Source organism: Drosophila gunungcola (genome assembly GCF_025200985.1).
Source record: "Drosophila gunungcola strain Sukarami chromosome X unlocalized genomic scaffold, Dgunungcola_SK_2 000034F, whole genome shotgun sequence".
NCBI lineage: Eukaryota > Metazoa > Arthropoda > Insecta > Diptera > Drosophilidae > Drosophila > Drosophila gunungcola.
This window is the reverse complement of record NW_026453187.1, coordinates 233,932-378,110: the sequence shown is the minus strand read 5'-3', so window position 1 is coordinate 378,110 and position 144,179 is coordinate 233,932. Positions and strand designations below refer to the sequence as shown.

General features: G+C 36.9%; 2 protein-coding genes and 2 long non-coding RNA genes across 4 annotated transcripts; 2 read left to right on the top strand and 2 right to left on the bottom strand.

Annotated features, from left to right (window-relative positions):
• Positions 1 to 30,598: 30,598 nt before the first annotated feature.
• On the bottom strand, positions 30,599 to 44,024 carry LOC128260639 (mucin-5AC). The gene is given in 11 exon segments (XM_052993789.1): positions 30,599 to 31,053; positions 31,120 to 31,335; positions 31,489 to 32,235; positions 32,238 to 35,462; positions 35,830 to 36,651; positions 37,204 to 38,325; positions 38,381 to 38,494; positions 38,999 to 40,186; positions 40,242 to 40,355; positions 42,540 to 43,790; positions 43,846 to 44,024. Coding segments are annotated over 11 exon segments (9,117 nt in total). The 5' UTR covers positions 43,948 to 44,024; the 3' UTR covers positions 30,599 to 30,837.
• A 23,574-nt stretch (positions 44,025 to 67,598) lies between these two features.
• On the bottom strand, positions 67,599 to 125,334 carry LOC128260642 (uncharacterized). The gene is made up of 4 exons (XR_008268154.1): positions 125,171 to 125,334; positions 82,704 to 83,000; positions 82,496 to 82,623; positions 67,599 to 67,814 (listed from the first exon to the last, which is right to left on the bottom strand). It is a non-coding gene; the product is annotated as an uncharacterized LOC128260642 (long non-coding RNA).
• On the top strand, positions 73,917 to 74,753 carry LOC128260638 (uncharacterized). The gene has a single exon (XM_052993788.1). It carries the CDS (start codon positions 74,005 to 74,007, stop codon positions 74,725 to 74,727), a length of 723 nt encoding a protein of 240 aa, XP_052849748.1. The 5' UTR covers positions 73,917 to 74,004; the 3' UTR covers positions 74,728 to 74,753.
• On the top strand, positions 83,237 to 138,417 carry LOC128260641 (uncharacterized). The gene is made up of 3 exons (XR_008268153.1): positions 83,237 to 83,361; positions 116,195 to 116,241; positions 138,333 to 138,417. It is a non-coding gene; the product is annotated as an uncharacterized LOC128260641 (long non-coding RNA).
• The last annotated feature ends 5,762 nt before the right edge of the window (positions 138,418 to 144,179 follow it).

Below are 144,179 nucleotides of genomic sequence, written 5' to 3'. Positions count from 1 at the left end.
GTTGTCCTGGCAGCAGTCAAATGAGCTAAGCGGTTGTCAGGATAAATTCGAAGGATATAGAAGGGGATATAGAAGAGGACATAGAAGGGGATATATAAGGGAATGTGCAGGAATATAGACGGCTTGGGGATCCGGGTGCCCAGTTAGACCGAGTTGCCCTTATCAATCGTGGCTGAGCTGCTTGTTTTCATTGGATTAAACAAGTTTGTTTTGCCTTCGAGTTGCGACTACGAGTTCGAGTTCGAGCTCTCCGAATGAAGAAGAGCTTACTGTTGTGGCAAATTAAATCGGTATCTGTGACTGTAACCAAAACTTGTATCTTGTATCTCGGACTCGAGTTTGTGTGCCGTGATTATGGGCATTTAATTCTGCCACTCAGCATGCGAATTCCTCTGCGTGCCACATGTCAAATTTATAATCCCTGTGCTTTCACTATCGATATCCGCATGACCAAGCTTTAATCGCTTCTTCAAGAAATGCGGATTAAAGTAAAGTGACCTAGTTACTAATTGCATCAATTCTGCTCGCCAAAAATTATGTTGGTTTTAAATTTTACTGTGATTGCGGAAGAGTTGATTAGTTTCATTGGGGACAAAAAGAAACTCAAGCAAAGATGTAATTGTAATTGGAAACAATGACAAGTAGTTAGGCAAATGTTGATATTTTACTAACGGAAATTTAATTTATTTATATATTAATTTATATTATTTTACCTAAATTAAACACGGTTGACCAAAAAAAGAATAAATAGAAATAAATATAGAGAAATACAAATAATTAATAAGAAATTAAAATATATTGTATATTTTTAAACTAAACATTAAAATTTTAAAAAATCAAATCATGAATTCTCTTACTCACCAGTTCTTTGCAAATATATTTCATAGATTAAAAGACTTAAGAAGAATGTAAGTTTGTAATTTTAAAGCACCAAAAGCAGTCAACAAAATTCGCTAAATTTAATTGATGGAAATTATAGCGCTGGTGGCCAAGGGTCCAGCATTGTCCTGCTTAGCTTGGCGTTCCCAATTAATTACGCAATTTAGCCAAGCGCTGCAAACTTGGCCGCCAACTTTCAGCAAGGACGAAAAGTGGGTGCTCCCTGGGGGGAGATGCAGTGCCTCAAAGTCAGTTTGCAACAGGTCAAAAGTTTGCTGCCAACCGGCCGAGAAGTCGAGTTCAAGTTTCGATATTTTTGCCGTTGGAAACTTTTAATAAACTTGCCAAAGACAATATTTTGTGTGTGTGTAGAGTTAACCGAAGGGCGAGACCAGGACAATAATTTGATTTTGGTGGCATCGGCAGCGGCAGCGGCAGCTTGAAAGCAATTTGTTATGTCCACAGGACACAGGACAATTTTTGCGCAGGTGTCGAAAGTACAGGTGAAAGGACACATGTGAGAGGCTGTGGCATCACCAAGATCGAGATTAAGTCGGATGCAAACGTAATCCAAAGACAAGTGAGTTAACTGCTTGGACCCAATTTAATTAGACACCCGGCCCGAGGTGGCATTAGTATTAGTGTTATGTAGTACAGCCCCTAGTATTTGTCTTGTCCTCACCACCAAAATTGAGCTATGCAGGATATATGCCAAAAGCGAAGCTAATGCCGATGCCAGGACATCGTTGCCAAAGTCTACAGGGAGAGAAATACTACTTAAATGCCTAGGCTGCTTGATAGGGTACGCAAAAAAAAAACAATCTTTATATAACAACTTAAAAAGTGTTTTTTACATTCTGTTATTCATAATTCTACACTATTGATGTACATATCAATATATCGAAAATAAGATAAACAACTATACTAATTTATTAGAAATATACCGTATGTATGACAAAGTTTGTTTGAATCATACAATTTGTATTACTAGAGATAAATTATATACATACTCCACAAATCAATATATCCAAAGAATTTGAAATAAAGGAAAATTGATTCTCTGATTCTGATATAATATAAATGCTCAAAACTAAAATAAATTAATTAAAACACAAGGGAAGTTTAAATACCTATAAAATTTCGTGTGGTAGGAAGTAGTAGTAGGACATTCTGGTATTCATACAATTTTAAAAACAATCATTTTTGTCCACAGACATCTTAAGTAAAGATTTCCAACAAAATGTAAATTTTATTTTAAATTTTTGGAAATATTGAAAACTAAACTGAAATAATTTTAATATAATATGGCCTGATTTTTATAAATTAGGTTTGAGTCTAGAGCCAGGCCATATCGTTTTAGTAGTAACAAGTCTAAGTTATTTAGAAACAACTTGTGGTTTTATCTTAGTGTACGTACTAGTAAGCTGGATTACCACACCAGGCTGTGGAAAGTAGTCGGGGGAGGTTGGATGGGACTAGGACAGGCGGTATTAGAGGGGCCTGACACCGGAATACATCCACGAGAACACACGACATTATTGTAGCAAAAGACAGCAGCAGGGCGGCTGAGCAAGAGCCAACAATTAGTGTTGACAGACATTGCACTCTGCCAAAGTCCCCGGGGGAATTTGAAGGCTTGTCCTACACACACGCACTACTGTCAGTGTGTCCGTGTGTGTGCATTGGTGTGAGTTTACACCCACACACACGCAAAATCCATGTACTCGCATATAATTTGAGTTTTCTCCGTGTCGTGTCAAGCTGCTGGGAAATTTATGTTTAGTGCAAAGTGCCTACAGATTGCCACACAGCAAAAGGGTTTTTTCCTATAAGCTTAACTCAATGTAGATTCTGCTTGTCTACCAGTGGGTATAACACTTAGTATGAAGTAAAAAACCAGATCAATTACTTTAAACCTGTCTTTTTTAGCAATTAAGATACCATGAACCAATAGAGTTGCCTTATTTGGCATACAAATTTTGGACAACTTGCAAATAACAAGATAAATAAAAATCCAACCAAATTGTTTAAAACACGTATTTTTTATGAAAATCTTGGGAAGTAATGGTCAAAAGATGGAGTGTCATACATCGGTGAACTCGTCATTAAATTTCCAATCAAATGGAATTCACAGTTAAAAATTTTTCAGTTATGCCAATTTTCGTAAAAAATTATGATGTACCCCCTTATCAAAAATGCAAAAATTGGTAAAAAAATTAATTTTTTCAAAAAATTGATTTTTTTATCTAAACTGATTGTGGATGGGTAGTATAGGTCGCCAGCTTTACAAAACAGTCACTCTTATGGATATACGTCTAATTATGGCCAAGGTACAACAAAAGGACTCTTTAGGATTTTGTTTTTTGACAAGTCTCCAAAAACCATAAAAAAAACACATACAAAATCAGTTTTTCTATCAAAACGCTGAGAAGTAATGGTCAAAAGATGGAGTGTCATACATCGGTGAACTCGGCGTTAAATTTCCAATAAAATGGCATTCACAGATATAATATTTTTAGATTTGCCAATTTTCGCAAAAAATTATGACCCCCACCCTTATCAAAAATGCAAAAATTAGTCAAAAAATTAATTTTTTCAAAAAATTGATTTTTTTATCTAAACTGATTGTGGATGGGTAGTATAGGTCGCCAGCTTTACAAAACAGTCACTCTTATGGATATACGTCTAATTTTGGCCAAGTTACAACAAAAGTACTCTTAAGGATTTTTATTTTTGACAAGTCTCCAAAACCTAAAAAAACACATACAAAATCAGTTTTTCTATCAAAACGCTGAGAAGTAATGGTCAAAAGATGGAGGGTGAACTCGTCGTTAAATTTCTAATAAAATGGCATTCACAGTTAAAAATTTTTCAGTTATGCCAATTTTCGTAAAAAATTATGATGTACCCCCTTATCAAAAATGCAAAAATTGGTCAAAAAATTAATTTTTTTTTTTAAATTGATTTATTTATCTAAATTGACTGTCGATGGGTAGTATAGGTCGCCAGCTTTACAAAACAGTCACTCTAATGAATATACGTCTAATTTTGGCCAAGTTACAACAAAAGGACTCTTTAGGATTTTGTTTTTTGACAAGTCTCAAAAAACCTAAAAAAAAAAAAAAAAAATCAGTTTTTCTATCAAAACGCTGAGATGTAATGGTCAAAAGATGGAGTGTCATACATCGGTGAACTCGGCGTTAAATTTCCAATAAAATGGCATTCACAGATATAATATTTTTAGATTTGCCAATTTTCGCAAAAATGATGACCTCCACCCTTATCAAAAATGCAAAAATTAGTCAAAAAATTAATTTTTTCAAAAAATTGATTTATTTATCTAAATTGATTGTAGATGGGTAGTATAGGTCGCCAGCTTTACAAAACAGTCACTCTTATGGATATACGTCTAATTTTGGCCAAGTTACAACAAAAGGACTCTTTAGGATTTTGTTTTTTGACAAGTCTCCAAAAACCTAAAAAAAACACATACAAAATCAGTTTTTCTATGAAAACGCTGAGAAGTAATGGTCAAAAGATGTATGACAATACATCGGTGAACTCGTCGTTAAATTTCCAATAAAATGGCATTCACAGATACAAATTTTTCAGATATTCCAATTTTCGCAAAAAATGATGACCTCCACCCTTATCAAAAATGCAAAAATTAGTCAAAAAATTAATTTTTTCAAAAAATTGATTTATTTATCTAAATTGATTGTAGATGGGTAGTATAGGTCGCCAGCTTTACAAAACAGTCACTCTTATGGATATACGTCTAATTTTGGCCAAGTTACAACAAAAGATTTTGATATTTTGACAAGTCTCCTAAAACCTAAAAAAAAAACATACAAAATCAGTTTTTCTATCAAAACGCTGAGAAGTAATGGTCAAAAGATGGAGTGTCATACATCGGTGAACTCGTCGTTAAATTTCTAATAAAATGGCATTCACAGATAAAATGTTTTCAGATTTGCCAATTTTCGCAAAAAATGATGACCCCCACCCTTATCAAAAATGCAAAAATTAGTCAAAAAATTAATTTTTTCAAAAAATTGATTTATTTATCTAAATTGATTGTGGATGGGTAGTATAGGTCGCCAGCTTTACAAAACAGTCACTCTACTGAATATACGTCTAATTTTGGACAAGTTACAACAAAAGGACTCTTTAGGATTTTGTTATTTTGACAAGTCTCCTAAAACCTAAAAAAAACACATCCAAAATCAGTTTTTCTATCAAAACGCTGAGAAGTAATGGTCAAAAGATGGAGTGTCATTCATCGGTGAACTCGTCGTTAAATTTCCAATAAAATGGCATTCACAGATACAAATTTTTCAGATATTCCAATTTTCGCAAAAAATGATGACCCCCACCCTTATCAAAAATGCAAAAATTAGTCAAAAAATTAATTTTTTCAAAAAAATGATTTTTTTATCTAAACTGATTGTGGATGGGTAGTATAGGTCGCCAGCTTTACAAAACAGTCACTCTTATGGATATACGTCTAATTTTGGCCAAGTTACAACAAAAGGACTCTTTAGGATTTTGTTTTTTGACAAGTCTCCAAAAACCTAAAAAAAACACATACAAAATCAGTTTTTCTATCAAAACGCTGAGAAGTAATGGTCAAAAGATGGAGTGTCATACATCGGTGAACTCGTCGTTAAATTTCCAATAAATGGCATTCACAGATACAATTTTTCAAATATTCCAATTTTCGCAAAAAATGATGACCCCCACCCTTATCAAAAATGCAAAAATTAGTCAAAAAATAATTTTTTCAAAAAATTGATTTATTTATTTAAATTGATTGTGGATGGATAGTATAGGTCGCCAGCTTTACAAAACAGTCACTCTTATGGATATACGTCTAATTTTGGCCAAGTTATAACAAAAGGACTCTTTAGGATTTTGTTTTTCGACAAGTCTCCAAAAACCTAAAAAAAACACGTACAAAATCAGTTTTTCTATCAAAACGCTGAGATGTAATGGTCAAAAGATGGAGTGTCATACATCGGTGAACTCGGCGTTAAATTTACAATAAATGGCATTCAAAGATATAATATTTTTAGATTTGCCAATTTTCGCAAAAAATGATGACCCCCACCCTTATCAAAAATGCAAAAATTAGTCAAAAAATTAATTTTTTCAAAAAATTGATTTATTTATCTAAATTGATTGTAGATGGGTAGTATAGGTCGCCAGCTTTACAAAACAGTCACTCTTATGGATATACGTCTAATTTTGGCCAAGTTACAACAAAAGGACTCTTTAGGATTTTGTTTTTTGACAAGTCTCCAAAAACCTAAAAAAAAACACGTACAAAATCAGTTTTTCTATCAAAACGCTGAGAAGTAATGGTCAAAAGATGGAGTGTCATACATCGGTGAACTCGTCGTTAAATTTCCAATAAAATGGCATTCACAGATAACATGTTTTCAGATTTGCCAATTTTCGCAAAAAATGATGACCCCCACCCTTATCAAAAATGCAAAAATTAGTCAAAAAATTAATTTTTTCAAAAAATTGATTTATTTATCTAAATTGATTGTGGATGGGTAGTATAGGTCGCCAGCTTTACAAAACAGTCACTCTTATGGATATACGTCTAATTTTGGCCAAGTTACAACAAAAGGACTCTTTAGGATTTTGTTATTTTGACAAGTCTCCTAAAACCTAAAAAAAAACACATACAAAATCAGTTTTTCTATCAAAACGCTGAGAAGTAATGGTCAAAAGATGGAGTGTCATACATCGGTGAACTCGTCGTTAAATTTCCAATCAAATGGCATTCACAGATACAATTTTTCAGATATTTCCAATTTTCGCAAAAAATGATGACCTCCACCCTTATCAAAAATGCAAAAATTAGTCAAAAAATTAATTTTTTCAAAAAATTGATTTTATTATCTAAATTGATTGTGGATGGGTAGTATAGGTCGCCAGCTTTACAAAACAGTCACTCTTATGGATATACGTCTAATTTTGGCCAGTTACAACAAAAGGACTCTTTAGGATTTTGTTATTTTGACAAGTCTCCAAAAACCTAAAAAAAAACACATACAAAATCAGTTTTTCTATCAAAACGCTGAGATGTAATGGTCAAAAGATGGAGTGTCATACATCTGTGAACTCGTCGTTAAATTTCCAATAAAATGGCATTCACAGATATAATATTTTTAGATTTGCCAATTTTCGCAAAAAATGATGACCCCCACCCTTATCAAAAATGCAAAAATTGGTCAAAAAATTAATTTTTTCAAAAAATTGATTTATTTATCTAAATTGATTGTGGATGGTAGTATAGGTCGCCAGCTTTACAAAACAGTCACTCTTATGGATATACGTCTAATTTTGGCCAAGTTACAACAAAAGGACTCTTTAGGATTTTGTTATTTTGACAAGTCTCCAAAAACCTAAAAAAAAACACATACAAAATCAGTTTTTCTATCAAAACGCTGAGAAGTAATGGTCAAAAGATGGAGTGTCATACATCGGCGAACTCGTCGTTAAATTTCTAATATAATGGCATTCACAGATAACATGTTTTCAGATTTTCCAATTTTCGCAAAAAATGATGACCCCCACCCTTATCAAAAATGCAAAAATTAGTCAAAAAATTAATTTTTTCAAAAAATTGATTTATTTATCTAAATTGATTGTGGATGGGTAGTATAGGTCGCCAGCTTTACAAAACAGTCACTCTTATGGATATACGTCTAATTTTGGCCAAGTTACAACAAAAGGACTCTTTAGGATTTTGTTATTTTGACAAGTCTCCAAAAACCTAAAAAAAAACACATACAAAATCAGTTTTTCTATCAAAACGCTGAGAAGTAATGGTCAAAAGATGGAGTGTCATACATCTGTGAACTCGTCGTTAAATTTCCAATAAAATGGCATTCACAGATACAAATTTTTCAAATATTCCAATTTTCGCAAAAAATGATGACCCCCACCCTTATCAAAAATGCAAAAATTAGTCAAAAAATAATTTTTTCAAAAAATTGATTTATTTATTTAAATTGATTGTGGATGGATAGTATAGGTCGCCAGCTTTACAAAACAGTCACTCTTATGGATATACGTCTAATTTTGGCCAAGTTATAACAAAAGGACTCTTTAGGATTTTGTTTTTCGACAAGTCTCCAAAAACCTAAAAAAAACACGTACAAAATCAGTTTTTCTATCAAAACGCTGAGATGTAATGGTCAAAAGATGGAGTGTCATACATCGGTGAACTCGGCGTTAAATTTACAATAAAATGGCATTCAAAGATATAATATTTTTAGATTTGCCAATTTTCGCAAAAAATGATGACCCCCACCCTTATCAAAAATGCAAAAATTAGTCAAAAAATTAATTTTTTCAAAAAATTGATTTATTTATCTAAATTGATTGTGGATGGGTAGTATAGGTCGCCAGCTTTACAAAACAGTCACTCTTATGGATATACGTCTAATTTTGGCCAAGTTACAACAAAAGGACTCTTTAGGATTTTGTTATTTTGACAAGTCTCCAAAAACCTAAAAAAAAACACATACAAAATCAGTTTTTCTATCAAAACGCTGAGAAGTAATGGTCAAAAGATGGAGTGTCATACATCTGTGAACTCGTCGTTAAATTTCCAATCGAAATGGCATTCACAGATAACATTTTTTCAGATTTTCCAATTTTCGCAAAAAATGATGACCCCCACCCTTATCAAAAATGCAAAAATTGGTCAAAAAATTAATTTTTTCAAAAAATTGATTTATTTATCTAAATTGATTGTGGATGGGTAGTATAGGTCGCCAGCTTTACAAAACAGTCACTCTTATGGATATACGTCTAATTTTGGCCAAGTTACAACAAAAGGACTCTTTAGGATTTTGTTATTTTGACAAGTCTCCAAAAACCTAAAAAAAAACACATACAAAATCAGTTTTTCTATCAAAACGCTGAGAAGTAATGGTCAAAGGATGGAGTGTCATACATCTGTGAACTCGTCGTTAAATTTCCAATCAAATGGCATTCACAGATAACATTTTTTCAGATTTTCCAATTTTCGCAAAAAATGATGACCCCACCCTTATCAAAAATGCAAAAATTGGTCAAAAAATTAATTTTTTCAAAAAATTGATTTATTTATCTAAATTGATTGTGGATGGGTAGTATAGGTCGCCAGCTTTACAAAACAGTCACTCTTATGGATATACGTCTAATTTTGGCCAAGTTACAACAAAAGGACTCTTTAGGATTTTGTTATTTTGACAAGTCTCCAAAAACCTAAAAAAAAACACATACAAAATCAGTTTTTCTATCAAAACGCTGAGAAGTAATGGTCAAAGGATGGAGTGTCATACATCTGTGAACTCGTCGTTAAATTTCCAATCAAATGGCATTCACAGATAACATTTTTTCAGATTTTCCAATTTTCGCAAAAAATGATGACCCCCACCCTTATCAAAAATGCAAAAATTAGTCAAAAAATTAATTTTTTCAAAAAATTGATTTATTTATCTAAATTGATTGTGGATGGGATAGTATAGGTCGCCAGCTTTACAAAACAGTCACTCTTATGGATATACGTCTAATTTTGGCCAAGTTACAACAAAAGGACTCTTTAGGATTTTGTTATTTTGACAAGTCTCCAAAAACCTAAAAAAAAACACATACAAAATCAGTTTTTCTATCAAAACGCTGAGAAGTAATGGTCAAAAGATGGAGTGTCATACATCTGTGAACTCGTCGTTAAATTTCTAATATAATGGCATTCACAGATAACATGTTTTCAGATTTGCCAATTTTCGCAAAAAATGATGACCCCCACCCTTATCAAAAATGCAAAAATTAGGTCAAAAAATTAATTTTTTCAAAAAATTGATTTATTTATCTAAATTGATTGTGGATGGGTAGTATAGGTCGCCAGCTTTACAAAACAGTCACTCTTATGGATATACGTCTAATTTTGGACAAGTTACAACAAAAGGACTCTTTAGGATTTTGTTATTTTGACAAGTCTCCTAAAACCTAAAAAAAAACACATCCAAAATCAGTTTTTCTATCAAAACGCTGAGAAGTAATGGTCAAAAGATGGAGTGTCATACATCGGTGAACTCGTCGTTAAATTTCCAATAAAATGGCATTCACAGATACAAATTTTTCAAATATTCCAATTTTCGCAAAAAATGATGACCCCCACCCTTATCAAAAATGCAAAAATTAGTCAAAAAAATAATTTTTTCAAAAAATTGATTTATTTATTTAAATTGATTGTGGATGGATAGTATAGGTCGCCAGCTTTACAAAACAGTCACTCTTATGGATATACGTCTAATTTTGGCCAAGTTACAACAAAAGGACTCTTAAGGATTTTGTTTTTTGACAAGTCTCCAAAAACCATAAAAAAAAAACACATCCAAAATCTGTTTTTCTATCAAAACGCTGAGAAGTAATGGCCAAAAGATGGAGTGTCATACATCGGTGAATTCGTCGTTAAATTTCCAATCAAATGGCGTTCCCAGTTAAAATTTGCTACATATTTTCAAATTGTCGAAAAAATTATGACCCTCATCCTTATCAAAATTGCAAAAATTGGCCATCAAATTAATTGTTCAAAACTCGATTTTTAAAAATCGAACCATGGTCGAAAGTTGGAGCGTAACACATCATTAAGTTGGTTTGAAAATTTCCAATTAGAGAATGGCAATTTTTTTTTTTTTAAGTTTTGTTTTATTTTAAATTAAGCATTACTTCATATAAAAATGTTACCAAAATGCATGGTTGCTGGTGCCTGCCCTGATTACATTCTTTAAAGTGTATTAATGCTTTAAGCAGTATACAACATTTAATTTATACTTGGATGAATAGGCTAAGCTTGGCCAAGAAGTCAACAATATTAACAAGACCAAATTGTTGAATGCTCCAAGTGGGTTGTTCGGAGAAAGGGGTCGTAGGCGTGGGTGGGCGGAAAGTGGAAGTGGATGGCGGCGTCAGCTTGAATATGCCAAACAATTTGGGGTTTGCTGCAGCTGCAGCAGCTGTTTGCAACAACCTCAGGGGAAGCCGCAATCAAAACCACCCAACCGCCTCCTTATTACCACAAGTATGTCTAATGAGGTAGGGGGAGGTGGTGGGTGTAAAGGGCCACCAAAAGGGGAGACGGCAAATATTCCTTCACTCAAGCGATTGGCCAATTTGTGTGCATGTGCTCGTGCTGGTCCATGTTAATGAAGTGCTATGTGGTGGAACACATCCGTTTTTAACCCATCAAAATTTGTTGCCTTCTTATTTCCAATATGTGTTTATTTACAATTTAAAATCAAATAGTTAATGTCAGTGTGAAAAAATTTTCGCTCTTGTGAAGGATTCAAAGGACTGTTTTTGCCTTGAAAACTAAGTGGCACAAAAATGACATTACACATAAGAGGATTTATTTAGTTTATTTGCAGCGTATCAGCAGCCATAACTGTCAAGTGAATGTAGCTCATATTGTTGTTGTACTTTTTTGTTGTTTTTGTAGCTCTTGTTGTTGTAGCTAGAGGACATGACATGGTGGGTGGGTGCAATTCATATGAGGGGTGCAAGATCTAGAGCGGCCATCATCATCAATCATTTTGATTTGCGCTAAAAACTATGATATGCTTTGTTACTACAACAAAATTTCAACAACACTACAACAAAAGCCACACAAATACACCAACACTATGGCAAAAAGAATGCATATATTCCCATATACATTGGGAACAAAGACGATAAAGTACAGTAGCAACAAAAACAAGAAGAAGGGCAATTGCCAGACAGAATGACAACAACATTTCATGTCGACAAGTTGCACTAGCATTTCACTCTCTCTTTTTTTGTTACTCCCTTTTGTTGGCAGTATTTTCTGGTAGTATTTTCTTTTTTTGCATTATAATATGGGGGTTTTCGGTGTAGTGGCACTATGCACGTGCATTAGGCGAACATTAATGGAGAACAAGTATTTTTACTGCTCGCTCGTAAAGCTGCTTGTCAAATATATTTTGTGCATATATCGCTTAGTACTTTTTTTTATCCCCCCCTTGCTTTCTCGCAGTCATCCTTCAGCAAGGAGAAAATATTTATATCTATATATATATATATATTTTTATATATATGAGGGACATAATGAAATTTTAATTAAGCCCAAGCAGCAAGCAAAATTAAAAGACGAAATGTGCGACTTTTAATTCAATTTATAATTACACTCGGCAGCCGGGCAGGTAGATCTCCCTATCGCCGTCACTTTCGCTCGTCAATATACCCGTCTCTTTCGTCTCTTATTCGCTTTCGCATTCGCATCGCTGCGAATCAATTAAAAAGACATTTGCGAAAATGTTGCCAAGGCAAATTGAAACTGAAACGACAACACGAATGCTTAAATGAGCGAATAAACGAAGAAGATGCGACTGAGACGGCGTGAAAGAGATGGGATGTGCGAGGAGTAAAAGAGACAGAGACTGAGACAGAGATGGCAGAGGTGGCCATGAAGAAGGATGCGAGTGAATGCATTAAATGAATGCCACATTGCACGAATGAATGATGATTGTCCCGCTGATGATGATGGCGGTACAAGTGTGAATCCGACTGTGCGCCCCAAGACGTTCTCGTCAGTCACTCACCCCTTTAAAAGGAACTTCCAGGACCTTCCAGGACCTCCCACTCGAGCCAATCCCAAAGCGTCTGCCGTTAATGTAATTCAATAACCTGCATCTGGCCAGTTATGTATGATGATTGTTGATTGTTTTTCAGAGCGTCTCGAAATTCACAATTAATACTTGGTGTTGCGAAACGTGCAATGTCTTCACTGCGATTCGATAAGTGTGCACGTAATGGTTAAAAAGCCTTTTAAATGATTAACGATTGGCATATTATATTACATTTGTTGCATTTAAAAACTAATATTATGTTTATTGGAAAAGAGTTTCAAACGCTAGAATCTAAAATCGTATAATCTAATCTAAGCTAAGATTTTGCGATGCAGTTTATGGTATAACAGTTTTTTTTTTTAAGCAGCAACATTTTATGCTACTTCATTAAATGGCAAGTTAAATTGTTTTTTTTTTTATTAACTTTAAAAATCTGATTAAAAAAATCATTAAAAAAGCATGTGATTTTATTAAAGTTGAATAATAATTTTCTTGTTTTTTCTGTCGAAGTGATGTTTATTTTTAAAACTTAAATAGTTCTTGAGTCAATGCTTTTTATGCATGGCTTTTCATAGAGTTCTCAAAAGTAAGTTGTAAGCTCTTTATGACAGCTTAGTTAAACACCAAAATGAAGATTGTGTAACACATGGCCATAATCGTAATGGATATATTTCCATTTGGCCTGCAAGAAATTCGCATTGAGCCAAATCCAACAGTGGCAAATATGTTCAGATGACAATTGTCGCATAGCTGCATCTGCTCCATCCATATGCGCCGTTTGTGAACATAATCCCCATGCCACATAAATCAAAAACTCAACGTAGAACCTTCAAACGTTCAATATGAGAATGCCTTGGCTCCCAGCTATTTCCCATTTCACATTTCTCATTTCTCAAAGAGATCCCCACTCCCAGTTGCACTAATCTCGTGCCATGCAGCTGTCCCCCCTTTTCGCTTTCGCTGGAAACTTTCTAATAATTTCTATTTGAAAGCCCGGCCAAAAGTTGTGCGTGGTGTGCAAAACTGTCATAATTCATAAGTCGCCAAAAAACCCCAATCCCAATCCCAATCCCAAACTAGAAACTGAAACTGAAGCCAAAGGGAATGGGAATGGGAATCAGAATCAGAATGGGTAGCTGTCTGTGTATAATTACATGGTTCAACTGTCACGGCGGAAAACAAATAAATGAGTTTCGATCGCCAAAAACTTTGTGCTTTGTGCAACTTCTGTGCCATCGATCCGCAAATATCGGAATGGCAATGCACCACCAGCATCACCATTAGCAACACCACTACGAAATCGAGTTGTCTGACCCACTCATCAATCAATCGATTGGGCGGCAAGTCATGTAAATTCTAAAGCGAATCAATATAAATGCCACCTGGCTGCTTGGCATTCAAAAATTAATTCAGATTGCAATTCCTTTGAATTATACGCATCAGCAAACTATGATTTCTCATGAAATATTAATGCCAGCATGCGACATTTGATATTTGGCGATGTGCGCTTTTGTTTTTCTGCCCCACCGCCAGCCATCAAATAACACATAGAGAAAAATTAACTAAAATTTTCAAATTCTTTACAAATACCAATATAAAAGGATTTTCTATTTTCAAATTGATATGCGTTTTATTTAAACAGCCAATATCGTATATGTTTTTTAATCAAGAAGGACCTGGATTAACTCCAAAATAATAATAATAAATTCTGTAGATAAAATTATTTTATTTACATTGAAAATGTAATTCAACAGTTAACGCACTCTAGTTAATGGTCTTCAAATTTTTTAACAGTTTTATTAAACATCGTAGTAATACTGGGCTTTGTTTTAAATTATAAAATATCGTGCTTGTTTAATTATTTATTCTTTTTTTTTCAGTGTGTTTCAGAGAGCCGTGACCAACTTCGTTATCATTGTCAACATGCCGTTGAGTGCCGAGGTTTGAGTCTCAAGACCCGAAACCCAAACCCCGATTCTCGACTCCCGATTCTCGATTCTCCAATCTCGAGCTCTTCGCCCTTGCCCCGCATAATCAGAGCAATTTCAAAGTTGCGTCTGTCAGAAAGGCACAAAATGTGGCCTTCCATTTGGCACCACCACCACCACCATCACCATCACCACCACCTCTTCGTCGGACGGTGAAATTTTTTTGGTGGCTTTTTTGTTGGCACTTCCTTTTTGACACCGGCGTTCCGCTACGTTTCACGGCTGCCATTTCACCTGGCTTCACGGCTCGTCCTCGTCCTCGTCCTCGTCGTCGTCCTTTTCCTCCCATCGTGTCTATCAATGCCGGGGCCGATTGTCCTGGCTGCCGCTTGTCAGCCGGAAAATGTGAATTTATCACACGAGCACGTACGCATATTCCCCGCTGTCCTTTTTCTTTATTTTTTTTTTTTTTGCCGAGCCATCCGGATGAGTGGGTGTCCGTGTTCGTGTCCGCGTCCGCGTCCGTATCCTGTGCCCTGTGTCCTGCGACCTGTTAGCTGGCCCCCGGATTAGTTAATATTCGCATTTAAATATGAGCATGCCGCTTATCTGGACCGGAGCACACGGACTTCCTACCAGAAAAACGGACGCCTCTCTACGCGCTTCTCACAACGTCCAGCTAAGTGGACGAAAATCTCTGGTACAGCGACTGAATGTCTTAATTGCATCCTGCTGCTGGCAAATTCACTTCTGCCACAATTAAGAGCCAATTTCTGCGCTCAGCGCCCCAAGGGGGTTTTCTAATCAGCGCGACAGGAGGTTGTCGCGGTTGTCGGCATTTTGGCATCGCATCGCTCTTTTGTTTCCGCCGCGCGACCAAAATGCCAGACAGCCGAGCTCAAAAAGGCCAAAAAGGATGCGGATGCTGGCTGCGTTGGCTCTTCCTTTGAGCCAGTTGCTCATTGGAAGGATAAAAGTTATTGAAAAGGGAGAGTAATAAATTTTAGACAACTAAAAAATATAGGAAACTTTAAAACATTCACGCTGATATTTAAAAAGGAATTTGAAAATTCTAAATATTAATAAAATATGTTGAAATTAAATAATCATGATGTTATAATTAAATGAGCATATATTATATATAAATATATAAGATAAATAAATGTATAAGATACACTTTATGTTAGTTGGAAATTTTCTCTCAGTGTAGTTGTACACTAGAAAGGAAGCTCCTGTCAGCTGCCATCCAATGTGGTTTTAAAATAAAATTTCCACCGTAAGGAGGCAAGTCGTCTAGCTGGCTCAAATGCTTTTGGTGGTGATCAGCAGGGGATCTTGCTCCTGGGAATAAAAATCCAAATTCGGGGCATTCTGGCGGTAAAAATGGGTTGGCAACTGGTGGGTTGTTGCAAGGGGTCAAAGGTCGGGGTGTTTTGTTGTCATAGTAGTCTGAATTGGATGGACGAGAACGCACTTAACCTGGCACTCCCGATTCGCCAGTGCACAGAAAACCTGGTAAACAACTGGCTTTAAACCCGTTGTGGCTAGTTATTTATTGAGATTCCTCTGAGGGCCTGGGCAAAGCCAACCAGTCTTCATTATTTTCACATGCTCGGCTGGATATATTCGCACCTCCTTTGATGCCGATCATCTGTGTCAACGAAAATGTCTGTCTGCAAGCGTCCGATTCGCGGTTTATGCAAATTACTTGGCATACATTTCGCCGCCAGTGCGTATACGTAATCAACTCATGGGCCATCGCTGCGTATACGTAATCAACTCAGGCGACGCGCCGTGTGTGAGCGCATAACACGCCCGGTTGGCAAAAATACGAAAGGCATGAGCGATGGGGATGGGTCAGCCGCAAAGGTGTCGTCATCAGCATCAGCATCATCATCTCAGCACCAGCACCGGGGTTTTATGCCCTTTTTTTCCCAATGTTTTTTTTTTTTGTTTTTTGGTCCTGCTTAAGCTGCCTGCTTATATCCCTTCTGCGGCAGCAGTGTTTCACGCAATTCCTGCCGGAATAGTGCCAGAGTTCTCGGCGAAAATTGGTAGTAATTTTCGGATTAGTCATGGACTTGGTCAATACGCCCTCCGAATCGCTGTCGAGTGAACCACTGAAGAGTAGTTTACTCCGTGTTCTCGGTGAGTTATTACACAGCTCAAAATGTAATTAATAAATTACTAAGCATTGCCATAAAATTTTTATAATATGAAACTTCAGAAGGACTACAGATGGTAGCACTTTGACCATAAAAATGTTTAGACTTTTCAAAAAATACTAAACAACACGGATAAGCCATTAAAAATAAGTGGATTTTAAATAAAAGCTCAAGCAACAATATATGTTTTCACCAAAAGAAAGGTTTTTTTTTTTGGTTTTTTTTTTTGGAATAACAGAAGCAACCCTTTAAGTGATTTAACTCATAAATTGCTGAAGAATAAAGTCACCCCTAGTGAAACCTGTCCTCAGTTGCGCATCCAATTGGATTTGTTTACACTGCCTCAGATGGGACTCAATTTGATTTTGCCGAGCAGCCCACGGAAAAAGTAACCCCTTGTATTCCGCATTATATCCCCCTGATTCCGGCCATATTCATTCGTTTGCCAACGGCTTCATTTGCCAGCCATAAAATATGCGAAATTGATATGAATGATAAGGCCGAGCAGGAAAGGATTCGCCTTCATCGGTGGCTCGGCTGCTAAGTATCGAGTTGCCTTCGATTCGGGGTAATCTATTGTGAGGTCGTTTGCCTGGATGAATTTAATATGGGTTTAAACGATGCTCTCTCTTTTTTTCTTACCATAATTGCACAAACAGTTTTTTTAAATAACCCTTCAAAATTAAGGAAAAAAGCTTTCAGCTTTTTATGTTGGCATTATTTTCTGTTCAAACTTTAGCTATAACTTTTGTTACTATGAAAGATTTTTGTTGTGTTATAGAACTATTACGACAGAGGCAAAAATTAACTTACGTGTCCATCACAGCCTTTGGCTCACCGGTCTGGCCATCGTCCTGGGCATGGGCCTCAACGCGGCCATCTACTTTGGCTTTAAGATCAACCATCTGGACCTTTCGCCGAGCTTTGCCGGATTGCTGATGAACTGGAGGATCCTTTTTTATATTGCCGGTGGTGTGTTCATTTTTACTGCCTCTTACAATGTATTTACCAGCGGCAGGTCGCATTGCTAAAAACTAGAATTTAATAAAAAAATAATATAAGTGAGGGGGAAAGTCATATATATAATAATTGAAAATACAGGCAAACACACAATCTGTTGCCACAGACATAGAAACCGAAACCGAAAATGACGGTGACGGGCAGGACATCAATCAAATGGCCGCATGTCCTTTGGCCTGGCTTTCGGCCATTTAATTTCGCATTTGTGCCATTTATTTTATGGCACATTTCTGGGCCTAATTAGCAGGGATCGTATGGCCATTTGTCCTCGTCGTGGTTTTGGCCAAAAGCATCCGCAATATTCGCAACATTTGCAGGCCATCAACAGGGTGTTTTTGTAAATGAACAATGATTTATTCGAACTTTCCTTCTAGCCCATGTTCAATGTTTAGTTGTTATATTCTTTAAAGGCTGCTTTTTTTGAAACACATGTTTTTAGTTTTCATTTATATTATTTCAATTATGAATTATCACGTGGTATATTTTGCTTAAACAAATAAGTTAACAAAAATGTTTGGTTTTTGTTTGCACTTGTTGGGCAATTATTTCTCAGTTCGAAGTTTTCGTAGAATAGTTGACTTTTAAAGTTTCTTTTGTTATATATGCTTTTAGTTTTTATTAATTTTTTGTTTTTGATTAGAAAACATCAAATGGCGATTCTATTAAATAAATATAATAACAAAACTCTTTTGTTTATATATGCCTTTGGTTTTCATTCGTTGTATTTTGATTAGGAAATATGACATGGTGAATTCTGTTAAATACAAAAATTAAGAAAACTCTTTTGTTTTTATTTGAAAACATAAGTAAGTTAACATGAGTTTTAATTGGTTTTATAATGGTTGACAGTGCTTTCCTTCTAAAAATAACAAGTTTAATAAACCTTTAAAATATTAAAAACAGTGAACCATATTTTTGTATTTTTAATATCTTGTTTGGGCTTTTCTTTTTAACTTGACAAAACACTTTGCAACCATATATCCGGGATCTATCTGCATCATCTTCGATTTGCGTGGACCCTTAAACTTGGCCAGTTAATCCGTGACTTGTAATCCATTAAGTTTTGCTCTTCGTGGAACTAAGCCACCAAATCGATGTCCCCATCTTCATCATCTTTTGGCCAAAAGTAAGGCGTTCCGGCAAGTTTAAGCAGCTTAAGTTTCATTGCAACAATCATTTGCGTGCGGTACTTGGTGCGATGCGATGGCTATATAGATATATATATAGATATATATAGATATATATAGATATATATATATTTATATATGTATATGTATGGATGTATAGATGCACAGGTGTGCCCGCCCACAGGATACTCACCTGTGTGCCCACAGACACCTGGCCACAAAATGTTCGCCACTCTTGTAATAAGCAGAAGTACAAGAACACCTCAGTGGGTGGTGGGTGTTGATTGGGGGGGTGATACACCTACTTTCTCCTCTCTCACTGCTTTCTCCTGCGACTCCCGGCAAAGTTGGCCAGAATGTTAACTTGTCTGCACGTTTCGTTTTGTCGCCAGTGAAGCGACTAGATAGGGCGGGACATGTAATTGGGTTTTCACTTGATTCAACATGCGCCAAAATGTCAAAGTGCACCGCAAGTTTCCTCGTCTATTTCCCAGCTGCAGCTCTCCTGGTTTTACGTTTTTACCCTTCCCGATTTGGATTTGGAACTCGGATTCCGATTTGGATTCGGATTTGAATTCGGATTCGGTGAAAACCGGCAACACAGCATAAAGCCAAAGCCCAGGAATCGTCATCTCGTGCGACTTACGTCACTTGTGTTCATCCGAAGCTCACTTGGCGAAATCCCTGCGGATAAAGTCGTGATTAGCTCACAGAATATTCGTTATTTTGCATTTGATTTTAATTTAAGTCAATTGAGCCATTATAAGTATATTGATATCTAAATAGAGCGAGAAAACTTCTACTACTATATAGTCAAAGCTGTTTAATGTTATGCAATAAATAAATAAATAAATAGTATTTATTAAACACAACAAAGTATTTATTAAAACAACACAAGTATTTGAAATGTGCTAATTTTGTCAAAGCGAAAATTTCAATCCCGAATTGCAGCAAAACAATTTAGAGAATTAAAATAATCAAGTATTTTTTGGGTGAATTTACTTAACTTAAATGCCGACTTTGAACTGTTTTCACTGTAAAGCCAGGAAATCCATTGCATTGTTGTTCAGGTGCAAATCCCCGGCCACGGATTGCATGTTTCTATTATTTCGCCCAAATATTTTTGCCAATGCATATCGGCATAAACATATCTGCCATATATACCCAGCTGAATGGCGACTCTAATCGGTTTTTGGCATTTGCTTTTCTGGCAGGCATTATTTCGGTTGCAACAATGCGCTAATTAGGCGTCGATTCACAAATACCGGCGGTAATTCCATGGCCCCCAGCATATTTTGGTGGAAGTGGAGCTTTAAAAAGATTCATTTGCGCTAATTAAATGTCATAATTCCAACCGTTTGTTAACGGCCTTTTGCACATTGTTTAAAGTTCGCTTTGGTTTAGGGTTTTGCTAAAATGCAAAATCGCTCAGCTAAAGAAATGGCTAAGTCTTCGATTGGTCAATCGACTTGCTTTATTTTTTTTCATATTTTGTCTATTGTAGCAGGAATAAATGGAGGAATTCATTTTAAGCGCTTGCCATGTTTACGTAGATAAGATATTGAAAAGTTAAGATAATGTGACTGGCTACTGGATTCGATTCCTGTTCTCTGGCTTCGATTTGTGGCTCTCGATTGCAGGCAGCTCAAGTGGGCTGATTGGGCGTGGTCGTATCCAGAAGCTGGTCGTTATACTGCACAGAGACAAAAAAAGTGATGGTAATACCAGAAGTCTGCGGATGGAATTTAAAAAAATAATATTATTACAATCAAAAGATCAGTATAAAACTATTAAATCTTTAAATTATTTGTGTGTTAAAATATAAAAGTGAGACAATTGCAAGAACAAGAAATGTAAGTGATGTAACATTTAAGTTCACAATACAATGACAAATTTTCTCGCAGTCTGCAGCTCTTGAGGGTCTGTGCTTTTGACAAATAAGCAATTTATAAATCATTTTTATTTCCACTACTTGGAGTACTCCTGACGTGTCCAGTTTTTGCTTATTGATTTTACCATTTTGTTTGTTTTACTTATGTACGGTTTAGTGGGAATATTTGTATTCTTTGTCCTAAAACCCAAAATAGGACATGCAAAACAAAAACCAAGAAGAAAAAAACAGAAAGACAGGAAAACAAAGCACTCAACTCGCGACCCATATTCTCATCGTATTGGGAACGGAATGTGGTCGATAGATGTAGATTTTTGGGCGTTTTTTTTAAATGCCCGATCCAAATTGGATATGGGATAACAATGTGGAGAGGCCAATGGTCAATTGAACGGCCAATTCATTCATAAAAAATAAACTATTTCTATGTAAGTAAATCGACAGTGAATCCTCCTAACAATCTCTGACCACAAGGGTTTCCAATACAGATTGTTCAGGTTTGGAACCGCAAATTTCGTTGTCTTGGTTACTGTTGTATAGGAAATAGCTCATAGAGTTTTATGGGGTCAAAGTTTGTGAAATTGTGGTTAAAATTGTATAAAATAACGTAAAATAAGAGCCTAATATAAATGCGAGACACAATTAATTACACGTAAATAGAAGTCAACTTATTGATTGAGAAAACAAAAAAAGTTGATTTTAAGGTATGATTTATGAGTAAATTACCTATTTAATATTGTCTGCAGCGTTGCAAACTTCAGTCTGGAATAATAAAACCCTCTGAAAGAGTAAATAAAAGAACGAAAATTCAGAAAATAATAAATATTATTTTATTAAAAATGAAAATAGGAATAAAATGTCAAATATTGAAAGAATTTAAATTTAAAGTCAGCCCTCGTTCGACATTTTTGTCATTTTCTGGGAAATCTCGTTAGTGAAAATGATAGTCAACCACAGATGGAAATAGGAGTATGTGTGTGTGCGTGTGTGTGTGTGTATGTATATGGGGGGAAGTGGGTGGTTTATGCGTGGATGTGACGGCTGCCACTGAAACTGCAACAACTGCAGCACCGGAAGTGCACTTATGCCGCGCACTTCTATTTCCGCCGCTGTTTCAGTTCGCAGTTTGCAGTTTGCCGTTTGGCGATAAAGATTGATGGCGGCCGGAGGTCAGAGTTCACCCACAGAAAACCACTGCACCCCCTCCCCCTACCACCACCCCTAATTGCCCGTAATTCGATTCAATCGATAGATCAACAATAAGAAATTCTTTAAGTCAGCTAATGCAAAAAGAACATTGCCGGTGATTAATTACTGCACAACCATAGTTTTCTCAGGTTAGTTGTAAGTATACAGTTCCATTATTTCTCATTGATATCTAGAATTTTGATCGATTGCATAATGTATTTATATGCTGGTTAATAAAATTAAATAAGTTTATCAAAATTAATCAAATATATCTGTCTTATGCAATTTAAATAACCTTTAGATAGTTATACAATTATATTCTATTAAAGCTCGTAGGATGCACTTATAAACATACTCTGATAGTTGAATAAGGCGTAACAAGAATGTGGAAACATTGAGACAAGAGTTGCACTTCTAAAATTAGTTTTTGCTCGATTAAGATTCCATACGGAGTTTCGCTGAGCCATTCGACTGATGGATTGATAAAGCAAGCGATTGACAGTCGCCCATCCAGTGAAGTGAAGTTTGTCATTCAGTTTTCCATCGAATGCCGACACGTTGCCAACACATTTGCCAAGCTTGATGTGTGGAAAACGGAGAGGCGGAAAATGGGGTGACGGAATATGGGGTCTGGAAAATGCCACGTGTCTAGCGATGTGTCACTATGCGATTCGAAAATGTTTGCCAGCAGCGAGGCGAAAATTGTAAATAATAATAAACGGTTTATAGGCGCGGCGGCGTTGACAACGATATCTCGATGATGGCAACAATGAGAACTAAACTGACATCCCTTGCACACTTACACATACGTGAGACTTGAAAGTCATCACCACCCACTGAAAAGCACCCAGGCATCCAGGCACCACAGCCACCCACCACCCACCACCCACAACCCGTTTCGAAGAAAGGAACGGAAGGACAACAAAAGCTAAAGCCGCACATAGTTGTTGCTGCCTTAAGTAATCCGATTTAAAATGCACCAAATACATAATACACCCGCACAATCGCATTCGCATACGATCACGTCGACTTTCCGTATCCCCCGTTCCCCCTTATTTTTGGCCATGTCCCCTTTTGCTTTCGCCCCTGAATGGTATTCACACTCGGAGAAAGTAGTCATAGCTTGTAGTTATGGTTATGCCATAAATTAAGTTCATATAAGTATTTATTTAAAAGGTTAGGGAAGTATATTAAAATTAGATTAGATTATGCAATAATTTAATTGTATATTTAATAATTAAATAGATTATATAGTAATTGAGTTGTCTTCTTAATAATATTCATTTTACTTTATTGTATTTCAATAAAAGTTTTAGATCACAATAGTTTTTTTTGCAACATTAATTTTCGGCTTTATCTATAAAATCCAGTAAATCTTTTTGAATAATTTTCTGATAGTAATTATAATAGTTATTTATATTTATTTAATAGATTGAGAGATGGTGTTTTTCATTTTCATTTTAATTTTTCTTTTTTTTTTGCAACTTAAATTTGTGGCTTCATCTATAAAATCAAGTTTAGTTTATGGAATAATTTTCTGTTAGTTTTCTGTTAGGTTTTAAAAATATAATATTGAATAAAAATTCCTGCCTTGAAAGGGAATCAGTAATTTTTCTCTGTGAATGGCTTTTTTTGAACGGCCACGCACTCTTTTCCCGTCTTTTATCCCTTTAGACTTCGCATTTGTCCTCAGTGTTTGTGACGTTGTTAGTGTTGGATAACGCCAAACTACATATCGTACATTATAGTATATAGCCGGGGTTTTGGTCCTCCTTATCCCTCGACTTACCCCCCCTTCCCCCCCCTTTTCGAAGGCAATGTGGCTTCTGTATTTTGCACATTACTTGCTTATTTTTTACGCTCCCTGCGTGCATGTGAATGTATGTGTGTGCTCCTCTTCTTATATTTTTCAGTTTTTTTTGTTCACCGTATGTGCATGTGTGGGTGACAAGTGTCTGTGTGGGTGAGTAATATTACTCTGTTGTCGTCGCCAACGTCAGCAAAGTTGTCGCCCTCAAATTCAATCTGCATTTTATTCCATTTTATCTTACTTTCCCAACGCCCAACTTTAAATATATCTAACTACATGACAAGGTCGGGTGGTGGGTGGCGGTGGGCGTGGAAAAAAAAGTGGGCAGGGCAACAACAACAACAATGAAAACAGAGGGAGTAATCTACAGTAATCTGGCACCAGCAACAAAGTGAATAAAGTGATGACAAAAGTAAACTGTATCCTAAACACAAAACCCATTGAAGTTTATGATTTCGATTCTGCTCAACTAGAGAATCGATTTTTATTGCGGGTATATTAACATTGAATGCATTTCATTTAGACACCAACAAAGCAAAACTTTTGTTACAAAACTGAAACTGTAAAAACTAAAAATACAAAAATTTTACGGATTTCATTTTTGTTACATTTTGAGTATGCAATATAATAGGATATTTCACGCACCAATTCAATGTGTTTTACTTTCGTAACCTTTTAATGGGCAGCAAATAAATGGAGAAGGATTATGAATCCAATTCTTTGAATATAAATATAGAAATAAATATGTGGGCAAAGACAATGGTGCGTATGAGTAATGCATTCACATTTTCTAAATTTTCTGCTCGCTTTTGTTGTATAATCACAGCATGATTGCTTGCATTACGGTAAGAGGTTATTACCTTTTTAGCTAATATTTAATAACAACAATTGTTTTTGTCTTAAGGAAATTTAATTTAAATAAAAAGTAGTTAAAAAGTAATTAAATCTTTTTATTGCAGTTAAACATAATATTTTATTTTTTTTTTAATCTTCATAAGAATATGTAAAATTGTGCCCCACTGCCAATGCTTAAATCATATTTAAGGAGTTAAGTTGTGATTTTTTGAAATTTTGCGAAGGCCATTGAAATCTCAATCCACGGTCGCATATATTTACATTCATATTTAAGAGGCCGCTAAACTTTTGGGCCATTTGCTGGCCGAAAAATGTGTTGCCTACATTCGAGCGCTGTTTGTTTATTAGTCAATGCATTATGGGATTTCATTAGCATACCATATTTGCTGGCCATTCAATGCAATCGAATGAAAAATGAAGCCAAGTGTTGACAGAAAGAGAGGGGGATAAAGGGGGCTAGAAAGAGAGGCCTCGATATATGCACACATTGTGGCGGGGGCGTGTTTTATCAGCATATTAACGATTATTTTCGACATTGCATATGAATACATAAATAAACAAAAATACGCCATCAACAAATAAATGCATGTACAAATAATGTCCATGTGTGTGTGTGGCAATAATAACAATAACAATGTAAAATCGCTTAGATTTCAACCGCAGCAAGAGAAGGGGAAAAAGTGGGTGGAAAGCTGGGAGAAAACAAGAGAAAGGCGGAACGGAAGCGGAGAATTGCAATCCACGAGGAGCCAGCGCCAAAAGCAGAGCAAGAAAATAAGGCAAAAAGCTCGGCAAAAAAAAGTTATTCGAAATGCCTCCGGGCACGTACAATCCATTCATTCAGCAAATACCAATAATAGACACGTACGGCAAGAGTCGTGCGAAAGAGATGACCGGGCTGCGAGCGAAAGAGACGGGCATATGCTCTCTGTGCCGCAGAGAAATGAAGGCATTTGAAAATGGCACAAAACACAAAAGTCAATGAATAAGCAGCCAGTGCAAGTAAAGCAAATTTGCTAAAGACAATGGGACTTTCGAGGAGAGTGAGGTGAAAGAAATAGGGTCTGCACTCAACGAAATAGCGGTCTTAACTTTATTAAAAATGTTATACTTATACTAATATTTTTTTTTAATTTTAAATTATTTATCCTTTTCTTAAATATATTTTATGAATGTAACAATAGAAAATTTATGGAAACAATACTAAAAATAAAAAATTGTCAGTATCAATTTGACATTCACATTTGATTGAATAATTTAAAATTGTTTTTGAGCAAATTATTACGGAATTTCATTAACACTAGTATTAGTTCTTATGAATTTTTTATGTGAAGCCTTCCAAATTCAACTCATTTTATTCGTAGTGATTTTTGATTTAGAATATTATGATTAGCTTCGGTAGGCTCTACGTTTAGTCTTAGGATCTCAACTTATAAGCTTTTTTTTGACTGTATAGGGATTTGCAGGGGAAAAGGGCAGGAAGTACGCCCAAGCATGGCTCGATGCGACACACATGGCATAAGAAAACAATATGGCAAAACAATTTAGATAAGTTCAAACAACTGCCGAGCCCCTACTCTTATTTTTGCACCCCATCCCCCTTCTGAAAACGCCTCGGAATGAAAATGTTTTTCTTGGTTAGGAATGCTGGGCCTGCAGGGCGAAAACTAGGAGAGAGTCGGTAAAGTAAGTCCTCGCCATGTTATAATAATAGTTGCGCTACCCCACATTTCCCATTCGACTTTCATCTTTTCCGCCGTGTGCTGCGATCGTTAATCACCGCCAGGGGGTTAAGCAGGCGTCGAGGGGTTAAGAGGAGGTTTCCACCCTCCCCCTCATCAGCGGAAGTGCGTGCCATCCTGCAAGATCCCATAGCGAAACTCGCCCACGTCATCGTCCCCGGGTATCCTTGTGTATATTTGTCATGACAATGCAGTTTTCAAGTTAAGTTGCTATGGAATTTTCATTTTCCTCGCCGAGTACCAAAAATATTTATGGCCGGGTCGGGGAGGGGAGGGGAGGGGAGGGGACCAAGTTCAAAGTAATGTTTTGAGTGCCGGCAATAAAAAAAAAATGAAATATTGAGATTAGGACAAGCGCCTTTTTTAAGTCGACTGGGGTGTTACCCTATTTTTATGTACCCAACCGAATTCCCAGAACTATCTCATGACTTTTTTGTATGCCATCCAATCTTCGATCGTAAAAATAGGGAAATGCTTTTAGTTTACGACCTAATTGAATGATATGAGCCATTCGTTTATGTTCCAAGTTTCTGTCATTTCGCAGTGTATTGTGAGGAGTACCAAAAAAAAAGAAGGATATATATATATATAGAAGGGAAACTGCATTCATTCCTTAATGTGCCCCGAACAGCTTGTCAAGTCTTTGTTTTTCTTGTTGCCCTTTTGTTGTCAGCTTAAGCGAGTACAGCCCACCGCCCCCTTAACCCCCTGGTGGCCGACTCCAACCCGTCGTCGCCTCACTAAACCCATTAAAACGTCATAATCAACATAATCATAAAGATAATGCATAACAGAACAGAGGGGAGAATTTGTCCGCTGGTCAGCCATTTTTTTCCGTCTCCCATCGCTTCCTTTCTCCCGCTTTCTCTCTCATTATTATTTCGCCAAGCTTGGCCACAAAAGGCGACTAAAGCCTGACCTTTGCTTAATTATGGTAATTAGCACACACAAAAAAAAAATCCCCAAGTCGCGGCAAAGAGGCAAAACCAAACGAGATGGAACGAAACCGAGTGAAACGGAAGGGGAACGGGGTGGCAATGGGACGGGAGTGCACAAAACGGAAAACTACTGGATTAGCACGCAGCAAGTAACAAGGATTATCTATTAAGCGATTTATTGAACAGTGAATTAAAATGAGCAACACCAAATGCAAAGATTTCCATTTTATCACACCAACCTAACATACTTTTTTAATGCATCTTTACAAGGTTTTAATAAATTTCAAACTAATCGAAATTAATTACACTATTTTATCTAAATGCTATATGATTGCACACTTGCACTCAAACTTAAAGTTTTATAAACATACAATTTGAGCAACGGATTAAGAGAAACAAATACTTAAATGCTTATCATATTACGCATTTTGTATACCTAAGCACACTATTACTAAAACAGTTTATTTATATATTTTTGTATGACAATTCCACTTTTCCTCTCGGTGTCATTGTCTGGATTTGAAACTGCATCTGTGTTCTTTGACTGCGAATGTGGATGATGACGTTGACAACGACGAGGATGGACTAAAGCTGTTGTCCTGATATAAATATTAAAACATAGAAAAAACCAGAAGCCAAAGGACCAGGACCAGGGAGTGAAAAAAGTGAGCAGCAGCCAAAAGCTGAAAGCCGAAAGTGAATTGCTTCCGCATTTTCGTCCACTTTAAGCGTTGCTCAAGTGGCGCCCGCAGCCACGCCCCCTCCCTCCACCAAGGGCCACCGCCCCCGAAAAGAGTTTGCAATAATATTATGCAATATTTGTTTCACTTTGTCCTGGCCATGTTCCACTTTCGTTTTTTTTTTTTGCCCCTCTGCTGCAGCTGCGTTTAATTTGCGCATTTCATTTAATTTGCCGTAAATTTGCGGACCATTCATTTTGTGTTTGCTCAGAAGGGCTAAGGGCGTTGGGCAGTCGAGGGTTAAGGCTTGAGGGTTTAGGGGGCGTGCCTGGGGCTAGGGGATCCGGTTAAGTGGGGACAACTTCCGCTGCTGTCAAGTTGAGGTGCGCTCTTTGTTGGGAAAATTATTACAGTCTACAGTTTTCATTTTGCACTGCAGATTCGTTTTAAAAATTCCGCTGCATACTTTCAGGGCCAAAGTTTTCACAAAATTAGCTCGGAATAAAAGGATAAAGCGGAGAAGAAAGATAATTGTAACATAAAAAGAAATAACGCTAAGCTTCTCGAAGAGAAAAAAAAGTCTAAAAAAAAGGAGAAAAAATAAAAATTTAAAATTAAAACTAAAATCAACTAGAACCTTACGTTTTTTTAAAAATAAATTGTGCATTAATGCAGTTTAAAAATTGATATTTTTAGATTTCTCTAATCAAAGCACATTGCTTTTTTTTTATAATTATAGCTAGTATTCCTATCAGTTCCAATTCTTTTGTTTGACACTGATGGATTTTAATAACAAAACTTTTTCAAGGAAAGCCATTTACTATGAACAAGTAATTTATTAATTCCATTTTCAATTTGTTGAAAAATTTTTGTTTATTAAAAATGGGTATATATTGGCAATTACAACAGGTTGTAATTAATAGCCACGAAACCTATAATAATATACTATGTATTTATTTTATTTATTACATTATTTTGAACGCTTTGACCTAATGGTGAAAAATATAATTAATATTTAGTTTAATAACTGAAGTACCATATGAAGATTGATAACAGATTGTGTGTGTGATTTTAGTTATGAGTCAATAAAATTTCTTGGCAAGTATGCTTTAATTTTTTGTATATTCTGGTGTTTGATAAGTAGCGTTTAAATTAAATTGTTGTGGCATTTAAAGTCTTTGAACTAAACGATGCGTGCCTTTGAGCTCGTTTTTTTTACCCTCTTGACGATGAACTCCCACGAAAGGTCAACCGTCTGTGGTTGGCATCAATCTGGCAATCTGGCATCAAATGCCGGATCGACTCCTTTGGCCTCATTAAAGCGCTTACCCTCGGCACACAGAATGCCAAACACACAGAGACATACAGAAAAAGGACGAGACAAGGACTTGGGGCAGTCAGTAATGTGTAATTTATTGCTTCGCTCAAATTGAAACTAAGCGCCATTAAAAAACAATAAACTAAACATGTAATAAATTCAGACCAAACAAGCGCACACATATGTACTCACTCATACATGGCCTATATAAATATATTGATATATATATGTGTGTGTACATGTGTGTGTGTGTGGTAAGTACAACAAGGCATCGCTAAAACCAAAACACACATCTGCAATGGCAAACGGCAAAAAACTGTGCAAAATAAATTGACCAAATCTGTTGGATAAAAGGATTTGAAAGCAATTAATTGCCAGCGCATAGAAAACATCAAAATACACACACAATCGAAATTGCTGCAACAACTAAAATAACAACAATAAGGGCAACAAGAGAACCAAATTGCACTTGCCAAATTACCAAAAGAAATATAAAATCTAGTTCAATAGAAACAAATGTTCAACACATTTACAAAACATATGGAGAAAAGAACATTCCAATAGTTACAAATTGGTTTTAAAAAACATTTTTGAAATTTTTTTATGTAATCTTAAGTTCAAATTTACGCAAAAAAAAAAAAAAATCCCAATCCAGCTTTACAGAAAAGTGACCTTATGCCAGCACTTCTAAGATCATAACTTTTCTCAAAGTTTGTAGCTTGAATTATAAAAGATCTGCGCTTAAATGTTGGCTTGTGATTTTGTATTGATTTTTTGAAAAATTATATGATGTAGCCCCTTTCTATATTTTTAAGACATGGCTTTGCAAAAAAAGTGGCCCACTAATGTCCTATATTGATAAGGCATAATTTTAAAGGCTTATATTGTTAGCAGTATATTGGAAGCTGTATAGATCAAGTGGATATAAGATGTGACTATTTAATAATTTAATAATAATAACACTTATGTTCCATTCCGATGTTCCAATAATGTAGAATAAGTAGTGAGGACTATGTGAAGATCAGAATAGGGTAACACTTGAATTGAGAGAGACAATTGGAAGCAGATGTGAAAAAGCTATGCTGAACAGAAATTAAATAAAATAAAAAAAACTCAAGAATCGAAATAAATAATATAAACCTGCGTCAACAATATCTTAATTTTCAAAAAATGCTCATAACTTTTCTTGCAGATCACCACTCTTACAAAGGCATACTTCTAAAGGTTTTTTGTCAAAATTTTAAAGGTCTGCGTTTAAATGTTGGTTTATAATTTTTGGATCTAAATCTAGAAACTTTAATAATGTAATCCTGCTTTGCAGAAACGTGAGATAAGAACAGCATTTTGTACAAAAAAAAACCGTTTTCAAAAAGGAATACTTTTTAATTCTTGTGGCATTTATTTCTATAAATCTACGATTCAAAGTTGGCTTTTAATAATGCTGTCTTTTTTTGAGCATTTGAAAAGAGTGTAATTATAATACCGCCAAGAAATCTATCAAAATGAAAAACGAAAATCAAACATTGAATAGTGTTGAAGTGTTATATGTAAATGAGATATTAAAGCAGCCAACAGAGCTTATTAAAGTAATAAAATGTCAATTGAATGATATTTAGCACAGACAATGGTAGATAGCTGTGGTAGCCTATTTGGACTTCTTGTGACCTCGATGATAGTGAATAAGGGGCTTCCTATAGTTGATCAGACGCCACTTGGTGGATCGCTTGCGTCCGATCATCTTCAAGGCCAGTCTTATTTTCGATCTCGAGAGACCGGTTTTCTCTACCAACTCATCCATGCGTTGAAACTTGCAGCCGTCGTAGGATTTAATCACCTTACGATATAAGTTACTCAGAGCAAGCTAAGGGAAAGTGGTTATCACAATTTAACTGCGGGTAGGATATATAATATATATAATCCTGCCTACCGGTTCGTGATCCCTGGGTGGAGAAATGCCTCTCAATTCGTCTTCGTAGGCCTGCAGATAAAACTTGCTAATGCGCCACTTGGCGCGTTTAATCTTTCCCACATTTTTAAGAACCCGACGCAATCTTTTTTTCGACAAATTGGTTCGTTTTTTGAGATCCTTGAGTGTTCTGTACTTGCGACCCCCGAAGGCTCTTCCCATAATACGATCAATGTGCTGAAAATAATCACATATAGTCGGGCTTTACTAAAATAAATAAATGCCAATGTGGTTTTCAATAGGCTACAAAAAGTCTAAAGTCTGTTAATTAATCAATTTTAAGTATTGCTTAGCGAACCTTACATATTAATTGAACTATTTATAGCTTACGTGTGTATTGTTCCCCGAAGTTGATGGTTCTTGCTGGTCATTATTGTTCGTAGCATAATTCCTTTGTGAATGCCTCATAGTTTCCATTGGATAATAGGCTTGCGGATAATGGACTGTTTGATCGGGCTGAAAGCGGTGCATCGGAAACGGTGGCACATAACTTCGCATTGGCAGTGGATGGACATTCCTAATCGGATGGAACATACGATTGGACGGAATACCTTGCATCGGATGTACCGATTGATAACTCTGAGCCGCTCGCATCGGATGGGCCGCGTGAGAAGATGGATAACTTCTCATCGGATGGTGGTCTTGGAAAGTCTGGTTAATATTCGCATGGTTCATATAATTAGGCTGAAAATTCCACATCGACTGGTACTGATAGTATGGCAAGCACCTTGGCCGAGTGTTCATAGGATTAACTTCATGGAAATCATGCCTTGTTGATGGTATTTTAGACCCCAGCCTTGGAATTTTATAATGAAGAAAAGCCTGAGACTTCGGATCTTCGTTCTTCGTTTCATTTTCCGGTTTCCTGGTCTTTGGTTCTACTGGCTCATCCAATAATTTCGAGCCTTTTCGCTTCACTGACTTCGATTTTTTTGACTTCCGATATTTACGTTTCACATCTGGCACTGAATTTTTGGAGCTACAGGGCTTTTCATTTGCTGCTTCAAAAGCTTTTGAACTACTTGGCGTAACATCTGATTCAGAAATTTCGCGATTATGGGATTTTAAATCTGGTTCATTTATTTTGAAGTTTGTGGGCTTGCATCTCGTTCAGAAGTTTTACAATAAGATGTTTTCAAATCTGGCTTAAAAAGCTTAGGACTACATGGCTTGTCGTCCCTTTTGTTAATTTTCGAGTTACATTGCTTCTTATCTGGCTCTAAAGTGTTGGGATTACACAGTTTTGAATCTAGTTCTAAAACTTTTAAATTCATATCTGGTTTATTGATTGATTTCGAATTGATTGGCTTTGGAATTTTGGGATCACATGCATTCACTTCTGGCTTGGAAATCTTAGAACTACTCGGTTGTACATCAAGTTTTGAGATTTTCGAGCTACAGGGTTTCACATTTGCAGCTTCAGAAACTTCGTCATTTAATGATTTCACATCATTTACATTAATTTTGGAATTACGTAGTTCTAAAACTTTTAAATTCATATCTGGTTCATTGATTGATTTCGAATTGATTGCCTTTGGAATTTTGGGATCACATGCATTCACTTCTGGCTTGGAAATCTTAGAACTACTCGGTTGTACATCAAGTTTTGAGATTTTCGAGCTACAGGGTTTCACATTTGCAGCTTCAGAAACTTCGTCATTTAATGATTTCAAATCTTTTACATTAATTTTGGAATTACGTAGTTCTAAAACTTTTAAATTCATATCTGGTTCATTGATTGATTTCGAATTGATTGTCTTTGGAATTTTGGGATCACATGCATTCACTTCTGGCTTGGAAATCTTAGAACTACTCGGTTGTACATCAAGTTTTGAGATTTCCGAGCTACAGGGTTTCACATTTGCAGCTTCAGTAACTTCGTCATTTAATGATTTCACATCATTTACATTAATTTTGGAATTACGTAGTTCTAAAACTTTTAAATTCATATCTGGTTCATTGATTGATGTCGAATTGATTGGTTTTGGAATTTTGGGATCACATGCATTCACTTCTGGCTTGGAAATCTTAGAACTACTCGGTTGTACATCAAGTTTTGAGATTTTCGAGCTACAGGGTTTCACATTTGCAGCTTCAGAAACTTCGTCATTTAATGATTTCACATCATTTACATTAATTTTGGAATTACGTAGTTCTAAAACTTTTAAATTCATATCTGGTTCATTGATTGATTTCGAATTGATTGCCTTTGGAATTTTGGGATCACATGCATTCACTTCTGGCTTGGAAATCTTAGAACTACTCGGTTGTACATCAAGTTTTGAGATTTTCGAGCTACAGGGTTTCACATTTGCAGCTTCAGAAACTTCGTCATTTAATGATTTCACATCTTTTACATTAATTTTGGAATTACGTAGTTCTAAAACTTTTAAATTCATATCTGGTTCATTGATTGATTTCGAATTGATTGTCTTTGGAATTTTGGGATCACATGCATTCACTTCTGGCTTGGAAATCTTAGAACTACTCGGTTGTACATCAAGTTTTGAGATTTCCGAGCTACAGGGTTTCACATTTGCAGCTTCAGTAACTTCGTCATTTAATGATTTCACATCTTTTACATTAATTTTGGAATTACGTAGTTCTAAAACTTTTAAATTCATATCTGGTTCATTGATTGATGTCGAATTGATTGGTTTTGGAATTTTGGGATCACATGCATTCACTTCTGGCTTGGAAATCTTAGAACTACTCGGTTGTACATCAAGTTTTGAGATTTTCGAGCTACAGGGTTTCACATTTGCAGCTTCAGAAACTTCGTCATTTAATGATTTCACATCTTTTACATTAATTTTGGAACTACGTAGTTCTAAAACTTTTAAATTCATATCTGGTTCATTGATTGATGTCGAATTGATTGGCTTTGGAATTTTGGGATCACATGCATTCACTTCTGGCTTGGAAATCTTAGAACTACTCGGTTGTACATCAAGTTTTGAGATTTTCGAGCTACAGGGTTTCACATTTGCAGCTTCAGAAACTTCGTCATTTAATGATTTCACATCTTTTACATTAATTTTGGAATTACGTAGACTTGGATCTCGTTCAGTAGAATTACAAGTTCTTACATCAGGTTGAAAAAGTTTAGGACTACAAGGTTTCTCCTCTCTTTTGGAAAATTGAGGATTACATGGTTTCGTATTCGGTTCAGATGTTTGAGGATTACATAGTTTTAAATATGCTTCTAAAATGTTTGAATCCATATCTGGTTCATAGCTTGATTCCCAATCGATTGGCTCACAAATTGTAGGATTTCGGGGATTAAGTTCTAGGTTGGAAATTCTAGAGTTACTAGGTTGCACAACAGGCTTACACATTTTCGAGCAAGAGGGTTTCTCATCTGCTGTTTCAGAAACATTTGGCCTAACTACAGATTTAAAAATTCGTACAGTAATTTTACAAGCTTTTAAATCAGGTTCAAAATATTTAGGACTACAAGGATTCTCATCTCTCTCGGAAAATGTAGGGTTCCATGGTTTCGTATTCGGTTTTGAAAATGCTTCTAAAATGTCTGCTTCTGGAGAAAAATTTGAATTACCTGGATAAACATCAGATTCAGACATTGTGGAATTCAAGGTTCTTATATCTCGTTCAGAAACATTTGATTTTGGATTTGCATATGGCTCAGTAGTTCTAGTATTGCAAAATTCCACACTTGGCTCAAACTGGTTAGGTTTCGTATATATTTCAGGAATTGTAAAATCTGGTTCAGTACTTTCAGGTCTACGCAGTTCTAAATCTGGTTCCAAAAAGTTTGGACTGAACTGATTTATATATGGTTCATTGACTGAGTTCGAATCCACCGGTACAGAAGTTGTATATTCACGGTACTCTGGCTCGATTGACTTGGGTTCCTCCAAGGATATCTGATCAGGCAGATAGCTTGTAAAATGTGGTTCAGAAATTGAAGGTTCCATATCTGGTTCGGAAATATCCGAATACGCTGGTACAGTAACTTGAGCTTCACAGGATTTGACATCTGAAATGGAATCTTGGAAGGGATTCCGGTTGAACCACTGTGCTTCAAATTGTTCTGTTGCCAGATGGGTTTGAGCATTTGGTTCTAATTCTGGCTCAAAGAATGTATGATTACTTGGCGACACTTCTGGTTCTGAAATATCCTGTTTATAAATTATCTCTAATGGTTCCCAATTTTGGGAATTATAGGGCTCCTCATCTGGTTCATTTTTTATTATTCGTTCATAAAAATTCTCATCTGTATTCTCATTAATCGATTCTTCTTCAGATTGTTGTGCTGTCAGTTGCGGTGTGTTTTGTGTGGCCTGGTGAAGTTTAAAGGTGTTTAAATTAAATTAATAATAAATAATAGGTAGTAAATCGAGATTTTTTTTTTCATTGTTATTTGATATATAATATTTAAATGAAATTAAATGCATTTAAATCAAACTGGAACAGTTTTAAATCTTTTTTCCACATTTATTGAAATATTTCAAAATTAAATCATGCTACTTAATTTGCGCATTGTATTTGATATCATGATATTATACTTATTTTAAATACAAGACATCAAATTAAGAATCCAATATGCAGATATTTATTATTACAATTCAATTTTTGTACCAGTGAAGATTGAGAAAATTATGTTGCCTTAGAAAGGTAATAGTTCTTTTTCCTTTCAACTTTACTCACCTCATCATGTTCATAGAACTGGGGAATCGCTTTGTAATCGATGTCACTATCGCTGCTGTCGGAATCCTCGCTCCCCGATAAGGGGGCTGCCGATGCGGATGGTGATGCGGATGCGGAAGCTGACGATGCAGTTGATGATGGCGATGAAGAAGAAGTCGATGACTCCGACAAGTCTGGCACTGGAATCTCACCGAATGGACACCATGGAATCGGCGACACTACGGAAATGTACGCCGATCCCAAGGCCTTCAGATGCATTTCGAAACTCGAAAGGATCTCGATGGGCGATTCCGGTGGCGATGGTGATGACTCCAGATGGGATGGTTCACCCAGGGGGTTGTTTAAGTTCGATGGCGATTCGCTAAAAGCTGGATAGTCTCTGTGCAGCGTTGATCTGTCTGCCAAAGACAGAGATGAGGAGGATCTAGATCCCGAAGATTTAAGGCTTGATCTTGAGGACGGCGATGATGAAGCGGAACTCGAGCTTGAGGATGAGGATGATGATGAACCGGACCTTCTTCTCGAGGACGACGTTGATGAACAGGAACACGATCTTGAGGACGAAGATGATGATGAACCGGACCTTGTTCTCGAGGACGACGTTGATGAACAGGAACACGATCTTGAGGACGACGATGATGAGCAGGAATTCGATCTTAACGACGAGGTTGAGGACGAGGACGAAGACGAGGTCGAGGACGAGGATGAGGACGAGGACGAGGATGAGGACGAGGACGAGAAAAGTGATCGACGGTTCGAAGAAGGCGATACGGATCTTGACATGGACCGCACTCGCAAACGCGTAATTGAGCCATCTAAAGTCTATAGTAATAAAATACGAAGAAAACAATTTACAGCAAGACATCGTTTTTTTTATTTTTACATTTTCTCTTCAAATTATTTTTAGTTTCTATTCATCTTAGTAACTATTTAAATAAACTAGAAATAACATGAAAATGGAACTTCAAAAGGTATTTAAAAAAAATTATTATGAGATTAAATAATTGACAGGATTTTCATACTTATATTTAAATCATATGTCTTAAATTATCTTGGGATTTATTTGTAAAGATTACTCTGCAACACAAAAGCAAAGTTTTAGATCAGCTAAGGTAAAGTTAAAGTTAAGTTAAACTTAAGTAAAACTCTTTTTAATTAATAATGAACCTGTCGTTTTTTTATATTTTTTCTGTAATCGTATAATAATACTTTCAATTGTTATGTTTTCAGAAAAGCTACTTTTTTACCTTTAATATACTTAAATGCTTCTAAAAAAAATGTCAATAAATATTAATTATATTAGGAACCTGAGCGATTGTGATTTAGTAGCACATTAAATATTATTTATTAAATAATGAATAATTCCAGACTTACCACACTGTAACTCACTGGCCTAAAACGTGGTCTATTCGATATCTCTGATTCATTCTTTATCATGTTGTTCACGTTCTTACCCCTGGATGGAACCCGTGGAGTGGCCTCCACACTGGCAGCACTCGAGTAAGTCATTGGGCTAACTACTTTTCCCCGAGACTGTACTGGTTTTTGGGCGACGGGCCATCGGGGTCTTGTGGGTGCGATTGAAGGTGCAAAATTCGTTTGCTCTGTTGGTGCAATAGGTCTCATGGGTTTTGTGTTAGGTGCGGGATTCATGGATTTTATGGGTTTGGGATTTGTAGGTATCATTGGTAAAGGATTCATACGTGGTGTCGGTTCAAAGGGTGCGTTTAGTAGCACAGGCTCCTTGGGTGTTGCCTTTGCTGAATCGAATCTATCATCTTTCAAATATCCCTGAATAAGATTAGTTTTGATGGCTTTTTTTCTTCTCGGCGCTTTACTTGGCTTGATCACTTTGCCAATCGAGCGCACTGGTGGACTTTGAATATAAGGAACTACTGGAACCGTTGGTATTAGTTCGGCAGTGACATCTGGTTTTCCATATTCTGTCGGCTGAGTGGGTTGTTCCACAATGGTGTCGGCATCAGTTTTGTTAGCAGCCCTTTTTTTCTTTGTGCCCTTGGCATTACTGGGCTTACTTTCGGTTTCGTTAGCATTCTGGGAAGTGCTTGGCTCAGAGGGCCCTGCATCGGAAGGACTTGGACTCACAGTTTCCTTGTTTTTTCTGGCTTCCTTGATCTTCTTCTTGGCAGCATCCCTTCTTAATTGTGCAATACTGGGCTTTGAGGGAGCCTTGATAGTTCTCGTAACGGGCTCCTTTTTGGCCCTGGCATTTTTCGGCTTTATTTGTTTCTCACCTCTAATAGTTCTCTGAGCTGGATTGTCAACTGTATCAGATGGCACATCATTTTGATTAGTTCGTATTTTATTCCTAATTTGTTTTCCCGGTCCTATAGACACCACTGGCGAAATAGGCATCATTACGTACTCTGTTGGCGGTTTTTCCTGTATATTCTCCTGTTCCTGGCCAACGGCCCCAGAGCTTTCATCATTTCCGATTGTGCCCAAATCAAATTCAAAATCCATCACGTTCTCTTCCTGGAACGGAATTGAAAGTATTTTAATGAATTCATGTACGTATTTGACAACTCACCTGAACGCGGTTGCCGGTTTCGGCGAAGACGTCGATGTTGCTAAAATGCTGCCTGATGAACTCGAGTAGCTCGGATTCCGTATATCCAAAAGGCGTGCTCATCGTTTGGGTCCCCTGAAAGCAGTTGCCAAATTTTCAATACTGATTATTAAAGTGACGAAACTTGAAGTCAAATAAATTTACATTTTCAGCTAAGTTTTGTTACTGTAATGCGTAACATTAATTACAAATTATCAAAACTTTATTCTGCTGAAATTTGTTATACCCTTGCAGTGAAAGAGACATCTCCGACCCTATAAAGTATATATATTATTGATCAGCATCTGTCCGTCCGTACATATCATTATAGCTTCAATGTTTTTAAACATATACGCGTATAAATCGAAAATAATACACCCAGAGAAAAATCACGGTAAATCCAAATATTTTCACTTTGAACTTAATATTTTCGGTACTGATTTAACCCCGAGGTATTATTTTTACCTTAAATACACTTAAATGTTTCTCAAATAATTGTTAGATATTATTGGATAAGGAAACTGTGCGATTGTGATTTAGTAGCACATTAAGTATTTTGAATAATGACTAAAGAAAGAAAGAAACTTATTCCAGACTTACCACACTGAAACTCACTGGCCTTGAATGTGGTCTATCCGATATCTCTGATTGGGCTGGCTGACCCGTTGATTTCCCAGTGTTATTCCCATTCTTCATTATGTTGTTCACGTTCTTACCCCTGGATGGAACCCGTGGAGTGGCCTCCACACTGGCAGCACTCGAGTAAGTCATTGGGATAACTACTTTTTCCCGAGACTGTACTGGTTTTTGGGCGACGGGCAATCGGGGTCTTGTGGGTGCGATTGAAGGTGCAGAATTCGTTTGCTCTGTTGGTGCAATAGGTCTCATGGGTTTTGTGTTAGGTGCGGGATTCATGGATTTTATGGGTTCGGGATTTTTAGGTATCATTGGTAAAGGATTCATACATGGTGTCGGTTCAAAGGGTGCGTTCAGTGGCACAGGCTCCTTGGGTGTTGCCTTTGCTTTGGCCCTAGAAACATCAGTTTTTTTTGCTGAATCGAATCTATCATCTTTCGAATATCCCTGAATAAGATTAGTTTTGATGGCTTTTTTTCTTCTCGGCGCTTTACTTGGCTTGACCACTTTGCCAATCGAGCGCACTGGTGGACTTTGAATATAAGGAACTACTGGAACCTTTGGTATTAGTTCGGCAGTGAATTCTGGTTTTCCATATTCTGTCGGCTGAGTGGGTTGTTCCACAATGGTGTCGGCATCAGTTTTGTTAGCAGCCCTTTTTTTCTTTGTGCCCTTGGCATTACTGGGCTTACTTTCGGTTTCGTTAGCATTCTGGGAAGTGCTTGGCTCAGAGGGCCCTGCATCGGAAGGACTTGGACTCACAGTTTCCTTGTTTTTTCTGGCTTCCTTGATCTTCTTCTTGGCAGCATCCCTTCTTAACTGTGCAATACTGGGCTTTGAGGGAGCATTGATAGTTCTCGTAATGGGCTCCTTTTTGGCCCTGGCATTTTTCGGCTTTATTTGTTTCTCACCTCTAATAGTTCTCTGAGCTGGATTGTCAACTGTATCAGATGGCACACCATTTTGATTAGTTCGTATTTTATTCCTAATTTGTTTTCCCGGTCCTATAGACACCACTGGCGAAATAGGCACCATTTTATACTCTGGTGGCGGTTTTTGCTGTATATTCTCCTGTTCCTGGCCAACGGTCTGAGAGCTTCCATCATTTCCGATTGTACCCCAATCAAATTCAAAATCTATCATGTTCTCTTCCTGAAACGGAATTGAAAGTATCTTAATGAATTAATGTATGTATTTTGCAACTCACCTGAACGCGATTGCCGGTTTCGGCGAAGACGTCGATGTTGCTAGAATGCTGCCTGATGAACTCGAGTAGCTCGGATTCCGTATCTCCAAAAGGCGTGCACATCGTTTGGTTCTCCTGAAAGCAGTAGTCAAAATTTTTATACTGATTATTAAAGTGGCGACACTCAATGTCAAAGCTAGGGCCTACTACGTTTTTATAATCGAAACGTAAGCCAAAATATAAAGGTTGTATTTTTACAATAAAAAAGGTGAATACTCTGAAAAAAGTAACCTTTTTTTCCTTTTTTCCTATAAAAAAAATACATGAGTTAAAACAAGAAAGGAAGCAAACTTCGGCGTGCCGAAGTTCATATACCCTTGCAGCTATTGCAAGAACTAAATATTTTTGAAAACATTAAAATTATGATTTACTTGCGTACATGCTTAAAAACATTCAAGCTATGATGATTTGCAGCTCAATTATTAGATAGTTATTTTATATATTATTGATTATTTCTATGGGAGCTATATGATATAGTCGTCCGATTTTGATGAAATTTAAACCATAATTCTGAAATATTTAACCATTACTATAAGTCGAAGAACTAAAAAAAAAATTAAAAAACAGCAAAGTTATAATTTTTTTTTATTTTTTTTTTCGATTGTTCCTATGGGAGCTATATGCTATAGTCGTCCGATTTTGATGAAATTTAAACCGTAAATCGGAAATGTTTTACCATTACTATATGTCGAAGAACTAAAAAAAAATTAAGAAACAGCAAAGTTATAATTTTTTTAAACTTATTTTTCCGATTGTTCCTATGGGAGCTATATGCTATAGTCGTCCGATCCGGCTCGTTCCGACTAATATACTACCTGCAATAGAAAGACAACTTTTGGGAAAGTTTCATGCTATCTAGCTTTAAAACTGAGAGACAAGTTTGCATATAAACGGACGGACAGACGGACATGGCTAGATCGACTCGTCTAGTGATGCTGATCAAGAATATATATACTTTATAGGGTCGGAAATGTCTCCTTCACTGCGTTGCAAACTTCTGACTGAAATTATAATACCCTCTGCAAGGGTATAAAAATATGAAAGTATAGATAAATAATAGTTTCCAACAGGAACAACAAATCGAATTCCGAATTTTTCTGTCCATCTACGATTTCAATACCTCAAATAATAATAATATATTAATAATATTATAAAAATGTTTGATTTCACTATGCGGTTTTTTTACCGCATATTTCAAAAATTAAATATTCTTGAAAACTTTTAATGTTTTAGTATTTAATATTTCGATTGTTTCCGTGGGAGCTATATGTTTTAATCTGCCGATTTTAATCAAATGAAAACCGTAATTCTGAAATATTAAACTACCCTCTGCAAGGGTATAAAAAATTTCAGCAGAATTAAATTTTGATAATATGTAATTAATGTTACGCATTACTGTAATAAAACTTAGCTGAAAATGTAAATTTATGCGACGCGTCTGCTCCTAATGAGGTCTAAGCATTTGAAATTGATTATTTTATGTAATGTGTTATTTTGTTTAATGATCTTCATTAATCAGAAATAAATTGTTAAGGATATATTTAAGCCAATTCCAAAATGCGCCCAATGATGACCGATGTCGTAAGTATAATCTTTTCAATAGTTTATTATTTTATTTAATTACAATAATTTTACAGGAAACCGAGTTATTTTAGGTAAGTGATTTTAATCAAGTATTTATTGATTATTTATTGACAATTTATAAATTTGTTTAATAGAATTTTTCTGAAAACCCTTAGAAAAGGCTGCCAAAGCAAAATTAAGGAAACAGCAATCGAGTTCTGAAGAAAACTATGTGAAGTTAATATGAATTTAATATAAATGTATTCTTTTGTTGTATTTTTATATTTTCAAGCTATTTTCCAAAAAAAATAAACATAAATTAACAATGTGTCATATTTATTGTTTTGTAGGGGAAATACTTAGTTTGAAGTTTGTTGGTTACATAACGGGTATTTAATAGTCGGAATACTCGACTATAGCGTTCACAATTGTTTAAAATAAAACCAATACAAAATTATGTTATTTTTAATTAATTATGAGCCTGTCGATTGTTTATATTTTTTGTGTATTTTAAATTAATACTTTGCAATAGCTATGTTTTCAGAAAAGGTATTATTTTACCTTAAATACACTCAAATGTTTCTCAAATAATTGTTAGATATTATTGGATAAGGAAACTGTGCGATTGTGATTTAGTAGCACATTAAGTATTTTGAATAATGACTAAAGAAAGAAAGAAACTTATTCCAGACTTACCACACTGAAACTCACTGGCCTTGAATGTGGTCTATCCGATATCTCTGATTGGGCTGGCTGACCCGTTGATTTCCCAGTGTTATTCCCATTCTTCATTATGTTGTTCACGTTCTTACCCCTGGATGGAACCCGTGGAGTGGCCTCCACACTGGCAGCACTCGAGTAAGTCATTGGGATAACTACTTTTTCCCGAGACTGTACTGGTTTTTGGGCGACGGGCAATCGGGGTCTTGTGGGTGCGATTGAAGGTGCAGAATTCGTTTGCTCTGTTGGTGCAATAGGTCTCATGGGTTTTGTGTTAGGTGCGGGATTCATGGATTTTATGGGTTCGGGATTTTTAGGTATCATTGGTAAAGGATTCATACATGGTGTCGGTTCAAAGGGTGCGTTCAGTGGCACAGGCTCCTTGGGTGTTGCCTTTGCTTTGGCCCTAGAAACATCAGTTTTTTTTGCTGAATCGAATCTATCATCTTTCGAATATCCCTGAATAAGATTAGTTTTGATGGCTTTTTTTCTTCTCGGCGCTTTACTTGGCTTGATCACTTTGCCAATCGAGCGCACTGGTGGACTTTGAATATAAGGAACTACTGGAACCGTTGGTATTAGTTCGGCAGTGACATCTGGTTTTCCATATTCTGTCGGCTGAGTGGGTTGTTCCACAATGGTGTCGGCATCAGTTTTGTTAGCAGCTCTTTTTTTCTTTGTGCCCTTGGCATTACTGGGCTTACTTTCGGTTTCGTTAGCATTCTGGGAAGTGCTTGGCTCAGAGGGCCCTGTATCGGAAGGACTTGGACTCACAGTTTCCTTGTTTTTTCTGGCTTCCTTGATCTTCTTCTTGGCAGCATCCCTTCTTAATTGTGCAATACTGGGCTTTGAGGGAGCCTTGATAGTTCTCGTAACGGGCTCCTTTTTGGCCCTGGCATTTTTCGGCTTTATTTGTTTCTCACCTGTAATAGTTCTCTGAGTTGGATTGTCAACTGTATCAGTTGGCACATCATTTTGATTAGTTCGTATTTTATTCCTAATTTGTTTTCCCGGTCCTATAGACACCACTGGCGAAATAGGCATCATTACATACTCTGTTGGCGGTTTTTGCTGTATGTTCTCCAATGGCTGTGTCTCCGCTGTCTTCTTTGGTTGGATAGCATTTTCTATTTGAGGCTGAAGCGCCTGATCCTGACCAACGGCCCCAGAACTTTCATCAATTCCGATTGCGCCCCAATCAAATTCAAAATCCATCATGTTCTCTTCCTGGAACAGAATTGAAAGTATTTTAATGAATCAATGTATGTATTTTACAACTTACCTGAACGCGATTGCCGGTTTCGGCGAAGACGTCGATGTTGCTGGCATGCTGCGTGATGAACTCGATCAGCACGGATTCCAAATCTCCTAAAGGCATGCTCATTGCTTGGCTCTCCTGAAAGCAGTACCCAAATTGTCAATACTGATTATTAAAGTGGCTACACTCGAAGTCAAAGCTAGGGCCTACTACGTTTTTATCGAAAACTTATATTATCGAAACTCATAAGAAAATAGAAAGGTTTTTAATTTTCATACAAAAAAAAAAAAACAGATTCCTTTTAATCTCTATAGAAAAAAGTCAATCAAAATATATGAAAATATAGATAAATATGAGTTTCAAACAAGAACATCGAATCGAATTCCGAATTTTTCGGTCTATCGAATTTTCAATAATACCACAAGACCTCAAAAAGGGTCTCAAATGTTATTTACAGCCTGGAAATGGCTTGAAAATATTAACAATAATATATATTTGTATATATATATAATACCAATAATAAATAAATTTCAAATGCTTATAATAATATTTAATACTTAAATATTTACAAAGAGCTAATATAAATTTAAATTTTCAGCTAAGTTTTATTACTTTAATGCGTAAAACTAATTACAAATTAAAAACACTTTATTCTGCTAAAGTTTGTTTTCAATTTTCATTACATTCAATATCCTGAATGGAGACTTCAATTTGTGCTTTCGGTCGTCAATCGTCGGTGGATGGTTGGCATAGCACTTATCCTAGATGGCACCCCACAAAAAGTGGTATGTGGGGCAAGTAGCACCGTCCTGCTGGAACCATATGTAGTCGAAAATCTTGCGAAGAAACATGGGGATAGTGGAAAGTTTTTGTGGATGATTGATTGGCTTCTCTAAGCTTCATATAATGCCGTCATTCTGATAAGCTTCACCAAGATATATGATTTTTCGATGAAAATGCTCAGATAAGCTGTGGAAGATGGATGGTGGAAGATTCTTCGGCACATTGTGCGATCTGAAAACGAATGAAGCGCTCTTCTACAAATAATTTGAATTTGGTTTTATTTGCAAAAGATCAACCAGCTTTATTTGATAGCCACCCTGTGGGTTTTGTTGGTTTGACGCTCAAATGTTATCAGTCAATCATTCCTCCACTGAACAAATAGGTTGCTGTGAGGTTAAAGGTGGAAAAGAATTGTATTTTGTTATCGCATTGTGCAGCTGACATTAAATTCGCAGAGTTACATATGTTACCGTGTTATCTATAGCTATACACCCGGCATGGTAAAATTAAATATTCAAATATATATGGGCAAAATATTGCTTTCACACATAACCGTACTTATTATTGTTCTTATTTTTGACATAATTGAAAAACATATTTCTGTATTACTTATCGTCTGAGACTTTATTAAGAATAATACAAATGTTAAATAATGCATTACAATTATTGCTTGTTATACAATAATTGCTCAATTTTTATTGAATATTCTCGGATGTTGACATCAGCTTCATCCTCCTGCAGGTCTACACGGAATTCCGCAAGGAGTTTGATACATAGGGATAAAATCGAATTATTATAATTTTTTAGTAACAAAAGAGTTGGTAGTAGACGATTGTATTGAACGATTTTCCATTGTTGTTGATCACGCAAAGTGTCCTCTAACATTTTGGCTGGTGAAGATCGTGAAATAAAACTTCCGGGCGATGGGGGAATTCTCATGCCTTGGTCGATATGTTCAAAATGCTTGCACTTTGGCGGACTTTGTTGCGTATCATTTGCTTCACGCTTTGCAGCAAGTTTGAAGCAATCTAGTAAGTTTTTAGCATTGCCTCCAGCTTCTTCTGAGTTATTTACTGCTTTTTTATCGGTAACGTAGAAAGACCCGCCAGTCTTGTAATGCAGTGGTACATACCATCCGTATTTTTGTAAAATGGCAAGTAATTCCCTAGCTTTTGATAGACTCAAAGCACTTGATGACAACGCACGTTGAATTTCATCGTAAAATTCGCTACTTATGATTAGATCGCCCTTTTTGAATTTGATAGCGTATTTTTCAATGACAAATCTAGCGATGCTGTAGGAAATGCGAGGCAAGTGATTGTTCATGTTTTGTTGAGTTGCTGAATACCCCAAAATTTTGGCGTAATTTGCTGACTGATCGGTTATGCGGAATTTCATCACATCGATTTCGTTGGCATCGAATGTGGAACTCTTTTGGAAGCCAGAGAAATTTAATGGGCGAATATGCGGACACCCCTTGAGATCTGCTACTGTGTGATTGGTCATCACAAGTTGTCCATTGACATCTATTTTTAAGCCTCTAAGGTATTTCCTGATGCTGTCGGAATCGATATGAATCGTAACATTAGTTTCCTTTGCTATACGAACGCATGAAACGTTTACTTCCTTGACGAAGCGATCTTCTACTCCCAATCCTTGAAACTCAGGAGTGAAGTTTAGATCACTGCTTGAAGTCCCCACTGTGTCTTGATTATTTACATAAAAAGTATTTTGCTTGCTTGCAGTAGAAATTGTTCCATTGTGTACGACGCTTTTAGCAGTAACGTTGCTTACATCAATAATGTGACCATCTTTCGTTACATTTACGTTCATATTCTTGACGCGATCATTGATATTTGTTTTATTTTCAGCTGCACTGGGCGATGAATTACTTTGCAAAATCACTTGGCTACTTTTAATCTGTGTAAAAGCGAAAAATAAACAAAGTACTTGGACGTACTTCATGTTTGCTTGCGTTGATAATGACTACTGACGAAGTGAACGATTGTAACAGCTAATTTATAGAAATCACATTCGAAGAATCGCTATCTTATTCATTTACTGTTGATAGCTATTGCGAATATGGTAAAAAAGCTACTCCACGCAGCATTGTTCGCGGCTATTTATGTACAATCCGTCATGTATTTTCGCTGATAACAACATTAATAAATAAATATATTATTAATCATAATAATAAAACACAATACATATCAGTCGTAACGACCAGTTTCCTACGAACAATATTATATTCTTAATCAGCATTATTCGGAAATGTCACCGTGTTGAAAACTTCTGACTGAAATCGGGTCCCCTTTGACACTCATATAGGATCAAGTAAATCCCAAAAAATTAATGGATTATTAACGATTATTGTCATATTAAAACACACTTATTGATCTGACACTAGACAGTTTTTTTTTTTGGGTGGGAAAATTTGACCAACACCAAGAGAGACTGACTTTTGAACCAGTGATAAGTCTACAAAACAAAATTCAGATGTATAGCCTATACATAGAGAAATGACTGCCTCTGATGGTAAAGTATAAATCATGTGGCGAAGAAATTATGAATTCAGTGCGCTACAAGACCGACGAGTACGAAGATGTTGTTAGTACATTTATTACTGCTAATATCGGCAGCGAGTGCACTTAAAGTGACACTCATCGACGGTAACGTCGAAAAAAACCATCGAAATTGAGTTTAATAAAAATAAAAATTTAAAATTAGCTCGCGAAAAACTAATTTCGAAAGGATCAATCGGTGTTAGAAATGAAACGCATGATTGGAGAATATGGAAAAATAATTCCCCAATTAATGTGGATTCTGAGATATTCATATCTGTTGAGATCATCGCTCCCGGCGATGAGCCAATAATCTTTCGCAACGTAAAAAGCCTATTAGACGCACTGAAAATAAAAATTGGCGCAAATGAAATACGAACCATCAGGATTAACTGGAACGAAAAACTGAGCAAGCTTCGCGAACAGCTGAATAAGGAGGGCTTCTTAGGTCCGCTAACCGAAAACTGTGTCCAATGGAAATTCCTCATACGCGACAGGGAGTATGTTACCGATGAATCACAATGGACCATAGCGCAGCACCTGGAAAACACCATAGAAACCAATCAACTTCAAATGACGGACGTTTACGCACAAGACAGTTCTATTGAGCTTTACGTGTGCGCAGGTTTGAAAAGTGTAACATTACCGAAAATCTCACCCGCCATGAATCTTTTTCGGTTGCACTCAACGCTATCTGGAGCAGGCACCTGCCACGGAATAAAGTACAATTTGTTGAACAACGACTGGCTGGCACTGAAAAAAACCACAAGTCTGGTCGATTTAAAGACGGCTAATACAGATTTACAAATACCTCTGGACTTGATATTTACGCCGGAAGAGGCAAAATTTTCCACTATTCGGAATGCAACTTTCAAATCCCGCAACGGTACATACGGCATCGAGTTTGTGAGCAAAACGTCCAAAAACAGGAACATCATCGGCGAAGTTGTTACGCAATACAGTAGAAGTCATTCACCAAAAGTATCTGTGGGGATTGAAAAGAACACATACTGTCCGGAAAAATGCAATGAAGGTGTTATTCTTGATCCGGTCATGTTGGATAATGTGCAGTCAACAAGCACTGACGTGTGGTTCATACCAAGAGTGGTTGTGTGCCAAGCCGGAACTGCATTGCGGTTCACAATCGACACTGAGCCAAGGACACCGTTCTGGGTAAAAGTTAAACACGACATATCCGATGAAGTTTATGTCAATACTCGGGGGGATCATGGTCAACAGAGTTATTGGAATAAGGGTTATCAAAACATTGTCGCCGAATCGCATGTGATAACCGAAGAGGCAGATCTGTTGAAAACCGGTTACATGCCAACGTTTGTTGTGGAAGTCTCTGAACTGTTGAAGCCTCCACAGCGACGTCGCCGCGATACAGGGGACACAATAACCTTGCCAAAAGAGGCAACTAATGACGGAGAAATGGTCGCAAAAGGTGCCGCGCACACGGGGTCTGGCAGCGATTTTGGCTATAGGCCAGGCAAACTACTGATGGAGGTTCGATTTATGTTACTGACCTTCAAGGATGCGCAAACGGCTCAGGAAATAATGGGACGCGGCGTCAGCAGGCTTCAAACAGGCCTTCCATGATGTCCTAACTTTCAGCCTTAAACATGATAAAGGTGTATTGATTCGTGTATTGGGTTAACGATTAGTTCGACTCCCACATTATAAATGAAAAAGCATTACTAATGTAATTACTAAATCATTACTAATATAAATTACTTCAAATCTCTATTTACACTTCGTTTATTAATCACCATCAAATGTATTTGTTTGTGAAATGCAATTTAACAGTTGACTAAAATAATTTTCCATTGTAATAATTGGCAGTAAATTATCGTGCTTACATTCAATTCTGTTTAATGCAAATGAACCTTCGTCTAAATATATGAATTAAAATACATACTTCTACTACTACTGGTTATCATTTTATTGGTTTTCTTACATTAAGTAAGGCCATGAGATGGATCGAAAAGAACACATATACAATCGCTGAGTTATAGTTTTAAACAGATTTAATCATTCAAATTGAGATTTTACATAATATATCGACCGACGCGGACTACTTACCGCTGGGGACACGAGCCTATTTCATAATTATAGATAAGATATTTTGAATTTTATTTAGGCATTAGTTAATTTTTTTCTGTCTTAACTGGTACTGGAATTACCCTACATAATTTTGACTGATGTCTGTTAAATAAGGGTATCTTTGCATTTATTATTAATTTTGTATCTACAAACAGACCCGTCAAAAGAGTATTTATTTCCTTCAGCTACAGAACTCCACTTCATTTTTTTGGCAAATCTAAAGTTAATCAAATAATTTTAATCAACTACATTTTTCATAAGCAATACTTTTTTGAAAAAGTAATGAAATAATTTTTCAGAAGCATAATTTTGTATTTTTTTAGTAGCATTACTTTTTAGAAATCTAATGAAATATTTTCTAAGAAGCATTACCATTGACAAATCTAATGAAACATTTTTTTAGAATTATAACTTTTTTGACATCTTATGTTAAGTTTTTTTCATCAGCATTACTTTTTTAAAAAACATTATTTTTTGTTGCAATTACTTTTGAGAAATTCAATGAATTTTTTTTGTACTAAATTCGAGTTTATTCGTTCTTGAAAATTTATACCTAAACTGAATACCACAATTTTCATATTGTGTAAACCAATTAAAAATGTTAATAATTAAAAATCTCAAATTCACCAGAACAACATTTTGTGTATTTCTTTAATGAATGAATCTCTGAATTGCTAAAAATGAAACGGAATTTTTCAGCAATGGTGGAAATAACCGAAATTGCCAAGTTTCATCAGTTTAAAGATTTTGTCTTTTAAGGAATACTTAAATTATTCAACGAAAGCATTAAGAGAATTGGAATGTGGGAAAAATCGGTCTATCACTACAGATAACACGGTAACATATGTGATTCTGCGAATTTAATATCAAGAAAAATAAATATAAATAGTATAATAATAATAAATAAATAAATGAAATAAAAATTTAACTTTAATTTTATATTCGAGATACATAAATGATTTAACATTTTAGAACTAAGGCTCCAATTTAATTAAAATTTTTTTCAAAAAATTCTTTTGAATTTTCATTTTAATTGTATAATTTAACTTAAATAAATTGTATTTACATCAAACAGTAACTTTTTTTTTAATCTTATATATTTTTTTCCTATTAATTAAAATATGTTAATATTATGTGAATAGAATTCAATTTCATTTAAATATTAATTTATTTTTACTATTCCATTTTTGTATCAGCTTAGAAAGATTTTTAATAGAAACAATAAGCTTATTTTAATTCATTAAAAAAAAAAATGTTCTACAAAAAATATAGTGCATCTGCATCTTTAGATATATTGTAAGGAATGTCAAAATGTCTACAGAGTTTTATAAGTAGTTATTACTTACCACTTGCCAGTCTGAATGTTCTGCTTATTAATACAAGCAAATAATATTATGCTGAGGTGATTTATGTACATCCAGTTCGGATCGGCTGTTGAACCAGAGGTCCTTCGATGGGTTCACTGTCATGGTGGCTCCTGTTTGCCATTTGCCTTCATACGCACCGTTGAGCATTGGCATTGGCATTTGTTTGTCAGATCCTGGCCTCGCCCTCGTCCTGTTTCAGTTGCAATTGCAGTTCCTGCTGCCACTGTTGCTTTAGCAGCTCTTGTGGTTTATTATAACTGCATATATCATGCAAATATCCCAATTTACAGGCTTGCCCAAGAACCCAAGAACCCCTCCCCCCCGTTCCCCCCGGAGCAACCGAAAATCCAAACACAAACACAAACACTGGAGAGGTCCTTGTATCACAGGATGTGTGTGTGTGTGACTGGCTCTTTGGCGCTCTGCCTGGCTGGCCTTTTTTGAGGGCTACAGTGACAGATCCTTGCACAAATTCGGTTTTTGCATGCTTAGCTCGCCTTCTTGCGCCCCAGCTCGTTTACGAGAATTATTTTATAAATTTTCATAGTTTTCACTTTGATTAAAAGTGCGGTCATGGCTTCTGTGGCCTGCATTTCTGCTGTGTTGGCCAGCTCCATTACCATGCGGAAAATGGAAAAGCCGGCCGCAAGAGTGCACGCAACGGAAATCGAGTGAAGTCCTGCGACAGCGTCTTAGGCTAAATCCTGCCCAGTTTTCCTTTCCGTAGTTAAAGCATGATTTATGGTGTTTGGTTTTTTTTTTCCATTCCTAATTCCCAGATCTAGGTGGTTTGGAAATTAAGACAGATTTCGGAAGGCTGCAATGAAAAAGTTTAACATTTTAGACTTGTCAGTTTGGTGCATAAAATGTGCATTTTTGGTAAATTTAAAATGCAATAACTTATGTTCTACGAAATTTTAAAGATTAGAAGATTAAGAAGACTTAAATACTGCAACCTTTACTCTTGTTAATAAGAGTCATTTATGATCTAACCAATATTTTCGTTGAAATATTAAATAGGTTCATCTAATGCATATGGTACTTGACTAAATATATCACTAGTTTGCCAATTTGTGGCAAAGCCCACAATTGATTTAGCTAAGCATGGTCATCAATTTCAGTTTCAGTCAACAAATCCCAGCCAGGGTTGATTTATTTGCTACCCAGAATTGCGTTCAGTGTAGCCGCACACTTCGGATTACCCAACAAGTATTCATTGCATTATTGGCATTAATTGCTCAGCCAGCAAAAACCGCACCATTTCTCTCTCCTTCGAAAGTATTTCATTTTTGTTTCAATATTTGACAAATGCATTTATAATTGCTGGCCGCAGATAAAATCCGATATGCCATCGTCATCGTCTTCCGAACAATTTGTAACTGGTAATTTATGGCATTTCCTTGTTGTCTTAACGAGTTTAGGTCTTAGCTCCTATTCAACTGACAAATTCCAAACTGCATCGGCGTGTTGAGGTTGGCCAAGCATTATCGACTGCAGAATTATTTGGATTGTGAGGTAAATGGCATATCGTGTTGGCTAAAAGGTGTTTTTTTTAAAATATATTCTTATATGCAAATGAAAGGGAACGTAGTGTTTTTACCATGCGCCAAAATTATTGGTAAATATATTTATAAATTTATTTAATTAGATAGATTGTTATTCAAGAAAATATATTTTAGAATCCATTCACATCATAAACGCTTATATTCCCAAGAAGCATTTATGTCCCATTAAAAACATTTAAAAGCTCCAAACCAAATTCTCATGACTCCAGATTTGTGATTTGTGATAGCTGAGCATTAGGAATTTCACCCACTCGAGCGTAAGCCATATATATTTTTTTTAATTGCCCGAACTTGTCATTTGCCGTCGACTGCCATTTAATTTTACTAATTAATTTGTTTTTCCCAAAAACACACACACCACGGATAAAACAAAGTGGAGCGGAGGGGGAGGGGGGCTCTAAAGACACGCGGCAGCTGCCGCAAAAGCCAAAAACAACAATTAAACATAAATCTTATAAATTTCCGTAGCCAAAACTTCCTGCCAAGGCTTTTTGTCTCCGCCACATACCCCTCTCTTTCTTTCACGCCATATATCCCTCTCTTTCTATAAAGACCCAAATGGTTGAGATTTCTCGCCGTGCCACCGAGCATATTTCATTTCGGCTGCAACTTTTCCAAGGCACGCCCACCACGCATGGACCCTGCCCCTATTTTCACCGCCCCCCTTTTTTTCAGCTGAAAAAACTTTTCCCCAAAAAGCGGAGTGGAAGAAGAAGCTGGAGAAAGGAAGAAGCAGCAGTGCGCATTGTTTGTTGTCTAACAGTCTATGACTATTTAAGACAAGCGACAGCAGCGGTCAAAATAAGAGCACTGGGCCGAAATGTTAAAATTGATCTAAGTTCAAGGTTCAATTGTTTAAAAAGTTTGGGTTTTTTTGCCCACAATTAAAAATAATTGTTATTTTCTTTCTTTTCTTTTAAATTATGGCACACATATGCCTTCTTCTGAAAAATTTAATAAAAATGTATTTTGTTCAATTTATAAATATTTCAAAAGACGACCCTTTTTAAAATCTACATTTAGAATGAATTTAACTAATATTACTTCTGTAAATGAAAATGTTAAATTTTTTTAAATTAAATTAGCTTTAAATTTTTGAAAATTTCAAAACATGATTGGTTAAAGAAATTTGATTATTCTTGATTATTGTTCAAGACCCTGTAGATTGTTATATTATTTTAAAGGCAATGTGAATGCTAGTATTTGAGGCATAGGTGTCTTTACACACATAAACCCACATGTAATTTAATTTTACTATTTTACTTTGGCTGCCGCTGGTTTTCAGTTTTCAGTTTACAGTTACTTTGTTGGCGGAAAAGTGCAACAAGGCTACACACTCACACACACATACGCACACACACGCAGACAGACACACATCGAAGGACCACACAAAACATTTGTTACAATTTCCCACGTAAATACTTCCTGCCAAGAAATGCTCTCGCACACGCACACATGCAAACACACAGACACACACACACACACATATATGCAAAAGCACAATTATAATTGTCATAACACAAAAGCAGCTGAAAATTTAGTGCCAAGTGCGAAAAGTTCTACCAACTGAAGAAGCACAAGAAACGAGGTTTGTGTGGGGCAAGCGTAAATTCCCATTCACCACGAGGGCAGCTAAATGAGTTCCAACATTAGTGTTAACTAACGGTTATGGTATGGAAAGTTTAAAGATTTGTATTTTCTTTAGTAAAATATTTATTGCAAAATGGTCCTATTAAACATTCTTGTAATTTGGATAATTGGGAACACTATAGTTTCATTGAAAACGTCATACCTTTAGTTGAATATATTACAAAAATAAAGTCCCATTAAATTTACATATTAAAACGTTTTTAATTAAGAATAGTTCTATTTTTAATAATAATTAAAAACGTCTTACCTTTAAAAACGCAATAAAAATGTCAAAGGAAAAAGGAAATGTAATTTACAAGTGAAAGAATATATTTAGAAACGAATTTTACTTTCGTTAGTCAAAAACGTAAATATTAAGAGTTGAAAAATGTACCAAACGTGCAGCTTTTAAAAACTTTTATTCGATGCAGGCATTAAATTTGTTATGGCAAATTTTAATTAGAATTGATTATGTCATATTACAAAATAATATGAGCTTAATTGGTAAATTCATAGAAAATTGTGAAACATGTGGGGACATCAGTAATTATATTTTATATAAATTTTTAGACTTTTTTTTTATCCCCACTCGCTGTCTCCTTCTCTTCCTGCGGGCCAACTCTATCTTTCTCTTTCTGGCAGTGACACGTTGATAAATGACATTTGCGGCGTCAATGTGAATTTTATAAATTCTCGCAACTTTCACGCCCGCTGCGAGAAGAGGAAGAGGAAGGGGAGCGTGGGAAAAGGCCAGGAAAAACCAGGAAAAACCAGGAAAAAGCAGGAAAACCAGCTCTGGCCAAAACAAAACGCTGACGCCAGCGGCAATAAGCCTGAATGGAAAGTGCGGGTGGAAAAGCGGGTGGAAAAGCGGGTGGTAGTTTTTCGTCGCCTTGGTAGTTGCATATTTTTTATGACACTTTTGCGGCTTATCAACGTCATGGCAAACACATGCACTTGAGCCCATGCCCATGCCCATGCCCATGTCCATCCACGTTACTTTCGCCACTTTCGCCACTAACCAATTTCACATGCTTCCCAGCCCGCCCCTTTGTCGCATTATTTACATTGTCAACAAGCTGTCGCTGGTTTTTCGCAACTTCGTCGCAGTCCGTTCTTCATTTTCATTATCCTTCTTACCCCCCCCCCCCCCCCCCCCCACACACCTTTTTCCCAGCTGGTTGTTGATTTTCCTCGATTTTTCATGATTTTTCTCGATTTTTCTACCCCAGTGAAAGTTTAATTACTATGGCCGAAATCTGACAGAGTCATGCTGTAGCTGTATGCTGTAAACTTTGTCAAGTAACTTTTTTTTTCGCCTGCCAGTGGCGGAGATGTGGATGGCAACAGGTTGCGATCGAGCGAGAATCTTTGGGGCAGCGGAGAAAAACTTGTTGATGACTGTGAAAAAAATATATAAATAGTTTTCACTGACATTTAAAAATCAACAAGATGACAATCGATTTCCAAACACGAAACAATAAAGTCACTACCGCCATTAATTTATGAATGCCAAAATTTGACTTATACTTTTAGGGAATTATAAAAAAACCTTTAATGGTATTCCAGAAAATGTGACATCTTCGAACTTTTGTAAACAACAAAATTTCACTTCAGTCCTTTATCAGTTTCCTCTAATGTGTTTAGCTTACTAGATTTTGATTTCTTAAGTTCTGTAATGATATTCTAATAAATTTACAATTCTGGTAATATTTTCACTACAAAGATGACATGTAAATTAAGTTCATAATTTGCAAGCCACACAAAATCCAAGTTCCTCTTCCGAAATAAAGCTCCCTGTGCCCTTAAAGTCTATATATATTTCTTGGGTTATTTTTTTGCCAAGGTGTCTGTTCTGGTTGCCCCCCACCCCCCTGAAAATCCACCGCAGTATCTCCCATCCCGTGTCAAGTGTCAACTGTCTGACATTCGATGTGGTGCCCAGGTCTCGAAATGCTAATGAACTTGGGTAATAAGTCGCCTGCTCCTTGGTGACCTCGCTTCCGCTCCAGCTCCCGCTCCCGCTTCCTCCTTTTTCTCAGGTGTCTCTATGTACATAAATCTTAGACGGGGGCGGCGGCGGCGGTGGTGAGGGGGCGTGGCAGCAGGCCACGTTTAACAATTTGCCGCCTTAATGTGGCACCAAAGTGTTAAAGTCCATGTGGCCCATAAGTTGGCCGGTGGAAATGTTCGTAATGTATGGTCTCGGTACGTGTCGCCCAATCCCTTTTGAATGGCCAAGAATCGAAAGACGGAAGGGTTTACGTGGAAAATTGTGGTGGGGAAAAGTCTTTCGGAGGGGAGTTTAATTATGAGCCCGACCCGGACTATTAAAACAACTCTCTCCTGCCGTAACTAATGTGGGTTGCAGGTCGCAGGTCGGAGGTCTCGGGTCTCAGGCATTCAGAGCAAAAAAAAAATTGACCTTGTCCGGCGGGCTTCCCATTTTCGATATCGACGAAAAATTGCCGGCCATTTGCGAGCGACGGAGGGTCGGACCGTGTGGAACTGACTTTAAAGTGTAATTTCTGTGGTTACATTTGCCAAACATAAATCTAATGGATATTAATACTAGTTGGGGCCATCCCGCCATCCCTCCATCCCTCCATCCCACCATCCCAAATCCCACATCCCTCAGTGATTCACCTCTCCGGCCGTATTCGTACGTGAGCTCGTATATATTACGTGCCCCGGGTCCGGGTTTTCCAGTCCAAACCAGGATTTTGGGGCCCGACTAGCGATTTCCGGCATTTGCGGAGCCTCATTTCTGGTTTATTATAATTCAACACGAATGTGTGCGTGTGGATTCGGGGGTCCGGGACATCCAAAGGGGGGTTCGAAAGTAGTGCGGGCCTTCCGGGGTGGACGAATCCACATTAGGTCTCCGGCCACATCAAAATATTTCAATTTTGCAGTTCGCTTTTGCGGTGCTCTTGCCATTTCAATGTTGTTCTCCCTCGCTCTGCGAATTTTCCTGCACAACGAAAAAATAATGATGCAAATTAGAATGAATCGGAATATACGATTATGAAGCTTAAATCACGGTAGCAATCGAAAGGAAAGTAACGCAGTCTGAACAATACCAAATTCTGTTAAAAATGTTTATTTCTGATTAATTCTCATAAAAAAGTCATAAAAACATTGATAAAGGAAACAAAATATTCAGTCTTTCGACTGCGGTTGGTACTTTGACCAAGTTAAAACCAAAAAAAAAACAGTTTTTTGACTAACACACCTTACTTTTTTTCAGTGTCCTTATTTTGGCGCGGCAAGGTGAGCGATTCAAGGGGTTTCATCTTTCTTTGCTGCCATAAAAAAGGCCATTTCCGGTTGCCGTATGAGATTTAATGCGCTCCATGCAAAGCGCCAAGCTCTCATTTAAATTAGATCAGGTCCAGAAAATGTTCGAAGCCCCTCGAACCGCCGAAGGTCACTGCGTTGGGGGTGGTGGTGGTGGATGTTTGGTTGGGGTTTTGGTGTCGGGTAAAAGGCGAAAAAGTGGGTGAAAAAGTGCGGACGAGGAGTGCCTGAAAATGTCTTAATTGCTTCAGTTCCTGCCCTGACATCCAGAAGTTTGATTAAAAAGTTCGCACGTCACTCAATGAGGCTAATCAAAAAGAGAGACGGGGCTATAAAGCGAAAGTTTGTTTCAATCAATGCGGTTGTTAGTACGTTTGTATTTAGTATATAGTATATATATATATATATATATATATATACATATATACAATTTCTAGGAGCAAAGTTGTAAACGAGCACATAAATAACTTGAATTCAGCCTGGGGTTCTAGATTCCGGATTGTGGAAGGAGGGGCAAAAGCTCAGGCCGCCGAAACGTCAATGGAATATCAATTTTAAAACAGGCAGAAGTCGGCTGCGGATACAGATAATAGACACAGATACGGATGCAGGATACGGGATGCAGGATGCATGGACACTGGATGACTCCGAAAGGGGTGTCCTGAATAAATAAGAATTCCGCAGGGATGGCCTCATCGCTCCACAGTGCACATGCGGCCATGTATTGAGGTCTATGACAATAACTTGACGCTAAGCCCAAGTCAAAACTGGAATTGAAATGCAAGCTGTTCGAGCAACGAGCAACAACACATGGCTGGCCACAGGGATTCTCTTCTGGGGGTTGGGCTAAAATGGGGTGCAATATATGGATACAGGGTAAAGGCAGAGATTGATGCATCGGGGATTTTGTAGAGCAGGCTAAGATGTAAGACTGCACGCTTTGCTCTTCCTAACAATTTTAATAGGAAAAAAAAAAAAAAAAAAGAAATGCCAGATGGAAGCCATATTTGTTTATGTTCATAGTTCTTGCTTGGTGAACGGTTTTTATTGTTTAACTTAGTTTTATTTTGATCTAATCTATTAAGCTCATAACTAAGTTGAATATATAACAATGTTAATACGCTTTAAGATCCCCATTCTCTCTCATCGTAAATTACTCGATCCCCAGGGCTTTAACCTATAACCTTTAATATTTGCCACGTTCTATTTGCAAATTCCCCCAGTACCGCATCCTTCTGCTCGGCACGTGGGTCCTTCCATTTGAAATCCCTGTCAGCTTCCAATTTGAATGTAGCTGCCAGCAGTGCCATTGTTATTTGCCTCTCATATAATTCAATTATAGCCACGAATATTGGATCATAACTGGCCGACAACCTTCCTTGCCTGCCCCGCCCCACCAGCTCGACGGGAACAACACAAATCTTTGTGCCGGCCAGAAAGCGAGGAACATGGCCAACCAACAACTAAAAAGCTGGCTAACGAAAATAGCCCACACAAACACTCGCAAAAAAAAAAGGAAAGAGCTTCGGCTTCGGCCAAGATGAAGCTGGAAAAATGCCGATAAACGGAAATACAAAACAAGAAACGTGCACAAATCTAATTTCCAAACAACACGCGCAGAGCAAAACAAAAAAAAACAAAAAAGGAAAAAGAAAATGAAAAAGAAAAAGAAAAGAAAAGAAAAGAAAAGCGCAGGGATAGCTGCGAGAAAAACTGAAATGTAGAAAACCAGAAATGGCATCTAAAGCAAAAACAACAAAAATAAAGAAAAGCTTATAATACCCTATATTTTAAAATAAATGTTGGTCAAAAATGATTATTTATTTTAAAATATTTCATTCTATATAAACTCGATTCAAATGAATAAACTTATTTCTACCACAGAAAGTTATAACACAACTATTCAAAATGAATAACAAAAGTATAAAGGTGTTTAATGATTTTTTTTTACTTAATTTTTAATTTTTCCGATTCGAAATAAAACGGCATATTCCATTAAATAAAGACAGAGATATATGTATTTATTTGTTTGAGGTTTTTTAATGCCAAATATGTTTTCTAGGGTAGAGGATGCTAAAATTGAAATGGAAATAGACGCAAGCGAAATGGGGAGGGCAAAAGCGGGGCAAAGTGAAACTTTTCAATATCCGCATCCGCTCATGAATAATAATTTATAATGGCCGTGGCCGCGTGTCACAAAAAATCGAGCGGCAGAAACAGCAACTTCGACTTCGAGTTCCACTTTCAGTTCCACTTCGACTTTGGGGACAACTTTCTTGCCCGAGCGATTGATGTGGATAAACCACCTGCCATCTGCACCTCAAACTGTTTTCCTATTTTACAGTGGCTTTTGCATCTTTGCCCTGCACATATTTCAAAATATATTTATAGCTATTTGGCTAGCTTATGGATTATCATATATGCGATCAAATATAGATGCATTTAATTAAAATTTATATTTTAAAATTAACCTGTTGCTGAACTGCTCTCTCAATTCGAAATTTAAATTTTATAATAATTTGAAAAGTAATACTGTGAGATTGGAGCAAAAATAAATTCAGACATATTTCTGGCAATAACATAAAGCTTTCCCCCAATTAAATATTTGAAAAATTGTAATGCAACATTTTTAAAAGTTACACATTGGTTTTGTATGATTCCACTAAAAAGAAACTTTTTGAAATGAATATATCTTTTTGCAGGTATATTCATATTTATATTCATATTCAGTAAGCAGTAAACACTGTACCTAGCCGTTGACAAATACAAAGTTATGAACGAAAATGTAACTTTGGTTCAATGGCGAGCGGAGCAACATGTATAGGGTTGGCTTGCAGATTTCCAGGGGATCTGCGGAGAGTGGAGGTGGAGTTGGTGTTGCCGTTCTATTCCGTTGATGAGTGTGTCACCTGCTACACCTTTGTGCCACACCTGCCCCGTCCCCTTTTCAAGCCGCCCTCAACAGCTGCTGCTTTTGCTGGTTTTGCTGCTTTTCCAGCTATTGCTGCAAAAGTTTGTTCCCACTCAGCGGTTTTTGCGTTTAGCTTATGAATATGACAGCAACTTTTGGCATCTACTGTACATACAGTACAGTAAAGTACTTGCGAAAGACGGCACTCGTTTTAAGTTAATGAAAGTGCCTTCTCTGCTCACTCAGTGCTAATTAAATGGCACATATCAGATGCAAATGAAATGCGAAACGAACTCTTGCCAATTATACGTGAGAATATATATATATGGCATTTCCGGGACTCCTTTTACTTTTATTACCCGCTTTTCGGCACGAGACCTTCACGTAGTCATGATAATGATAAAACTTTGACTGGATTGTTACAAAATCACACCCGCGGCCCATCAAATTCTTATTAGCGCTCAATTTCAATTGATTCGCGGCGCACAGAGAGGAAGAGAAAAAAAGTTTTCCAATCAGCCCAGGCCCTAAACAATCCTTCTTGAAGGAATACCAATACCAGACAGCAGAGCCTGCTAAAAAAGTTCGTGAGGCCCTCTTTTGCTCGCTAAAAACCCAATTAAACGCGTCATTAAATTATTTCGCAATTTGCATATATTTCGTATTTCGACTCAATAAAATTTCACACCTGAGTGAACGACCTCCGCCCACATACTCGTGCAGCCGCCCCCCCTTTTTTTCCAACCACCCCGCCTTTATTAACCCACGACAAGTTTGCTGTTTTCCGTATTTTTCCCCCGTTTTGTTATTTTCCTTTTGCTTGGCATTTCATTTTATTTTATTTTTACTTTTATTTTTATTTGTATTTTCATTTCGTTCTTCAATTTGTTGTTGATGTTGTTCTTAAACTTATTTTGCTGTTAGCATATATACATATATATATATAAAGGCGAGCTTATGTCTTTTGTACAAATATGTATTGTTATCGCATTACCTTAAATAGTTGCGGTTAAGGAGAAATGAATTTTCCTGGAATTGTCAATTGGTCAGGGTCGAGGGATCTTAAGAGCACACGAATGCTTTTTGCCCCGGGAACTATGCAAATTAAAAGCTTTTGTTTCATGTTTTTGGAATAATTGTAGATTCATATTTACAAACAGACGGATTTTAAAAAGTCTGATTGGTGTTCACCTTGTTTCTAATCTTATCAACATATATTTGTTTATTAATAAATTTAAAAATTTTTCTGATTGGCTTTGAAATTTAAATTGTTTATATTTTTTAAATTTTGCCATATTAAGTTCCAATATTATGGTTTCAAGAGAAAGTCTTTAGCTGCCAGATCCTTTTGCAAGGATGTGCCTCTGATTTATGAGTCCCCAAAATAACGTTCTCCTTAGGCCAGCCGTATCGAATCCCTTTCCGGTTGCCTGGAATGGAGCCAATGTTTCCTCTGGGGATCTCCCTAAATGACCCAGAAATGTATGCAATACGCATTTAATTCATTTTTTCACCCTTTTTTTAATTTCTTCAAATATCTCAACCCGAAACGCACAGCCGCGCACATAAAATAAATAAATACGGGCGAAGCGAAAAAAAAACGGGAAAAGCGTCTACATGAGACGCATATTTAATTCCCCCCCGACCCCTTGGTCCTGTCGCGAAAGGATTTTTCATAGCCTCCTGGCTTTGGACTCTGTTATATTCCTTTTTTTCGCTGTGCCTCGCTTTATTTTGTTTTGTTTCAGTGTTTTTCGCGCCGTTGTTCGCTTTGTTGCTGTTTTCATGCTCCTGCAAAGGATATATTATTATTTTTTAAAGCACAATTTTGAAACATCCGAAAATACATTTAAAGTTTGCTTCCTTTTTTAAATACAAAATAAGTTCTTTAATAATTTTGATACCATCACTTTGTTTATAAACATAATGATTTATAAATTTTCTTTAATTTTAATCCAATAATACAGATTATGAATTAAAAAAATTAGTTTGAAATGTCTACATCAATAAAAAACTTCAAAAATAATTGTCGATCCAGGGTATTTGAAGCGTCGATTTCAACATTCTGCCTTTTACTTCTTGTTAAATTTCATTTTGTGCATACCTTATTTTTATTTCCTTCATTATTAATCACATGTTTATACACCAGAAACGCAACCTGCATGTGTGTGCGTGTGTGTGTAGGTGAGAGGCGTGGCCCGGGGGCGTTTCAGAAAATTCTTTAAATTTCGAAACACGCAGCGACGAGCGAAAGTTTTATTATATAATGAAGTATGATCGTAAATCACATTAATTGCACGCTAGATGGCGCTGTCACTGTTCAATATGGCGTCCCAAAAAACCATAATGGCCGCCCTGCTGGCCGATTAAGAGAGAACGAGAAGGGGAGAGGAAAAGGGGAACGGGAAGGAGAGAGATAAAAAAGGCGTGACTATCAAATTTAAAAAAAGTAGAAAATAAAATTACGAGAAAATATCAAAATTTGACAATATTGTTTTTAAAGATCATAATCATAATTTTTATAAAATACTAAAAGGATTTACAATTTTATTCAGGCGAGATATAATATTTAATATTGATTAATAATATTAAGAGGGAAAGATTCTTTTAAAATGAGATTAGACCTTTGATACAAGTTATCATATAAACATTAAAATGTCTGACAATTTGACGATGCATGATACTATAACTATCCCCTGACCATCAAAGTTTAATTAAAATTTTTTCGATAGCAAAAACACCCGTTAAAACGTAATTTACAAGTGACAGGAAAAAAAAAAACCCAACAAAAAGCGTAGAAACTTAATTGAAACGAGAAACACACATACACACACACGGTGTGTTATGAACTCTCGCGTTTTATCGAAAATCGAAACCTCGGCGACTGATAAAGTTCAAAAGTGAATGCTTTTTAGTTGCACAAATTTCCAAACAAACTAAATTCAACGCAGAAAAAAAGAAACACAACACAACAACAAGTCAAGGCAAGCCAAACAAAACTGTCCCTGGAAAAACTATCCCGAACTAAACGCTCCCACCCACATTTTTCCGACCACCAATCGCTGAAGAAAAACTCGAAAATAGAGTGCAACAAAAAAGGACAGGAGCTCGCATGTAAGTGCACAGAAATATAACTGCTTTTAGTTTCCGCTTCCGTTTTAATGCACCGCGCACCGCGGTCACACTGGTCTCTGTGGTCACACTGGGGTGGTTGGTGGTGGTTGGCGTTTTTTGAGCTTGTGAGTGGGTGGTGGGCCGTATCGCTGATGGAAATCAAGGCTATTGGAAAAGCGCGAGCCAAAGTGCGGTAAGGTAAATGCTCTAAGACCGAAAGGTTTTCAAAAGCGATCGGAAAAACGGACTTAAAAGGAAATTGTACGAAACATCATGACAAGAGCGATGGGCGAAACAAAGTGGTATAATGGAAAACGTCGAAGCAGGAGCACATCTACTAAGACAATAATGAAAAATTATATAAGAGACTGGACTTTGTCATCTTAATTATTCTAAAAATTTTGATTTATAAAATAAACGCCTTTAAATATACTAGTCAAAAAAACGTAGTAAGTACAAATATTTTGTACTCAGTTTAAACATTTTTCGCTTTGATTTTAATCCATTGCGGGTATTAGTTTTTTAAACATAAAAAAATTAAAAATTTTCGATTGACTATTTTAGGACTGATTTTACTATCTGAAAATAAAATGCATCTAAATCTAATATTTTCAACATTAATTAAAATATTTAATGATTTTTAATTTAATTTAAGTATTAAGCTTAATATTTTAGTTTAAAAATTTTATATATATTTTTACTATTTAATTTTTTTATCAGTGAAAAAATTTTTGTAAACTCCCAAATAAAATGGGTTAAACTTATCTGCCCAAAAGGGCATGCGAATGTCGAATAATAAAAACCAAATGATGGGAGTTGGATGCAGGACATATGTTGAGACCAGAGCAAGCTGGTTACATTTGTCGAATTGGTAGCTTTTCGGTTGGTTAGTGGGCAACAGTGAATGGCAGTTCTTGGATTGTCCTGCGTTGCCCGTGGACTCCCTTTTATGTGCAATATTTTGTAATTTTATTTGCTTGGATTGTAGAATTTTTTGAGGATCAAGAGGGGTAAATGCCGCAACCTTAGTTTTAATTGACACAGAAATGGTTGGGCAGAGTGCTGATGGCGCTGTATGTATTTTTCCGCGGCGTGTGATATGAGCAACTTCCGCCTTGCACTTTGCATTTCCGGCCAGCGAACAAAGCAGCCATCATTTGTCAGAAATTTCGCCCCCGCCCCCGGAATCCTGTATCCTCGCATCCTTGCATCCTTGCATCCTTGCATCAGTTCACTGTCATCCGCAGTCGACTCCATCCATCTGACAGGTGGCAAGTAAATTGAAACTCCATTGAAAGTTGCAACAGTTTCCGGGAGGAGAGCAACAAGAGTCGGAAAAGAGGCATATTAATTACTGGCTGTCCATCCAATCCAACCCAAGGGAAGTACTGCAGGGCAATTGGCGAGTCTTATGAAAAAGGAGTTCGCATCGAATATCAAACTGCACGGAAGCATCCATCCGAAGTAAAATGGTTACTATAATGATTAATTACAATTTTTAACGCAACTACCTAAAAGCTTTTCGAGCAAAGTTAAGTAAGTAATCAATTAAATTGTTGATAAATAAAAAGTTAAACAAAATATTATTATTTTTACATGGAGACTAATTTTATGTTTTCTACTTTTTTTTAATGGTTCTCTAATATTTATATAATATTTGATAAAGAACGCAAGTACATCAAAGCTTTTGGAGCAAAGTAAAGTAATTACTTTGTTGATAAATAAAAAGTTAAAAATATTTTATTATGTTTATATGGAGATTAATATTAAGTTTTCTACTGTTTATTTATGGTTCTTAATATTTCATGTACCTTTCAATTAAAGCAAATGGTTAAAGATTATTATTATAATTGACTTAAGTACAGAAATGAATAATATACAGATCTTGTTCGGTGCCTAATTGGTTTGTTCTCTCTCCCACTTAATTCCCCAAGACCACAGGCCTAGACTATTTTAAAGTGGTTTAAGTTTTGCGGGTCAAGCGATGGCTTGAGGTCATTGTCGTCCGATGGGTTGGTTTGGTTTTATGGTTTGCAACCGGCCTCCTCATTTATTCATGTGCAATTCTCGGACACCGCTTGTGTGCTTTCCACGTGTTTTAATTAGTTTTACAGAGTTCATCAGCTTACTTTTCGACCATCCTACCATCCTACCATCCAACCAACCAACCATTCGAGCCCCGAAGGCCTTTCCCAGTGACCCCTGGAATGGGGTCTTCGGCGGCGAGTTCATTGCCGAATAATGAACATAACAAATCAACGGCTCGTCATTAGGCAAATGCCCAGGAATGGGCTCTATGCATAATTTTTCAGCTCAGTGAAGCAAAAACAAAGTGTTGACGGCTCCAGGTGTTCGGAGGTGGGACTACAAAAGTAATTACAGTCCAACCAGCTGTTGCCAGATTAATTGCCTCCGGCTTTGGAAACGAAATGGCTGTAGCTCACAAAATGGGGCAGGCAAAACAAAGGAATGCAATATGATTTTTTCTTTACACGATCTGAGTTGGGGTACCTGGTGTTCAATTTAACATTTCTCAAAGAAACCATTCGACAAAGAAAAATATGCAAATCATGCACTTGAGTATAGAAATAGTTAACTTGACAATGACTTTACAAAATCACAATACATTTTTGATCAAATATATTATATTTTTAAAACGTCGATTGCTGTAATCCTTTAAGATTCTACAGAATTTAGTTAATTTATTACAACACAAGTTGTCCCATCTGGGAAATTCATTTTCGGCGAATTTTTGTGAAACTAAACAGCAATAAGAAGAATCACTTTAAAAACGTGTAATAAAGAAGCCGCCTTGGGAATATTTCTGCAGAGCAGGCCAAGTAAAAGGAATTCAAGCTTGCAGTTTCACTTCATAAAAAGCAAACAATTTGTATATATCTAACCCTTTTTATCCTTCCTTTCTAACAGCTGGTAAATGTATTATACTCTCTTTGTTGATGAAAAAGAAATGCAGGTTGGTATGAAAAATAAAATAGACAGAGATTCTTATTAAATTTTAGAAAGTATTAAAGGCAATCAAAAAATGCTTTTATGATTTCCAATATTGAGCAATAAAATGCAACTCAACCATTTATGCATGCAGATTCTTTCCAAATATTTTGGGTCTTTTCTTATGCCATTTTGTGTATATATTTTTTCAAATTTGTATTGTAAAAGGCTAGTGAGCATTTGACTGGCCGAAATAAATTTTATTCAGTTTCGTCCGCAGTTTTGAGGGGAAAGTTTTATTTAAAACGCAGCAATTCTTCCGGGATTTCGACAATCAAAGGGAATCAATTTTCCAGGCCCCCGATAGGAAACGTGTAATTAAAACCGACTCCATGCACAAATTATAATTTCGTTAAATGTAACTTTCCCGTTTTCCTTTTTTTTTTCCAACTCACATATGGCCCGCGGGAGGAAAATAGCGAAAAGCGGGTAGCTGAAAATGAAAATTTGATTTGTCTGCATTTTAATGAGTTGCGCCTGCGGCACCGTTGATAATTATGTGATAAAAATACTCGCATCGCTCTTGTACTACTCCTCTCGATTGCAGTGGCAAGGAAATGCGCGTATCCAATTTATTATTGGGGCATTTACCGCATTCGTTTAATTGGAACATTAACCCGGCCGCCGAATAAACCATTTAAAACTAATCTAAACTAAAACCAAACTCAACTGAACTAAACTGAAGCAAGCCCAACTAAAAACCAGGCTCCATAAAAATTGCACATTTATTTGCACACCCCACAACGCACATGCTGCATCATCAAATGTTTTATTTGGGCACAACATGCAAATTAGCCAAAAACGCTAAAAGGCTAATTCAATTAAAATTCTATGGCAAGAAATACAAATACAAAACAAAAGTGGCGGCCGTTGGAGCTATTAATGGGGGCGTGGCATAAGTAAATCAACACGCACAGCAACAAATCACTGGAACACAGCAAGTGAAGTTTATGTTTTTTAATTAAAAATTTGCAAAGTATTACATATAAGGTCGTTCCTAGCTCAGCGTTTCGACTGGCTTATACTATTAATTACAAGAAAAAGTAAGTTATTCTTCGGTAAAATCCATAATTAAATTCTTCTTAACTAATAGGGTGCCTTTTGTGACAATTTGTATAAGGTAAACGCAAGCTATGATTTTTCGACAACATAGTATAAACCCACTGACAAACCGACCCTGTTAGCTTATCACCCTCATCGCCTGCTTAATACCCCTGAATTACTCTAAACAACGGTCTGGGCTAACCGCATTATGCGCAGGTGTGACCCAGGTGCGCGCTTGGCTATTTTAAAATTGGTCAGCGGTCATAAATTTTGGCCAATTTCGGCCACGTTAACAGAATGTATCCATGTGTTTGTTTTTCAAATGAAATCAAGCATGCCTGATAAGTGGGTAGGGGAGTGGTACGGTAGATGGTGGATGTTGGATGTTGGATGGTGGGGATTCCGCTTCCGTTTCCGGTCCAGATTGCCCCTACTGTCCATGTATGTATGTGTGTGTGTGTGTGTACGCGTGTGTATGTATGTGTCCATGTCCTGTCCATGTTTATGTTCATGTTTATATGTTCTCTTTTGGCGCCATTGCAGTTTAATGCGTTTTTAAGGTATGCGAAAATTATGTGCCATGTTTTCGTGTTCTAGTTTAAAACTGAAATGAAACATATAAAAATAATTTATGGCAATTTATAAATAGCATACAAGTATATAAATGTACGGTCCGTAAAAATGGAAAACTTTTGCATTGAATAAATTTGAATAGACGTACGGGACTTAATCCGCATGCGATGAATAAATAATCAAAAGTGAAAAGAGCTTTACAATGCTACAATCCAAAACGGCACATTGATCGCCTCTATCTAGATTTGACGATGATTTAAGGCCCAAATGTAGGCTATATAATAAATGAGTTGCAGCTCAACAATATATTTATTAAATACAATTTATTATGACAAGCAGTGGTTAGGTTTCGTTGCCCATTTAACATATGATTTATTTAGACTATATCAATTTCAATGGTAAGGTGAAGCAAATCGATATAAAAAAAAAACAAAACAAACATATATTTCTATGAACAATAAATGTTTAGATACGAGTCTTAAAATCTCAAATCTGCTTGTCTCTGCTTAAATGTATAGTGATTTTTATACATTTAGGAAAGCCAATCAAATGCGAAATAGTTTCGTCCTTAATCCATTGTTGAAACATTTACTAAATATTATAAACGATTAGCTTTTTGACATCTACGCTTTCTGCTTTAATGTACTTCAACTTTATTTGTTTCTATGCTAAGGCCTAGATAATCGATTGGCAAATAGTGCACTCGTCTAATCGATGGCCTTCTAATAGTCTCGATTGCACTTTCCCTATTTTATTCCCATCCCCATTTGCTGCTCGATTCACGGCTCATTTGAGTGGGGCCAAAAAATGAAATGGGCGACGTCAGTTTCAGAGGGACGAGCGATTAATTATGCGCACAGCAAGTTTCTAACTGTGCGAGTAGGGGGTTGAGCGGCCTTCAAAGCGTGGTACAATGGAGGGTGGGAGTTAGGGGGGCTCTATGTCCCCCCTCCCGCGACTTCAGCACACATGTGACGTGTCGGTGTTGGCATAATATATGCATTCTTATTAACAATCTCGTCGCCATTGTGACTCTCAACAACTTCGGAACTCTCCCACCCCCTTTTAGCCCCCTTTTTGCCTCCCAGCCCCCGCCTCTGTTGTGGCTGCTTCATTTGGATGTGTAAACGTGTTATTTATTTTCCCCTGCCCCATCTGAAGAGAAAGGAAAAAAAAAACACAGAAAGAAAGAAAACTGAATGTTGCCTTTTAAGTGGCAATAAATCAAATTGTCCTGTTCTCTGCCCTCTGGGAAGCTGCCTGGCTTGAGAGGACCTCCAGATGGGGGCGGTGGCCGGCGGGAGGGGCGTGGCAGTCAGTCAGCGAGCTGTTGGCAACTTACTTTCATATTTGACTTAGTCATAAAAGGCAAAAGCGATTCGCTTTCAAGCTAGCGCAGGCAAGCCAGAGCCACACTGCAAACAAATTTCGAAAAAATTTGGCATACAAATTCAGAAATAAATATCTATAATTCAATTTATAAATTTTTTAGACAACATAATTATAAGAAATATTTATTTATATTTTATTTATAAAATTTTTATTATTTAATTAAATAGTTTTATTTAAATGTGTTGAAAGCCTTTTCTTAAAGAATTACTGTTCCAATTTAACTTGCTTTTTAAAATTTTTTAAAAATCTTCTTTTCTTCAGTAATTATTTTGGGATACACGATTTTAGAAATGCAACATTTATCGTTCACAATTTTTCTTATATTTTTTATCTAAAACTATCAATTACTTTATTTTAAAAATAGATTGATTGCCTTCTGCATCGTGCTCATAAAACTGTCAACTATATTAATGTCTGACGGTCTTGAGCCCATTTACACCCTTTAGAACAATGAAAAATAGGGGTATTATTGTTACCATTTTTTCTCTGTGCCGGAAAGCAAGGACTAAAGACTAAGGATCTGGCACCCCAAGTCAGTCAGCTGTAAGCTACTACTGTGTGTGTATGTGTGTGTGGGGTGTGTGTGTGGTGTGTGTGTGTGGGTGAGCTTGTGTGGGTGGCATCGCGGCTTTGTGCGCTGCGATGTTTGTTTAGCGTTCCATAAGCTCTTAAGCTCATTTCGGTTGCGTTTTATTTGTAACTTGAGGCACACAACATCCAAATACCCACACCGAAGCAGACTTTATTTATTTAAAATAAAGCTGCCAAGCAGCTGAAATATTGAGTCAAACAATTGCAAGACGACAGCTGCAGCTTCAAAATTAAAGGAAAATCCAGTGAAGAACCAAAAGTAAGGGATAAATGTGTAAGGTAAATACAATAGGTTGAGAAAAACTGAAAGGTGCATGATTTTCGTCGGGGTGGAGAAAATAGTATTTAATTCTGGCCAAATGTTATCAGACACCAACCTGCATTTCTCCACCCAAAAAGACTGAATAAACTAAAAAAAAATGTCAACAAGTAATTTTGCCAAAAAAAAAACACCAAGAAATGTAAGCCTCTTAGCTTAAGGGTATCTTGTATTTGGCGCAGTTGAAAAGATGAAAGCAAGTACAGTAATTTAATAAATAAAATGTTTATATAATTTATTACAGGAAAACGGCTCACTTTGTCTAGTATTCATGAGGAATTCTATCATTTATGAGAAAAAAATTCGTGACGATCGCACCTTTAAATATATCTGATATCAAATTACGATATGTTCTGCCGTCCATAGTGATAAATAATTATATATATATATAAATATATATATATGTAAACTAAAAAAATCTAGGAAAAATTTCAGAGGGTACTTGCTGGTTGAAACAATTAATATGCTCTTTTTATTTATGCAAACAGCACCACGCCCACCGCCCATTTCAGTTGGTGGTGCATGTCTTTGTGGTGCTTTGTGCGCTTAGTAACAACAGAATTTAACACCTTTTGATCGGCAGACAGCAAACGACCTGCGAGTGTTTGTGTAGTTATGGCACAAAATAAATTCCTGTAAGCTTTACTGAAGGGCACACCCACACTCGCACAGTCAAACACACACACCCCAACACACATGCAGAGCAAGAGACTTCGAGTCCGACTTACATATGCTCGTTATTCATAAACTTAATGCCAAAGAGAGCATAATTTTCATTTTGCCAGAGTTTCGGGTTTTGCTTGTCCCGTTTTTGCAGCACCAAGGATGCACTGACAAAAAAAAACTATTTATAGTTATCTCAAGTTAAAACTGATGCAAATCCTAGATCTATTCATTTTAAATAAATAAAGTAAGCATTGCCATGTGTTATGGTTAATGGTAATTAAAATAATTTGAGCACTTTTGTATTTAATTATTAATTCGATTTTTGGTAAGATAAAACACCCATCGCCAACTGTTAAGTAATACAAAACTATAAAAATAACAGCATTAAAGTATAATTTGTAGATTTAATTACGCCCAATGTTTTTTAGAGCTATGTTGTTCAGTTTTAATTGCAGGCGTTCATAAGATTTAAGAATTTTCATTTCACATCACTAGAGTCTTGCAAAAAAAAAAAACACCTTTTTTAATTAAGCCCTTGTGCTAAGACTTTAATCTTCTTTTCTCCAAGTGCCTGACTAAGGCACATAAAAGCCAAACATTGCCAAGAAACGGGCAACAAGGTGGCGATGGGAAACAGAAACGGGGAAGGAACCGACTGCGGGAGCAACAATAAACTTGTGTAGCAGCGTCGGTAAGTGGGAATTATATAAACATATACATCAGTGAGCAAGCACTCACAGAAGCACCGCAAAACACACACATAAGCAAATGGCAGCTGTTGCGGCTTCGTATCGGCAACACACACGGCGTATGAGTAATATGCGTTACCCATACGCCACGTTTGCTGCGATGGCGATCTCAACGGTCGATGAGCCAACTGAATGACTGACTTACAGACGGACAGATGGCAGACATGAAGTGAAGTGCTCTCGATGGGAACTAATCAGGAATCGGTGGCAAAAATGTTTGCAAAAAACCTAGCGGGGGGAGATGCTAAAAACAAATTTCGATTTGAAAGGGCTCTCTTGAAATCAAAAAAGTTTTTAGGGATACCGTTGTTTAGATCAAAAACATTTATTGGTAATAGTAAAAATAAAAAGATAAAAAAGCCGCAATAAAAACTTGCCAAACCATTTTGTATTATTATTTCTTTTGTCCTTACTTAAATATTTTGTTAAAGAAAAATAGACCATATAAATTCATACAAACAAATGCAGGTTTCCAAGTAATATATGAATAAAATTTTTAGCAATTCTTTAAATGGCATGAATAATTTGAAGATTGTCTTTTAAATCACTTAACATTAATAAACTTGTGGTGACTCTCGTTGGCTTTAGCGCACACTTCGCGACTTTATGACCCCTGATAATCACTTTCGCTTGAGCTTGAGCTTGAAGGTCCTAGGGTCAGGCACATCAGCTAAGTGGAAGACCCTTCTCTAGAGTCGCTTTTTGTTTTTTTTATGGAGGAACTAGGGCGACTGGTCCCTTTCCACATCCTTGCATTTGAACCGTTTTCTTATCTGCTTGCCGAGGCATTCGCTCGATTCGTATTTCAATTATGCATTCCGACAGCATGACCATGGATGCTGCAGTGCATCCCCCTCTGCCCCGCCCCTTCCCTTCCTCCATTTAACCCCTTTTCCAACCTACTGCAGTGCACTGCAAACTGCAGTGGAAAATAGTAAAAAAAAAAAAATGACAAGGGAATTTAAAAGGGGGCTGGGGCGAAAATTTCTGTTACATTCCGCATTCCGATCATTAATACGCCATCAACATCAACTGCTAGGGGCAGCAGAAAGAGAGGGGGGATAGCTAGAGAGGGAGAAAGCATAGCTGGCCATCCTCATAGTCATCGTCAAAGTCATAGTTATAGTGACAGTCAAAGTCCTATCCATTCCCACACAGTACAAAAATTAAATAGCATTCTGTGGTTTATTGTGCTTCCGAAATACCCAAATGGAAAAAAAAATTAAATAATATTTAAATAATATATGAAATTAAAAATATATTATTTTTGTTTCAAAACCTTTATTAAGTTTTACTAAATGGGCTTAAAAAATTATAATCGAACAAGCTTTTATTAAAATAATGCAAAAATTTAAACTCATGTTTATTAAATGTCAAGTAAATGCGTTTTATACACGTTTTTAGTAACAACAGCTAAGCTTTTAATAATAATGTTAATAATGTTTCTAACATTGGTGCACTGTTAGCTTTGACAAATAAATTATTTACATTGCACACAAGTTACATATGTTTAATAGAGTGCGTAATAATTCGCGAACTCTGACATTTATATTCAGTAAATTTTTGCTTTTTTCACTGTACATCATCATGGACACGTCATGTGCCCATTTTTTTGTTGCTGTCAAGCGGACACGCACGGACGGACTGTGGAAATGCAGCTCGGAAAATCAACCAACACCTGCTGAAGCGGCGGAAAATGCGAGCGTTGTTGCCTTTTGGTCTGTGGAAATGTTGCACGCACGGTCGCGTACCTGAGTGAAATAAGATGAAATGCTAATGATGGCAAAACATTCAAATGCCGGGGCTGGCGGTGCTCTAAATAAAGTAACGATACATTCCTCGACTATATAGGGTAGCACTTGGATTGCCTAGGATTGCCACAAAACACTGCCAAAAGTTAAGCCCTCGATGTATCAAAAATAGCCCAACTTTTGGATATTTGTTGTGCCCTTATTTATTTAAATTAAAACAAAATAGTTGACATAACATATCACGAAACCCTAACTCTATTTGAACTTAAGAAATGAAAGACCATTTGCTACTATTTTCATACATAAAATGTTTTTTTTAAAGTTTAATATGTTGAAAAAGGTGCACACTGCCTTTTGCAGCTTTTTTATTTTTTTCTTCTAATTGTGATTAAAAATGTTGATTTCAATTTGAACAAATAAAAAGCATTTTAAATATTTCCCCCATAATTTAATAGACCTATAATTGAATCTCTCCTTCAATTTTTATTTAATTTCGCATTTTCTTTTTTCTTGTTTTAAATGCAATTTTTTAGTCTTGAAAAAATGTTCCAACAGGTTATTAATCTAAGCTAATTATTTTATAGTTAATTAATTTCAAGTTTTTATTTCGTTGGCCTAAGTCCTGGACATGTTAAGTTTGATTTTTGATTTGAAATACATTTGGGTCTCTCTCATTCATTCGTAGTGGTTTGTTTATTTTCTTTCAATGTTTGTAAATTGTTTTTCCGTATTCAGTGTATCGGTAAGTAAAATATGGAGCATATGGCTTCAACGGACGAGTCTCCGAGTGCTGTGGAGGCCGCAGATGAGCATAAGCCAGCCGTTTGTCCGGTGGCCAAATGCCAGTGCGTGGTGAAGCACACCCACCTGCTGCGGCACATGATCAGCGAGCACTTGGACGCGAGGGCGCGAACTTTGCCCTTTCAGCTGCGCATGCGCAAAGTGAGCAGTGGGCAGCGCACTCTGCTGATGCTCACCTACCGCCAGCTGACCGTCGACCACGATCAGTGCCTGGCCGTTCTGAACTGGCGCCCTGACTCCCCGTCTGACCTGGTGCCACCGCAGTTGGATCTGCCGCCGAGTCATCAGGCGCTGACCTTTAACCTGCCCGTCCTGGTGATAATCTGCAGAACGACCTGGAAGGCACCCTTCAAAAGGGACGACCACGATGACAAGGAGGGATCTAGGGATCTAATCTCCGAATGGGGCACCATCTATCTGCTCTGGCTCGTTTCCCCCCTCACCCGACGATCCATAAATGCCAATCTTGCCGTTTTGAACAGCCAGCTGCAGTGCATCGTACGGCGGGATCGCCGCCGGATCCGGAACTTTGCCAGCCGCATGCCCTTCAGCCGGCTCATCACCGGACTGGACCCGTTTTTTGTCAGCCTCAACGAGGTCCAACTGGACGAAATGTGCGACGGCAGCGGACAACAGGCCTCAGTCTTCCTAGAGGTCATTATAGAGGGGGAGTAGCCAATTAAACATGGCCCCAATTGACGCCCAAATATACATTTTTTATAATTTCTAAATAAATTTTAAATGTCCTTGATAAATCGTAGAATAAAAATGTATATTCCATATTACAATTACTTCTAGAACAACATTTTCAGGAGCGTCAATATAAAATGGAAAAACTTACAAACTTAACTTAGATTTATTACCAATTGAAAAACTTATTTACTGCCGTTTTTTTGCCAAGCAAATCAGGTTTTTTAGATCTTTTGGTTCCCAGAATATCTTACATGACAAGCTCCGTAATATGCAACATACTGGTTTCAATGACGGTTTGTAAATTGGATGTGATATCCAATATTAAAATTTTAAAAAATAAGCCCATTCTTAACTTCAAAATATATGTAACTTTAGTTAACTAAAACCTGCCAACAAAAAGCTGTAGCCCTGGATTTGTGTTTTTGATATTTGCATATTTATGCAAATTATCGCAGAGTCGGCACAAAAGTAATCAGCAACTGTTGAGTATTCCTGTGATTTTGGAGTCGGTTAATTAGTTGAAATCAATTTGGATTGGGGCGTGGAGCGCGGGGCGTGGCTCACTTTGGCACCTTGGCACAAATTTGGCAGCGGTTTATGGCCCACATTTTGGCATTATTGATTCCGCTTTGCCAACTTTATTGCCCCTTTTTTTCTGCCTTTTCTGGGGCATCACTGTTTTTATGGCCCAAACAGACACCGGATTGCTTGGAGCTGCAAATGTGCCATAAATTGTTGTCCTTTATGTTTTTATGTCCTGGCAGTCAGTCGACAGGACGGCCGCAGCGGCCAGATCAAATCAGATCCGATCCAAGTTGGGTGTTTTAAGTGATTTTCCATGTCATCGTGAGGTTATGTGAACGAGGAGTTAAGCTCAACATTTTTGACAGTGAAGTTTAACAGATTAATAGGAGGTTCGTATTTTAAATTGTACAATTTTGTTAGCAATATATAATAATAATAACTCTTACCACATTTAAATAGTTTAAGTCTTATAAAACTATAACTTATACACAATTATTTTGGAATTGCCATGAATACTAAATAAATATAAGCCTTGTAAAAAAAAATGTACTGCAATCTTAAAGCTTGCACACAGTTGTAATGTTGTATTTGCTTAAAACAGGTATTTTTTAGAGAGAAACAACTAGTTTCGCCGTCAAAGTTGTGAAAGTCAGGTAGCAGATGGGGCTTAATATCCAACTACAGTAGTTTCCAGACATCCAAAGAAACTATGAAAGCAACTTGGGGAAAAATCTCTAGAATTTTTACCTCCACCTCTTAAGTAGCCAAAGAGGTAGCTGGTAAAGTAAAAAAAAAGAACGAAAACAAAAAAAATAGAGCAAATAAAATGGGGAAATGGAGCGAGAGAAGACAATGGCAACTGCCGGGGATGTGGGCTACTTGAGATCCCAATATAACGCGACGACATGTTTACGATGCATTTGTATCTGAGCACAACACCCCCCAACTTTCATTTTCCCAGCCCAAGCCTCATGTTTTGTATGCCCACATGTTGGCATTTTCATTGAGGAGCAGGACAGGCAAACAAAAAAAAAAAAAAGAAAATCAGTAAGGTCGACGCTAGGATTTCAAATTCCCATCCCCCCATTCAGAGAAGCCCCGAACTGTCCGTCCGTTTGCCCGTAATTCTGTCCGCAAGTCTGTCCGTAATTCTGTTCGTACGTCTGTCCGTACGCCTTGCCGCAATTCTGTCCGTCCGTCCTCCTGTCCGTTAACATGTCCGTCCGTTTCCATACGTGTGCGTGCTCCAAAATCGAGAAACATCCCTTGGGTGGGGCGACAAGGACAACGATGAGGACACATAAAGGCTAAATTGGACTTGAATGTGCGCCGTGGAAGACATTGGCCGGCCAATGGACAAACACTCAAGTCATTTATCCCACCCACAGACCCCTAAAAATATCTGGCAACCGCCGGAGCCTATTGAATTGGAAAATTCAATGGATATATAACCATTCAATTGCGTCCTACAAGTGTATAATTACGCCTCGGAAGCGAAAAAGGTGTATGTGGGTATGGGTATTTGGATATGGCCCATCTCAATCTCAGCCTGAATCCTTTTGCCAAATATATGTGGAAGTATCTCCTGCCACCCAGAACGTGTTAACACGAAGGCTGAATCGTGTACTTTTGACCAAGTGAGTGGGACCCATCAAAACTTTTTGTTACTATTCTGTTTCTGTTTGTCCACCCAGCATTTGCTGATTTTTGTGGGCGTAGTAGACCTTAGGTCAAAAAAGAAAACCATAATTTAAAGAACAATTAAAGCGTTAGTAGGTAACAACTTAGGTTGTATTTTTATAGCTAGCCTTTTATTATGTTACTTAAATGTTTATTAATTTATTGAATAGTTTGTGAAAGACATTTTTTCTTTTTACCAGCACTTCGTATTGTTTAGGATTGCAACTTTCTAGGCAAGAGAGTTTACTGGGTATTCTAGAGTTTCATTGTTTTGGCCATACCTTTCTGTTGCAGTCAAATGTGGAGATGTTTGGAAGGCAGGCTCGCAATTTCTGGACAACTCTGGCCGAGATGAAGACGCCGTCCTGCCCCGAGGGTCCAACAAAGGGACAAACAGACGAAAGACATTCAGAAACAGGGGGCTGTAGACTGGGGATTGTCAAGTGTGTGCAGCTGCCCTAAAAGGTTGTTCCAACTAAATGAGAGAGCTTCAAGGTTGTGCCTGCGAGCTACATGAGCTATGCTATGCATGAGTGTGCGTATGAGTGAGTATAAGTCGCTTTTCCTCCCAGAAAACACTCGGACAATTATTTTTCTTGGACATGGTTTCCTCCAGCACACAGGGAAAAACAGATGATAGCTGTTTGAAAACCAACACGAAATCTAGTTCTTAATTTTCAATATATGGTGTATATTGTTTATGACTGAATGATTTATGTTTGTAGTTTCGTAGTTTCGAATATGCAGCTTAAAGAAAACTTATTCTAATTGTGAAAATTACAATTTTTACATTTTCAAAGGGCTACCAAAAAAGCCATACTGGAAAAACCAATTTTATGAGGAAATTAAAAAATGATCTGTGTGCACCGACAATTTGGATGGCAGACGAAAGTTTCGTCATCGATGGCTGGCATAATTGCTGAACAGGAATCACATGGACGGCCCACTCGACCACAAGTGCTCATTAAACGGAGATGGCACAAATTTCGACTCGATAGTCGAAAGCATTTAAGCAACTTGAATTTTGAACTTAATGCACATTTAAATGCGGGCGCTTGGTCGCAGTCTGTTTGTCCAACTTTTCTGCTGACTTTTTAGACTAAAAGTCAAATATTTCATTTGGAAATTCCTAGCGACGAGGCGAGAATGAAATGTGAAAATGGTACCCACCCACCCCTACACACACACTCACACAAACTCAACCCCATTTTTGCTTGCTGTGAGAATCACCCACTTTGGCGGCTGCTTAAAAACTATAAATTAAGTTTACAACTTTTCCGCAGAAACTTTTTTTTTTGTTTCCTCCACAGTTACTGTTATTTTCGCTGTTCTATCACAGTGTGACAAAATGGCATTGTCAACCCGGAATTGGAATCTCCATTGCTCCATTTCTCCACTTCACCGTATCTCTGAGTTTCTCCATTTCTCCATCTCTGGAAATGTATGTCAAGTGTTACCAAAAGCAACTTTGACATCCATCATTTGGCATCTGTGGCACTTGTTGACCTTTGTTTGCAACACGACGCAAACAAGAAGGCGGCGTTGGAAAATAGGTAAAAATGGGTGGGGGGGGGGGGGGGGTTCACAAGGTGGAAAATGGGGAAAAATAATTGAAAGGCGGAGAGAGGAGGTAGGGGACAGCTAATCAAAACGTCGCAGAAAGTTCATTAACAACATTTTCCAGTCAATTGTCTTGTCAAGCCAAGGAACTGGGGGAAAACTCTGGCAAATAGAGAGGAAAACCCGAGACAGCCAGCTTATTTCTGCAGATATGTATTTATATTTGCACCTGCCGAAGGGGCGGTGTCCCGCCCTCCTTCAGGGCTTCGGGGTCGGCGACTCACTTTGTTAACAACTTGGCATAAAGTTGTTTGTCTTTCAACTCGGCGTGTCGATGACATCACAACGAGGCAACCGGAATAGTAAAGCAGGGGAAGGGGGTGGAAAATTTGGCGGGAGGAGTGCAAATTTATTGCCAGGCAAATCAAGTAAACTTAACGAACTGACCCACAGGAACAGTCTAACGGGCAGACCTCATCTGACTATATTACATAAGATTTTCGGAGATACAAATTTCCGGAAAACACATGTTCCATACGCTCAGGAACTTTGTTTTTGCAAAAGTTATTTACAAAATATATTATAATTTATTATTATGTTGTACTGGCAAAAATCTTAAGTTAACAAATCCGTTTTCAGTTTTTTTTTTTAACAAGCCCCTGGAAAATATTGCATTGTTGAATCCTGCAAAGTAATTAAAAATCAAATTCAAATCAAAACAAATTGCAAAAAAATCAAACCTAAAATTATATATAAAATTTATTCATAAATACTTGACAATAAAAAAAATAAACAAAGTGCGAAGCTAAACTGGTTGTACCATAAGGCGAAGACAGCACATGCACCATTCCCATGGAGTTTTCTCCATTTCCAAATTGAATTTTCCCACGTTCAGGCATCCAGCGGACTAACCGTCGGCCAAGGGTGTAAGAATCAATCAAACAAAACGAACTGACACTTGGACAGACGATTAAAGGAAATGGGAAATGGAAGCGGGGAAAGGCAACTCGATATGCAAGTAAACGAAACCCAGACTTTGGGAAAGACAGATGGAAAACCTTATGGATGGGCTGGGAAAGCTGGGAAAGCTGGGTAAGCGAGGGGAATATAAGTGGGGATTCTGCCATTGTTTCGGTCAAACGCACAACAACAGAGCGTTAAATTCACACAAAACGAGCAAAGATGAGTCCGATTTTGATTTGGAATCAAAGACCTTTGAAAGCCATTGAAGCAGATCCTTGAAATTGTCCTAAAAAAAAACTGAGACAATGGTAAACTTGAGGGTATTTTTAAAAAGCCTTGAGAAGGAATGTAGGCTTCTACAAATTTCATAGAAAGTTTTTTTGTTACTATTAAATGATTAAGAAAATTGAAAAAGAAAATAAAAACATTTTAGGATTGTTTAATTAAAGCTTCAAGAACATTCAAGACATTACACACTTTAAAACCTTAAAAACCTCTGTATTCCAATTGCTTGGCAACTGATTTTGTAATTGACAGGGCAAAATTGCATAAAAACTGGAAAAGCTCTGGAGCTTGTAGAACTGATTAACGCACCTTTTTCTCTTTTTATTGGCAGCACTTACCCACTTCTTTAGTTTTTTTTTTCCAGCAAAAAAGAATGGAGAATGTGTGTGTGCTAGACCAATATTTTTATGCAGGCCATTAGCAGCATAGATTATTTTTGCATATCAAATGGCCAAAAGGAGTTTTCCTCCGCCCTTCCGCTGTTCCCCGTTTTCACCATTTTCCGCAATTTCCACAGCACTCCAGCCGAGTGAATGAATCCTTCAGAGCGGAGGACACGCACAAAAGCGCAAGCAAGGCAAACAGGTCAAGGATATTATGCATATGTGAGTAGGCAAAACGAAACAAAGAGGGGGATTTTCTAGTGGGTGGTAGGTGTGTAGTTGGGTGGCTGGGTGGTTGGGTGGTGCAGCAAGAAATCCCTCATTTCGACTGCCATTGTCACCATCAGCCGTCTGCAGCGTCATCTTCATCTACAACGTCATTGTTGTTCGCCACTCGAAAGTCGCACAAATGAACGCGTAATTGTTTGCACATGAATACATTGAGTAAATATTTGCAAACACATTCAGCATGCCACCGGTTTTCCCCCGATTTTGCGACCAACCACCCCCCCTCCCACCGATTTTCAACCGATTTTCACCCGCTTATCCTCGGCTGCATCCTGAGCCGAGCTGAGCCATCATCATTTGCATGCCGGGGCAAAAGACTTGAATTGCATTGCCAAGTCAAAGAAGGCCGTAATCTGCTTACCTTGCCTCGGTGACATTTCTTTTAGCTACCAAAACCCCACTTCCCGTCGTTGCCCACCAGCTGGGGAATATGGAAAATCGCTGGAAAGTTGCTTAGCTTGGCAAGGCTTTGCTTTAATTACGGAATCCCCGACTTTGAGAGCATAAACAAATTGCAAATTGTTTATGGCATGCAAATTAATCAAATCTCTTTCTCAATTAAGCCTGCAAGCCAAGGAGCGAACAACCGGAGGAATTGCAGTGGGAGAAGTGGGAATAAAGATGGAAAAATATGGCAGGATAGGCAAAGTGAATCGACAGATGGCCGGGCCCAGTGCAAAAAAAAAAAAACAAAAATATTGAAAAACAGAAAAATATTCCAGAAAGGAGCCAGCACTCGCATAACTCAAACGTCTGTTTTCCTTTCAATTTTTTTTTTTTTTTTTTTTTTTTTGCCATTCTGAATGGTAACGCAAGAATTGATACTCGGTAATAGCAGAGAGAAAGAAAGATGTTGCTGAATTTCAATGCAATACAATTTAATACAACAATCAATTTCTATTAATACCGAAATACCAAGTTTTATTCCGATGAATACCTTAAGTATAATAGTGAAAGCTTCAAAAGGCACTTTACTTCTAACTTTCGTATTAACTATTGTTTTATATGTTTGTAATTTAATTAAGAACAAAATATCAAATATATTTGGCCAACTTTTTTTACTATTTAAGTTGGCAATTTCATATATTCAAGTCAAAGCTTTTGACCAACCATGGGTCATCTGAAGGTTTCTTCGATATATGACTCCAGAACTGCATCATTCGCTGTGAAATTTCGCCTACATGCAATAAAATGTGCTCAACTCAGTTATTTGAAGCTGAGAAGTTTCGCAAGGCGAGGGGTAAAACTCATGTAATTGACTGTAAACTTGTCAGACCATTTATTTAATGCCTAATCAAGTGATGTATAACACATGACTTACCCACTTCGCCACCTCCAATTCCATGGGTTAAAAGGGGGTGGTATTCGGGTCGGGTGCTTCGATGGGGGTTAAGTTAAAGTGTCAGTTCAGTTGTAGCTTGTAGCTTGTCAAAGTTGTTTTGTCCAATTAGCATAATTTCTTGTCTCAACTTTAGCCCAGATGCAACAGATACGAATTCGGATACGAAAGTATCTACGACACATCTAAATTGCCGGATGCCCGGAATTCGCTTAAAGCTAACATTAAATTATTCCCTCGTTCCTTTCACTACTAAAACCTATCCCTGGCTGATGGCATTTTCTGCTCAGATGGATTCGCTCATTAAAGAATAAATTGTAATTATTTTAGATGTGCCAGCAGAACAATTAATCATTGAGATCTAGTTGGGGATTATGGGTGCTACGAGTGTGTATAAGCAAGTTTCTGTGCGTTTTCAGCAGGGCTGGAAAATTGTTAAATCGTTTTGTTTAAACATTTTTGATTAAAAATTTGTGATTAGCTATAACACCTTTTAGCAACAAGTCATAACAAAATATTTTTAATAAAAATGTCCGGTCATTGGCGAATTCAATTTTCAAAGAAATAATTTAGGTTTTTATATTGACAAGGTTTTTGATATTATATTGTTTTTTAAGCATTTTAAATAGCGAAAATGGTATTAAAGCTTATCTTAAACTACCTATTAACAAGACCATTCATTCAATGAATTGAAAATAAATTTAAAGCTCAAGATGCTTATAAATACCTCTCAGATAAAAAGACTTTTTGTATCCCTTGTCAATCCAAGCCGTCAGGATGCCATTTTCTTCCACAATTAAGGCCGCTTCGATGGCCATAAGCGATTTTGGTCCGGCTAAAGAGAAATATCAACAGCTGGCGAAGAGCGAGCCAAGGTCGTTTGCCGGGTGCTCGCTCTTTAGCTTTGGGGGGAAAACTCGTTGGGGAAAACTCACCACGCCGACGAGGATTTTCCAAGGCGACGAGGCCAACACACGAGGCTTTTCCGTGCGGCATTCAGTCTCACGTTGAACTCTGCTGCTGTTTGTTGTCAGCCGGCTGGTGAATTAACCCCAAAGCTCAGAAGCCATCCGATTTGGCCAACTGAGCCAACTCAGTCAGCCGAAGGACGAAGGACCACGACCACGACAATTCGCGACGTGTTGTTATAGACCAGAAACCAGAAACCAAAACTCAGTGGTCCACAAAGGTGTCCTGTGATCGCGTGACGATAATTGTTTGTGTGTCGGGTCCTAAAAAAATTAACGAATAAATAAATATAAATTATCGGCAAAGTTCGCTGATCTCTGTGCGCGCTTTTCCATTATTTTCGCCTTTTTTTTTTGTTTTTGTTTTGTTTGCCGGCACAACCAAGCACACCCAAACACACACACGCATTATGTGATTATGTTGGTGATGATGAAAAAATTCAATAACAAGTGGAATGCAACAAATGCGCATGAAATGAAAAATTTGTCCACACAAGTGTGAAAAACCGAAAAGTAAAAATCAGATAAAACTGAGATAATCAGCGAGTGAGCAAGGCAACGAGCGAGGCGAAGCCGAAAAACCCAATCAACCAAATAAGCTGAGGGCAAAAGTGCTCCGAGAACGGTTAGTAAACACAAATTGTTTGTTTTCGTGGCTTTTTCGTGTGTTTGCCTTGAATTGGGGACTATTTTCTTAGTGGCTGATAAAAGCTGAGAAGAAAGTAAGAGCCCAAATAATCCACATGATCAAGTGGCCTTTTTGAGAGGCGCCGAGAGGGGCGGTAAACGTTGTCGCTTTTGTTGTTAAAAGTTTTATGATTATGTGTGGGACTTAAGTGAATATTTGCATTGATTTTGGGCGTAGCTTTTGATAAGGGAACCATTTTTATTAAAACATGTTGTTGCATTTAATCATTAAATTTAATGTAATAAAAAACTACTTTTAGTTATTTTAAAAACATTAAAATCCTTCAATAATTTATTTTAATAGGGAAAAAAAAGGTTGATTGTAATTGGAGCTAAGTTGATATTTGCATTTCTTGTTGGGTTAGGTATTTATACAATACAAATTTTAATTAATCAGTTAGAGAACATTCATTATTATATTTTCATATTATTATAATGAACATCTTTATATTTAAAATGTAATTAAATGTTCGGAATAGGCCTTGTAAAACCAAAATGGAAATTTATTTATAAAACGGCTTTAAACCTAGAAAATTAATTTGAAATTGTTATAGGCTGGAATTTAATTTTTATCAAACAGGAAACGTTTTTTTATAACAAAATGATTTGGTCATTGCAATTAAAGTATAGATTAACATTTATAGCAGAATAAATATGATATACTAGCAAAGGAATATATCTGAAACTAGCAGTTTTCTATTGACAAGTATTATTTGTCACTGCCTTTGCTTTTGAGATGATAAATATTTCCCAAACCCAGGACCTTTATCAAGGACCCCAACGATGACAGTTTATTTTCCGGACCCAGGCAAATCAATTCCGACACCTTTGACCTCACGATAGCCAGTTGTAAGTCAGGACTTCATAAATAAGGAATTGTACAAAATAAGTGACTCCATCAGGCAGTGTAAACTATCTTATCCTATCCTATCCTTTTCCCTTATCCCCGTTATGACCGGAAAAAGAGGACAAGGACCTACATGATTTATAAGGCACATTAAATTGAATATTCAACATAATGTAGCATTTAAATGACCCACGCACAGCCTGCAAATGTATAGTATATATACATACACATATTATACGGGAAAAATGCCAAAAGTCGCCCTTGAAGGTCGTCCAAAGAGGAAAAGGTCTTGAGGTGGCTTTATGCCTGACACTTGGCCATACTGTTTAAATGCGAAAATCGCTTAAAGTTTCGCCAGCGATTGAATTCCTTTCGCGGGGCAAAAGAACGCAAAAAAAAAAAGAACGGAATGGCCAAAATATTCGCACACTTTGCGTGTGCGTGTGAGGGAAAGTAATTTACCAACGCGGCGGCAGCGAAAGCATCATAAATCACACGTTCTGCCCAACTACAACTACGAAAAAGTGACACCCGTTGGGGCGGGCGTTTTTTTTTTTTTTTGTTTTTGGGGAAAGGTGAGGGGGAGTGGGAGGGGGGCGTGGCGCGTTACGTGTCCAGGTCAAATGTCAAAAGTCAGCCAATTTGGGCAACATTTTGACAGACATTGCGCTTAGCCGCCGGCTCGTTGTTCATCATTGTGCAGCGGTGCCAACCGATTATCGCAATGGCGTGATGAGTTACTCCCATTCCTAGGGGATTACCCGAGTTTCGGAGGCCCTCTATCGCCAGGAATTCGAGCTGGTTTTTGGGACCAGAAACAGGTGCACACGTATTTAAAATAGCTAAAACATAAATGTTTTCATAACATATTTAAAAACATCATAGACAAGTTTGGAACATATCGTACCAGTTGCTTATTTTGCTCTCCATATTTGCATATAAAAAAAAAAAATATACAGAAAACTGAATGTTTTCATACAATCTTTTAAAACAATATAGGCAAGTTTAGAATTTTTTTACTATTTGGTAGTTCTTGTCTGTATACTTGTTATACAAATCAATCTTTAAAAATGAAGGCATAAATAGTTCCCAAAAAAAACAAACCAACAAGAAATTTGTAAAAGCTACGTTTTGTTAACATAATACTTTTTGAAAGCCGTACATATTAAAATTTCTTAGTTAAACATTATTATTATTAATTGTAACTTATCAACACATTGCTATTTTATTCTCTTGTAATAGAAGCAGAGGCATGCAAATGCCATTAAAATGCTTAAATGGGTTTGCAATTTACTCAAAGTTAAAGCGATAATTTTGCTATGTGAATAAACTAAGTTAGGCAACGACAACATCACTCAAACAACGATTTTTAAATTTTCAATATTTGAAGGAAATAAAAATAAAGTTATACATCAAATTCTGTCAAGTTCTCAAGTTTTGTGTTGAGTAAAGATATTAACTTACGAATGACTCTGATATTACCCATAATCCATTCTCCGACCCCTCTTGACCCGCAAATCATATTTTCCGGCTGTGAATTTATGAGTTGCCTTCCTCTCGGCAGAATGTATGGCCCTGGGTTAACAAGATGTTTATAAAAATGATATTACGATTTACCTAACCCACACGAGCATACGCACAATGGATGTCGAAGAGGGGGGAGGCTGGGGATCCAAGGCCATTAGACAGCGCATTAATCTAATCATATGGGTTTGTCTGTCTGTGTGCCAAAAATCATAAACTCAAAAATGGTGGCTAAAAAAAAACGCTCAACACAGAGAGACATTTGCAAGTTGATTTATAAGCGTGCTGATGTCAGTTACGTGCAAAATGGCAGCAAGTTTTTGGCCCACGCACGCACTCAATAATGATGCGAGCATGGGTTAAGAGTTTGGGGGGCGGGTGAGGAGAGGAAACTCACCTGCTTTTGTGTTCGAGGGGTGAAAGGTTACTGGCGAGGATTTGCCAGAGCCAAAGCAAAAGCATTGCGCAAATTGCTTGCAACACTTTTTGTGCCATTCACCCGCTTCCCGACTGCCTTGGCTTTTATAAATCGTTTAGACACCACCTCCACTGCCGGGAAAAGCTTCCCCCATTTCCCCCCACTTTCCCATTTCCACCCCCGGAATAACAACAGAGAAGCGGTGGCGACAAGTAGAGTCAAAAGAAGCCCGAAAAACAGGAAGCCACCCCCCGTTTGGCTCCAACCATTTTAGGCGCCACTCAAAACACATCCATCAACAGCGTATTTATATGCGAGGCAAAAGGTTAAAGGTGTTTTCCTACTTTTTTTTCTTTTTTTTTTTTGTTTATGTTGTGTATCCAGAAGCCAGGCTCCTAATTGTCAGAACTTTGCTTTGGATTCAGCTTGTTTGGCCCCTGCATACTTTTGTGCGCTCGTCGCGTAATGAAGATAATTGCTGCTAAGCGGATCCTGCAGGATTTCTAAGACACCTCCGCATTCTCACGCCCATTCATAAAATCCACAATGTTTCCAGTCAGCCCTTTGGTTTGGGGGGGAAACGGAGGAGCACCCATTTATTTAAATTTAATTTAGATTTTGCTAATTTAAATGCAGTTTCATTGTTTTGGTTTTGTAATGCTGCAATTAGCTATAATTTACTAGGCTATGCTATGAATTTCATGAGTTATTGAATACATGAAATAATATTAGCAGAGATACCAGACCAACTTAATTTACATGTCTGGCACCGCTGCTAGTATTATTATTTCAGCTATTAGTCAATTTACCATGCCCAACTAATAACAACAATGAAGCTGAGTGACGACAAAAACAAGAAATGACCATTTAAAGGGCAAGAAGAATTTATTTTCAGTTGTTTACTTTTGCGTCCGGCGTTTTCACCTTATTAATAAGAAGTTAAGTTGGTTGCGCCTCACTTTTTTACGCATTAGGTCTGAATTGATTGCAAACTTTCGTGTGTAAGCGAATACATGAAATGGTGTTTGTGCACACACGTATTTCTCTATTTCATGAAATAATTGCATAAAATGGAAATCGAATAAACACATTAATAAGCACAGTAATAATTATTCAGCTTCCCTGTTTTAACCTGGGCCAATTGAAAACATTGAAGTAATACAGCTTAGGAACAAGTTTCTAGACAACCTATTTAATATCTTTTGTAATACTTGTTTTCAGAAGATTTATAACTTAATAAGCTTTTCCATTAACTACTGTTTTAAGATCTTACGAATAGTAACTTTAAATGCTCGCTGGGCCCTGTTTAAAAATTCACATAGCTGCTGCTTTACTATTTTATTTCCCTTTTCCTCGTTTTATTTTAGTTGCTTACTCATTTCGCCATTTTTAATTTGCCCGGGATGAAGGCCTTCCTTTTGAAGCAGCATCTCTGGTTGCTTTAGCGCGGAGGACCTGCATTAATTAAATTCTTTCAGGTGTTAAAAGGTGTCGAGTCTGCAGCTATTGTTTAATGCTGGGCAGCAGGGAGGGCTGGCTAATTGGTAAATGCTCTCAAGTGCCTGGCTAACGAGGCGTATGCGTAATGCGAACAAAGTCAGAAAACGTAGTTGCCTCGCCTAATCAGAGGAGAAGTTGCTCCTGGATCACTATTTGAGCTCTAATAATCTCGGGCATAAATTCTAGTCGAGTTCCACAACTTGGCCTTCTGATTTGCCCTGCATATATTAGGATTCGTATTCAAATTTGTGCTCCAACGACGGGGGTACAAAAAACATTGTTTACAGGCGCAAAATTATTGTGACAGACGTTAACATTTATGACTAAGCAGCACACGACAACAGGTAATTGTTTCTTTTTCTTTCAGTTGTCTTCTTTTTTGTCCATGTCTTTTCAGCAGTACGCCTATTTTCTACTTTATTTTTTGCTTCATTTGTTTTCCGTTTTCGGTCTTCTGCTCTCGTTTGTTGGCATAAATTTATTGTGTTCGCCCGCCTCACGCATTTGCATAAATATTTTAATTTGCATTTCAACGAACACGAAAAGCGAAACGAAGCCATGCTATAAAATCCATAAACCCAGAAAACAAATACAAGTAAATATATAAGATATATATACCGAAGGACTAAATGAAATAATAATAATCTGTAAGAATCTATTTGTAATCAAGGAGGTACAACTATCTGCTGATTTTATTTCTACATATATTTTCTCGCATATGCAAATGGTTCTCGTTTGGCAAAAAAAATAATATAATATCCGATCAGAATCAAATTTGCTTTGGGGACCCACAAATTGGCATTCAATTTCTCGTTTGGCCGCGAACGGAATTAATTTGAAGTTGGTTTTCTTTCTTTCCTTATTTTTTTTTTTTTTTTGCTCAACGCGGTAATTCTAGAATTATGAGCCGGCTTATTCCCAAGCAAACTTTGGATTACGGTGTCATTTTAAGTTGTCACCGATTGTCTCACAGCTTCAATTAAGCTTACAATTCACATTTGATTTTTTGTTATTGGGGTAGGAGAAAAACTCATTTGCAATTCGCAAGCCAGTTTGTTCAATATTGACTTTGTTAAGACTTCTCCTTTGGCCCCGAAAATCCATAGATCGGTGAAACTTTGGCCAGCACATTGCGCATACGACACGTAGCCCCGTGAAAGTTGCCAGATTCTTATCATAGCACAAAAAGAAGAAAGGCGCAGGGACAAAAGGAAAACAAGAGAGGCGGGGGCGGGGGGCGAAAAAAACTAAGCAAACAGCCCTCGCACAGGCAAATATGTTTTCATTTTCTCATATCTCCGGCAAGCGGACTCCATGCATGAGGGAAAACTTTCCATTTCAAAATATTTTCTTAGCAAGCTTCTCATTGCTGGCGCTCCTTTCTATACATATATGCACAAGGGCAGGGGCAGCAAAAAAAAAAAAACGGAGGGAAATCGTAGAGCCAAACAAGGCCAGGCAAAAAACTGCACTGGGCATAAAAACACGTCTCGTCTGCAGATGTTTTGCGGTCCCCAAAAGCCGAAAAACAGGCTTTTTAGCCAACATCTCGTTGCGTGGCACGGTAGCTGGATCAATAATTGAAAGTCGTCAGGCAATTTGCATATCTGCCGGAGCTTCTCGAAACAACAGTTTGCACAACAATGCGAACACAGGACAATTGCACTAAATTAACTCAATTATTGTCAGATGCACGGCGCTGCCGAGAAGGAATTGTAAATGTATTCTAGCTGCAAGGTAAATAAGTTGCCCGATTTATCAGGCATAATTTGAAACAATTGGCTAGCTGTTGGCCATTCCGTCCCGACTCCCGGAAATACTCAATGCAATATTCATTCAGCCTTTGGTTGGACCTTCAACTTTTATTCTTTCAACAGCCCCAAGTAATTGCTCAAACAATGAGCTTGAATAATTAGAAATGCCTTTCGTTTAGCAGGTATGCAGGTAAATTGTTGAAATAGTCCATTTAATTACATTAATGCCAAGATTCAGGGAATTAGTCATTGCACATTCATTCGGTTCCTTCGGCTACAATTTCAACCTTTCCTAAGAAATTAACTTTCAGAATATTTAGTTAAGCAACAATGATAATTTTAAAGTGTATTAATTTATAACTATTCCCAGGTTCATGTTCATGTTGTTTCATTGTTTGGATTAAGCTTCCCAATGAAATATTTCAGCTGCCTTTAGAAATTTCACATCTCTTTAAATCACTAAATATTCAAAATATGAGCTTCCAACTCACAATTAACTAAAGTATATTATTGAATTATTCAATAGTGAGCTCTGGTGTAAAATGTCTGTTTTTAACTTCCTTAAAAAATATTTTGAGACTACTGTAATTTCCAGTATTAAGAATCTTTATGGGCAAGTATAATATACTTAAAGACTACCTTCAATGATTCAACAATAACATTTACATAGTCCCAAACGTGTTTCCTACAAATTAACCAGAATACCTCATCGTTTTTTCAACAATTGAAAAATACTTGATGGTCCTTTGTTGTGCAAAAACTCGCCTAATTCAATCAGCTAACGTCGAAACGAGTTGGGACCGAAGGCCCAGAGGAACACAATCACTTTATTAGCCATATCCACATGCCCTGCCTGAAATTCAGGCCATATCCCATAAAAAAATAGACAGCAGACATAGTAATGGCCATCAAATTTGAAGATTCGATACGGCAAAAGTGCTTTTCATCCCATTTTTTTATTTTTTTTTTGGTCTGGACACCCCCCGTGTCCATGGTCTGTTCATCGATAGATAATATATTTATATTTAAATAACACTTCATCATGTCGACGCTGCGTATGCGTAATATTGTTTGCTTTCATGTTTCGCCCAAGTGAAGCCAATGCCCATGGAGCATCGACTTATAAATAAACTTGATCCATTGCACAACGGCCAAAGATATAGGCACACACAATTTGCCCCGACTGTCGAGTGCGATAAATTTGGGCTTATGATTTTATCCCTTTTTACAGCATTTTCAGGCTCGCGAAAAGCAAACGCGAGGCATTTCCAAGTCAATTCCTCAGTTTCATTTTCATTTCCATTGTGAAGCGGGTGGGTTTTCCCTGGGTTTTCCCTGGATTTGGATAGCGTTTAGGTGTGGGGTGGGTTGGTGTGTTTTGGGTGTTTTTTTCCTGGCCAGTCATGCATGAAACAGCGCTTCAGGAACAGACAAAACCGAGAGACATCGCATTGTCTGCCGCTGAAGAATAAATAAACTACTCGTAACAACAATAAGCAAAGCAAGTCAAGCAAATTACACACACACACAGCGATAACAAATAAGTATATTCGGTTAACTTTGGCCGCAAAACTAGAGAACCAGTCGTCGTCCCCTTTGCGAACAAAAAAGCGAAACTTTTGAGCATTACATGCATAAATAACCGTTAACGGAAACCCAAATTGGCCCGGCAAATAGAAAAGAATGGAATAGAATTAACGCAAAGCAAAAAAAAAAAAAAAATAACAAGAAACGGATATTCGATATGGCCGGCTCCTTGAATATGATTTAGGCCCAAGAGTGCCTGGAAATTGCCTCCTTTGAGGTGAACTCGAGTGGAAGAGCAACTTTGCGGGTGGAATTATCTCTTATGAAGATATTATTGATAAATTGGTAGGGGCCAGGCAATGGCAATGGCAATGGCAATGGAAACTTGATATACACGGCACAAGCTATTGCACAGTAGCCATGGAGAAAGGCTTTCGGCGTTGTGCTTCCAGAAATGCACCGCACTTGTTAGAATTGCCACAGCTATGAAATTTCTAATGAAAGGCGAGACAGACTTCGAAAGTAGGGCTATGTCAATATGTGTCCAACAAATGCAAAAAAAACATAAGAAGATATCTCAAATTGTGTCGGAACAAATACTTGAATACTACAGCAACCAGTCTAAATCAGTTCGAAATAAAATGCAATAGTTCAACGGTTATAAATACTTAATATCGATCCGTATTATAAATGTTTACACTAACAAATGTATATGTTCCATGTTTCTGGATTTATTTACATCTCACCAACAGTTCAACAATTTTTTTAATAACGCTTATAAGGTGTTGAACAAAGTAACTCAGCGACCACTAGATTTCGTCTCACTAAACTCTGGCCATTATTTAAAGCACTTAAGCCTTAATAACTCAAACTATTGCTGAACTTGTTGAGTGTTTACATAACAACAATTCAACAATAGTTTAACAACCGTATTTTTTGTTTTTTTTTTTTTTTTTGATTGGACAGGCAATCAAATGAAAATAACCACGCCACATTACCTTTCCAATTGTGGCGGTCCTAAAAGCATGAAACGCAATAAAAATGCTAACAATTGCTGGGTTATTTATATAGCCACTTGTGCATTTGATTCGCTCACACTTGATCACTCAACGAGCCGAGGATAATTTCCCACTCAATGAATCTCGAGAAGCAACGGCAACAGCAACAGCAACTTATCCGCAGATCATCTCAATGGGTATTACCTACTTACACAGGCACATGTAAATAGATGGCAATGTGCGGATGTGGGTGTCCTTGAGGGTATATATGTATACGTATACGCATATGTATGTGTGTGTGTAATTATGTGCTACATCATCTTTTATGGAGGCTCAAACAACAAGGGGGCCATGCATCATTTTCTTTGCCAGCTTCCTCTTAATCTTTTTGCTTTTTTTTTATTGTCAAGTGTAACAAACGGAATATTGCCACCACGCCCGTCACCCTCCTTTTGGCCCCTTACTGCAACCACTATGTCTCTCGTTTGTTTGTGTTTAATCTCGTTTTAATGCCGTCGAGCATCATCGTAAAAATTATTACATTAAATGTCAACGCAAAAGAGAGAAAGAACTCAAGAAAAGAAAGAGCACTCGCTCACATGTATGGATGCAGAGAGAGATATATTAGTGTGAAGTTTAAAATGTCAAGTTTAACATAGGGATGCTCAAAAAATATCTAGTGGTATAAAATCTCTTAAATGGGCGCCACAAAGTATGCAGACAATTATTTAATTGAGAATTTCGAACACAAACAACATTTTTGGCCCTTAACTCTTGTTTTCCAGTTCTTGGATATATATTTGTGATGTATTCCCATACATTTTTCTCCCTGTACCTATGAAGAAAGTGAAGTGTGCGGAGAAATGAGAAAGGCAGAAAGATATGGGTGGATAGAGCAGGCTTACTGAAGACGACGGCGAAGGTCTGTTGGTTTAAGAGGGTCGTTATTATTAAATTTTACACACGCACACCCACACAGACAACAATAAAGTGTGCGACTATACACACTTTATACTCCCCGCACACCCAGACTCGCGTACAAACAATGTGTACGCCACTAAAATTCAATTTTTACGAGCATAATATGTTTCAATGGCAACACACAGGCAAAGAAAGGCTCTTTCACACACAGACACACGTGGCACACCTTCATTTCAGGTCTCCTTTTGTCTTTGTTTTTAGTCTCAGCCTCCATTTTCCAGAGCACCGCACCACCCATTTACCACCCACCACAATCATTTTGGCAACTGCTTTTTATGTGTGTCGCACATTATTAAATGAATTCAAGCGCAGAAAATTGCCTACCCACCAGCCACCGCCCACATTTGTCAATAACCCCTGCCACACCCCAGTGGCCTCAGCGATCCCAGTAACAAATCAAGTGCTTATCAGATGCCAAGCAAATTGCTTAAAAAATAATATCACGCACATACACAGCGAAGGAAAACAACGGTCGAAATTTTCATAAAATTTCACTCTTTCTTATCTTCGAATGAACAGCTCATTAGTTTTACAAATATGACTGGGAAAGGTACAGTGCGTAGCGCAACTATAGGCACAGTGGCTTTTCTCTTGTTCAAATTTAAATGTACTTTATATTTATAGAAATTTATTATTTAAATACCTTTGTATTTGAAAGTTCTAACGCAAGCAAATGTTATTTTCTTTTATGCTCTAATTAGAGTTTTATTTTATTATGCTTATTATAATTAAGCAGCATATTATTAAACAAATTTATTACAATTTTATAAATTATGTGTTATGTGTTTTTTCATAAGCTAAAAAGCCATACAATTAGCTGTTGTATCTTAAAATGTTTTTGCCAAACATGGCTAGTTGTAAAATATGTATATTTATTCATGGCACAATAGTTGTTTGCTTTATTTATTTTTATATTTTTGAACATACTTGTCTGTTTTTATTTTGTGACGAAAATTGATCATTGGAACAACTCTCATTATTTGTCATAACATCATTTGATGATGTTTAAACATTTCACATCGGATTATGATAAATGGCCTGATTGTTGTAGACATCCAGTAGTCATTAGTCTATTTATAGGTATTTTTTCCTGCCCAGAAAATGCATTTTCCTGTCTGACTCACTTCCGCAGCGCATACTTCATGGCTGATTTGAATGTTGACACGTTTCGACACTTCTTCCTTTTTCCTGGTCCTATTCTGGCTTATTATCTCAAGTCCCTTGCCATGCCATTTCCATACAATGAAATGTAACTAATGAGGCGTATAATCATTGTTATGTCAACAGTTTTGCTGCCTTTTGACAAACTGGCACACAGACACTGAAAGCAGACAGAATCAGATTCCGAATCAGAGCCAGAATCAGAATCACACGCCCCGAAAGAGACGGCAATACAAAGTGCGAAAGAGAGAGTGAAGTGCAATGGGCATATAACATTTTTGGGGCGATGAAATAGAAGAGAAATCTTCTTGCACATGTCAATATAAATAAGCGGCAGAGGAAGTGTCAAAGAAAAGAAAGCGAGGGGAAACTTCATCATTACATTGTGTAAAATTGGGACCTTAAAAAAAAAAAAGAAAAACCACCCACACTCACACAAGTACAAGGCGAACTGACACATGCTTTGACGTAATTGCTGTGTAGGAAATAAGCAATTTGAGAGATCATTAAAAAGTTGAAGCGACAAAATAAAAATCCCCGTCTCGAAAGAAATAAAAAGAAAACTCGAAGAAAAGATGAAGAAATAAAAACGCCATCAACGCTAAAGGATATTAAATGCCAAGCACACACATACAAACTTCGTTCATGCCTTAAAATTTTTTTTTTTTTTTGGTCGATATAGTTGGCTTAGTCAATTGGATTTTTTTTTTTTTTTTGGGTGTGGAACTTTTACCCCATGCAAGAAATGTGATTCAATGTGAAATCAGTTTACATTTGTGATTTCTTTTTGATTAGTTAGCAACTTAGCGAAAGCCAACTGACAGCGATTTCCTCAAATCGCATTCACGGAAATTGACTCAATTGCCGTGGAATTTTCATGGCAAGCGAGGACCATAACAAGCATCAAGGCCACAGGCAACAAGAAAACCGAATGCCGAAAACTGAAAACCTCAAAAACCTCACAGAACAGAATCAAAAAAAAAAAAAAAGGAAGAAATACAAAAATACCGGGAAGAAAACCGGCCGAAGAAAGGAGAAAGAAAAACTAGTCGTCGGCATGCAGTTGAATGCACGCATTTTGTGGCTCGCAGCCTTTGCGGCAAACTTCTCTCTAGATCCCAGACCCCCTGGGCAACTGGGGGGTTAAGCAGGCAGGAGGTGGGTTAAGGGGGCAGAATGGGTATTTGATTGCGACTTTTTGTGTTTTACTTTTTTGGCCAGGCCAAAGACTTTGCGTCAACAGCAGAAACAGGCGGCAGCAGCCAAAAACACTCGACAAGCGACAGGCGGCAACAAAGCAAATTTTGTTAGTGGCTTTTGCTGGCCTCTAGCTGCTGGAGAATACACTTAAAGAAGAGCTTTCTTAAAAAAATCATGCGAAAGAAGAGCTTTCTTAAAAAAATCATGCGAATTGTTGTTAAAGTTCATGAATTCCTGGAACTAAACGATTAGTGATGGTTTGACATAGTTGTACCCAAAAAAGAAACTGAAAGTTATAGTTAAAAATTGTGTCTTGAAACTTAACAGCAGACAGTATTAAAGTAAAAGTACTAAATTAATACCAAATAATATAAACACTATACTTTTTAGTTTTCATTTCTATACCGAAGAGTGTTTATTTTATTTTTAAGACACATAAGTATCATTTTGATACATTCATGGAACAATTTGAAAACCTTTTTTTTAATAGTCATTCTAAACTAATAAATTATAATTAATTATATTTTTGAAAATTAAACAAAAATTTGGAAGAACTTGAGAGAAAATCTCTTTCTTACAATTTTTAAAATAATAAAAACGAAATTAGTTTTTTTTATTTATTAAATAAATAAGTATCATAAATCTGTGAGCCAAGTAGTATTTTAAAAACAAAAATTAAACGATATTTAATAAACAAAAAAATAAACCGAGTTCTAATAAAATGTATTACTTTTGTTTAACTAGCTTGTTGATTTTTTTTTATGTTCTCCCTCATTTCTTTCAGTGCCGCCGCCCTCCTTGTGGTTTTCCTTTGGGCCCAGCTGCGTGAATGCCACTGCATTGTTCGGCACTTATTTCTGGCTTTTGTAAATAGTATTTGCATTTCATTTTCTGGTCGTGTCCTGGCCGAGTCCTTCCGCGTCCTTCGTGCTAGTTAGCGACTTTTCGCTGCACTTTAAATGTCATTTGTTTGCCGTTTCGGTGCCGCTGCCTTTAAGTAAATTAGTGACCCCCTTTCGGCGCCCCTGCATCAGGCATTGTGTTTATCCAGGCGCATTTCTTTTTGTGCAGCGAGACATTCCACCCACTCGCCCCCTTCTTGTTAACCCAGGTCTCGTCCTTCGACTGGTCCTTTGTTCTACTCGGTCGCACAGTAGCTGAAATTTGTCGTAACAAGATTTGCTTTTGATTTGGATTCGCGTCCAACGTCTACTTTTTCGCTCCTTTGCGTTGCCTCTTTACGACACAGAAAGAAACAATGTAAGCCACATAAGTATCACCTCTATCCCATCGAAAACTTGGAAAATCACTTGGAAAATCTGAGTTTTTTTCTAAACTATATAAACTAAAAATCACATATAAGAAATGTTAAAATAAATTAAAGGCATATCTAATAACAACAGGTTTTATGGTTACAAGCAATTTTGCTTAAAAGTTGTTTGTCATGAAAAAAGAATTTTTAAAATTGTCTTTGCTTTATATTTACAATTCGTTAGCTTTACCAAAATAAAAATGAAAACCACCAGACGGGCTTTCACGTTTTACCTTTTGACGCGTCCATTATGCGTTTTTATTGACGGAATAAAAACCGAGTTTTAAAAAAATACATACAAACTTAGTTACTAATAGAAGCTAATTTTAATTTATGACTATTCGCTGATATTTTTGTCCAAGTGTTTACCCTCCCATTTTTTCGCCGCCCACTTGACATCGTGAGCAACAGGAACGTGCAACATTTTTGCGTAAACAACTTTCTTTGTGCAGCAAAATGCGAAGAGCGGGCAAAAAATCCCAATTGCAGGCCTTCCAAGGCACTTGAGCCAATTAGGATTTATGGCCCAGCAGGCTGTCCTTTTTACCCCACCCATCCAAAAACTCCCAGAAGCCAAAACCACAAAGAACGGTTTACAGACCCCATTTGTGGTCGCAATTATCTCGTTTCTGACAGTTGTTGGACAAATGTTTATAGATTGGCTGGCACAATTGAAGCCAAGATCAAAAATTAAATTAACATATCAAGGCAGCACGTAGAAAAATAATTTAAGCAACATTTAATAGGTGCTTATTGTTTATTATAATTAAAAACAAAATAAATGCCTTTTTTCAAAGCAATTAACCTTCAAATTGTTTAATAAAATGTTATAAAATTGATTTGCAACTTCTTGGTAAGAAATCCCCTTTAACTTGGCCATATCCTGCAGCATTTCACTGGTTTTCCCGACCGACATCTATCAACGCAACTGGCGAAAGCCCCACGGATTCCATTGCGGATATATATCATATTAGCCCATCTGCGCCACTGCGAATCCCATTGGAATCGAATACATATATTCAGCTTTATACATATGCAAGCAGGCGAATATATATCTTTATCTACACACACAAGACCAGCGAAACAGCGAAACATTTCAGCGTCAGTTTTTATCTACGATGATGCATAAAGCGCCACAAAACATTCCCTTACCATCCACGGCAAACCAACTCACCCTTTTTCCAGTCGACTGCTTTATTATGCTAAAAACTGTGCAGCTAAAGTGTGTTATATGGCATAATCCACTAACGAAAATTGAGCACGAATTTATTATGTTTTCGCATTTTTTGCTTTCCTGCCTAAACAGACATCCGCAATGGTGTGTGTGTGAGGGTGAGGGTGAGGGTTAGAGTAAGGGTTTGTGTGTGTCGGTGTGGGTCTGCACAAACACACTCATACATAATGAATTATGCAAGACATTCATACCCCCCACACACACAGTCGGAAATACTTTTAGCCCTATCAATAATTCAAACCAAACCCAACAAAACAAATAAAACAAAAAAAAAGCTGAGAAAAATCGAGAGAAAAAAAAAAGACTAAACAAACAACAGCCGAAAGCTGCCGACTTGATGAATTATAGAAGTGAAACTGAATTGAAATATAACCGAGCCTAACTGAACTACGTATGTGCATACATTTTCTATAAATACAAGAATGTGCATATTTGGACCACCTGAGTCCCAATTAGAGATGGAACCGGGAATTAGTAACGCTAGTAACTAAATTTCGAATAGGAAGTTGTTAAATTTAAAAAACTATATCAGTTGTAAACATAAATTTTTTATGTAAATAAATCTCTCTTATACGTATACTTATATCTAATTTGAAAGTAGATTTTAATTGTGGTAACATTAATTAAATTAATTTATTGATTAGAAATAGAAAAATATATTAACATTTTGATCTCAAACACAATTTCTTTTGATATAAAAATATAATAGCTTTGTAATAGTAAGACTTAAAATTTTATTAAGAACCAAAAAGTGTTTACCATCACTGATATGCGGCTAAATTTATATCACAACTTGTATTTATATATCTTTTTTCTTTGCGGCGTTATTACGAGCAAATGAAATGCACGCCATATGAAGTGTAATATATCATCGAAGTCAGACAGGCAATCTGGATGATGGGGAGGCAAAAAGTTTGGGGCATTTTCGGAAGGCGCGAGACCAGGTAAAATGGCCTATATAAATAAATAGATTTATTGCCGCACTCATTTCGTGTTTCGAGATGTGTGTGTGTGTGTATGTTTTCATCGTAATTTATGCCAGCCAAGAAACATTTGAATTAATTTGTTGGCTTTATCAATAGTTTTCGGCACCACGCTCCCCTCGCTTTGCGCTAATAAGCTTTCAACTTAAAGCTGAAACAACTTATCGCCACATGTGTCGGTACTTGCCGGAATGGAGCCAAGTCTTAAGTAGTTTGCCGGTTTTTCTTGCCAATCTCAAGTTGCGTTGCTTTTAGCTAACAAAAACTAACCAAAGAACCGAGATCACGAACCACAGACTAGAAAAGTGGGGTTGCTGGCTGACTGACAAAGTACTTTTACTTAAAGTGCATTTTTCCAAACTACTCTTTCTCTGCGTTTGAAGTTTCTGAAGAGAGTTCACAAAGTGCCGGGAAAGAAAGAAAGAGATTTTTGCGAAAGAATGGCCAAACAAAGGCCGAGAAAATCAAATATTTTAAACCCGACTTTAGAGCGCTTTGAAGGTAAACCACGATTAACAAAGAATAGACGGAGTTGAATGGGAGTTATAAACACTTTCGAGTAGCTTTCCAAAAGTTTAAAACATATCCAAGCGAACTTCCAGAGGATATTTAAACTTCTATATATTTGAAGAACCAAAAAAAAAGAGTGTCCAATATTATGAATAAATACATAAATATAAAAGATTTAAGAATAGACGGAATAATGTGGGAGCTGTTTTACCTATTTTCATATCAATATTTAATTTATATTTAGAAATATATTTCGATATAAGTATGAATATATAGATTTTAAGTCTAAAAAACCGAGGGAAGAAACTATTATATGAAACTATTATATGAATTGTTCCGATAAACATTTTTATCAACTGCCCTTGAGAATTAATCTTTGCCCGATCGTTACTTTATCTAATAAGGATAAAGTTGAACTTCGCTTTCGATGAATGATTCCACCGGATTACGAAAGTTTACCCGCCCAGCCGTAATTGAATTACGGATCCGTTACAGAGTTCCATTTTCCCGGCCGTGAGTTACGAATTAAGCTACTTCAACAATAATTGACTTCAACAAACTGCATTTGTTGCGCATTTATCTTGAGGCATCCGCGTTGCGCTCCAACTATTTGCACAATGGTGGGTGGCTCTGTAGAGGGTTAATGGGTGGTGCAGCTGCAAAAACCCCACAAAACCACTCAGACCCGTCGACTTTCCCCTCCTCACTCGAATGAAAGCCGCTGCTGAAGAGCCGCAGAAGATGTAAAATACAACGGGGGAAAAAAATAAGAGTTAACTTTAACGTTGCGAGGCTTGAAGTGACTCTGGAGTGGATGGGGTTTTGTTTACACAGCATGAGAAATCCCCCTCTGCAATCCATATCCATCCTGTTGCTCTCGAGCAAGAAACTGCGGTTTCTGCCACAGTAACACACTCCCTTTTACTACACTGAGCGCACAAGTTACCCACTTATGAAGAAAGTTAGGTATCTTTAGCAGCTCAAGGGAAAAACTCGTTAAAACAGATAACACTATGAAAACAAGTTAATAAACAAAATAACTCAAGTGAATATAGTAAAAATTTACTAAAAATGTATATACAAATTTTAAAACCCAAATTCTAAAAAACATTTGTAAGCTAAATTATGGGAAAGCAAAATCTCCTATTAGCTTTGATTGTATTTTGGTTAAATGCATTTGCTTTGAAAAACTTGTTACACAACTTTTAATGCATTTTTAAATTTAAAAATAAATTTTGCTTAAAAGTTTACAACACAGCAGAGAATTTAAGGTTTGAAACAATTTTTGTGAGTTTTACAAAGAACCATTATCTGTTATTAGCTTTAATTATATCTTGGCCAAACACTGTCAGAAAATGAATTGTCATATCTTTCGCAATAGTATTTACTTCATGTGGCCCAATTAATAAACACAAAAGAGGAAACCAGAACTAATGTAAAATAATTGCATGCAATTAAAAGTTTGTGAAATTTTGGAAACTATTTTTGCAAGTGCCGCTCGGCTTGGAGTCCATCAAATTGCAATATCCGTGATAGCGACATCGACATTAAGCCCCTCACATTGATATCGCCTGCCAGTCCTTTGTCTCTTCCTCTTCCTCCTCCGCCTCCTCCTCCTCTCCTGCCACGCCCCCGGTCGACCCTTTCAGGGCAAGATTAATGCATTTTAGCTTTGCAGGAAGAGTCTTACTTCGGCGCCGGCTGAAAAGCGAGTATCTTAATACTCTGGTTACACTTCAAAATGAGCAGCATTCCCCACCTCTGTTTTTTCCGCTTTTCCGATGGCTTTCCCTCGCTTTTGCCTCGATTTTCCCCGATTTCCGGCGATTTACCTGGCTCGCTTTGCATATCGATAGCACTAACTTGAAGTTTCGAACAAAGTGTCGAACTGAGATTGATGGGCGGTACATTGATCAGGTTTAAATAGTTTTAAATTGCGGCCCCTGGCGCTGTTGTTTCCCATTATAAACGTATTGATCCTGATCAGTTTTCCGCTAATTGGCTTGCGGATGTATAAATTTGCAATTTGTAGGGTTGGCAAAGTTTATGAGGAGCTTCTTTATTTTCAATTAGTTAAGCTCAATAAATTTCTTTGTTTACCTATCATAGATAGGTAGATTATTGCATTTTTAAAAAATGCGTTACATTAATATTTTTACATGACAATAGCAGGTCTGTTTAATATTTATATATTTATATAATTTACCTATATTTATTTGTTTTTTCTTTGTACGTTAAATACCATTTCTAAAGATATTTGTATGCCACTTAAAAAAGATTATTGCTTAAATGTCACATATTGCTGCTGGCTCTATTTTAAATGGACCATGTTTGTTTCAAAAGTATTTTTACCAAATTTTGTACTCGGTATCCTTTTGCTGCCTGAGCATTCACTTCGATAACAATTTTGCAGACAGGCCGCAAGCGCCATTTGAGAAAACTTTAAAAATCACTTTTGCACAGCAAAAAAAGTGACCAAACAATTTCCATTAGTGCGAGAGTAGGTTAAATAATTGATTAAAAAGCCTGTTGATGTGGCGTAGAAATGTCGGTGTGACAAAGTTGCAATTAAATTAACATTTACAGCAAACCGAAAAAAAAAGGCAGCAGCAGATTGTTGTCACACATTTCATGCACACACAAACCTAATTGAATTATATTTAATTAATGTGACACAACAAAGCTGAAAAAAATGTGCGATACAAAAGAGACAAGTTAAAGTGAGTGGAAAACTCTGTGCTTGGCTACGAATTGCTTGCATATGACAAAAACTTACTCGCAAGCACGTGGATAATTTTAATTTTATGTACTCAAACACACACACACACTCCTGGTAAACGAGAGATTTTCACCCACATGACCCAAACTTTTCCAAAAATTGTTTTGCTAACGACAACAACTGAAGTAGCAGCAACATCAACTCTGGCAGACTGCAGCAGTTGCAGCTATAAATCTTAGCATACCGCAGGGCGCCCAGCGCCAAGGAACTTTCTCGCTTTTCCTCTCGCTCTCCCAGCACCCCCACGATTACCACCCCCTGCACCACCCACCTAGTGCCACAATGTGGCTTAAGCAATTTGTGCAGCGACAAGAACAACACCAGCGCCAGGAAAAACAACTCTACACGGCAGGAAATTTGTCACATAAATTACATATTATATTTATTTCTTAGATTTCAAAAATCTGAATCTGATTTCTGAATTTATTTCTTTACTTAGAAATGATATGAAGAATATTAGAGTGATATGCTTAAATCTTTGAAGCACAAAAATATGGTAAATTTTTTATTTTTGTTATGTTCTCAGCTCAATTTAAAATTCATACAAATTGTGGAATAAAGAACAGATACTATAAAAAATATGTTTAATTTTTTTAATGCTAAATGTTATATTAACTATTTGGTTTTTGCGTTAAAAACGTTTTTTAATTAATGTTTTTATAATATGAAGGAATTTCTATATGAAAGATCTTAAACTGAACATTAAAATAAGCTGCACAAAGAAAAAAATAGAAGAGAAAACTTTTGCAAAAGATTTTTAAAAGCACTAAAAATTTCTATTTCAAACTATTCAGATCTTCTTAAAAATCTATGTCAAATAATTAAATTACTTCCGGGGCAAAGCAGTTTTTGGAAATTTTCTTCCTGTGTGCAAGCTGCGCGCACAGTCCGTGGTAAAAGTATGTGCACAGGGCTCGCATATAGAATGCTTCGGCATTAGTTTTTAGTTTTCGCATCACATGACGCTCGGGGGTGTCATATTGAAAAAAATTGCTTTCAAATTGGGCCAAGCCAAGCAGAAACGTAAAATGTAAAAAACAGAAAAAAAAAACACAAAAAAAAGGAAAGCTGGGGTAAAAACAGAAGCCAAAAAAAAATAAAAACAAAGCTCTGGAATAAAACAAAAAGCAAGGAAACAAATAGCCGCCGGCAGCAGCAACAACTACAAATTTTGTTTCGAAATTAATTGCAGTGGTTTGCAAAATAAAATATAAAAACCAGCCAAAAAAAAAACAAAAAACAGTAAGAGAAAGAGAAAAACTATAAAAACGACGAAGAAAAAGCAGGAGTCAGAGGCAAGTTTCAGTTTTTGGTAGCCAAAGTTAAACAATTAACTAGGCAGGGACTAGTTTTGGCAGTACAAAAAAGGGAAAATCGGGTGGGACAAAATGGAGGGGGCCAAGTGAGATATATGCAGACATGTTGACATGACGATGGGCGGGGGCAGTAGGGGTTTAACGGTGGGCGGGGCGACCGGGCGTCGGGGGGACGGGCTGTGAATGATAGATGAACGAGTGTTAAATGGCTCTCGGGCAGGAAGATTTGCGTGGCGAATTCCCTCGTTCCGGGGAAAGATGCCACCATGAATGCCATTAAACAGAAGCATTGGCCTGAAAACGACAATACACGACAGTACCAGTATTTCTGGGCCATACTCGTGCTCGTAAAGGATTAAAAGAGGTTTTTATTGAAAACTATGAGCACACTGTGTGAAATATATCTAAAAAAAAAAACTCTTTTTAAAAGGTATATATTAAATTTATTAACTTTACTTTCTTTTTCATTCTTTACTCAAGCTTAATCTATAATTTTATATTATTTATTGTGATCTTGCCAATATTACTTATCAAAACACCAGCAATCAAATTAAGTGAACAAAAAGCAGACATCGGCAATAAACGAAGCTGATTCGCTTCATTCAGCTTCTGTCAATAAAACTCCAATTTCAGTCTATCAATTAGCATGCAATTTGAATGCCCAATTGTTTGCGAATCGGATATTTACTGTACCTCTGTACCTGTCGCAGGTGAGCTGAGCTCAGCTCTCATTGTCCATACGAAAATACGCTTTGCCATACTTAATGGCATGTTTATTGAACTCTCTGGTTATTTAATGAATTGCAAACACATATGGCGCCACCCTTCAAATATGTATATATGTACTTTCGTGTCGGACGAGTTACACTCGAATACTCGAATATACCTGTGTATTTGCAATGGCATACGTTGTGCAAATACGTAATAGTGGCGCCAAATGAAAACATCAAGTTCGACGACAGTCGGCAATATCGCACAATTACGTCAATCGCGAAAATTACTGCAAAAGTTCGATGGAATCGACCACCAGCACCAACGCACCTCGGCAGCTTCGCATCCAATATTCAGTTTGATTACACATAAATGAACTTAAATCAATCGAAATTAAAATTCACTTCATACCCGTTTTCGACAATATTGCCCAGGTGTCTGCGCTGCTCGCATTGTTTATTAGGTCGCCAGCTTGCGTGGCTTTTGGGGGGGCACATAAATTGAATTAAATATTATTCAGATCTAACCGACTGAAATGGGATAAGGACACTCGAACTAAAGCTTCATTTACGTTGTCTTTGACTCAAACTAATGTAATTTGTATTGAATTCAGCCTTTAATAAACCTCTTGCGTAGGGTATTTATAATTAATTTTACGATTTCTATATTTTCTACTACTTCTTCAATGGTTTCATAATAAATTAACTTGCTTACATTATAACTTTATTTTTTTATTTAACAATATATCCTTCATTCTCCTCGTTCCATCTCTTTAGAGCTTGTAAATATCCAAACACAACATTTATAGTTTTTAATCAGTTAAGAACAGCTGGACCATTTGAATTGTATTTACCAGTATTGTTTATACTTCACGCATTGCTGTTTTTCCCTGAATAATATTTGCTTAGCTTTAAGTGGCTTTTGAGCAATCACCAACTCAATTTCAATCATATATCCTTGGCAAATATTCGCCTCAGATTAAAACGTTCAATCAAAAGTTGGCTTAACAAGTTGCCCACATGACCATCCGTCGGCAGTCGTTTGTTGGAGTCGGCCTCTGGCCAAACACACTTCGCACTATATAAATTAATCAATTACAGACCTATGCACACACACACGAACACACACACCCGCAAGAGCAATAACATTTTGCGATCCTTGGAAAAGGACGAGAGCAAGGAGGAGCCGTTGGCCATCAAACGGTGCAGCTCAGCTGTCAATTGGAGTTGTCGTTGCCATGACAGACGATTGCACAAACACGGCGGACACAGATGCGCCCACACACACACACACCCTCAGACACACACACACACCCTCAGACACACTCACACACACTGAGGCACTCGGCCAGAACTCAGAATCTGTGTGACCCATGAGCTGACGGTTCGCCTTTGGCTGTTTGTTGTGTGCTCGTCTATAAATCATGTTAATTACGTTATAGCAAATAATTTTCGTGCATTTCGACCCGCACATGGAGAACATGTCCTGCATAGACAGAATGTCGCTGGCCAGGCGATCCAACCACTGAGTTACTGGAGCCCGCCGAAGCACCACCCACTTAACAGCCCACTAAAGCCACCCGCTGGGTGTCCCCGTTCGTCAGTTTCGCATGTTAAATGCATCACTTATTTGCTCGTGCTGCCATGTGGCTTTCAATGTTTGTGGTCCATCGAATCATCGAACCCAAACACCAAACACCGAACACTGAACACCGAAATCACCCATGGAACCATTTGGCCATCCAATCAATCGAACAACTCGATGGAAACCCAATAATGACCGCATCGGAACTTTTGTTTTAGTTGAATGGCTTCACGGGACCTCGAAACCCCTGAAAATGGTTCAAATAATAAAGAATTCTTAAGGCATTAATTGATATTGAAATCCGAAAATGTAAACCATATTTAAATTAAATAATATGCATTTAAATCAAATAAGAAGTATTTTAAAACTGATATTTTTTCACATTAAATATAATATTTAATATGCATTTTATTTAATATTATGATTAAACTTTCATTAAAGTTTAGAGAACCAAATTTAAAACTATTGACATTATAGAGATGCTGGATATACAGAAATGATCAGTCTAAATATGTCTTTAAGCTAAAATACAAAAATTTAATGTATTTTGGCAGAAATTGAAGTATGTTAAATTTATTTAGGCTAAACGATAAGTAGCAGGTCCTCAACATTTTTTCCCCTTAAAGGAAAGTTATTATGAACTGCGGAAAATCAGGACAAGTAGTTTCCTCCCATTTCTATTTCGGGACAATAGATAAGATGGTGCAACTTTAACCAGCTGAAGTGGCAACTCTTGATGAGGCAAAGGCATTTTCCCAACATGATTTCGTTGGCCCTTGCCGTTTTTTTTTTTTTTTTTTTTTTTTTGTGCAAAAAGACAAGTGGCTTGGCTTAGTTTTTCTGAAATGGCCGCCTGTCGAGATTTTCGACACACAAATACAAATGCGAGACAAAGGGCGATAGGCATCTACAGTAACCTCATCATCGCCTTGGGCTTCAGTATCGTGTCCTTTGTCATCTGTTCATGTGGGTCAGACATGGTTTCGTTTTCGGTTTCGGTTTCGGTTCCTGGGGAAGTGTCAGACCAATAATATCGCCAACTACACAGTGGACAAATTAAGAAATAAATATGCTTGCAGACCTTATATTGTGTATTCATTACATTAAAAAAACATACCAAAGGTAGAAAACTATTTTGTTATTAATTATAAAAAAAAATAATAATATTAGAAAAAAATATTTAAAAAAAGGGGGGCAAAATAAACGTATAAAAACACAAATAAAGAAAACATCATTGTAAAAATTTAATTTCTAAAATTTAAGAGTGGCAAACAATATTTAATATGGCCATTAAGATAATTTAATTGAAAAATTTTCTTTACATATTAAAAATAAATTAAAATTATAAACTTACAAAATATGGACAAAAACTAGCTTTATAAAACCACAAATAAAAAAACTTTATTAGCAAATTTAATTTCAAATATTTAAGCGTGGCATATGAATTTAAATGTGACCATTTAAAAACATAATCAAAATGTTTATTTTAACATTTTTATCACATATATTTATCACATATTTTTAAAAAAATGTAGAACTAAATAATATATAGTTGTTTAAAATGTATATTCAAATAAATATCTAATAATATCACATTAATGGCTCCAGTGTATGATTGCCACATATGCAGGACCAAAATATGTGGCTAATCCTGTGCCTATATCCCCAAACAGTTGTGTCCTGTCGGAAGAATAAGCATGGCAATTGTAAGGTCAACTTTCCTGGCCGATGGGCCTCGTCTAATGCAGTGGAAAAATGATTTGACTGGGAGGCTTCCGTTTTTGCGGTTGCCTTTCGACTGGTCCACTCATGCCCTTTGTTGTTGTTCTTTCTTTTTAGTTTTTTTGTTTTTTTTTTTGTGTGTCTGAAAATTTATGATTTTCCGAGTGACTTTGAAAATCAGGAAGCCGGCAACAGCAACGTCTTTGGGCCTTTTTCACTTGGGTTTTCGTCTCGTTTCGTTTCGTTTGACATTACACTTTTGGCGCATGCCATATCGTTTGCCGTTTTGGCGTTTTGGCGTTTGCCGTTGCCATTTGCCTTTTCATATTTCGCATTTTATTTACCAAGCCCTTTTTCCAGCGACTGACAAACATATTCTCGTTTGCCATCGACAAAGGCGGAATAGCGCCCGGAATACCCTTTTCCAGCGATTTTGTAGTCCCTGCCAAGGATGCTCGCACAAAGGACTTGACGGCCGAACACGTTCTTTGGCGCTGCCCTTACGTACGTGGTGGCGTATACGTTATTTTTACAGATTGAGGTCGAATTTGGGAAGCAGTTTTTTCTTGGCGATGGCACAAGACAATCTTAAGCATCCTTAAGCCTTTCAGACTTTTCAATTTTATTCAGTTTAGCTGATATTCAAAAAGGCCAGCCGTAAGTTTATTGATTTATTAATTTAATTTACGTTTGCTTTACCTTTCACAATCTTATAGAGAAACCTAAGCATAATTTACATATTTTCTCAAAATATTGATATTTAACTTGCTTTATTGTCAATAGTTTTAACAAAAATAGCTTCGTTTTTTCTGTTTGGGTGGAAATTGATTAATTTGCGCCCTTAATGTTGGCCAAATTAATTCATCCTCCATTGAATTTGACCTATTTCAAAGAACCTCGATTGTTTTTAAGCTTCTTTAATCACAGGGCATTTATCATTCGACTATCTGCCCGGGAAATCGCTTTCTGTTGTGTTTTTAATTATTTTCTTATGCCTTACTTAAGCCACCGCATCTGCTTGTCTGCCTTTCTGCAGCCCGCAAACCCTTTTTTTCAGGCATATTGAGTGCTTTGTAATTTTTGCGGTTCCTAAGCCCTTTCCAGTCCCCCTCTCAAGCTAAAAATAAAGAAAGCGTATCAATAAAAGGGGATTTCTTTTGGGGGCCCGCCCCTTTTTTTGCCTTTTCTGCCTTTTCTGCCTTTTGGTTGTTGTCGCGATTTAATCTTTGGCTGCTGTGGATAATTGCGAGCTTAAGCATGCGCATAAAAGTCATTACGTCGACTGCCGCAGAACGGGCAATTTAGATTTATTCTAATTAGTGGCCCAGCCTTCACGAAGGCAACAAAAACACGTATTTCAAATGGTAATCAGTGGTGCTCAAGCAAGGGGGAACGGGGACGGTGGGGCGTTGGGTAAACATTGAAAAATGTCCCATCTTAGGCGATGAAGTTGCTTGGAAAATTAAGTTTTGGCCACGAAAAGAGCAAGTGACAGCAGCTGTTGTTTGACAAAGTGCTTAAACAGGGTATTCGGTATTTGCCAATCGTTGGATCAGCACTTTTTCGTCCCCCAGAAATATGGATAAGCCGCTGTTAACTTCACTTAACACGGGCTTAGGTAAGCTCATGCCCCTGACTTTACTTTATATAAAGAGATATAAATCCTAAGTAGATTCGTGTGGGTACTGACATTTTAGAAGTTTTAAATCATTTTTCAAAATATACTTATTATTATATATTATATTATATATTTTAAATTCTTTTCTTTAAATTTATTAAATGTATTCTTTTTGATGTGTATTTATTTCCCAGCACCTTTCCTTACTTTGTTAATCTTTATTATTTACTAAGCGGTATCAGAAAGTTGAGTATTGCTTTTTTTGTGTACTTCTCAATATAATTAGCTCACATTTCCAATAGCCAAACAAATTGCCTGACTCCCACGTGTGAATTAGCACAAAGCCCACAGCGAATTTATTTTAATTTAAAAGAGATTTACAAAATGGGTATTGAAGATTCTTTATTTTCCTTGGGATAAATGCAAATCAATGGCAACTGCTGCTCTCGATTGGAATTTGTTGTCCTTGATGGCTTTATCGGTAAAATATTTTCAAATTGAATAAAAGTTTTTAAATGATTAAGTTGAACTTAAGTTGCTTTAGTTATATGTTATATATTTATTTATTATTTAAAAATCAAATAACTTAAGTTGATTATGTTTAGCAAATGCAAAAATTGGCGGTTAGAGGCTAAATTAAAACCCCCAGTAACAGAAGTGCAACCAAATATCCGCCGGTAAGCCCCCTAAAAATGAATCATTATTATAACCTTCCGCAATGGCTAATTTCCTACCCCTCGTTTTAGCCATTATCCATTACGATTTTATGGCATCTCCCATCAAAACCCTATCAACCAATAACTGGCTTTCGAGTAACTTTCGTCCGCCAACGTTGGCGAAAAGTTGGCGAATGCTTTTGGCGAATGCAAACATTCGGTAGCGTTAGCAAACATTCCAAGGCAAACAGAAAAGAGCCACCCAGAGGCACCACCCGAGTCACTCTGCACCACTCTGCATAACCAAACCACCTTGGCCCAGCCGAAAACTTTGTGCCATATTAATTATCCACACAACACAAACACTTTGTTGCAAAAATTTCCAACGCTGTCTCAACCATTAAATATTTAACGCCTGCCAAAGCACTAATGACAAACACTAAAACTCAACACTAAATTTGAAATGCTTTAAAATTTTATTTAAGCATCCATTAAGGGGGGAGTGAGATCGCAAAATAAACGCCATATAAAATCAGGCGCGGCCAAATAAATTCAACGCTTTAAGATGTTGCCCATTGTGGGTGTTTTTGCAGCAGGTGTGGGTGTTTTTGCGAGTGTTTCTCGGGGAGTCACTATTTTGACGGCGACGCGTCGCGACGATGGGGTCACACTTTGTTTTTATTGCACGTGCTTGCTTTTAACGATTTGCCTTTGTTTCTACCCCGCATTTGTACAGTTTGTGGCTAAAAATATGATGGAATATATATCTACTGGTTGGTCTTAAAAATAGTCAAAAAAAAACAATGACATATTATTCCTGAAGTAAAAAAAAAAAAACTACTTGTTATACCCAACGAAAATTGTCATAGAATTTATTGTTACAAGAATTTTAAGATATTGGGTTATTATTACAAGAATTTTAAGATATTGGGTAAGAAAATTTTCCAATAAGATAAGTATTTAATTAATTCCACGAAAGTATCGAAATAAAACTTATGTGGCTTAAAAAAGAGTCCTTAGACTACAGATATAGACTCTTCCGTAAAGAAATAAAACTACCATGTAAGGCGATCAATTATTGAGTATTAAATTGATACTTACACTTTAATACTGTTTGTAGTTTATTTTCATGACACACATATTAAAATTAAAATTTCAGTTGTTTTTTTTTTGGGTGTATAATTTAATAATAATAAAGTAATTAATAGGGATGCTTTCGAAATTCTTACTATCCAAAATATCCTTTTGCTAAATTGGTTGCCTACTTACGGGCAAATGTGCCGGCGAGGTCACCTAAAATGTAGTGAAGTGAATGCAGGGGTCTTGGGTATCAACACGTCGAACCGCTACCCATAGATGCTTTAAAAAAAAATTGCTTGGGAAAAGGTGGAGAAAGCGGTAGAAAGGAGCTCCGTTTCTGTGCTTTTTCCCATACCAACACAAACAGCCACCGACAGCCATACAATTTTAATCACATTAAGTTTGCGCTGTCAAGAGAAAGCAAGGCGAGACTACTTCCTTCTGGCTTAAGTTCCCCGATAGTTCCCCTCCCCTAAACCGCCATATAACCCCGACCCCCTTTTACCCGGCGTCTCTGTGTTTGTTTGTTTGTTTGTTTGTTTGTAATGAATATTTGCAAGTTGTGCCTTGAGTTTTCAGTGCAAACAAACTTAAAAACTGTAGCGCACTCAAGCAAAATAAATACTTGAGCAACAACAACAACAAGAACAGCAACGACAGCGACAGCCACGCCCCCTGTCTACCGCGTTTTTACCGCCCTCTTTTCCTTTTTTTTCCCCCCTCTCTTTGCAAAAAAATTTATTTGGTTAAGTGACTTTGAGCCCCGATGTATGTACATATATTGTATGTGTGTTTGTCGGTGTCTGTGTCTGTGTCTGCATGTGTTTGTCTGCGATTCTATGTGTTTGTCGCTGTCAGTGTGTGAGTGTGTGTTTGCTGCATGTGTGTGTGAAGGGAAGTAAGGCTTCATGCATATTGAAACAAAGTGAGTGCTCGCATTGCGTATACGCAGCGTGGCCTCCAAAACAAATTAAATAGAAATAGCCAAAAAAAAAAAACAAAGGCAGCAGAGGGCGTGGCAGCAGCCAATCATTAGCTTAAAGACACTTAGACAAATGAGAAATAGGCAAAACAAATGTAACAGAGTGCAAGAGACCATCCTTATTTAACTTAAGCCTAAATATTTTCTGCAAATCATGTGTACTTAATTAATTTGGTAAATTTAAGTAAACTATTTAAAAAAGTTTAAATGAGCTTTCTGTGATCTTTACAAACATTAAAGGCATTTTTGTGGACATTTAAATGTTTAGCCCAAAAACTTAAAGACACATAAAAAGATTATATATTAAAAAAATTAAAACAACTTAGGTGGTATACTAAAAACTTTAAAAATATTTATAAAATGTTTTAACTTATGTCAGTTAAATCAACAAATTGATAAATTGGTAGGACATTTTAAAAGTAATAAAAAGCAGCCAAAAATTCCGACTTTTTTTTGAATCTATGATAGTATTGCAGATGGCTTGGCTTACCTCTCTGTGTTTTTATTAAAAAAAGAACAATTTCTGAAAAAGTTGCAAGCATTTTCAAAGATTTGCATTTAACCACGATTCTTTGCTCTTTATAGCGATTATGCGCTTTCTGAATGCGATGCTAATGACACATTCGCAGACCTTGGCACCCAAATCCCAATACCTCCCCCTCCCCTTTCCCTTTCCCCTTCGTTTCCCCCAATCACTATTACCATCCTTCTCACAAATGCAAATCCAAAATCAAAAGCTCAGTTCAGCTTTTGGAATGGAGGTTCTCGGGGTGGCGGGATTTGACATGCCGCAACTTGGCGGCAAAAGTACACAATAAATTTGCATGCCACATGCACACACACACACACACACACACGCACAAATACTGACAAAGATACCAAATACACACACTCTTATGAATAGAAATTGTTAGCACACAATAAAAGGCAGACGGAGCGTGAAACGAGTGAAAAGACAGAGGCGTCGAAAAGGGACATATGCATAATGCCTAATAATCCGCATATTGTAATATCTACATTATACGACTGGCGAGGAAGCGAATGTCATTATGTGGCCAAAACAGGCACGCCCCATTTCCACAACGCCCACCCCGCCCACACACCCACCCACCCACACTCACATGCAAATATTGTATAAAAATTGCGGCTTAATCACGGCGCTGCAACACGAGCAATCTGCAATATGCAATCTGCATCTGCAATTGAAGCGAATGCCAAGTGCCTCAAAATATAGTTGCCAACTGCACAGTGGGTTGAAAATTTGAAATTTTGTAATTTGCGAAAACTAACTGGGCTAATTAACAATTAGTTATTAAATATATTACCTGTGTCCAAATGATCAAATACTTAAATGTTTTTTAATAAATTAAATATTTTAAACATTCAGTTTTAGCAAAGAGAGCTTATTATATTATATTATTATATTGTTAAGAAGTATCATTTATATCATTTATATTATGTAGATATGGCAAAGATATTTAAATTATTAAAACAACAACGCCATTAAATTTGTTTAAGTAATTGATGTCTAAGATGTTTTTGGTAATTTTCCCCGAGTTTCTGAACTACAGTAAGTAACATTCATATCAATGTGGTGCTTAGATGACGCCTGCCTGGCTGCGAGAGTCGGAAAAGTGTCGCTTCAGCCAGTAACTGCTGATTTTAACCCTGCGCACGGCACGGCATGGCACTCCCCTCGCCTTAACACCCGACAGCAAACACAGCCCAAAGTTAACCCACGTTTGCCCCTTTGGCAAGGCTCCACGTGGCCACCAACAATCGCTGCATTATTTGTGCTCATGTGTGGCCTGGTCCGCTGGTTCCACTGATGCCACCGATTCCACTGGCTCCTCTGGGCACTGCTCCCTTAACCCCCGTATTCCGTTCCCCGACCCCCGACCCCTTACCCATAACCTTTAACCCCTTAACCCTTACCCCAGCCGGTGGGATGGCTTTCATGCCCGCAGATTTGGGTTAAAAGTGGCTTCCCTTGTGTATTTAATAGTATTCCAGACTTGCCTTCATCTTTTGCCAGCTGCAATTGTTATGGGCCAACGACGGGCTGATATAAGGGGTGTAAAAAGAGTAGAGAAAAGTAGGACTTTCGAAGGGATGAGGTATTGGACTACCCCACTTAGAAACACAAAAAAAAAAAGAAAAAGAAAATAAAACGCTATCGTTTACTATTCTTTTGCCTTCAGCTTGGCATGCATTCAGTGGCCCAAAAGGATGCTGAAGTCAAAGAATTTTCCCCGGCATCAGATACTTTTGTATGCAAATTTCTCAGTTTTCGACTTTTGCCCGACTTTTGAATTTGTATTTGAGTTATGTACGAGTACAATGTGCGTACATGGACTGCCTTTCAAATACCATTCGCACTCGCATTCCATTCTTTTTAGCATTCCCTTCGTTTCGAGGTAATGGAATTGCAGACCGCCTCAGTTATTTATTTATTTAATCTTTTAAGACTTTAATGGGTCCAGTACTAAGTGAAGTTGTAACGGCAAGCAGCCACAAAGCTGGAGGTTATTAATTTTGCGGCATTAAAGGCCCTGAAAAGACTTAGAAACATTTACAAATCATTAGCAAGAACAGCGAAATTTGAGGCAAAACACAAATTGAGATAATAATTCCTTGAAATTACAACATCAATTGTGTTAACAATATTCATAAGCAAAATTCAGCTCAAAAAAGGAAAATAATTTACTTGAGAAATGGCAATAGAACTTGTCTCACAAGCAAAAACAGAAAAGAAAACTACTGGAACATGAGCAAAAAACAGATATTTACTGGAAAAACAAAGCAATGCAATAGATATTGCACCTGCAGCAATGTAAACTAAACAAAGCAAAACAATACCAACTATATCCAATGATTTCTGGCCAAACGAGCAGCAATTAAAACTAAGTGAAACTGGCAGAAAAACAACAGCCATCACATGTCATTAGATTTAATTGATCAGCAACAGGCAATCGGCTTTCGGCAATCGGCAATCGGCAATCAGTGGAAAATTTCTATTTTTTCTACTCGACCACAGAAGCGGATATAAAAATATGTTGTGCCACAAAATTTGATTTTAATTTGAAATTGTCATGGCAACCGATTAAAGGTGGGACCACAAAAAGGCCAGTTCAAACGAAATTGAACACTTCAGTGTTTTTTTTTTTTTTTGTTCTTCTTTTGGCCACGGGATTTCGACCGAAAGGCAAAAGCAATTTGCAGTTAATTAGCAGACTAAGAGCCACAAAAGGCATCTAAAGCGAGTTCAAAGTGGCAACATGCCGCAACAAAGATGAAATTCTCTCCTTATGCCAAACTGCCGAATTTTAGGTAAAAACCTTTGGCCGATTGCTTCACAAAAGACAGGAAGCGCAGGCTAAAACATGGCATTAATTTCAACCGATTTCCCAGCACATTCAATTAAAATTTAGGAGACCAGAAAACGGAAATTTCAGGTCTGTGGTGGCACGTACATGCTCTGGCGTTCAGCTTCCACTCCTAACAATGTCAAACAGTCAGATGAAGAGTGATGGAAATGCATTTTAGAGGGTCCGTAATGAGCCCAATGGCTGAATGCATCCAATAAATTGACCCCTGAACCATATGAAGCGGAAAAAACAGACTCGCACGCATCGTTCAGTAAATTATAATTGATGTTGCACTCGGAGAAATAAGGTGAAACTAGAAAAGATCGATTTCAGAGATTTTTTGAAATGATAACTGAATTCCTAAAAAACTTTATGTATTTAAATATATTTCAACTCCTAACCAACAGTGAAATATTAAAATCAATAATTATTTTCTAGTGACAATCAAACGATTCGATTTTTTTCCATAAAATAATTTTTATAATTTGTATTTCAAGTGATTTTAGTATTTTAGTTTAGTAAATTGTAATATCTTGCAGTGTGTTAGGAGAGCAGAACCAACGGTCGGAAAATGAACACGAATATTGATTCGATCGGATTCGGTTGCAATTTTCTGCCCTTCTCAATTTCCCCAGACCTCCCCCCACCCCATTTTTCTCAGTGTTTTAGAACAGTGTCAGCTGCTTTCGACCAGCTGGCCAGGCGTTACTTAACTGTAATTTATGCATTGCTATGACGCTTAAATTAATCAGCGAATGGCAAGCAAACAAAATGTAATTCGCCAGCGACAAAACCCGAGAATAATGTGAAATTAAAACAAAAAGAGAAAAATATCACCAAGAGCTTAAAAAGAATTAACGCTACTAAGGCAAAGACAAAGAAAGTGATATTCAAAGAAATATGTTTTTAAGGAAATAGGAGAACAACATAAAAAAACTGGGAAAAATGCTTTAACTTCAAAATAACAATATTTTTTTAAAATTGTTGTATCCCTTTATCTTTACAGAACTTAAACTTGCATCTAAAGTAACGATTTTAGTCGACTCACTTTGGGTAAGTAAGATATATATTTTCTATGGGTGAAAATGCACGATAAAAGACACCACCCCATAGCTCAACTCACTTATTTTGTATAGAGTTCATAACGCCAAATTTGGTTTGGCTCTTGCCCTCATTCAACTGCCAGTTATTCAGTCAGTCAATCAGTCAGTCAGTCTGTTGGCCAGTAAGCTGAGCTCTGGCGAATGATAAATGGCTGACATTGTGGATTGAAGAGGCCCCCTTAACAGAGAACGACGCCCCTTATTCCCAGGTTTCCCACTCAAAACCCGATTACTTAAGCAGTTACTTTTATACCCTCTCTGCTTAAGGTGACATAAACTTTGAGTTAAATAAAATACAAGTTGAATTCAGATTATAAACATAACATAAAACAAAACGTTGTTGTTTTCAAGATATTTCTTATAGACTGGAATACTTTATTAAATATATTCTACAATTAAAATGTAGTAGTAACAGTGCTAAGCCTATTAATATTTCTTATCAGATGTTTTCCATTTTTGTGTTTTAAGCTTTATAATCCATTTATTTAATGTAATATTTTTTTCTGTACATTTATTTTTATAAATCTTGTACAACTTTCTTAATATGCCAGGCAACGTTCCGTGGAGTTGTCTGCCCTAAATTGACTCGTCAAAGTTTGCCATATCTTTTTTTCTGACCCCTGACCCCTGAAACCTTTTCTCTCCACGATTTTCTCTCTGACAGCCAGCAACTTGTAATTTGTAATGTCGAGAGTGCCAGGTAGTGGTTGTTCTTGTTGGCTGGGTCATGATTTTCAAATGAAATGCATTTCTGAACTCCGGCGGTGATTTAATGATGTGCCCGGGGCAAAGTGGCTCGTGGCACTTGAGAATATGATTCATGATGCAACCATCTAAATATAGCTGCGCAAGTCCTTCATTGAATTGATTTGAAAACCGAAAGAGAAACCGAAACAGATATTGTCAGCAGCGCTCATTGAATTTGCGGTTCTAATTAGCTGCAATTAAGTGATTAAAAGCTATCAACCTCGATGGTAATGGAAAACATGGCCAGATCTCCGTTACCATAATTCAGGCATCACAAATTTCCTGACTGGTTTTTGTTTTTTTTTTGGTTTTTTTGCTTTGTGTTTTTGCAGCGCATAATAAATGCCAATTAATTATGACAACAACAGTTACAAAATAAAGGCAGGGAAATTGTGACAGATAAATCTGTAAATTGTCATGTGCCATAAGCCCTACATATATATGCGAACATTTCTGGCATAAATAAGTTTATGGAAATGCCACCAGCAACAATATTGCGATGACTTTTTAATTAAAAACAATAAAATTGTTCGTCGTATTATATTGATTGGTAAGTGAAATGAATCATCGATGGGCAATGAGTTTCTGCTTTTATTTTTACGGTGTTTATCAATTGGACAAATGGCTACGGTCAAAGCCGACGTAAGTCCGATTATCGGTTCAGTTCAGTGCGTATATAAATTCCGCCATAATGGCCATGGTCATTTTTCGAGAGGATTTTGAGCTTATCCCCCGATTGATGGACTGGCCAGGATTTTTAGCAAATATTTTACCAATTTTAGTTCGCTTGCATATTTTGTAACCTTGTTCGTTTTTGGGTAAATAACTTCTGTTAGGCCAACGTTCAAAGTATAGACTTAAGGAAGCTCGGGAGATAAAACAGGGCTTATAAGTTTACATATATATGTTTACGCATCATTTAATTTGAGTTTATTCAATTTAATTTCTTATTGCAATTGAAACCTTTGTATTTTGAATACGGTCTTAGTTCAGTAAGCTGCTTGGCCCATGACTGTAAATAATGTTAATATAACTACAGTTTCGGTTTCAGTATCCCATCTGTTGCTGACACACCGCATTTCCAACTTTTGGGGTGGAGCTATTCAAATATTACTCATACGCCATGTTGGAACAGTGTGTGAGTGAACAAAAACCCAATGGCCAGTTATTAGCTGGCAGTTCAGTTCAGACCAGTTCAGTTCGCTTGGATTTTGGTTTTGGTTTCGTTTCACAGTCACAAACTGGCCAACAAACAAATGACCGTTTTATGGTCGGCAATCAAACACAAGACCACAAATACTTAAACTTATGGGTTGTCTGTATATGCCAGCAAACAGATATGGCCGCCATATGTATACATATATTGGATGCCTGCCATCATCATCATCGTGGCCTGGCAGAAGTTCCAGTTTCACACACAACTCGACCACAAAAATATATAAAAAACACATTCCTATTACAAATCGTGGCGAGTAGCGTGCCAAAAAAAAAAAAAAAAAGAAAAAGTATGTTTTCATTCCCATAAGTGAAAAGAGGCCGAGGGGCGGTGGAAAACCCACTGACGCACTTATTTTGCGCTTTGAATCCAATCACGTACCAATTTTCCAAATTTAACCTTTTTGAGCCTTCAGTTGCTGGCTGCCAATAAAAACCATTTGCCAGAGTGAAATTTATATGGCCGCGTCGGTGAAGAAAAAAAAAAAAACCGAGGGGAAAAATCGTGTATAAAAGGAGTGCAAGCGAAAAGAGGTAACAAAGAAAGCGGTGAAAGCGGAGAAAGAGAGTGTGGGCTAAAGACCGCAGGCCAAACGCCCTCTGAACCGTTTCAATTGACCGAAGGCGAGGTCTTCCTTTTGCAACCCAACCAAAAAAAAAAAAGTAAAATATAACCCCCATGATGTTCCAAAACGCTCAGCTGAATATTCTCTTTTTCTGGATATGTGTTCGTGACACGAGCTTTAAAGATAAACCAAAATATATTAATAAGTCCATACCTTATGTATTTACTCAGGACCAACAAAATTTGGCAATTTAGCAAAAATAATGTCCTTTTAATATTTAGTATTGGTTTATAAATTCATATTATCTTGTCTTTCACAATCTCATTATTTTAAAAATTGTTTTCGCTTAAGTTTTTTTAGTTTTATTATAAATATTTTGCATTTAAGGTGATGTTGTGTTATTATTTCTAGTAGAGTCTCTCCTAGTCTCTCGTTGCACTTTACTTGGTTTCGTTTTCCATATTCAGTTGATTTCCATATTAATTTCGTAGTCTGGGTAATTTGAGGCGTTCTATCCACGTCGCTCAACTGCCAACTACACGGTGAACAATTCTTTAAAAAACACTTAAAATAACTATTTATTATATTCAATAATTATTATTATTCAGTTATATTCTATTTTGTATTCATCGTTAAATTCTTTTACTAAATTTGAAAGGAATAAGGTCTTGAAAACTAAAAAGTGTGTCAAGGCTGAGAAAATGGCAATTCTTTTTTCGAAACTGCGGACTATAATTTCCAACCGTGTACTACTTATGCTCTTTTCGATTCTCGTATCTGTTTGCTTGGCTCCCATTTTCTGTAAGCGACACCATAAAATATTGAGCGTGTTTGGCACACATACGCACACAACACAAGTGCACTCGCATTCACAGAAACTGCACTTGTATTCGTACACACACATGTGTGCGGAAAAGTGACGGAGAATTTTTCCGAGTGCAAGGGTAAGGGTAAAGGGTAAGGGGGAAGGGGAAAAACTCACTGACCTCGCCAATATTACCAAACCATCGATGCCTTCGATTCTTGGGCTTCGAATGTTCCGCTGAAGTGCCGCCCCTTGTTGTTTTATTTTTACGCGATGCCACTTTTGGCTTTTGTTGCCAACATCCTGTCTGACCCTGCCACGCCTCCTTGCCCCGCCCCATCCCTTAAACGAACTCAACTTTGACCCCCTGCGACCGTGGCGAGTGACGCTTCATTTTCTTTATTTCAGCTGGCAGCACGCGCATTACATTACATTACAACATGGCCGGAATGGGTCGATCCGGATCCGGACCATGTCCGTATTCTTGTCCATATCCGTATCTTTGTCCGTCCGCCCGTCCGTCTGTCCTGCCAAAAGAGAAAGCGAGATGGGGATAGGCAGCATCGCATTTCTGCACATTTGTTGTTTACCCGTTTCTATTCGATGGCGAATGTCAAGTGAGTGTTTGAGTGCTCGGCTTATTCATGGCCAAAGGATTCGAGTGGAATGGATGCTGGATGCCCACTAAGTAATTGTTCGATATAAGCTTACTGGCCTCAGAAGCCCGAAATTAGGTTCTTTTAACCAAATTACTTATAACATGTTCCCAATCAATTTGGATTTATTAGGGTTCGGAACTTAAGGTAATATTTTATGAGAAGTTTTAGGCGAGTCTTTTTTTTTCAATAGACGGTCTTATTATTGTTGTGTATCATTGCTCAGGAAAAGTGTGTCCCAAAAATCGATCTATTAAAAAATATTCTACTTATTTAAAATGAATATCTCTTTTCCTGCCAACGAAGTACTTTTACCCCGAAAGAGTTAAAGCTGATTTTTCCGTTTTAAGCCTTCTCTCGACGCTGATTTCCACCCTGTGGCTTTCTTTTCTTTCGCTTTTCGCCAGGATTTTCCGCAACTTCTTTTACGGTTTGCTCGATTTTTCGGTACAAATTGATGCCATCTGTTCGACGTTTAATGCCTCAGGGTTTTTGGCCAGCTCCCGGGCCATTTGTCGTGCAACACTTTCAGCGCTTTTTAATGCAGTGGCTGCATAATTTTAACGCTCGTAAGTCGCCTGCATTATCCGGGCCATAAATCGGACACGACTTTGCCTTTACTTCTTGCCGGCCACACCCACTTCTCTGTCCTTTTTGGTGCGGTGGAGCAGTTCATTTTGGCCAGTGGGCAGCTCAGTTTTCACACAATTGGCCTCCGACTCACATATGTACATACAAGCATTTCGCTTTTGCCAGATATTTGTATACATACATACATATATTCCACCTGCAAACACACACTCATCTGACCCGAAAGCCACTTAAGAGCCATTCAAATTACGTTTCATTACGCTTATTGAGGGAGGCAGTATAAAACCTTTTTATGGGAGGCAGGTAATCCCTAGTTTTGGGATTACCACGAAAAAAAAATTAGATATAATAACATAGTTGAATCTTAGAAAAAACATTTGTTATTTCTTTTTTTTAAACATTGTCATCCTATTTTATATCGGAACATTAATAGATTAATTTATTCACCACCAAATTTTTATATATAACAAAATCGTTCGATTTATCAAATCCGTTTTCTTTTTTATATAGAGCAAGAACAAGCCAAATAAGCCTTTTCTTGTATTTTCCAATACCAAATTCCTATATAAGTATGAAATTTCTCATAAATACCTCTCTAACTTCAAGTCTTTTTCTATTACATTGCGTTTTGTCTTTATTTATTTTTATTAACATGTATTTAAACAACTATTTGAACTATGTTTAAAAAATAAAAAATATTCTTGGGTAACCACAGACAGACAGCGAGGCCAATTGTCTTAAAAGTTTGATTCTTTGTTTTATGGTCCCGCAACTTTTAAATTCAATTTGTTTTTGGCCAGCCATAAATTTATTGATTTAATTCGTGTCTGGGGAATGCTTAATCAAAAATACTCGGATATACATATGACGGTGTGACAGTGCCACCCTGTTTTTTTCCACCGAAAAAAGTGAGGAAAAAGTTGTTTGCTGCTCGTTAGTTCAACTCTGGGAACGAGATAGTTTTCCAGCTTTCCTTGTTTTTCTTATCGATTGGGGAACCATCGGAGATTGTATGGTCATTTTGTGCTGGCCAAGTGGGCCAGTTAAGAACTGTCAGTCCTTGACCGATTGGCTTGCCTGGGTGTTTTGAAACCCCCTGCCAGTTGTTTTTTGTAAGCCAATACACTGGCACGTATTTTTTCCAACATTTGAATATTTGTTTAAAATTTGTAATAACAGAAAGTTTTTAACTTTATGTAAAAGCGAGGCTTAATTAAAAAAAAAAAAAAAAAATGGGTGATTCTAAGGAAAATGAAAAAGGCAGCAAACGAAATAAAAAGGAAAGGGAGGAGAAATGGCTTCGTCATTGGCAGCATATGAGTCTCTTATCCTGGGCGCCGGGAAAGTGTCCTGTGGGCGACTGCGAACAGTGGCACTTTCCCTCAAGTCTGCTGGTCCACCTTCTTAATCACCACTCTCATGATGTCCATACAATGGTGTCCATCATCTATGACAATCATTTCATACGTCTGACCTTTGACCCGCTGAATTACCAGAAAGGAGTTCCCAAGGCCTTGGCAATACTCCTATATGGCGGCATCGAGAATAACACAAGATCTCTGCCAGGACGCAGGCTTTTAAGCTATGCCAATGAAGGGCTTTTGAACCATAGACATTGCTTTGAACACCATTTAGTTTTGATTCTTATGATCTGCAAAACCACATGGCACTCCCTTCTGAAGGACAAAGAACTCGCCGACGAACCGGAGGATATAAACGAAACAGATGCCACCATCTATGTGATTTGGCTGGTTGCTCCGGTCTTTGGAAGACACATTTACTACACACTGACCATCTTCGATAGTTTATACATGCAATCGCGCAGCATTGTCCGGAAGACAAGAAACTTTGCTCTTTCGCAGAATCCCAGTGATTTTCTGGCAAGCAGCTCGAATTACATGTTGATCCGGAATAAAGAGGCAATGGAGCTATTCAAGGCCGGTGGTAAGCCGGGCATCCAACTGGAATTGATCGTTAATGAGAAACCCGGTGGCAAATTCATGAAGACGTCTAGCCCACCACATTTGCTTGAGACATTTAATAGTGCCGAAACCAGAATGCCACGTATAAAAGTTGACCTGAATCGGAAAGCCAATGAAAAACTGCTCCTCAACCGAAAACCGCTGTCAAAACCCAAGCTAGCAGTTCCACTGGCCACACATCCAGATTTGGGAAGTTACTAGGCCAAATTACTAATGGTAGGCCCTCATTAGACCAGAAAAAGAATCTCTGAAAAATCAATCGGCACTGAAGCATCATCTGGATCCAAAACCATTTTATAATCCGACTTACTTTGAACAGAATTTAAAAAAAAGGTCATCGCTTAAAAATCTAAAGTTATTTTGAAAAGGTCATTGCTTAAAAATTTAAAGTTATGTTGGCTTTACATTTGCATCTCAACTAATCCCAAATTTCACCAAACAAATTGTAAATTCTTTTGTTGCCTGTATTATTTTTTGTTTTTTTTTTTTTTTTTGGTTTTCCATTAAATGACCCACATATACATAGGTAACATACCGAATAAGATTATAAGCGAGCAAAAATGCTTTCGTTGTTTTCATTGGCATTATTTAAATCCCAGTTTCGTTTTGGTAGTCGCCACATAAATATGGTCAAATCCTGTGGAAAGTCTGCGTGTGCGATAAAGTGGGAGTTTTGGCGAGGATTTTTTTAGTGAGGTGGGGGCAACCGAAAGCCATTGCGGTTGTCATCGCAAGTTGCACTCAGCAGGAGATTTCATGCCATCCGTGTTATTTAACGTATAAAGATTTCAGCTTAAAACGTATAACAAACAAAGGTGTTCGCCAAAGCGTTAATACATACATCGCATCTTTTTTTTAGCTGGTGGTAGGAAAACTTCAGAGAATATACATATCTCAATTGAAATTAAATCAAATTTAATTTTTGCAAGCAAATAAATTTGCAGCTTAAAATTTATATCAAACTTTTGGGGTACATATGTATGTACATATGTATGTATGTAGGTAAAGCTTCAAACATAAATCATGTGGGCACTCAATGAAAATATTAAATTTAAATTGTAAAGTATTACAAAACTAATTAAGAACATTGTAAGGCTTGAGCAATCAATTTGCAAATGAAATACAATTAAACCCGATTTGCAACAGAATGGCAACAAAACTAAAAAAAGATGAGAAAAGTACAGTACCTGCCAGAAAAAAATAGGTGATAAAAGTAAAGTGCCGACTATTCCAGTCAAACGGACAGCCGGTGGAAAGAGTGTACGATAGCCGCGAAGAACGAGACAGCGATAGCGAAAATCACTGAATGAATCTTCGCACTTGAAAGAAGGCCGGCAAACAAAACAACCAAGCCAGGAAGTGGGCGGAAAGGGTGAAAAAAGGGGCACGGCCTGTCCAGAGTTGCCTGCAACTGAAATGCCCAACAAACAATGCAACAAATTAAAAAAAAAAAAAAAAAAAAAGAAAAAAATAAACAACCGGACTCGGAAAGGTGAAAAATAAGAATGGCTGGCAGCACAAATAAAATGCGAAAATGTTGGGCGACATGAACAACAAAAATACAACAACAATAAAAGAAACGGTGAAAATCTTCTGCTCTGCGGCAGTGGAAAACTTTTGAATAATTTATCTTGCGTTGAAAGGACGTTTTCATTAAAATTCGCCAACGTATTTAAAGTGCGAGATAACTCCCAGAGTGGCGATTATTCAAGTGAGTTCATTTGCCTGCTAGGAATGCTAAATGCAAAAGACCCATACAAACATACATACATACATACATACATATACACATTATTATAAAGGTTGGAGAAAAAGTACGTAAAGTGTTCTGTACCAATGACAACTAAACTCATGTACAGGAGAATGTACATACATTTTTTTATGACCTCAGAGACATGCAGATCTTAATAAATCAAGCATATAATAAATGTTATCTAATATATAAAAATTAAATTTTCAAAGAATCTTTTAACTTTCTTTTTTTGTTATAATAAAAAATGAGCACACTATATATTAACAGAACTTTTAGTTATATACTTATTCTCTTGTCTGGTATTCATTTGTCTTAAGTAAAGTAAATATTTAAATTTTTACTCAAAAGCAATAAGTACCAGCCACAAAACACACAATATAAAACGCAGTACCAATTATAAGCACACATACATATGTACATATGTACTTTCGCAAGGGCGGCTGAGTGCGTGGGTGACACACATATATATACATAATTTACCTGGTAAAAAAACACAGACTTTAAAAGTTAAAAGCGTTAAATATCAAACGAAACTTATTGCACTGCCCGGAGATCGTATCTTACTTTTTAATTAATAATTATTTACACATTCAAGAAATCGAACGGCGGCGAAATTTACTTAAATAGATTTTTTAATGCGGTGACGCCGCAATTGCTTTCCAATGGATGAGAATAAAGAGGACGAAATGAGAGAGAAGGAGAGAAAACGAAATAAAGCTTTAAGAAGATCAGAGAGAGCGCTCTCATTAACGTTGCTTTAATCCCTGCTTAAAGCTTAAGTCTTTTCGCTCTTTCCCTTTTCTGTTAGTTCTTTTCTTTGAATGACGTGAAAATATTCATACATAAATCCGATTTTGAAAATATTGTTTCATGCAAGCCATATTTAACTCCAAAAGCTGCACTTTCAAAGGCCATAACTTTAATTTCAAGTTATATAGTGGTAAACCTTTAAAAAATGTGTGGTTAAGTTACAAAATCAAAATCTGTATGCAAATCCAAAAAAAATATTAAAATTACTATTTTATTCGAGGACAGTGAATTTTTTGCTGTGTACCGCTACATTTTACCCAACAAATGGACGTTGTTATAGTGCAAATGGCAGCAGTACGAAAACAACTTAAGCGCAAGTGTTTTCATTGGGAAATTGTTTTACATTTCAATTTAATTCCATTTTTTTTGTCTGGTCCCCCAACATTTTTTTGGAAATATGGTTTTGCTGTAATTTGGATACACAGTGTTATTTTAATGCGCATTTCCTGTTCGCACGGTCAACTTTTCGGATAAATGCTGTGAGTTTTATGCTTTTGCTTTACTTTATGTTTGCTTTAAAAAACAATTTATTGGGTTCGCCCAAATGAAATAATAAATGTCACAGTGTTTCTCTTTTTTTTTTTTTTGTGGCTACTTTTGATTCGCACCTCAGGAGCTAAAGAAAACTTTGATAAATTCCAAGATTAAATAGTTAAAAATTAAACTCACTTAATTCAATTTTAAAGGCAATTGAAAACATATTGTATTTGTCAGACCCTCTAAAAATATCACTAAAAAAAAAAATTTTGATACTTAAATTTTTTTGGCTCAGTGCCCTTGAGTGATTTCCTTGATATACAGATATTTTTCTTTATATTTGTACTCTCGGGAGTGCTTTGTCTTTAGCTGCAACTCTTCCATTTGTTGTGAGTGACTTCCTCTGTTGGCTTTATGGCTATTCTTAGTTGCCTTTGCCTAAATTAGCCATCTAAATCATGTCCAGCGTTTCCCTTTACTCTGACCATTTCAATTCCCAGCTCTCGCTTTTTCTATCTGGCGTATTTGTCAAGAGTGAAATCAACATAACATAAATTTAATGTCTGAAACAGACGGAGCAAAAAGGAACTAAAGTAACGGCAACACAAAAAATTACTCTCATTGGCCAGCGGCGAGTTTAAAGAACAAGAAATATCATTTTGTTAATTCTGCTCTTTGTTTCTTTGCGCTCTCTGCAATGATACTCTTTACAAAAATGTGTTACTTAAATATAATATGAACAGTAATAATTGTGTGTTATAGGAAATAAAGAAAAACATTAGTTTTGTCTGTAAATTGATTGATAATTGACTCACAATCGTCAGAATTGAAAATAGTTGAAAGTTATTTAATACAATGAAATCAATAGATCTAGAACATTCAAAATGAAGAAAACTTAACAAAACGAATTTAAAAAATATTTTTATTTATACACGGCAAGCTTAAATTGCGTTATAAAATTAAAAAGTATTAAATTATACTTGGCATGTAAAACATCGTTAAAATATCAGTTTATGCCAAAATGTTGCAATTTATCTGATTAAATTTTAAGCGTATTAGCTTTGTCGGCTTAAACAATCTTAAATGTTTTTTTTTTTTAATGCTATATGGTGCATTCGTTGAAGCATACAAATACAAACGCGTAAATATCGCAAACTCCACATAAAGCTGTGTTTATTCAGGAAAACGGGGAAAGACGCTGGAAAAGTGGGGGCGGGGGAAAAAAGGGGGCGCGCATTACCGTTGGCTACAAAACTGCACTGGGGCTGGCAATTTTCTTGCGGGGTCCCACCATTTCCATTTTATTCCGCTCCTGGGCAGCGTCGTTTCATCGCGCAATTTCCGCACAAGTGTTGGCAATATAAAAATAGCGACAAAATATAAAAGTAATTTATGTTCGCCTTTTTCCATATCATTTCTATATGCATGAGTTTGGGTGGCGAGGAGTACTCACTTCAGCCGGGTAGTTTATAAAAGTGTGTGGTAGAGCAACAACTCCCGCTGCCGGCTCATCCTTTTTGTGATATGTACATATGTATATGAAATATGCATGTTGATGCGCTCGTTTGTATGCGCCAAGCTGCATTTAATTTATTAAAATAAATATTTTCAGTGTTGAATAACGGTGTCTGAGTTATGTTAACGAAGATAAAGCACTCGAAGGATTTATCTGGTTCAGTACTTTATCCGTAATTGATGACATTCTGGGTCGATGCTTTCAATCTGAAATAGGAAAACTGTCTTAAGTTTTTCAAGCAAATGCATGGCAGTGTTGAATAACAGTGTATGAATTATGTTGCAGAATATTTTCTAATGTTCTCTTTCATGGATTTAGCCAACACTTAATTGCATTTATTTGCATTTGAGTAAATTTTACTCTTATTTCTGAAAGAATTTTTGATTAAATTAGTGGTACTTCCTTTCCATTGGCTTAGTTTGGCTATATTTATTTCGAACTTAATTTATTAGAGCAAATATTTTGCCTGAATTTCGTTAGGTTTGTTAAAACATTGGATGCTTTATCCATAATTGATGACAATCCATGGTCGTCGCTTTCAATTTGATTAACCAATTGCCGCGTTGAAATTTACATGAAGCGAAACCGAAATTAAATATGTTTAGTCCGAAATCACATTTCATTATAGTGCGGCGATTGCATAATAATGTGGTCAACCGCAAATAGGAACCATTATCCAACCACCCAACTGAAAAACCACCCACCCACCAACCCATGTGATGCGATGTGACGCATTCCTAAAGGACCAAATACTCATGAATATATCAGCACGAGCATTTACTAGATTCGATTGACAGGATGTGGCAGGTGGATCTTTGTTAGTAAAACCTAAAAGCAAATACAAATGCACATACCTGAATGAGCACATATTTGCGTAATCGATTTCTAGTTTTTTATACCCAAAATTTTTTGATTCGGTAAGCCCGAAATTATATTGATAAATTTAATACCTTAAAAAAAAGACAAAAATGAATTTTTTAATTTATTATTTTTGCAGTTATTTTTTGAACTTCAATGGAAAAAATGCTATTAATTAACAATAAAAAAAAACACTTTAAGCTAAAACCCCGAAATAAATTTCCCACAAAACTGGAATTCCTTTGTCATATAGAGAAAAATAATTAGGTTGTCCCTTCTGACTTTGTTCAAATATTTCCAGACCAAATTGTCAACTAAAATTATGCACAATTTGTGCTATCAAATGACCGCCTGGCATATTTTTTTTTATGTTCATCAAGTATGCAGAAAGAGAAAGACAATAATGGCCGAAAGGGACGGAGGAGCAATTCAGAAAGTTAACAAATAAAATTATGCAAACGTCAACGACAAAAAAAAAATAATAAAAAAAATGGAAAAAGAGAGAGCACAAACAAATTTGCACGACAAGCGAAGGGAAAATAAAATCTGACTTCGTAATATGCCAAAACTGTGTTCATAGTGTAAAAATGTCTATTTACATAGTCATGCATCATGGCAGAAGGAGAGGGCTATATGGGGTGCAGAAAGAGAGGGATATAGAAAAAAATAGGGAGGGGATGAGAGAAAGGTACAAATGCTTTGCAAAGAAACTAAAAAAAAATTAAAAATATCTATATGGAAAAGTTCATAAATTTTCAAACGCCACGCGAGCTGGGAAAACCAGAGGAATGGGAGAAAGAGAGAGAGGGCGACCAAAGGGAAAGAGATGGAGCAACACAGGGAGACACAGATTGCGGCAAACTATTTGCAGCAGCAAAAGTAAAATGCAAATAAATCCCCAAATACCACAAGTACATGCAACACTAAACAACGGGCACGTTCGTCTTTAGCACCCCTCCCAAGTTTTTCCTTCACCTCACACCCACCGACTTTTCACCCATTTTCCCGCCTCGTTTGCCCGCTGAAAGATAGTCCAAAAAACTCTGCTCGCTCACACATATGTATGCAAAATATGCCCACCTGCCAGGGGCACAAAAAAAAGAAAGATAAAATTCCGGAAAAAGCCTGGACATTTTCCCCGCAAAATTCGTTTGCAAATCGTTGGACAGCAGAGTGCGTGTACGCCATGAGGTTTGCCCATTTGCAAGTAAACACTTAAATTCAGATGATTTTAATGTAGCACACTTTCCGGGGTTCACAGAGAAATTAATTCGAAAAGTAAATTAAATTTCAAATTTTACCTATTCAAGCAATTATGAAAACTTTACATTATGACATTTTCTTTAACACTTTTAAACAAATTATAATAAGCATGAAATGTGATGGTCCCATGAGTTGCAGAAAATCTTTTAGTTCAGAATATTTGCGTTTTTTTTAAGCGTTTTATAAATCTTACTTTAAAAGTTATTAACAAAATGTTCCTACTGCACTTAAAAAATACATTGTGTAAGATATACTGCAAAAAGAAAAGGGGCTTGACCAAGGTTACTTATATGAATCAAATATGCAATTATGTAAAATAATCAACTTTTGCCCAAGTCTCCCCATTTTTTTAACTAAATAATTCATTTAGTTAAATAGTCCGTTTTCATTTTTGCGTGTTGAGTAGCAATTCTTCGATACTGACATATCGAAAATATTCTTTAAAACGCTTTAATCCAGCGTTGACCTAATTCCGATTCTAGTTATCCTTGCCAGGCCCCTGAGATTTGCCAGGATCTAAGGTTCCTCGACTCCGGGTCTCTGTTTTTGAGCATTCCCCAGCTGGAAATCATTGACAATTCGCTGATGTCTCCCCCAAAAGCCCCAAGGAAGTGTGACAAGAGTACTAAAAATACAAATAAAAAACCAAAATAAAAAGGGAAAGGGAAGGGTAAACATAAATGGCAGAGCTAAAGTGAAACACTCTAGGGGCGGAGGGTTTTGGGCACACGTGGAAGCATTTTGTCGGACCGGAAGTCGCATAATTTCGAAGCGGAAACAACTAATTTGATTGTATTTAGCACCAGTTTGGGGATGCCAGGGTTTTTGCCAGCGTAATGAGCAACTTTTTAGTTGCAATTAGCCGGCAGAAGAGAAGCAGCAGCGGCAGTGGCAACTGTTGAAGCTGAAACATTCAGTCGTGGCCCGAAACCTCGGAGCCGGTCTTCTATGGCTTCACCCATTTCACTTTCGTTACTCGCCAAAATGTGCTAACTTTTAATGCGCTCAACTGTTGTCCAAAGTGTATGGTATATACATACAATAGCGAAAAATAGTATGGGGCTGTGGGGCAAACTTTCCTGATATCAAACCAAACGACTCGGACCATAATGCCTGGCAGGTCAGTTGCTGACAGCTGTGAAACTATTTCAAAACTGATGGCACTCTGAATTCTGACAGGTAAAATGCTCCACAACTTTAAAAACTTTCCAAAAACGAGCTGCACTATGCTAACGAATTTTAAACATTCGCAAAGCGCTAAAATTGATTTTACTCTAAACGTGTTCATTCATTATTTTTAGATCGGTAGTTGAAAACGGGGATTATTGAGGAGGACAAAATAAATAGGTTAAATAGATGACGATACTTCATATAACCAATTTCTCTTTTTTATTTCACTTAAGTGAAGTAAATATGTATCATGGTTATTTTAAGACTTACCTAAAACGGCTACATAAATATATAAAAAAGGAAAAAACAAGTTAATAGAGAAATAGATTATTAAAAATTATGTGCCTACCTACCTTAAAATTTTTGAAAACATGCATTTTATTATGCATTTGAAACAAGCGCTTTTACTATTAAGCCAGATTAATATTTGTATCAAATGTCCAAAATAAAACTCCCTTAAAGCAATACAATTTATTAGAGTTAACTACCTTATATATCTTTCATGACAAAAGCTGGTCGCTGCGCAAGTGGAGGAAAGTTTACAACTCAATTTGTTGGACATCCCGCAGAACATATCCATAGTTAATGATCCTCCGCCGGGCGCAGTTAATATAGCGCAAAACAACAACTAAAAAAAAAATGAATGGGGGAAAACTTTTACGGAAAATGGGGGCTTTTCCAGCAAACCTTTTTGACAAGCGTCGCAGTCATAACTTTTACTGTTCTACTTGTTGTTGCTGTTATAATTGCTCATTACGCTGGCATGTGCCACACCCCCTTTTTCCCTTTTCATCCGACATTTTGCAGCTTTACAGCTCGCCACAATGAAACTTTTTAGTTGATTTATTATTTTTTTCCGTTTTCCCTTCCTATTTCTTTTTTGGTTGTGCTTGGTGTGTTTGATGCCTTCCAATGGCAGATTTCCTGAAACCGAAACTTTTCTCTATGCCCCGAATTAAAACAGTATGGTTAAAATGGTCAAACACCAAAGACCCTTGGGTTGCCGGAAAAATGTGCATATAATATTTGACTGATTTTTTTTCTGGAAGGGTAGGCTAACAGTGTAAAGCGTTGAGTTAATTAAAATCATTTCATAAATTTTGCTGTTGGAAAACAGAGAATTTCCCAGGAAATGACACTTAAATGGATGCTTAAAACTTGGTATCAACACTTTTTACACGTTTGACAACACTGGGCACACATAAAAAGTAAAAAAAAAATAAATTAAAGAAATATGATATAAATTTTAATACAAGTAAATATCAATGCATTTATATTTTTGAAATATTTTTATTTTATTAACCAACACAGGCAGCTTTTCATATATTTTATTTATACCAAATAGTTTAAACATTTGCAAATAACTTTTAGTGCAGTTTTGTTTTTAAATAAGTAATTAATTCAATACCCAATTAGGTTATTTTGTATGCTATTTAACATTTTTATTAATTAACACTGGATGTTTAAAATATGTATGTTCAACAATGGCACTTCTTCGGTGCAAGCAATTTAAAACAAAGACTGTCCGAACATTGCGAATGGTTTGCTTAGGTGTTGATGGGAATTCGGATGGGTGGTTGGCAGTTCGGTGTGGTTGGGTGGATGGGTGGGTCCAAAATACACCGGATGGGCTGTGAAAGCCTGCGGCTGGGACGCGACACGTGCAACGGGCGCGTCAAATAGGAATTCATTAACAAAACGTTACACAAAATTTTAATTAAATATTAAAACATAAAAGTTGGGCCAAGCAATATTTCTGTGCGTTGGCGACAGAATTTCGGCCAGGCCTTGGGGCACTTGAGTGCCCCAAAAAAGCCCCCTCGAATACCACCCCCTGCCCAAAACCACCCCCCAGTGCCCCTCGGGCAGCATGACAGGGGGCTTTTGTTGTTGTCGCTGCTTTTCGTAATAGAAAATTAAGTTCTATTTATGTGCAAAAGTTCCTCATTAAAATCGAGCAGGCAAACTTTGATTAAACTTGCCTGCCGCTTTTATTTCTTCCAATTTATTTTTTTTTTTTGGTTCTATTCCTATACTATATAGTCTAATCATATACATACACATGTATATGTTTCTCTGGGGCAACAGTTTGTTTTTATGCGACAAAACTTGTCGATAATTTAATTAGTGGAATTTCCTAGCCGGACACAATGCCCGGAAAATAAATGCCAGAGCGGTGAGCAGTAGACAGCAAATTGCCCATAAGACTTGAAAGTAGCCTGGAGGATTGGGGGCGTAAGTAGGTGGGCGTGGCACTCTACTCGGTACTCCACAGAAATGCTGCTCGGTTTTGCTTGCGGGCATTTAATGTATCTTTAATTTCCCCTGTGGTTCGTGTCGCTCACACAATCAGAGAAACATATCTACATATGTACATGTATACTATATAAATATATATATGTGGCGCACATGTGTGCTCGCTTCCGTTTCCGTTGAATAGTAGTGGTTCCGGTTATCTAGGGGATTTTCTTCAGCCCCTTTTTCGGCAGCCGTATTTTACAAAATTTTATGCCACATCAACGACAGCTAATTTGGCCAGCCAACAACAAACCAAATAAGTTGTGTATAAATATACATTGAAAATATTCAAATTAAATTTAAGATTTTTAGAGCTTAGCTTTTGGTTTCATAAAAAATCCATACTTAGTTAATCACAAGAAAAACACGAAATATATTTAAAAGAATAATTTCTAACGGAAACTGAGTTATAACATTTGTCCAAAAATTAAAAACGAATTGGAATTCCAAATCGATCTAGAGGTAGCAATTTGGTCTTTAGAACTTCCTTTACACACAACCACTGAAAGCCCTAGACAATAATAACGTCTTGTAGTTAATGCTGTCTGGCTAACAAGACCCAGAATATCCCAAGGCCAAAAAAAAGGAAGTCAAGGGAAGACACATAAAACCCTTTTTAATTCGAGTTTAAGACTTTTGGGGCTAGGCTAATGACGCCTTTGGGGAAATTCCCTTCAATGGTCAATAGTCCAAGGTAGAGGCCCAAAAATAAGTCGACCAGTGCATCCAATTAACTGTGAACATAATACCACTATTTCATAATCAACAGCTGCCATTGGGGCCAACAAGCAAATCAATGAAATCAGTGCGAAAACACGAGAACTCATGAGTCATTCAGTCGGTTGTCTGTTTTTTGGGGGACATTGTTAATGTGAAATGCAAGTTTGGCGTCTTTTGGCGCACAGGCAATAAATTTTATGAAGTAAATTTTTAGATTTTTATAACTTATTAATTAAATAAAAGACATTTAGCAGAAATTGTCCAAAATTTAAATTTTTCAACTTTGGTTGCCAATTGAATGGATATTTTACAACGAGACATTTCAGTCTCAGGGCTGTGACAATTTTCGCATTTTTTGTTAGGGGTTACTTCATAAGATTTTTGAGAAAATTTGGAAAAATTAATCACTTTTAGTTGTGAATGCTATTTGATTGGAAACTAAATGATAGATTTTTTCACAGGGCTTTTATTAAGATTAATAAAATTTAGTTTTAATTTTGTTGTATCAGGTATATGATAGTGTTAGGTATTTTTACAATTTTTATACTTATCTGAAGTTATTTAAATAAATAAAAAAAAGGATAATTAAGTCATAGGTAGCAACCCAGAAATTTTTTCCAGTGATTCATTCTGATTCTGAGGTGTGGCTGACTTTGATTTGATTGAGCACAAGACTCATCATTTCCCAGCATGTCCAAACATTCAACTGCACTCAGTGTCCGGTGCGCTACATCGAGGGTATACCAGATTTTGGAGTGGTTTTCCAGGGGTGGAGGGGGTGGTTGGACAACCCGTAATACCCTGACTAGGCATGTTCACATGACACGCCCCTTTGACGCACACGGCAAATGCAACAAGCTGGCAAACCAGGACTGCGCCCAAAACGAGGCCATCTGGAACCCATTTTAATGGTCATTGATGGTCCACAAAAATACCTACTACTTTTATTTCTTAGTGTAGGCAATTAAAAATAAAAATAATTTAAATATTTTTCAAATTGCTAGTCATTATTGCATAAGTTTTTAATTCCCATAATTGAGTCTAGTTTGATTGAGTAATTAACTAAATTTAGTAAACAACAAACTAAAATCTGAAGTAAATAAAAAGAATACTCAATACCGAATGCCTTATACCCTTGGAAAATACCAGGATGCCAGGGTATGAAAAGTGGACCCGAACTGGGGCACATCAATGGGGATTTATAAAAAATGCAAATTCATTAGAGCAGCAGGACGACTGAGTGCTGAGATCTCGAAAGCTGCAAAACTGTGCGACTCAGTTCAGTTGGGGGCCAGCTGCTGCTCTACTAATTCCGATGGCTTGACAGCGGTAAAAAAAAAAAAACGGAGGAGAAATGGGGCTAGGGAGCCTTTGAAACCCCCTCCCCCCCAAGCACAGAGGCGTCGTGTCAGCGCCGGGCGAAAGTGCAGCGTCAGGGGCTTTCCGCCCCCTTTCTCCAGCTTTCTCCCATTTAGAAATTAAAAAGAACAGCAGCGGAACAGAGGAAGTCGAAGAAAATGTGCAAGCCGAGATGCACATATTGATGGAACAAATGGGAAACGTACATTTTCCGTACCTTGAAAAATGTTGGGTTTTACAGAATTTAGTAAACGTAAAGTAAAAAGTTGAAAAAAATAAATATCTCAACATTTTTTGATGATAGAACCGAAAAATATTGTCAAAATATGCTTAACTTTTAAATATATATATATTTTGCTTCACATTACATAACACATAGATTCTAGAAGTATTTTATATCATACGCTCTTAAAATAGCTTAGGTTTTAGAAAAGCAGAAGAAATATGGTGAATAAATACTGTTATTTAAAAATCTAAGGATTTAAGAACTATGCAAGATAATAAAACATCTTTTAATTTTTAATAAATTTTCAAGAAAAGATTTAGTAAACTTTTAATGCTAAAAATATTAAGTATTATAGGCTGTAGTAATTTGAATTAGATATTTTGAACAATATAATGCTTATCTTTCAGATTTTAGTATTTATAAAATTCTAATATTTGAAATTTTGGATAATACATGTTTTTGGTCTTAAGTACAAAATATTTAAAAGAAAAAATAAATTTTATTATGTGTATATTTGGGAAACAAGCTTTGTGATATTTCAAACGAATATGTTCTGGTATTATTGTCAAAAAAAAATGTTTAGCATTTATTTTAATTCTAAAAATTTTTGGAAAATTAAAGCCAACTTATATTAAGCGAGTCCTGTTGTACAGGATATTGCAATGTCTATAATAGGCAGCACTCAAGCTTTCCATCTGTCATTTCAGGAGGGTTTTTCATCTTCATTTATGTGGCATGTTTGCTTCATTGTTGCCCAAGTCGCCATGTCCCTCGTGACTTTCCTACCTGAGGTCTCAAAACACATAAATCTCAACATTGAAGCGTCTTTTTAAGAGTAAATTTGAATAGCAAATCAAATTCAAATCCGCTGCATACTTTGCGGCGATTATTAAATTCTAGATAAACGTCCAAGTCAGAGTTGTGAAAAAAAAAGAGAAAAGGCTTGGAGGAGGGGCGTGTTGAGGGGGCGTGGCAGACCACTAATAGCAGCGCCTTGCAGCCACCGCAAAGTATGCTTTTCGGTTTAATGAAGCAGCCGCGGACTCAGCAGCAGCACCAGATTCGGCAAAAACTTGTGGAAAACTCTTTCGCGGCAGTCATAAGTTCAATCAACATCAAATTTAATTAAAACGCTAAAAGCATCCGCCCACGCCCTCTAATGTAAAGCGCGAAAAAAAGTAGCTGGTTAAAGAAAAACCTCGGAAAAGACATACACCGAGAAAAAATGTATTGACTTGGAAAAACCGAGCTTGTAGCTTCCATGTTCGTTACTTTTTAAGGGTTAAATCATCATAAAAAATCATCTAATATGTATTAAGCATTGTTGTAATTGGCTTAAAAATGTTACAAATTGCTCAAATATTAAAAAAAAAAGAATTTAATTTAATTTAAATATCTTGTATCCATAAAACATATTCATTAATAATTCTGTAAATTATCCAAAACTGTGGAGACACTATGCTATCACAATTTATATGTATTGAAAACATACAATTAAAAAAATTGTGAAGCAATTAAGTTATATTTTCGCGCGGTGCATCAACAAGAGAGGGAGCTAGGAGCGAACATTAAAACGGAAATAATTGTGGTCTGGCCGGAGACTGTCGGACCGGATATGGACCGGTCCGGGGGGCGGGGCTTAGAGGGGGGCGTGGTCAGGATGGAGAGGAGGCGGAAGTGGTAGTGGAGGGGGGGGGAAGGGGAGGGTTCTATACGGTAGGCGAGCTTCGCAGGGGCAGCGACATTCGCAACACTTTTGGTTTGTAATTAAGTAGCCAAATGGCAGACAGACAGCCAGAAGGGAAAAACACAGAGAAAATAGGGGGAGGGGTCGTAAAAGGGGTAAAGCACAGAGACTGGGAAACCAAAGAAAGGATGCTGGCCATCCGCAGCTAATCATAGTTACACAAATGCTTATGGCGGAATTAACTTGGCCACCAACGATGATTAACAATTGAAATCGATGGTATGAGCCAACGAGATTTTAGAAGTGACCGCAGGGACTTTAAAGTTCAGTTTTAATTACATTTGCAATTTAATAAAGTGCTTCGAAGTCTCCATAGTTTTAAAGAAATTTAAAATTGAAATTCATTTAACTTGAAATTCTATTATTCCATTCTATTCTATTCTATTCTATTTTAATAAGCTTTAAACCTCCGTGAATTCAAATCACCACAGAATTAAGTTCATTCTCATGTAAAGCAAATAAAATTTAATTTTTAAAGAAAATGTTAGTCAAGTGAATTAATTATTAATGAAAACAACTAGACAGCCGGACCAAACAAAGGAAAACTTTAGCAAACTTGAAATCCCTAGAAGGTTAACTCGCAACTGTTGTTGCCCATTTTTTTTCGATTTTCCCCTACCAATAATATAATTAGGAATCTAAAACAGAGGCCCAAATACAATTACAAACACATTTGTCCAACCATTTTTGCACTTTATTTTTTTTTTTTTTTTTTGCCCTATAGAAACATTGGTGGCATGCTCACATTCAATTTGCAACACTCGTGAGTGTTGTTGCAATTGCAACAATAAAAAAAGAACAAACTCAAGAGGCAGCGAAAGAGATGGGGCGTGATATGGAGACAAGGACAGAAACTTAGGCACAGCGCAAATTGTGTGGAAGAAATAAGGGAAAAGTGGAAATGCAGAAAGACTCAGTTAGTGGCAAACTTCTGCCGCTTTGCAACACTTGAGCACTGAACACTCACCGATAGAGAAGGCTATACCGCGCTTAAAAGGGACAGCTCAAAATGGGTTAGAGTGAGAGAGAGAGAGAGAGAGACAGAGAGAGAGAGGGGGATAACACCCACCTGCACATGTGCGTGTGAAACTGAATCAAAAAGTAATTTTTACTTCCGGCATTTACACAGCTGCATTTAGTTAAACACCAAAAAAAAAATGTATGTATATAATGTGCTTCGTTAACTAAGCTTGGACAATGAATTTACAATTTAAATAGGATTTTAAATATAAAAAATCCCTTAAATATTTTACTAACGTTGAAATGTTTCATTCTAATGCAGGTTATCAGATTATTGAATCACCGCTAAATTATAGAGGTGCGCAACTTCAAGTAATGTGGTCTAGACTTGAAAAACCTTAAAATGTGTGTAAAGTCGAATAGGCTACAAAAACTTCTAACTTTGGGTTGCGATGCAGCTCTCTCTTTTAACCAATTGAAGGTAATTACCTGAATTCCTCGATTTCCAGCTGAAAATAAACACAATGTTCTGCAGGTTTACTTTCTCAACAAATCGGAGTAAATAATAATAAACTAGCCCCATGGCAACCCGTTGCCCCTTGCGGTAAATCCAGTCCTACCCTATACCAATTTTCCGCCCCCTCTTCAGTTCCCTTTCCCTTTCCCACCCACTTTTCACCCAGCTGTCCCCACACCCCCCTACTTTTCCACCCTTTTGCCCCTCGAGCAACCGCAACATCGACAACTGCAACAACAATTGCTTATTTGGTGCTGGCAATCTGTGTTCGATGTGTTACGATTGTTGTGGCCAACGGCCGCAGGTGGAAAAGTGGGCGTCGAAAGGGGGAGGGGCAAACAACAAAAGTACCGAAAATCGAGTGCGGAAGCTTCAGGTTCAGTGGTCCTTTTTTGCCAAAGCAATTAATTTGCTAAAACTATTTGCGACTTGCACGCAAGCCAATTTAAAATCAAAATCGAAGTAAATGCCAAAAACAAATGATGAATTGAGGTACCTGCGGCTATGCCTGCATGACTCGTAAATAAAAAATTGCACTTTGAAATGGAGTTTTAAAAATGTTTAATTAAAGTAAAAAACAATTTTATTTTGGTACAATGTAAGATTAAGATTATTTATAGGATAATAAATATATTAATTGTAATATTTTCTACATATATTCTCTTATTAAAATTTAAACTTTTAAATTCAAATGCAGTTGATGTGAAAACTTTTTTTTTTTGTTGTGCAATTTCAAACAATAGCTTGAAAAGTAAATACCATAAATTCAGTGAGAAGGCAATAATAAGGGCAATTCATAGACGAATATACATCGTAAATATCAATAAGAACCATCAAGATTTGTCATAATGCCGGGAAAACATTTCGGCGCATTAAATAAATAATTCATCCGATAAACACTGGTACTCCAGCCGGGGCTAATAACAGATCTAATGCCAAGGCAAACGCTACGAAATGGCAAATATATAGAGCACATAAAACCGACAATGCCGTCATAAAAGTTAAGACAAAAGACAAGCGAACACACACTCACCCACACACACATTTTATTTCATAAGCCAGGCATCTTAATCTCCAGGAATAAACTCGTTGACACCCGTTTTCATTTGCCTCCCCTGACAAAACCCCCCTGGAAAAACCCATTCCCCCGGAAAACCCCAGCCCCACATTTCCATCCACGGCTGTATCGTACACAGCTTTGAAATTAATTTTATTCACACAAAAATTCTCGCGCTCATACAATTTCATTAAGCAAATATTTTCGTCGCCCACCAGCTTTACCTCTTCTGCCACGCCCAGCCATCTGCCCCAGCTAAAACCACGCCCCCGCCCACATATCGCCCATTTTCCAACCTTAAGGAAAACAACACAACACACAAATACAACACAACAAAACAAAACAAACACAAAATCAGAAGGCGTAAGAGGTATTTTGCTCTTGGCGTATTTCAGAATTTCGTGGGCATCTCTTGGATACTTTTTAAGATCAAGTTATATTTCTATGATTCCTTAAATCCCACTCACTTAATCGTACTTTAAAGTAATGCTCCAACATGGAATTTTGCAGTGAACTTAGCAATGAATTCACTGATAAATTATACAATGAACTCAAAAAAAGATTTTTTAAATAATTCAAAACAATGATAAACTAACGAATTTCATTTTAAATAAAAAATAAATTAAAAATACATTTTCGATAAACTCCTTGTCGAAGTATTTAAATAAAACAAAGCAATAAATTTTTTCATTTTTATTTTATTAATTTTGTTATAAAAATTTGTTAGAAAACCATTACATGACCCAAATATATTTAATAATGCTGTCTTTCTGGGAAGACCTTTTATTTTTAAAGATAGCAAGTTTTCTTTTAACTTTTTGTCTTTCATTCGCTTTTTTTGTTTGTTTTTTTTTTTTGCTTGAGTTAACGATGCGCAGCTTTTATACGATTTTAATGCCGCGAGTGGTGCACAAGATACTGAATCTTTACGTTGAAGCCACCCACAACCCACTCATAAAACAGGGCATATAACAAATGATAGTCCCCGCCACGCCACCGCCCCCGCCCCCACCAAAAAAAAAAAAAAAAAAAACATCACAATTAATGCATTAAAAAGAGGGACGAGGATGAGGAGGCAATAGCGAAACATTTGCAAGGCCAATAAAAATGCCATTTAATGACGCCTGCAAATTTTCGAGCCTCAAATAATCAGCATAAAAATGAGCAAAAATGCTGAATATAAAATTAATTGAAATATCCTGCAGAGAGGAGGCGAAGCAGCATTAAATATAAAACATTGCCCAAGTCAAATGCCAGGGATTTTCAACCAACGATTGACAGGCGAATTGTGATTGTGGCATGGCGATTAAAATGCGATACGGTTCAAACCGATAATGAGCCAAACAGTAGCGAAATGAATTCGTAAATGATGCTCCACGGATTAAAAGGGGGAGTCCCTTTAATTGAATTACATATATACTTCAAGCCATTATTTGAAAATTGAATTTACAAATCAAAAGTCCCTTATGACGCGCGTTAAATTTCAATACATATTTTCATAACACATATTATAAGATAAGATCACCGCAATGTTTCACACATTTTTTATTAAGGCCTTAAAAAAATACGCAAAATTATTTTTAAGTTTATTCAGCATAAACGTAAATTAAACAATAGTTATTAATTTCTAACGATTTAAAATTGTCTCCTAAATTAATGATTGTGAAACATAATCTTAAATTGCTTATTTAACATAAAAGAAATAACACCGCAATATTTCACAAATGGTTTATTTAGGCGTTGAAACAATACGCAAAATTATATTTAAGTTTATCCAACACAATGTTGAATTCTGGCGTCCAAGGAAAAAAAGCACTCAGGACGACAAACCAATTAAGTCAAAGGACACAAAAGGAGAATTGGCAGGGGTAAGGAAGTAAGGAATACGAAATGAAAGGAGGAGAATGGAGAATGAGGACGAGGACAAGGTCTTTCGGGCGAATCAGTTTCCCCATTCGGTCCAAGATGTTGCTCTGCCCAGCTTATTGGCTCAGTTGGGAAAGTACGCCGGTATTTCCACCAGATACCCCATTTCTTGAACTCCCTGCCATCCACTTCACTTCACTCCATCCGTTCCATTCCATTCCATCCATCCATCTCAATTTACTGCGTGAGACTTTTGTCAACGCACGGCGAGAAAATGAATGCCAGAAATTTCCGAGCCCAAACGAAAAAAAATGAAATGACTGTAGAAAATGGAGAAAACGAGTGTGAGGCTGCCAATAAGAAATGGAAGTGGGCAGCTGGCAGCTGGCAGCCACCAACTGGCAACAGACATTAGGCGACCACTGTAACAGCCGTTAAATTTGTCCACTCTAAAAAAGTATACAGATAACAATTTTAGTTGTAAAAAAGGGTTTTCTAAATACCTGCCATTATGCCATTGACGACTTTAAAGTATTTTAGCATTTTAAAAGTAATCAAAGTGGTAAAAGGGTTTTAAAAAACCATTATTTTTATTAATGTCGTCCCCTAAACTTTAAACTTTTAAATGAAATTAAAACAAAATAATGGAACTACAAGTCATTTGAATTTTATGATTTCATTTACAATATACTTTATAAAAACAAAAGCTTAAAAATGACTTTGTAAAAGTGTAAGCTAATTTATAAGACGAGTAATGGCTTAGCTTTAAGTATCTTAGAAGGTACACTGGATAGTTAAGAACGTATTCATGATTTTAAAAGATTATTAACCAGCACTAAAATATAAATAATATAAAGAAAATTATTAAAAGTTTATATATAGAACGTAAACTTGGTATTCAGGTCGTATACTTGATTTTCAGGTCGTATACCTAATTTTTGATAAGAAAAGCTCCATTTATGGGAATTTTGCTCGATTAAAAATTCTACTAGATGTTTCTCCAAGTGTAGAAGCAGCAGAAACCGACTGTAACGGAACACGGTGAAAAAAAAGTGTTGCCCGAAAAAAGCAATTTATGCGGGTCTTTGCCGCTTCCCCTCTCTCTTTCTCTCTCTCTCTCTCTCTCTCTCTCTCGCTTTCTCCTGTTGATAGCTGAGGCCACAATGTGCGTTGGTGTGTGTATGTGTGTGTGTGTGTGTGTGGGCAAACATAAACAACAGTTACGCTCGAACAACGGGCAAAGTTGCATTTCCGCTGTAACCGTTTTCCGCACAGGAAATGCGTTCGACGCGTGTTTGAAATATTGGGCCCGAAAGTCTCTCCCCTGGATTTTCCCCCAGGCTTTTCCCCTGGCTTTGGCTTTGCCTTTGGACTTTCCCCCATTGGTTTTCTCTGCTCCCTGCCCCCTTTTGTGGTCAACTTGCCTGGCCAGTGATTTTGCTGCCCAGTTCTTTGGAAAAGCTCTTTCTCGCCAAACCAGTTTTCATCTCATTTGAGCGAGCATTTAATGTTCAGCCTTCGCGGCCTGTGAAAAACTGCGCCAGGAAATGATTCTTAATCCCCTCGATTTTCCACCCAGAAAACCATCTACGATCGCGTGGAAAAGACGGGGGCAGGGGGATTTTCCGCAAAACAGTTTTGTTGCTGCATCGCGAATCATGCGTAATGGAATTGAAGTCGCAAAAATTGTTGGCCGCTGTTTGCGACAGATTAAATTCGATGCAAAACAATACGCGCGAAAACAATGGAAATTAAATAGTTTACCTTAAAAGGCTATTTCGGTAATAACTAAAAAACAAAAATTTATAAAGCATTGTTCTGTAGTCATGTAATTTAACATAAAATTAAACAATTAAACTGTTTACTGCTTCTTTTTTGGACACCTTTTTAATGATTTTAGGTAACTGGGGTTTGTTGAATAGTTTAAAAATATGAATAGTCAACCAACATTAATATAAAATTTATTTTGTAAAGAAATAACCAAAAAGTAGAGTTTTTTAAATACAAATAAAACAACTCCACGTTTTCATGTCTTCATAGATTAAAAATAAAATAACCAAACATATTGGGTTTTCTATGATATGTAATAACTTAAATTTTTTATTTTTATTATATCATAAACTGTTTATGTATTTAACATAGGCAATTTAAGATTGCAGCTTTAAAAAGCATTCAATAATATAAATATTTATATATTCCTTACCTCTCCTCTTATTTTATTTATCGGCGAGCAAAACAATTTCATGAATTCCCAATCGATTCACCTTGATTGCCATAAAACTCTCCCATTTTTTCCGCATTTTTCCACCTTGGCCAATTGCAATTTGATTCATGCTCTTTGTGTTTTCCTATGCTGAAGTTTGCCCTCGGCCGAGATTCACCTGTCCGAAGAATAGGTGTCCGAAAGAGCCACGCCCCTTTTCGCACCTGAGTAACACCCACCGCCTGCATACGAAATGGGCAACACATTGGCTGCACTTGAACTGAATTCCCAGCGCATCTTGTTGTTTCTCCGCCTTTTGTTTTCCCTTTTCAAAGCCGCTCTTTTCTAAGCCACTTGTCGGCCTTTTGACCGCCTTCCTTTCGGAGGGGAAATTGCGGGATAACAAAAACAAGTCAAGCGCCTTCAAATATGCAGCACACCACGTGTCCTTGTGTCCTTGGCAGCGTCCGTAATTGCCACACCTTTGCACAAACATCACTTGAATTTGTAAACTATTTTTGTATTT

Coding starts and splice junctions, on each gene's coding strand:
- LOC128260638 (XM_052993788.1), top strand. CDS start 74,005: ATGGAGCATATGGCTTCAACGGACGAGTCTCCGAGTGCTGTGGAGGCC.